The 142408-nt window shown below is 39.4% G+C and overlaps 10 protein-coding genes across 27 annotated transcripts in view; 4 read left to right on the top strand and 6 right to left on the bottom strand.

Annotated features, from left to right (window-relative positions):
* Positions 1-7207, top strand: part of lrfn5b (leucine rich repeat and fibronectin type III domain containing 5b) — a 23726-nt gene extending 16519 nt beyond the window's left edge. The window contains exons 5-7 of the mRNA XM_077511256.1: positions 2413-2752; positions 4509-4809; positions 5184-7207. Coding sequence (XP_077367382.1) covers positions 2413-2752; positions 4509-4809; positions 5184-5885 — 1343 coding nt within the window. The 3' untranslated portion in view covers positions 5886-7207. The remainder of the gene's footprint in view (positions 1-2412; positions 2753-4508; positions 4810-5183) is intronic.
* The window catches only part of LOC144010786 (methylmalonate-semialdehyde/malonate-semialdehyde dehydrogenase [acylating], mitochondrial), a 47745-nt gene extending 31018 nt beyond the window's left edge, over positions 1-16727 (bottom strand). For all 5 annotated transcript variants that reach the window (XM_077511259.1, XM_077511261.1, XM_077511258.1 and 2 more), the window contains exons 1-5: positions 16604-16727; positions 15514-15578; positions 5054-5129; positions 4161-4775; positions 2403-2594 (exon numbers count right to left, since the gene is read on the bottom strand). The gene's annotated coding sequence lies outside the window, so the exon portion shown is untranslated. The remainder of the gene's footprint in view (positions 1-2402; positions 2595-4160; positions 4776-5053; positions 5130-15513; positions 15579-16603) is intronic.
* Positions 16728-20599: 3872 nt separating this feature from the next.
* Positions 20600-27059, bottom strand: yy1b (YY1 transcription factor b). Of its 2 annotated transcripts, none has more exons than XM_077510766.1 (5): positions 26227-27059; positions 24539-24701; positions 24355-24415; positions 23359-23517; positions 20600-21625 (listed from the first exon to the last, which is right to left on the bottom strand). In XM_077510766.1, exons 1-5 carry the CDS (start codon positions 26852-26854, stop codon positions 21443-21445), a joined length of 1194 nt encoding a protein of 397 aa, XP_077366892.1. In that variant the 5' UTR covers positions 26855-27059; the 3' UTR covers positions 20600-21442. The 2 variants fall into 2 exon arrangements, with proteins under 2 accessions (XP_077366892.1, XP_077366893.1); XM_077510767.1 differs by having other exon boundaries at positions 24539-24689; positions 26227-27056.
* A 447-nt stretch (positions 27060-27506) lies between these two features.
* Positions 27507-55503, bottom strand: evlb (Enah/Vasp-like b). 3 transcript variants are annotated; one of them, XM_077511164.1, is made up of 13 exons: positions 55174-55503; positions 37052-37220; positions 35901-36078; positions 35002-35068; positions 33061-33131; positions 32736-32974; positions 31342-31460; positions 30585-30624; positions 30407-30458; positions 30214-30271; positions 30071-30131; positions 29929-29986; positions 27507-28652 (listed from the first exon to the last, which is right to left on the bottom strand). In XM_077511164.1, exons 1-13 carry the CDS (start codon positions 55176-55178, stop codon positions 28615-28617), a joined length of 1155 nt encoding a protein of 384 aa, XP_077367290.1. In that variant the 5' UTR covers positions 55179-55503; the 3' UTR covers positions 27507-28614. The 3 variants fall into 3 exon arrangements, with proteins under 3 accessions (XP_077367290.1, XP_077367288.1, XP_077367289.1); XM_077511162.1 differs by lacking the exon at positions 55174-55503 and adding an exon at positions 51017-51526; XM_077511163.1 differs by lacking the exon at positions 55174-55503 and adding an exon at positions 51017-51526 and having other exon boundaries at positions 30585-30621.
* A 600-nt stretch (positions 55504-56103) lies between these two features.
* On the bottom strand, positions 56104-63480 carry LOC144010725 (uncharacterized). Of its 3 annotated transcripts, none has more exons than XM_077511168.1 (7): positions 63234-63480; positions 58497-58685; positions 58182-58311; positions 57994-58095; positions 57517-57551; positions 57412-57438; positions 56104-57224 (listed from the first exon to the last, which is right to left on the bottom strand). In XM_077511168.1, the coding sequence occupies exons 1-7, from the start codon at positions 63385-63387 to the stop codon at positions 56962-56964; spliced, it is 900 nt and encodes a 299-aa protein (XP_077367294.1). In that variant the 5' UTR covers positions 63388-63480; the 3' UTR covers positions 56104-56961. The 3 variants fall into 3 exon arrangements, with proteins under 3 accessions (XP_077367294.1, XP_077367293.1, XP_077367295.1); XM_077511167.1 differs by lacking the exon at positions 63234-63480 and adding an exon at positions 59756-60991; XM_077511169.1 differs by lacking the exon at positions 63234-63480 and adding an exon at positions 59756-62244 and having other exon boundaries at positions 57017-57213.
* A 2864-nt stretch (positions 63481-66344) lies between these two features.
* On the bottom strand, positions 66345-86347 carry LOC144010315 (bromo adjacent homology domain-containing 1 protein). Of its 2 annotated transcripts, none has more exons than XM_077510587.1 (7): positions 85750-86347; positions 74125-75723; positions 72495-72820; positions 72261-72420; positions 72092-72171; positions 71917-72008; positions 66345-71307 (listed from the first exon to the last, which is right to left on the bottom strand). In XM_077510587.1, exons 2-7 carry the CDS (start codon positions 75701-75703, stop codon positions 71112-71114), a joined length of 2433 nt encoding a protein of 810 aa, XP_077366713.1. In that variant the 5' UTR covers positions 75704-75723; positions 85750-86347; the 3' UTR covers positions 66345-71111. The 2 variants fall into 2 exon arrangements, with proteins under 2 accessions (XP_077366713.1, XP_077366714.1); XM_077510588.1 differs by lacking the exon at positions 85750-86347 and adding an exon at positions 79271-79302.
* On the top strand, positions 71247-112512 carry mgab (MAX dimerization protein MGA b). 5 transcript variants are annotated; one of them, XM_077510585.1, is made up of 20 exons: positions 71247-71266; positions 95047-96093; positions 97243-97669; positions 98537-98636; positions 101058-101195; positions 101279-101386; positions 102507-102608; positions 102692-103013; positions 103147-103315; positions 104294-104489; positions 104607-104761; positions 104828-105002; positions 105081-105295; positions 106572-106772; positions 106860-107154; positions 107259-107692; positions 109057-109308; positions 109451-109562; positions 109647-110120; positions 111253-112512. In XM_077510585.1, the coding sequence occupies exons 2-20, from the start codon at positions 95069-95071 to the stop codon at positions 111744-111746; spliced, it is 5394 nt and encodes a 1797-aa protein (XP_077366711.1). In that variant the 5' UTR covers positions 71247-71266; positions 95047-95068; the 3' UTR covers positions 111747-112512. The 5 variants fall into 5 exon arrangements, with proteins under 5 accessions (XP_077366711.1, XP_077366710.1, XP_077366709.1 ...); XM_077510584.1 differs by lacking the exon at positions 71247-71266 and adding an exon at positions 87773-87792; XM_077510583.1 differs by lacking the exon at positions 71247-71266 and adding an exon at positions 93071-93274.
* On the top strand, positions 89893-91142 carry ora6 (olfactory receptor class A related 6). Its single transcript, XM_077511055.1, has one exon. The coding sequence runs from the start codon at positions 89893-89895 to the stop codon at positions 90817-90819; it is 927 nt and encodes a 308-aa protein (XP_077367181.1). The 3' UTR covers positions 90820-91142.
* Positions 112513-113452: 940 nt separating the features above from the next.
* On the top strand, positions 113453-137203 carry LOC144010378 (mitogen-activated protein kinase-binding protein 1-like). 2 transcript variants are annotated; one of them, XM_077510688.1, is made up of 31 exons: positions 113453-113732; positions 114962-115053; positions 115381-115443; positions 115515-115572; positions 118705-118875; positions 118944-119081; positions 119257-119439; positions 120677-120837; positions 121047-121236; positions 122050-122187; positions 122285-122466; positions 122665-122756; positions 123007-123132; positions 124117-124187; positions 125662-125783; positions 125861-125936; positions 126024-126135; positions 126217-126280; positions 126360-126455; positions 126524-126716; positions 127992-128296; positions 129551-129663; positions 129725-129865; positions 129942-130008; positions 130072-130230; positions 130310-130467; positions 131672-132136; positions 132209-132245; positions 133320-133387; positions 133692-133777; positions 135104-137203. In XM_077510688.1, exons 1-31 carry the CDS (start codon positions 113631-113633, stop codon positions 135341-135343), a joined length of 4269 nt encoding a protein of 1422 aa, XP_077366814.1. In that variant the 5' UTR covers positions 113453-113630; the 3' UTR covers positions 135344-137203. The 2 variants fall into 2 exon arrangements, with proteins under 2 accessions (XP_077366814.1, XP_077366813.1); XM_077510687.1 differs by having other exon boundaries at positions 133320-133552.
* LOC144010379 (uncharacterized) lies at positions 136423-141582 on the bottom strand. Of its 3 annotated transcripts, XM_077510691.1 has the most exons (8): positions 141444-141582; positions 140588-140634; positions 140258-140413; positions 138789-139259; positions 138621-138709; positions 138384-138555; positions 138185-138309; positions 136653-136799 (listed from the first exon to the last, which is right to left on the bottom strand). In XM_077510691.1, the coding sequence occupies exons 2-8, from the start codon at positions 140627-140629 to the stop codon at positions 136796-136798; spliced, it is 1059 nt and encodes a 352-aa protein (XP_077366817.1). In that variant the 5' UTR covers positions 140630-140634; positions 141444-141582; the 3' UTR covers positions 136653-136795. The 3 variants fall into 3 exon arrangements, with proteins under 3 accessions (XP_077366816.1, XP_077366815.1, XP_077366817.1); XM_077510690.1 differs by lacking the exon at positions 138185-138309 and having other exon boundaries at positions 136423-136799; positions 140276-140413; positions 141444-141578; XM_077510689.1 differs by lacking the exon at positions 138185-138309 and having other exon boundaries at positions 136423-136799; positions 141444-141577.
* Positions 141583-142408: the final 826 nt, after the last annotated feature.

Below are 142408 nucleotides of genomic sequence, written 5' to 3'. Positions count from 1 at the left end.
AGTAAACTGAACTGAGCTCATCATTATTTCAGCATATTTAATACACTTTATGTGACATTTTTTATTGGGGGTGTGCCATGACATTTTGCATTGTACTGCCAAAAACAGAGCTTTTAGGCATTCCATGTTTTCTTTTCTGTCTATTAGTCATGATACGCCTTTCATAGTACCTGGCCTGCATTCAAATGAAAAAGAGTGAAGAAAACAAGATGGCCTCAGAATTTTTTTGTATGTGATGTCGCATACTGTGGGATTTCTGTATATTTTGACAGTGGATTCATTTGATATATGTGCAAGTTTTGGAAGGTCAAAAACAAGATACCAGAATAATAATAATAGTAAAAATACATTTTTTACTGCAGAAACAGAATGGAGTGCTCATCAGCATTCACACATTGAATACCCCTTAGAACTGAGCCTCATCATCCTATTTTGCAGACAGACTAGTTTGAGACAACTACTGTATCGGACCTCATTAGCATGTGCTAAGTTATGACTCGTGAGTGTATGTATTTTTAAATTCATTTTCACATCACTCAGCTTCCATCTTCAAGAACATGTTGAAATATTTTGAGCTCGGTGAGAAAACTTTTTTCTTAACTAAATGTCAAACCACCGCTTTCCACGGTTTTTTTAATAAGAGCTTCCATTGTGGTTAAATAGTTACATAATGCAAAACCAACCAACCAACCAACCAACCAACCAAAACATTCCTAACAAAATATGAAACCATAGCTTGCCGTGGTTCGTTGCTTTAGCCTTCTTATTGGAAATGGAAGCCAGACAAAAATAGCACACTTGTAAACACACTGGTGATACTCAGTAACACATTGGTATGATTGTACTGTTGTTGTTTGTGTGGCTAAAAACAGATCTAGCTTCAAGGACATGTTAAAATATTTTGAGTTGGTTGTCAAAAAGTACATTTCATTTCCAGACTAAATGTGAAACCACACCTTGTCATGGTTAGCTACCTTTTAGCTTCCTTGCTAGCATGCCAGACTACAGAAGAATACTACACCTGATAAAACATTACACCTTGATCGTTCATGTGGTAAAACAGATTAAAGTGTGTTTAAGGGGCTTAAATATTTAAAGATTTGGAAGTGTGACATAACAAATGTCTCTTCAAATTGGAGTACCTCCACAGGTTAGCTACCGTGCGGTCTTTGTTCGCGTGCCAGAAAAGAATAGTTTGCATGTAAACACACCTGGGAAAATCACCAACACAACGTACTTCAGTTTTTTTAAATAGTAAAAACACTTTTAATGACCTGTTGATATATTTTGATATTCTGAGTTGCATGAGAAAACAAGCTATCACGATCCAGCTTGATTGCAAAAATAACAACCAATTGCTCAACCCACCTGCGAAACCCAAACATTGTGCCTTCCTTTCTATATTCAGTCGGGGGGGCGGTGGGGGAAGTGTAATTGTGCATTAAAGGAAAAAAAAAGGCTAAAAATATTTATTGACTTGGTGCTCAGTGTTCTTACGCTTAGCGTCTGAGATGCAGCACCATTAAATAGTCCAATTAACAAGTGCGGCTCAGCTTTTTATTACCTTTGTAATGTTCAACCTTTTGCTGCGTTTGTGCTAAATGAAGCTCGCTGTAAATACGTTTAAATGTAGGCGTAATGGACCTAAACAGTGTTGTTTTAAACGCACATAAACACATTTCTATTCTCAGGATGAGGGAGGTGGTGGGAAAATGTTTGGCCCACATTTTCAAAATGGACAGATGGGCCAGGTTATTTGTAGATTGAGCTCGGGGTCATATGTGGATTTAAAAATAGATTATTCTAATAATAATTAAAAAAAAAAAAAAAGAAAAAAAGCAAGTTATTGTCATTTAAAAATATATATATCATTAAACAGCTACTGTATTAATAAAATAATTCAAAATTGTTTTGTATAAAATCTATTTTTATTTTTTATAATATACAGTAAATTAATTAACCAGTTAAATAATAATACTAAAAAAATTAAATGCATATAAAATATATAATTTTATTGATAATTAATTTATAATTAGATTATAATAAATGAATACAAAAATCCACAGTATATGGAAATTTGTCATTTTTATTACAATAACTAATTAAACAGTTCTCAATAAATAAATATTTAATGAGCTCAGTGAATTAACCATCAGTCACCATTTTGAAATGTTTTTTTTTGTAATTAACAAGGAAATAAATATGTAAACATGTATATCAATAAACTAATTTTAAGTGCTAAAGTAACATAATTATTGCAGTCTCTTGATTCAGCTCAACAGGCTGGATTACAGAATGGAGCAAATTGTACTTTGTCCAACCCCGGATTAGAAATAGGGCCGCCGGTACTTGTAGGTTGCGATAAAAAGAAGCAAGCAAGGGCACTCATCAAATAATTTTACCTCTTTGCAGGGTCCTTCACCTGCGTGGCATCCAATCCGGCCGGCGAAGCCCAGCAGAAGGTGGACCTGGTCATCACGAAGCTGCCTCACATCACCAACAATACAGCCGCCGAGCAGGAACCCGACCCCGGGTCTTCGGACATTGCCACCGTGACCAAGACAGGGGCGGAGGGTCCAGGTGGCGGGGTGCCTCTGGGGAACACCAAAACGGGCCCGGAGAAGAAGGTGGTCATAGCCGAGGCCACGTCCACCTCGGCCATGGTCCACTTCAACTTCCAGAGGAACATTCCAGGCATCCGCATGTTCCAGATCCAGTACAACGGGACCTACGATGACTCGCTGGTGTACAGGTGAGGATTAAGGGTATACATTTGGTAACCAGGGGCACCATGGTGGTCTTGTGGTTAGCACGTTTGCCTCGCGTTCAGGAATTTGGAATTCTGCTGGAATTTGGAGGTTGGGTTTTTCATTTAACCCAAAACGTTGGGTCAAATGAATAACCCAATAATCACTATAGTTGAAACAACCCAGAATTGTACATAATTTGAAGCAACATTTGCGCAAAATATTTAACTAATCTACTGGCTTAATTCACCAAAGTGTCCTGCTAGGTAACTACTGTTGAGATGGTGATATACCAGTAATAACCCAATGACTGGGTTAAAAATAAACCAATTTGGGTTAGTTTTAACCCACCTATTGTTAGTGTGCTGAGAGAGGGGGAAAATGATTAAAAAATTACATGACTAGAAAACAATCTTAAAATAAAAATATATTTTTATGAAAAAGTAATTTGTATTATAAAGTTAAATAAGTTAAAAAAAAAATGAAGTACAAAATCTGAACATTTTTAGAGAAAAAATTTGATAATTAAAGTTGCAATATTATGAGGATTTTTCCCACAATTTATGAGAAAACAATGCAATCAGAATTACAAAATAAAATAAAGAAAACTAAACAAAAACCAACTTGTGTTTAAAGTTATGAACAAAACATTTCAATGGGGGGGGACTACTTTTCTGAAAAGTCGAGTTGAATGTGAGAAAAAGATGTAATTTTGGGAGAATTAAGTTTCAAGTAAGAAAACAAATATATTTTATTACAATAAAACCCTTAAATTAGCAGTTGGACAAATAAGCAAATATCATTAAGATAAGAAACTGTCATTTCAAGAGGGAAATTCTGAGAAAAGTCTACACACCATAAGGGAGCGTCAAACCCAATACCTTTGACGAGCTTTCCGCCCCAAACCAAACTTGCTAAACTCAAGTTGACCTCAACCGCTTGATTAAAACTGCCACACCCGTTGTTTTACCGACTCAGGAAGACACTTTAAGTCCCTCTGGGTATTTGGTCTCACGGGCTGGGACTGGACTGTCTCTGTGATTATTTGCGGTGTCCATTAATCCCATCAGGAGTACTAATGCACCGCATCCCACTTCTCATTCTTCAACTCATAATCCCCTTTTGCCGGAGTGTACCATTTACCGCCTTGATAATGCTTAATCAACAAAATCAAAAATAACAAATGTCAGCACTAAGCTGAAGATGAAAGCGCCGTCAGCCCGGCCGGCGTTTGGCAAAAAAAGAAAACGCATCCCAGGCGTCTTTCATCTCTTTTACTCTCTACTTAGACGCTCATCACCAGGACATGATAGGAAGAACGGCGACAAAAATTATGCAGTCAACAGCGTGTTTTTGGTGTGGAGCCGCAATGCAAGAAAGATAGACAGATAGACAGAATCCTTAATAGCAAACCTTTCATCACGAAAGACGCCGCCTCGAATGAATCAAACGTCACCGATGATGAAACGCAGGCACGTCTTAGATGGCCGACTGTCAACGTCCAAACAATCAACTGCATAATCTGTTGAGGCGCTAATCCAGGGGTGGGAAAATTTGATTGGCATTTAATTTTGAAGCAGGACAGATGGCCGAGGTCATTTCCAGAAAATGTAAAAACTAACAAAAATAACCCATTATCGTGTATAATATATAAAATAACTATTTGTATAATTATCATATACTGTATGTATATATGTACTTATACAAACACATATACGTACATAGTACGTACACACTCTAATCCCGTCCGTATTTTTCCAGAATGATCCCGCCGACCAGTGAGAGCATCCTGGTCAACAATCTGGCGGCGGGAACGCAATACGACCTGTGCGTGCTGGCCATCTACGACGACCAGGTCACCTCGTTGACCGCCACCCGGGTCATCGGCTGCGTCCACTTCACCACCGAGCCGCAGTACCTGAGGTGCCACTTCATGCAGTCCCAGTTCCTGGGTGGGACCATCGTGGTCATCATCGGAGGAATTATCGTGGCTTCAGTGCTGGCGTTTATCATCTTCCTCATTGTGCGCTACCGGGTGTGCAACCAGGGAGATGCAGATAAGGTTAGCCTGGCGCAGTGGCGGTCCAGCCCCCATCACGATAGAAATTGTAAATACTTTATTCTTAAAACAGATATTAGTTTAAGTTTAATGACAAACTAAACAAAAAAACTAAAGGAATTACAACTTTATACTATATCTTAGCTTTTCAGTCGATTAGCTAACGCAAATTAAAATCTATGTTGCGGTGCTATAAACCTTTCAGCAACTGACTGAATACAAACACAGACAATATAACTGTACTCACAGTAATGCCCCCAGGAAATGTATTGCCATCAACGAGGGTCATCACTCTGGTCCTGTGATGTGAATTTTAATTGACTCTGAAACACAGTGTTCACAGGATGATCGTATCTCATTAATCATCTTCCCAACAGGCTCTGGAGATGGGCGACATTCGTTCCCTGAGCAGCGACGGGCAACTTCAGGGCTGCGGACTCCCCAAGTCTCTGTCCAAGCAGGTCCTGCGTCCAGAGAAGAACGACAAAGAGTGTCTGCGAGTCGCTCTACCCCCCCTGGAGCCAGTCAAGCAGCGAACACCTGTTGTGATCTCCGCCGCCAACACCAGCACCGCCAAACCCTCCCTGCCCGACTGCACCGTGTCCACCTCGGCCGCCAGCCACAGTTGGCACCCGGCCTCCCCGGGTGCCCCGAGGGTGAAGCGCACAATCGCCCCGTCAAAACCGTCCGAGGTCCGGCGAGCCGATGCGCAAGCGGATGTTGAACTCAACAATGTCAACCGCAACAACTCCTCGGAACCGAAGGTGCCACCCATGGTATCCTGTGCCCAAGCGCCCAAATGGACTGCAGCTCCCAGGGTCCCGCGGGCACGCCAGGCCCCTCGCCAGTACATGACCGTTCCCGCGGGAGCCGTCAGGGTCAACCGCAGACACTCCCTCAACGCAGACTCATCCAGGGAGCGCTTGTACGTGGCGTACCCTAAAACCGGGGCCAGCCTGCGCTCCAAGCGAAGCCTGTCCATGAGTGGGGAACTACCGCAGTTTCACAATGCCGCAAACATTCAACGGGCCCGCGACAAGCTGTCCCGCTCCGAGTGGCTCCTGGAGAGCACGTTATGATTTGGAGTTTACTGACGGATTTTTCCTAAACTGGATTTGTGCCTGCTTGCCGGAGAACTGAATGCCATGTCGACAGCGTTGGCGCTCGGCCACTTGGGGGGACTTCGTGGTCCACCTCACAAATCAAAGGGAATACGAGCAGGTTTACGGACCTGCCTATGTTTTATACGCTATAACCAATCGACGTCTTCTTCACAAGTGGACCGCGAGAAGCACAACATGTATAAAACAAGCTCCTGTACAAAGATTTTCCAAGGCGTATAGCCCATGGAAAGCCGTGCCTTTTATTCGGTATCCTTGAAATCCAGCTGACGGTACAAACAAGTACGCTCTTTGTCCTCATTTGTAAGAGAATCCAGGGTACTAGTAGAATAACTGTCTTACTAATAACGCAAGTATATCTAATAATTTCTCAAACAACTTTCTATAAAGCTCTTTGAGAAGTTATTCCATATACATTAGATAGCCAGCTTCAGGTACATGTCTAGTACCGTCTCTATCCTCCTACAAAGGCAATTCAGAGCAGTAGTAGAACAACAAAGGCACACTAGTAAGACAACTTTGTTTTATAGTGCAAGGATATTGAATAAATGCTCTAATGGCTGTATGGAAAGGTCCAAGATAAACTAGGATGGTTTTGTCCTCACTATTAAGACAATGAAGCGCAATAGTAGGGCACTGTCTTTCTACGAGTGCACCCTTGTTGTTCGAGTAATGGGCTGAACTGTCTGACTAGTGCGGACAAAGAGCGTACTAATATATTGACCTGAAGATGGACAACAAGGATACGGAATAAATTCCACAACGGCTCCATTGGCGACCCTTATTGTCATTCTGAATGCAGTAACCCGGACACTCTGTACGATAAAGACAGACGAGGACTCGCCTCCGGGTGACCTTGGCGTGTTTTTCTTTCTTTTTTTTTTTGGTGGAGATAATGAATGTGCTTTTACATCCCAGACGCAGCACAATGCAGCACTTTTTTTTTCAGTGGCATGAGTTGACTCAGCCTGATACTGCCCTCCGGTTTGAATCGATCAAATCACTTTTATCACGTACTTACGTCAAGACCCGACGGGCACGGTGACGTTACGCAGGGATGAGCTTCAGACAAATGAAGACATTACCATGCTTCCTCCCAATCTTTTCTTTCTAAACATATTATCACGCTGATGTAAATTAACTTGTAAGAAGAACGAGCACAACTGGGTACTGGGAGGGGGTGTCAGCTCTTGATTTTGCTGTTGTTTCTGTTTGATGTTTAACAGTATAAATAAAGCAGTGATATAAGGGACATTTCACTTGGGATGTCCGGTACTACAGCATGTGTGTGTTGCTACTGGAGGGGGGGGGGGGCGGGGGGGAACAATCAAATGTTGCTTTTCTGGAGCAATTTTCCGCTGTCAATGGCAATCTGGCTTGGGTCTGGACCGCGGGGTGTGTTGGCGGGACGGCTGCGTCTGTTACATAAGCAGCGCGACATCGTCATGTCAGCGTGCCAAAAGTTCAATTCATGTTAACGACGTGACTCAGTGCCTTGTGATGACATCAGTTGTGAAAAAAACACACAAAAACGCAAATGGATTTGGATGATTGCTCCATTGACAACACATCGGGTTGATGTTAAGGGTTAGGACTTGATTTTAGGTTTATTTACAAACTGGGCGACCAGCAGGGAAGAATTACAGTTGGCGAATCTTATCACCAAGTGACTGAGCACCGCACATCCACTGATGTGTTGCAATGGAGAAACTGTACTAGTGTACTGTACTGTACTAGTTGTTGTTGAACCACAAAAACAGGGTGCGATTGTCAAGAATGAAACAAGTGACACAAAGAAAGGAAATGGGCCGTAATAAAGGAGATTGAAGGTATTTTGAGACTGTTGGCAATAATCAATCACCCCAATTGATGACTTTACTTGTGAATTATAGTGACAGACAGTCTCCCTGACTCCCCACTTAGCTTCCTCGCCTCAAGTGTAGATGAAATAATACAAAAAATACTTCCCAAAGGAAATAATGTAAATCCAATTAATCTGAGCCAGATACACAAATATGTTAACAAAAACTACATTTTATACAGAATAGCTATAGGTTTATGCCCAAAAACAATGTTAAATCAATACAAATGACTAATGAAACTCTATGAAGTTATGACGCAGTTCACCAACGATTTAAATGTTGTCACCTTATGGTTATAGTCAGTGTTAGTACCAGAGTTCAATTTAGGTTTAGGACCCAACGACCCAGGTTAGGTTCTTGTGCTCGTAATAGGTTTGGATAAAGTTTTAGTTGAGGGTTAGACTCGCATTTACTCTTCCAAACTTGAAGGTACCCCTGGCCTGTACCAGGACTAAATGCAGCCTAGCGTATCTGTGTGGTATTTATCTAACATTGATCCGACACGGCAGCCGCGACTCGACATCAACATGAGCTCATCTCATGTATATTTTGGTCGCCGGATGCTGTCTGATTGATTCTTACATGCGCTCTGCCTCTCGCAGCAGGGAGTCTCAGGGGGCTATAATACATACAGTCGTTGGGGGTGCGCAGACGGGGGGCACGCATGTACGACAAAGCATCACTTTCATCCGCACCAGCTGGTTGTGACCATGTTTATTCAGCATTAGAAGCTCATTAGGGCTGATTAAAATGCTAAGGAGCCTGGCCGGAGCCTCGGTTCATTCTTTGGTGATAGAAAGCCAGAGGTGCCGTTAAATAATAGATGAGGGGGGCAAGCCAAGGAGCGAGGAAAAGATGGAGGGTTTTGCGAAACAAATACGGCGAGGAGGAGAAGGAGGTGGAGGAGGAGGAGGAGGGGAGCTTAGAAAAAGAGGCCACAGGGGGAGTGAGACGGAATGTGAAATAGGAGGAGGAACATCTTTTCGCATCCTTCTTTTGCAGCCTCGGGCTTCTCAGCATCAGGGCAACCGCCCAAAGTGGGGTAGTAAAGGAGGAGACGACCTTATTTTAGTGACGGATTTTGGACGGCTGGCAAACAAGAATCTCGACAGAGTGAATTTAAAACTCTCAAGCAAGGGCTGGCCAATCTGTTGTACTCATGGGCCACATTTGACTTTCAAAACTGACAGACATGGTGGAAAAAAAGGTTAAATGTTTAATCTTACTAATACTTTTATGATTTAATCTCTTTTTTGTAATAATGTAATTATATTTAACTTTTAAAAATCGCACTGGACCCCCATTTTTGATGGGGGAGGAGGGACCAGGCCAGATGCAAAAGTGAAAATTCACTTCTAATTAACACCCATTATAAGTATTTAAACATGTTGAATTTTTTTAAACCCTTAAACATTCTTCTCTAAAAAACAGGAGTCAATCCCCCACAAAAATTATATTAGCTAGCTAATATTGAAAATTAATACATTAATAAATTATTTAACTAAACTTTTCAAGTGTACTGTATATATAAAATTATTTTTAATATTTTTATCATAATACTTAAAAATATATTCAACATATTTTTAAAAAATGTTAAATGTTATGCTTATTATTTTTCATTGTATTATTTTTAATAAATCAAGTCACCAAATATTTACATAATCAAACACGTTATATTGATATGTACAAATACTTTTCAATACATTGAATTGATATGTACTACATATACTTTTTCTAATATTTTTCCAATATTTTTCTAACATTTTGTGAAGCAAATAACCAATCATTTACCGTAAGTTAAAATTGTTCAATAATTAAAACAATTATTTTACTCATATTTTAAAATTTTTATTATTAACAATAAGCTAACCAATATTTTTCTCTAAAAATATTTACAAACATTAAATTATTAATATTACTAATATTTGTTTTTATTTTTTAAATAACAAATTAATTACATTATTGAATGAGATCAAGGAAAATAAGGCATATAGAAATTAATAAATGCATTTTTTACTCCTGAGTGGTGCGTCCGCCTCAGGTTGTTGCCATGGTGACCACAGAAATGCAATTCCTAGCGCTGGAGCTAAGTTTATGTGTGCTGGGGAAAAAAATGGAATGAAGCCGACCCCCACAGAGCTGGCTAAGCAGTAAGCGTTAGCCGACCATCGCGACCGCACTGTAATGTGACCATTGCCATGACAACAGCCTGAGGTGGAAGCGCACTGGTGCTGTGTTTAAAAGGCTGAATTCACTCTATTTTAGGATTGTAAAATTCAGTGTGTTTAGACCTGGTTATAGATTGTGTTAGGTTTCACGTCTCTTCAAGTGAGAATAAACATAGCTTCTAAATTTGACACACCACAAAAAAAGAGTGTTAACAATCCTGTCAAACCCTGGCAAAAATATAAACTTTGAAAGCTTCTGCTGGCTCGAATATTTACGAGCGGGTTGTTGCGAGATAGACGAGGGGCTCTAAAGTGGCCACACCGGATTGAAGCCAAGGTCCAAAAACTGGCTGTCATTTGGCATAGTTATGTTCAAACATCCATCCATCCATTTTCTTAACCGCTTGCTCCTCACAAGGGTTGCGGGATGTTCAAACATATACTATATAATCAATTGAAACATCTCTACATTTTCTTTACAGGGTCTAAGGATAGCATTGGGGTTAGAAACAGGACAAGGTTGGTATTATGGCAGTGCTAGTGGCGCCTCCGACATCCTCATCCCCGCCTGTCCAATTTGAATCAGACAGTCCTTTCCTACCTCCACTGTTCCGCCAATTAAATTCAATTTCTGCCTTCATAGGCTTGTCATTTTCTTTGTGCCACTTTTAAGTTGACGGTATGAGTCTCTTTATGGAGGCCATGCAGGCCACCGCCACGATCGCAGAGAGGGCTGATGGCTCCAATTGGCGCCGGCGTCTTTGTTTTTAAATACATCAGCGGGCCTATTAGAACAAACCGAAGAGGCTGTTTGAATCCTCCACGTAATAGGAATACTTCATCAAAAGCGCCTTTTAGCACCGTTGGCTGGCTGCCGTTTCATTATCTTCCTGCAGCAGGCGCTCTCATTAAGGTTCTCGCATGAGAACATTGTTTCCCCCTTCCTGGGAGAATGTGACAAAGAGAGCCCGGGGGCCACCAAAACAACCACCCAACTCTGCGCCCCCCCCTCACCGGGGTGGAGGTGGCGGCGCAAAAAAATATGCATGGGCAATTATGATGGAGTATGCATTATTGAGAAGAGTAAATGGGTCCAGGATGAACCTCCTAGCTCATTAATAGTGAATGTGACTCCTGTTTCTGGGAAAACAGCCGTCTGGGCTGCGAGAGGAATGGGAGGGGAAATTGAAATGGTCAATTCACAAGACGAGCGCCTTGTTTACTCAGCGGCGACTGGGATTGCTTCATTTCCACTACACTAACATAGAGCCGAGCGTCCTGACAGTGGTGCTGCAGCTATTGTGCCAGGGCTAGGATGAGTTCTTAAGTTGGGGTCATGACCCAGGCAGAGAAGAAGTCAAAAGGTGAGGCTTCACACTACTAGACTAAAAATGGGTTAAGTGAGACCAGGGCTGGGGTTCGTTTCTAGGATTTGGATTTATGCTGGGATTAGAGTTTATCATATAGTTTACAGCTAGGTCCAGGGTAGGTTGGGTTAGGACAGGCGTCTGGAACCTTTGCTGCCAAAAGAGCCATTTTAGGCCAAATGAATGTGCAAAAATCTGTCTGGAGCTGCAAAGCATTTGAAGATTGTGATGAAGGAAATAGCGTGTTAGTGTTAGTCTCATGTACTGAGGGCCCAAGAGCTAATTAGAGCTGCACCACAACACAAAAATATGACAGCAGCATCCAGTCTGTACACATTCATTTCCTTCTACATTTCTGTTTTGGATTTTTTTTTCCCATACTTAGTTTTTCAAACACTTCAGACTTTTCTGCTTTCTGTCAAATTCCTGACATTTTTGGCAATTTTATGGCCTATTTTTATTTTTTTTTTGACATTTTATGGCTTTTTTTTTTGTTTCCTTTTAAACATGTTTTCAGCCTTTTTCCACAATCAATTCTCTTGACTTTTTTTTTCTTCTTTTGTTCTTGGACATTTTATGGCCATTGTTAAATATTTTTACTATCATTTTATTGACCTTTTATTTTTGTTTTTAATTTTGTGGACATTTTATGGCAATTTTCTTCTTTTCCTTTTTCTTTTAGGAAATTTTAAAGCAATTTTAGAAACTTTTTCTTCTACCTTTTGTCTCTCTTTTTCTGCCAACTAAAAAATTTGGACTCTGACATTTTTTTTGAAAATGTATTCAGTTTTGTATTAGGATATTTTATCTTTATATATATATATATATATATATATATATATATATATATATATATATATATATATATATATATATATATATATATTTATTTTGTTCTTTACTGTTTTTTTCTTATATTTCTACCATTTTTTCTTTAAGAGATGCACGGGAGAGGGACTAAAGAGCCACATATGGCTCCAGAGCTATGCTCCCCAAAACACATGTACTGCTATATGCTGCAAAGGGTAATTGCAATATTCAATCCTAAAGTGGACCGCCTTGTTTACTCAGCACCCACTGTGACCGCTTGAGCTTCACAACAATAAAACAGCGCCAAGCGACCCACTCAACTGGTGCCATCCCGCCACGCCGGTCCACTTCTATTATGTGGGGGGGAAAAATGGATTTTGTACACAGCCAAGTTGCAGAGTAAGCAAGCTTCTGTGGGATTCTCTGGGTTGCCTTCAGAGAGCAGGAGGGAATCGCTGGGCCAAGCCAAAGTGGCATGCCAGCAGGGTGCTGCTTTTAAAGCCAGGCTGCATTCACACTGCGGTCAAACATTGGACGGCTCCCTGAAGTGGAAGAGATTTTCAAAGAAGATTTTGGTCATTTTTTTCTTTGTCACTGTTGTGCCCGATTGACATGAATATGGCACGTCAGTTCATCATGACAGAACACATGAAAATCTAGAAGTAACAACACTATCGGGTATTTTGGTTCAAAGGTTCCATTTCTATTTCAAGGGCCTTGCACCTGAACAAACTTCCTGATGAATTCAACCTACGAGACAGATAATGAAAGTTCATGATGGCGGAAAAGTTTAATGAATCCCCATGAAAGAGGACGCTCTCCAAACTCTGCTCCACAATTTGCAATCTTGATCCAAAGTGCTGCGAATGACGGTAATAACACACTTCTATACACTTCTCCAGTTCACGAGAATGTAAGAATTTAACCTTCTTCTTGTCAGAGCACACTTTCTGGCAACCAAATTTGAACCAGGTACACCAGACCAATGATTCCCAACCACTGTGATATTTGAAATTGGATAATTTCCCGTGGTACACACAGCACAGTTCAGTAGCTACACTTTGGTGACAATCTTGTTTGGTAGAATGCCATTTGGCTTTTCTAATCTAAAATATGTGCTTTAGCTCAATAAATGTTGCAAAGCAACTGTTGACAGATGAGTGACACTTTACTGCAAAAGTTGCGCGTTTTCAGGCTTCACGAGAAGTGATGTTTTTAAAGGTGCAGTAGAGATCCGTATGTCAAAAAGCGCACTACGCTAAGCCCACTTAAACATCCATCAACTGTCTACACAGTTACCCAGTCACTCCTGACTCTCATTTACACGTGCTGCAGGGGTGATGGATGACACGGAGACCAGGCTGCATTTCACACGGCGACACAGCCGGGCGCCATTAGCGAGCATTTGCCTGATAGCGGCTATCGCTCATCTGGGTCATTTGCTCAACGCCCGTGCTCGGCCATGAAGGATCTCTCATTGATTATCCAGTGTTGGGAGATCACAAAGAGAACAAGTGGGTGGAGGAGGGAAGGGGTGGGGGGGCTCGCCGTTTAAAGCCTCTTTAGCGATGCCATTCAGTTTGACTTTTGCTAAACGCTAATCTTGTTAACGCTTCTGGCGTGTGTGGTGGGCGGCAGGGTCTGCAAGGTATTCTCTCTAAACACTATTAGAAGCACTGGTCTTTATTTCCAATTTAAATTCTAATATTTGAGCCCGAATTAGTATTAAATATATTCCCTACAATCTATTCTCTTCATTTGGTAATTTGTCTCTTGACTCCACTGCTTCCAAACTAATCAGATTTCAATCTAAAAGAAAAAAAAAGGTTGGGGATCCCTGATCTAGAACCCTTTTCTAATGATAGACCTCCAAACACGCCTTGAGTCAATTGAAGTTAGGATTATGAAGGCCTGCTTGGAAAAAAAATTGCTCCCTGGACCAAAAAAAGTCCTTGTAGTAGATGACGGGACGCTGCCAAGGGCGGGTTGCAAAGAGGGTCACGGTTCACTTCCAAACGCTGAGTCACGGCGCAGCGACGAAACAGCAATCGACACAGCCGCTGGGGGGATTCCGTCATCCGGATCACACGGGATTACCAATCCAGTCTGTTTTTTTGTGCACTAATCTTATTTATTGCCGGCGCTGATCTCATCTAAGTGTGCTTGTCGAGTGTCGCGCTTAACGCGGCTGTCACGCTAATTGGGGCGCGCTAGGCTAACACGCCAGCACGCGTCGGAAGCGGCCCTCGCAGCTACGGCTTGATCATCCGTCATTTTGTATAGTCTGGCACACTCACGCAGAAGCTGATGTCGGCCGCAGATCACGGCCAGACACTCACACACGGACTCAAACGCCAACACACCAGACATTAAATTACGTATAGTATTCTCTATACATGTTGTGCTTGCTTTTTTTGTGTTTGTGTTCAACTACTGTACATATACAATGTAAAAAGTGTGTTTTCTTACCTTAAGAGTGTTTGATTAAATGTGTTTATAGGAAGTTGGAGATGTAAAACTTATTATTATTAATTTCTTTTTACATTGTCCCTCTATATTGTGGATTTTCACCTCTTGCGGGCGGGTATGGAATGTATCCCACACAATAAACAGGAGGCCGTTGCACCCTTAAAAATAAATAGCTTACAGAATATTTGATTTGGAAAAAATGCACCAGATGCACGAGACAGCTGGCGTGTATGTTGCCACTTCACATCGCATAAAATTATCAATTAATTATTACAATATATTAGCAATTTTTGACTCAGTGTATAACTGACGGCCATTGATATACATTTTGAAAAAAAAAATTTAAAAATCCAAAATTATTCTTAAAATAAACGTTGATAAGCATTAAATATGCATCTTCCACGAAAAAACCCCGAAGGGAAATAAACACATAAAACACCGCACAAAATATTGTAAAAATATATATCTTTTTAAACAACAAAAAAAGGCGAATATGCGAATCTGCGGATGCCAAACCGCGAGCATGGCGTTAATAAAAATTAAGTAATTTAAGAGACTAGTTTTTGAAAAGAAAAAAAAAATTCCACTTGTATTAGAAAAGTATTTCAAAGAGGTTTTTTCAATTGAATTCAATGAATAAATCAGATAACGCTAAGAAAATAATTGTTAAAAAAACAAAAAACAAAACAGAAATACCAACTTCTCGCATAGCTATTAAATTACACTGAAATAAGTAGTACGCTCGACAGTTTTATCTGTAGGTTCTACAGAAAAATTTATCAGTGGGTGAGTTTGTGAATGGCAAGACACCTCTTTTTACATCAGGCAGCGGTCGTATTTGCAATTCGGATGTTGATTAAATTGCGACACGGGCTAGAGGAGAATTTGAAATTCAGATGCAACAACTCACCTTCCACGCCGGCGGCACGCAGTCTTCATCGCCGTAAAGGTCGACGCCTGATTGATGCCTTTGGCCTGGACAAGAAAGATAGGAAAACAGAAGCAGATGTGCTGCAAATATCGACGGACGGTGGGATAAAATCTCCTCGATAAGGCCGTCATCATCATTATCTAATCACTGCAATGCACAGTTACACAAAAGAGCCGTGTAAAAAAACAAAAACAAAAAAAACATGCTACTTAATCTAATCATGTACCACAAATTCTGTTTCTGCAATCAGCTCTGACAAGAACGAGGCAGCAAATTGCGAAAAATGGTCTTTATTGTAAAAGAATAATGGTAAAACCCCTTTATGTTAACTGTAATCAACCGATACATAATATTGTTTACACGGAGATGAAACAGTCCATTTGAACTTATTGCTAACTTGCTATCGAAAAAGCAGCAAGCCACAATTTCTCAGCTAAATTCAAGCGAGGAGCGCATGCTATAAATCATAAAGATAACCTTACCTTATGTGCACATTTTAACGCCAAGGAGCTTTCCTTGACACCAGTTCATGTTCATGTCACGGGGACGCTACATATACTTATTTTTATGTAATTAATGCTGAACGGAAGCCATCATTACGCATACAATACAAATATAAACGTTATACAGTTTTACATAGCTCATGGATATTTAGATTTTTAGTGATTACTTTTAGTTTTATTTCAAAACCCTTGAGGCATCTTTGGTACCAAAAATTATCCTTTTTTGTATTTTCTTATTTTCCATAGTCAACAGATTGTTCAGTTGAAATGTCATTTTAATGACATTCGTCTACTCTTAGCCACAAACAGGGCCAATGTTGCTGGATTGATTACTCTCCAGTTAAAGTTGGCTGTAAAAATAAACACATAAAAACATAAAAATAAAGAGAATTACACAAAGTACAGACCAAACTACAAATGACACTTGGTTTTGTTTAGTTGCCGAACGCGCTAGCTCAAAGCTAATATTCGAACGAAGATTAGCGCGCTACTATCTCATATTCTTCAAAACAACGTGTATATTCATATACAAAATTCACACAGACAAGAAACTCATCAATACTCACAGGAATATACTCTTCTTACACTGCAAAAACAAGTTATATTAACGAAACGTGATCACGTTCGCTAGTTTCTTCTTCCTCGACTCCTAAATGTAACTACAAGGGTGTATCTCAATGCGTGGTACTACACTGCCCCTAAATGGCTGAATCGTGTACAGCATGAAAAGCAAGCGATTCCGAACATCCGGGCATTTCCGATATTTCCGGAACGCAATGCAATGAAACGCTTCTTCACACGGCGAAAACGAATGGCGTGTTGTCTTGATTTTGCATGTTTTTCACTTGTGATGAAAGCTCGGAATTATCAGTTCCACAGCAGCAACAACCTGATTTTTCATAATTTCACTTGTTGTTTGACGTCATTTGACGCGCGCGACTGGTGACAGAGACAGTTCAGTCGCCGTATGACCTAATTAGCAATTTGGGAACTGTTATTATGGCTAAAAAAAACGAGACAATGTCAAAGCTCCAAAGCGTTAGTGGTCACACTGAAGCGTTACGAATCACCAGTGCTCATTCCGGGTTTTAATTACGGCACGGCGAAACAAATCGAGCGGCGGAGATGAGATGCCGACTGCAAATGAGCGCAAACAAGACAGAAAGGAAGAAAAGAAAGTGTGTCAGAGGCGACGGTGGATGAATTACAAGTTGTGTGACGGGGGGCAGGGGGGACAAAAATATCGGCTTTAACATTTCAACTACTCAAAGGCAGCTATCAGATGTGTCACAAGCGACGGCGTATGCCCATAATGCCTGTCTGCGGCGCACATGCAGACTCTCACTCTTGCCTGTTACCTTGGCAACATGTTTGCTGCATGGAAATAGCATCCCTGGCTCGCCGCGAAAAGAACAGGTTTAAAAAACATTTGAATATATTGTAACAGGTTTAAGTTGTATTGACGAAAGAGACATAAGCGAGGTACATATCTCACCTTGTTAGGCCCTCCGGTGAAATGAAGAAAGACACTTCATTAGGTACATCTAAGATCGCTGTGAATGCGTTGGTGCGTTATAAGACAGATAAAAGATAGACCTGTATATCCCCAAAAAGCGCCCCCCCCCCCCCCTTTAAAATTTCATGAAATTAATTTCTAGTAATAGAGCAGAGTATCAGCTCGTTACCAACTGGTACTATTGGTACTTGCCTATCTCTAACATTAATTTAAAATGAATATAAAGATAAGAAACTTTATTTTTCACAAAATATATAATAAAACTACATATGTTAAAAAGAAAATAAATAAAACAATAAAACATTTAAATTATGAAAATAAAATATATAAATCTAAAATTATTTGAAAAGATAATATAACACAAAAATAAAATGACATTTATACATATTTAAATATATGACATAATATATGATACAATATATGATACTTGACTACACTTGAACAATTACTTTGCGGGCCACTAGGGGGACCCCTCACAAGAGTGACGGGGAAATGGAGGCAAGTCTTTAGGCGAAGAAGACTCATGAGCTTAGTTTTATATATATATATATATATATATATATATATATATATATATATATATATATATATATATATATATATATATATATATATATATATATATATATATCAATAAAAATGTTAATTATACAATAATGCTAAATATTAAATAAAACATAAGAATGAAAATAAAATATTAAAAATGCAATTACAACTCATAGCTTAAATAAAATAATGTAAAAAAAAATACTGTCACTATAAAAAAAAATGTACTCATATATGAAAAGAAATGTAAATAAAATTCAAACATAACATACATTACAATAAAAATATTACATATTAACAAAACATGCACATCTATAAAGTGAAAATAAGTGTAAAAAAAAAATTAACCCACAAGTATAATATAGTAAAAATGTTTCACTCCATATTATTCACTTAAAATTTTAGTGTTATGCTACTTTTCTGTGTCATTCAAAACTACAAATATCAAAATATAAGTACTAAATTATAAAGGAAAAAAAAGTTGTCCACAGTATGAATAAATTTGGCCTTATGATTTATATATTTTTTTTTTAAATTATGTGATCATTGTGGTATACTCAATGCCTAAAGTTTGTCCCATCTTGTATTGAATCAGCATAATGAAGGGGAAGAAACTGCTGCCACCTTATTCACCCCCCCTGCACCGTTTAATGAAATCCAACACAAAGCGCTGTAGTAGGAAAATCACGCCTTTACAAGCAAAGGTGCACCGCGTCCTTGTTTCTGTGAGACAGGCTAATGAAAAGAAAGAATATCCTGCGTTTGCTCGCGGGCTGTGACGGCTGACGAAAACTAACTACAGCGCAGGTAAACACGGAGCAACGGGATTAAAGAAGGGTGGTGAGGTGGTGGCGCTGTAATGAAATAAGCGCGTGAAAGAGAGCAGCTGCTGGAGCCTTGACAGACTCCAGCTGCATAACAAGTAGAGCATTTACTCTGCCCTTGTCTTTGTCAGTCACACCAATAAAACAACAATTCCGCTTCAGTCAAACCTTTCAGGTACAGTGGAAGTGACTCAGGCTGCAGTCTTTAAATCAAATTTCATCTTTTTGTTGCATTCTATAGTATTTTTCTTTATAAAAACATACAAATCATGGCAAAACGTAAACATTTTTGTCCCACTTTATGCTTCAATTCAATGGGTATTGTGCTGTGCCTTCTGACGTGCACTACTTGGCCACACGGGGGCAGTATCATACAGATGTCACATTTTTTTTTTCATGCTTTTCATTACTTTCATATTTGCCCCCCCAAAAATGTACATAGCAAGAATATGACGGTTAAATAAGTTCCTTTGAAAAAAAATGCTTAAAACTGACAAAGAGCTTAATGATTTTGACCTGTTAAATGCCAGTATTGAAATTGTTACAAAATAAAAAGAAAAAAACCCCACTACGAACTAGTTCAAAAAGTATATAGGCACCAATAGTCACACAAAACACATCAAGAAACTAAATAAAAGCCTCATCAGTAGTGCTTTAGCTCCCCGAGTCTCATCTCTCTGTGCGATATCTTTATGCAACGTGATGACAAACTTTGATAACTACTGCGTGTAAAAATCCGATTAAGATATCAAATTGCCTTTGTAATTCATTTCTCAACTATCAGTGTGTGTGGCTGCGTGTGCAATTTGCTAACGTTTCACGCATGAAAGAGACCTGAGGATTTACGATCGACTCACAAGGCACACAAGCGATGGGAGAACAGCACCTTGGAGAGCTCCAGGTGTAATGACATCTGTGACCAGCAGAGGGCAGCATCAGGGGAGGAAAGCTGAGCATGATCATGAGTTGATACACTTCGACAATCCTGCTGAATGAGCACGAAATTGTGAAATTGTCAGTGCAAAGTTGGAAAGAAGGGTCCCAGTCTCTTTCCTACTTCAAAAAAAAAAGTTAATATAAGACATATATATTCATAAGTCCACTAAATAACTCCTTAAAATTTCAATTGTTCCTCATTCAAATTTTTCCCCATTTAAAAGATTCGAAAAAAATTAAAATAAAAAATCACAATGCTGTGTATATTGTACTGTATAATTCAAATAAAATTACCAAATTAAAATTAAATCACTGATCAGTGTCCCTCTATTTTCTATTATTTTTGTCTAACTTAAAATATATATATATATATATATATATATATTTAAAAAGAAATTCAGTTGTCCCTCCATTTTCTAGCAAATTCCCCATTAAAAAAATGGTAAGTAAAAAATCAGTACAAACTCAATTACAAAATACAAAAGTCGTTCCGTTCTTCACCTAAAATAAATAAATAAATAAAAAGTAATTATATAATAAATGGAAAATCATATTTATAAATTCCACCTAGAATTTAAACAAAAACACTGGTCCCTTAATTTTTCTAGCAATTAATAATTTTTTTTTTTTTAAAGTCACAAAATATGAATGAATGCAGATTTAGAAATTTAGAAATACATAAATACCATTCAAGTGTCTCCCTTTTCTGTAGAGTGGAAATGACATGAATATAATGAAAATGACAATCTAACAATTGATTTATTATTGTGACGAGAGCATTTTGACCCAGTCGTGTATGCAAATAAGCTCACCAAAATATGAGAAACCACAACAGCAAAGTCACAATTGATTAAGCATCCTCCAATATTATTCAAGCAAATACAGCAGGCATCTTACCATTTGTTGCAAACTGTCTTCTAAAATAAACATACAATGGTTAAAACAATCAAAAACAAAAAACCGATGAGCTACTTTGCTGTCAGACGCCTGAAACATGAAACAAAAATTAATCCAATTTGAACGTAAAAGTCAATTAAGAGGGAGAGCCTCTGCACCAGTTGTGTTACAATTCCAACAGGGATGAGTGTTTTTTTTGTTTTTTTATTGTGGCCAGTCGATATACAACAACATGGAGACAAAAAGAGGGGAGTAATTATTCTCGAGTCTGTACATCACATTCGAAAAACAAAAAGGAAAAGTGACGCTCGCACCTGTCGCCGCTCGTTGGCCGAGAACAGGAAAAGCCACTAAAAGATTTGATAAACACTTAAAAAAAGAATCACACCTCTTTGTCCAAACGTCTACGGAGAGTATACTGTAGGTGGTTATTGTTTTCCTGTGCCGACAAGAAGAAGGAGTTAGTGTAACATAGCTTGTTGGTGTACAATATGCACACCGGAATGGCAAAATAAAAAGCCATGTGACTACATGAAAACCATTCTGGTAAAAACAAGTCTTTTGCGCAGGGGGGACTCCATCTTTCCCATTCGAAATGCCACTGGCGGGAGAGAGGGGGTAATAATGAGTATTCAGTGTTTTTCGTTTTGTTTTTCTACACGGCGCATTGAGGAGGGTCGGGCGTCTCATTGGTTGTTCTTGGCTTTGGCGTGTGTGAGGATGTGCGACTTGAGGTTGGTGGACTGCGCAAACTTCTTATTGCAGCCGTCGAAGGGGCACACGTACGGGCGGTCGCCCGTGTGGATGCGCACGTGGGTGCGCAGGTTGAAGTCCAGCGAGAAGCGCTTGCCGCAGCCTTCGAAGGTGCACTGGGACGCAAAAAAAAGACAAAACACACGTATTTGGCATTTCATATGAAAGCGAAGTGCGGAGAGTCTCGGTTAGCACACTTTGTGGCAATTGGCTTCTTACATAGGAGCTGTGCAATTCATCGAAATTCAATTGCAACTTCAAGTATTACACTCCACAATTATAAAATGAGCATAATCGTAAAAATAAATAAATAAATAAATAACTATTAAATTAAATTATTAACTCAATCACTTCCAGCCGTTTTCACTGAAGCAATCAATCCTCTTGGAACCTACCAAATGAAAGATTAGACTTTCTTCTTTCATAAGGGGAAAAAAAAAAAGTACATTTCTGTTTTGCAGCAATTTAAATATTTAAAATAGAACGTGTATATACGTTTTTGGGAGCAAATGAGTTGACACTCATTTTCCACCCATCCATTTTCTTGACCGCTTATTCCTCACAAGGGTCGCGGGGGGTGCTGGCGCCTATCTCAGCTGGCTCTGGGCAGTAGGCGGGGGACATCCTGGACTGGTTGCCAGCCAATCGCAGGGCACACAGAGACGAACAACCATCCACACTCACACGCACACCTAGGGACAATTCGGAGCGCCCAATTAACCTGCCATGCATGTCTTTGGAATGTGGGAGGAGACCGGCGTACCCGGAGAAGACCCACGTGGGCACGGGGAGAACATGCAAACTCCACCCAGGAAGGTCCGAGCCTGGACTCGAACCGGAGTCCTCAGAACTGGGAGGCGGACGTGCTAACCACTGGTCCACCGTGCCGCCGACACTCATTTTGAGTTGTTTAAATGTACATATTTGCACCTTTTTAAAAAAAATATATTTTAAAATGACGAATTTAATCAACCTTGTTTGGCCCAAAAGGAAATTTCATAATTATAGTTTTTTTTTCAAAGAAATTTATTTGTCTTAATATTTTTATTTATTTTTTTTACATGTTAAACATTTTGTTTGTACCAAAAAACATGATCGACCTAATCGTGATTGCAATTACTACCAAATTAATCGTGATTAATAGTTTTTTCATAATCAAGCAGCCCTACTTTCTTCCTTAACAATTATGTAATGTTTATGTGGTTCAGTTAGGAGGAAGAAAAAAAAAAAACACAGTGCAGTGGAACTACATCATTTTATCCTGATTTCCATTTGGCTTCTCACGATGTTAAAAAACAATATCGTAGAAAACAAACCGTTTCTATGCAAGTTCCTACATTGTGAAAACACCGTGAATACACCATAATAGAAACTTAGCATGAAGCTCCAGGAGTCCTAATCCTTCAAATAATCAATATTCCCATAAAAATACTGTAGGAACACGTGCAAACAATATATGATTATTACTTAAAAACTAAATGTCATAATGGTGTAAAACTTGACAGAAAATTTAATTAGCTGCGTAAGAAAAACACTTTAGTGGGGTTAAAATCGTGCTAAATGTTTTTTTAATACAAAATCTTAAACGGACTTATTAAAATCCAATTTCAGGCTCCCTTTGAAAAAAAAAAAAATTCTGCCTGTGAAAGGTTTCTTTGTGACCCATCCATCTTTCATCCACTTGAACAGCCCGTTAACCCCGTAACCTCGTCTTAATGGATCCATTAAACCCCCTTCCATCGCACGTTCTCTCACGCAGCTCGATAACCGCTAATTTGCTGACTTCAAGTGCGCCTCCGACGCTGTAATTGTCATTTGTGGATCTGAAAGTCACGCTTTAAGAACTTACCTGGAAGGGCTTCTCGCCCGTGTGGACGAGCTGGTGGCGCTTGAGCTTGGAGCTCTCCACGAAGGCCTTGCCGCACTCGGCGCAGACGTGCACGCGGGGCCCGTGGGTGTGCAGGTGCTTCCTCATGGCCGAGTTGTCCCTGAACATCTTTGTGCAGCCCTGGTGGGGGGGGAACAAGCGCACACCTGGCGTTAATGGGAAAAAAAATAAAAAATAACTGCGAAGATGGCGAGCACCGAAATAGAATACGTGGGTGTTGCTTTCCGTATTTAAATTAATCACATGCTTTCATGTCTACTTCCTGGCATCAGACACAATGTGCTATACTGGATATACATAAGATGTTTCATTAGGAAATTCAAGATATAGGCGAGACGAGTTACCATGGAGACAGGGCAGCATAATTTACATCAATACATAAAAAAAAATGACAAATATTCTTTGAAAAGCAATGAAGTGACCCCTGACAAATAATGAAATCAGCAGTTTTAATGTAGTACTTCCAAATGCATTCAAATTGTATTAATAATTTTTTTAATTATCTGTATCATTAATCGATCTGTAAATTTCCCAATTTTGAACACAAAATGCAATTTTTAATGTAATGTTTTTAAATGTATTTTAATAATTGTTTAAATACAAGATAAAATAATGGATTAAAAAAATTTATATATTATTTAATACCATTAATTGATCAGCAAGTTCCTCACGTACCTCACGATACGATATGCGATACAAGTCGCACGATAACAATTATCCTACGATATGACGATACCGCGATTATCGATATATTGGTCAGGTAATAAATCCACGATATGCTACGATAAAACAAACCATAAAATAATAATAATAATCATATAAATAATAAATGAAATCAAAATAATAAAATAAAAAAATAAACAAAAAAAAGAGCAAAATGTTGATGTAAATTTTGGGTGTACAAGTATGTATAAAACACACTTTTTTTATGGCAAGCTATTGTATAATCAAACTCACTTTATGAGGGCAAGCTATCGTCCTGGGAGCGTCGTCCTCTTTGATTTTCCTGGGTTTCATCCTGTTTGGGGCAAAAAAAAAAAAAAGCAACACTCAATTCAGCAGATAACCGAAATGATTAATAGTACATTTTGTCAATTAAGGATTTTCATGATTAATAACAAGCTGTACAAGAGGTTTGCACCTGGCAAACTCGGCCAGTTGCTTGGGGTCTGAGAGGTCAATGCCCGGGATGCCGCCCGGGGGCAGCTTCTTGCCCGTCATGTACTCTGAGTAGTCGGGCGGTGAGTTCTCGCCCACGATCTGCTCTTCCACCACCGATTCATGGTCAATGTCTTCATCGGTACCTAGAAATACATTACAGAACTGAACCGAACACAAAATGGCATTTCTCTGCAGGCGGATCTGCGGGGCACGGCTGCATTGCACAAAAACAACAAGTTCTCAGATTATTTTGTGTACTGAAAGCCTCAGAAATAGATTTGTATCACAATAAATTTGGGCAAAATTTCACACAAAAAGCTACCTTTAATTTGATTAAATGGGGAGATTACCTCCAAAATACAGAAGCGCAGCTGTGTGATATCAAAACTTCTACTGCATTATATAAACGGAAAAAAATTATATTGTTATTTTGATGTGTGGGGTATTGTGTTAGCTATGTTGCTACAGTAATGTAGCATCCAAAGTTACATTAGTAAAGAGTAGAGCAGTAGCATTCTCAAGAACACAACAGTGTGCATTCCTTAAAAACTGGTTATACCACCAAATATTTTGTATGGAATTTTTTCCACTAAACATTCATATACTGTATATTTATCTTGTATCCATTTGTTTTTAAAATGTGTTTCATAAATAGATGGAGAAAGTTTTCACTATTTTCATTGTCATTTTAAGATAGTTTTTTTTGTTTTCCTGTTGTGAGAGGTTCTCTCAAATAATCTAATTTCACTTAGTTGGTCTGAAAATTCGTGGTGTTTACACATCTTTGTTCATCCAGCAACATAGTGACATGCAAATAAATCACAGATATTTGCTATTCATATCCAGAGTAAGTCATGGCTTCCTGCAACTATATCAGCCTCATGTGTTCACACATTTTGTGAGAATTTTGTCAGGTGGTGTCCTGTGATTGTTTTCTAATGTAACCTGGCCAACTCAGCTTTGGAAACACTGCAATAAATGACTAAAATAGCCATAGTATTGTTCTCTTAAACCTATAATTATGAATAAAATAGAAGTTTTGCCTCTATGCAACAATCAAAGCAAAAAAAAATTATGAGACTAAAAACCTGTGTGACGTATGGTTACGCTAAACAGGCTCGGCTAATGGAGGCCTACTCGTTCCTTCGAAGCGGCTAACTGCTAACGGCTTTTGAAGTTAGCCTGTAGCTAAGGAAAAAAACATTTTGCCCAAAAATGGCCCCCCAAAAAAGGCGATTGAGTCATCTCACGCGCGGCGAGTGTGTAAAGCACCAACGCGGTGGGGAGTTATAGGCTGTACTTAACCCGATAAAGGGTCGAATACGACATTTGGACCGTGTTTGCCAAGCACCACAGCACCGTAAGCACCATGTTGTCTGGGCCCGCCAGTCGCCATTTTTTCGGGGGGCCGCCGCCATACTTCTCAGCACTCGGGGAATATGGCGGCGCCCAGCAACACCTAAAACATGGCTTCCCGTCAAAACAAAAACATTTGGTCGAGGTTTCCGCGTCGAAACAAAAGCCCTGCGCGGCTCCGATCGGCACTTCGCAACGGGGCGGAACACTCCAGGAACTAGTCGGGTGCAGGGGAAGGACAACGCCCTGGCAAAGAAGGCCTCGTGTAGCCGAGATGTGACAGCCGTAACCGGACTAACTACCAAGACTTACCCGACGCCCACATTGTCACGGAGAATTCCCCCTCCAGAGTTTTTATCTGCACTTGCTTCTGTTCCCATTTTCTCGCTCCCGTCTCCGCGCCGCTAAGATAGCTCTTTTTGCCCGCTTTCTTCCCGCCCGAGCTACCGCTGCCGCCTCCTCGTTTCACCCGACCCATGGAGCTCTTCCCGGCTACAGTCACCAACGTCTGCTCGATGTACTCGTCCTCAGCCCCGGGGGCCGGCACCGGGATGAGGATCTGGTCCTCGAAGCCCCCGCCGCCGTCATCCGTGTGTAGGTCGGAATCATCCCCGCCGACTACCTCCTCGCGGGTCTGGACTAGGATAACTTCTGGATGGTGATGGTGGTGGTGGTACTGGTGGTGGTGGATGGAGCCCGGGTCGTCGTCCAGCGGCTGGAGCGCGATCATGGGCTGCACATCATCGTCGTCCTCCTCCTCCTCCTCCTCGTCGTCGTCCTCATCTTCATCCTCATCGTCATCGTCGTCCTCGCCACCGACCACCGTGGTCTCGATGGTCTCCACCGGGATGGTCTCCACCTCTATCTCGTGGAGTTCCACGATTTCGGCCGGCATCTCCGAGCCGTCCGACCCGATGTACAGGGTTTCTCCGGATGCCATGTCGAAGTCCTCCAGCTTGCCTGTCTCATTCACGCCGCGTTTATGCACCTGGTTTCGGGGTTTCGGGACCCGCCGCGTCAACTCTCACACGCCCCCCCAGCTCAGCTCCGGTTGTCGCTCTGGCCGACTTGGCTGCCTCTTCTTCGGCTCCAACTCTCGCCACTCTTCCGTCCCGCGTCAGATCTCGTCGCTGCTTTGCGTCTACGTCGGGGAAACATCGCGAGATGTTGATGGCGAGGCGGAAGTTGCCTTACTTCTGCATTTTGAACGCTAAAGCAATCAAACTCGTATTGAAGGCTTTAATACGAAAGTATATTTCTTAGAATATCCCAGAATGTATATTTCTATACATTGGTAAACATGGCAAGACTTGAATAGCGAGGCAGACGTTGCACTTTGGCATAAATATAAAGCATCATTATTATTAGAAATAAATAAATATTTAAGAAACATCACTGTATGTTTTTTTTTTTTATGCCGGCGTGTATATATTCATATATGTATAAATTCAATATATATATATATATATATATATATATATATATATATATATATATATATATATATATATATATATATATCACATTTTGGGTTGGCATCTAGGCAATGAAAGCAATACTAAAAGACACAAAGTAAAGGAAACAATCAGCAATCTGTATCCAAGACGTTCAGTTTTATTTGAATGCATTTCAAAACACAGTGCATTTTCTTCTTTTTTATTAATCAATTTTTCAACGAGGAAGCACTTTGTCATCATAATGAGAACAGAATGAACAATACTTTGCAGCCAACTTTTTATTAACAACATGATCACAAATATTCAGGTGTGTTATTTTTGTTTTAAAAAACGTTTTGCAGTGGCTGTTGTTGGTCAAAAGAGGCATTTAGCTGTTTTGGTCCAAAATAAAAATTAACAAAATCCTTAAAAAAAAAAAAAAAAAGAGAGAGAGAGATTTGGATTGTGTAAATAATATAAAAGCAAATTAATAAAAATGTCCAATATTATCTTTACTATCATATTCTTGTTATACACGAAAACCCTCTGAGAATTATGATAACAAGGGTAATAAAAATATAAACTCCCGGAGACAATAAAAATACTTAAAATTAATGACTTTTCTGATGGACAGCACAGTGATCTTGTGGTTAGCATGTCTGCCTCACAATTCTGAGGTTCTGGTTTAGAATCCTGGCTCTGGTCTTCCCTGTAAGGAGTTTTCATGTTGTCAGGCTTCTGTATTTTAATCCCACATTTCAAAAACATGCATGTTAGCTTCATTTAGGACTCGAACCAGTCCAGGGTATAACCTGCCTCTTGCCCGAAGTCACCTGGAATAGGCTACAGTTCCAGTCCTTACTGAGGATAAGTGCTATGGAAAACGAATGGGAGGGATTGTGTTTATTATATTCATTGCGTTGACCCTCATTTTTAATGACAAAACCCCTATAATCATATATCAATAATGAAGAATATGATAGTAAGGCTAATGATAATTCTTTGTGTTTAATAAACTCCTGGACACCATAAAACTATTTGAATATATTGAATTTTCTCATGTTTTTCACGCCAAAGACAGAGGGGCAAACAAGGAGACAGAAATGTAAAGAAGTGACAGTCTCTTCACACACTCACACACACGGCGCCTCCCCTCAAGTCAATGCACATTTCAAAAACATGGCAGCTACGGCGGCTCCTCGGCCCCACAGCAGACGTCACAGTTTGGGCCTGACTCCTCCTCCTCATCATCGGATAGGTGACATTATGTCGTACTCACTCGACTGAGTTCGTGTCTAATGGCTGTGGGGGAGGGAAAAAACAAACAAAAAATTTGAAATAAATATGACATACAAGCAGATCAGACAATTATTTGATTTATTGTTTTGTATCATCAGAAATACCCATTAGCAGCTCTCTGATTTCACGTCCGTTACATCAGCTAACTGCAATAAATCTGTCTTCATAGGTATATTTTTTAGGAATGTAACGATATGGGCAATATCGTGATATTAAAACTGCCACAATATCACCGTATTTAAAAGGAACACATCAGTTTAAAAAGTCAGGTTGAGTTCCATTTGGTGGCTAGTTTATTAGTGCAATTTAATTCTCATTAGGGATGTTTTGGCTTTCTATGTTTAACATCTATGCCAATGGTCAGGTGAAGGGAATGTAATATGCTTGTGAACTGAGTCAATATGTGGAGGAACTTAATATGTGCGTGCATTAGCATGCAAGTGCCTCAATATTAAGTCTTATTAGAGAGTGTAGGTTGTTCATATGCATTGCTGCAATTTACAAAAGCACAATCTTGTGGGCTTTTTTTTAGTATGAGCTCATATTTTTTTTGACAATATTGTGACCTTTATTAGTATCGCTAACCTCCCCACAATATCGTGATCATTATCGTATCGTGACCTTTATATTGTGATAATATCGTGTTGTGATGTTTGGATATCGTTACATCCCTAATATTTAAAAAAAAAAAAAAAGCCAAAACAGTAAGATATTTGCTTTGATAAGAGCTTAGACTTTACGTAGATATGTTTTCAATGAATTCCCACAATTTATTTGAATATAATGAATCATTGATTGCGTCTGTATATTTTCATATTTATTTTTTGCAAGAGATTGTGGAACATAAATGCAATTTCAGGATCTAGGTTCTCGTTTATTGATTCTTAGACAGCATATAGTGCCACCCAGTGGTCACAAGTGTAAATTACAACTTTAATCCAATTGACGTGCATAGATAAGCCTTTTGAAATTTCATTTTATTTTGCCCTTGTAAAAATGCAGCTTTATTCAACTTCATCTGGAAAATATAAGTCATTATTCTCGTACTTTATTTTGTAATATTGTGACTTAATTTTTTTTCAACATTTTCTAACTTTAATCTCGAAAATATATGTCTTTTAATCTTGTGCTGTAATAAAAAAAAAATGTCAGCGTGGCCCCAATACTATTTCATAGCACAAAATGAATGGGATATGTAATAACAAAAAAAAAAAGTTGTCATTCATAATTACTTTTTCTTATTGATTGATTTTACATTGTCAACGGAGGTAGCGCTCACCGTGAATAATTTCTTCTTTCACTTTGTGCAACTCGCGGAACACTTCTTCCAAGATTTCCTAAAGGGACACACACATCAGTCTTTTCTAAAACAAATACATCGTCTTTTTAATTTAATCCTTAATTTTAAAGTGACCGCTTACCTGTTTCATCCTATCCATGTCTATCGAGTCTGCGTCGCCGCCGCTCCCTGCAGGCCGTACCCTACGTAGTCGTCAATAAAGCAAATATTAAATACATTTTCTACATGATTCTGCGTTACAATAGCACACTATCTCTCTCTCACCTTGAAGCCATGGCCCTGTCTGCAGAGTTGGCCCTTTCCCACGGCTTTTTTGCTCCGTCTATAAGAACAAGATGCGTAACATTCATGTTAGCATGAAAACAACAGTAAAACATCTGGTATCTCCCAAATAATTAAATAAAATGCAATCACGCACCAAGATATTCATGCGATGCTAATAATAATGCTAGCTCACCTGTGGCGTTCTGACCCCCCCTTGTGCTGGGTGAGGAAGAATTTAGGTCATCCTGAATTAAGACACACATACGACACAATATGTTTTGTGTTTTTTTTTAAAACGTGTTTCTGACATTTAGTGATGATAATTTTTAAATATTAGATCATAATTATTGAGGGATAAGGCGCACACTCACACTTTGGTTGTCATCTGGCTTCTCTGATGCTGCTTTTCTTCTGGGAGCAAGAGAAGGTGCCATGTTAGGAAAGTAAAAAAAGAAAAAAAAGAAAGAAAGAAAAAGAAAAAGTATGTAAATAAAATTAAGACACAGTCGTGCTTTGTAATTTTGGCAAATGGAAGATAATTCTTTAAAAATGAGACTTCAAGCTGTTTATTGCCTCTCCTAGCTGAAGTTTACTCTCAAACTAAACAAAGAGAATTACAAATTGTGTATTTAAAACAACCCCATATTTTTTGCATTGCAGTCTGCTAGCCTAATGCTAACATAATGTGAATTGCCATAGACAGGCTCTGCAACAGCATCAGTGTTGGGGTGATTTTTAATTAAACACACACTGGAGCAGCACATAAAGAAAGATAAAACAAGAATTACTCACAGGCATATATTATTTATCCTCTACGGAGAACGACTAATATTGAGAAGCTGAGACCATCTCCATGTACAGCTTATCAATATGTCTGTATTATACTGCCCCCAAGTGGCCAAAGCACGTACACCAAAAAGGAGAATTATGTTGTCCATTGAACTGATGCAAAAATGTGGCAAAAACAGTTACTTTCTTCTATTCTATTTCATTTTCATGACTGTTTGTTTTAATAAAGTATTCTTTATTTACTAAATAAGAAGGTGATATGAGACATGTGGTATATATACATATGTGGTAACCTCAAAACAAGGCAACCAAAGTGAATCTGTAAATGTTCTTTCTGACCTTCGGGCCAAAAGAGCGTTCATCTCCTCCATCAGTCCTCCGTTGCCGCCGCTCGTTCGGTTGACTTCGTTGTTTTTGCCGCTGGACGAACTAGACGAGTTGGACAAGCTCTCCTCTGGCTGGTGAGAGTACAGCAAGATTGTTAAAACGGACAGATGGGGAGGTCATTTGTAGATGAGGTAAAACATTCAAGATAAATCAGACCAAGCTAAATCATTTTAAAAGTTGTGCACGCTCTAAAAACTGAGGATGTGGCTGTGTTCCGAATTAACCAATCATATTTAAACTACTGTTAACTGGGAGTCAGAGATTAACACCACATAATGTTCAGTTGCTCTAAGCAGGCTTTTTTTTTAACGCTTTTTTGAAAAGGCCTCAGTTCCAGCTGGTGAACTGAACTGAACACAGTCACATCCTCACTTTTGAGAGGGTGTGCACACTTGCCATATTATTTCAGGTTAAAAAAATACTTTGTCTCTTAAAAAGATGATCAGAGTTGTCATGTAAATGCTGGAAAAAGTTTGGAAATTCTTTATTTTGGTCTCATTTTCAATAGCACAAAAAATGGCATTTGAACAGTGGTGTGTAGACTTTTACAGCTACTTTATGTATGCATAGTTTCTTTTATCAATAAAAAAATAATACTATGAAACAATATTAACAAACAATTAAATTATAATTAATCATTTCAAAATTTCAAACCTCAAACATTTTTTTAAATCTTATTTACAAATAAAATTGAAGGAGTTATTTTATATGTAAAGCTTTTATTTTTCTATTATTTCCTATCCATTTATTTCTTATCTATTCTTATATTGTCATGATATTCAAAAATAAGAATTAAACATTTATGTATTTTTTTTTTTTACATTTTACAAATGTACAATTTAATAAAATAAATTAAAAAGTGTAATGTATATGTAAAATAGTTTTGGTTTATGTATTTATTTTAAAATGAAATAAACTAATAAATTATTTACTAAAATAGATGTTATTTAACTTTTTTATATACACTAAAAATATGAGCAAAGTATGTAACAAAATAAATAAAAAAATACAATAAATGTAATGTAAGCTATAAAAATAAGAATGGAACATTTATTGTATTTTTTTTACATTTTACAAATGTACAATTTAATAAAATAAATTAAAAAGTGTAATGTATATGCAAAATAATTTTGTTTTATGCATTTATTTTAAAATTAAATAAACTAATTAATGATTTAATAAAATACATAATGTTATTTAACTTTTTTATATACACTAATAATATTAGCAATGTAATAAAATAAATAAAAAATACAATAAATGCAAAGTATATTATGTAAAACTATATATCTAATAATAACAATCACATATCTTATAATGTCATCATTAAGTTTGACAGGCCTCACTCTTTGCACACGCCGCAGCTTGGCGCCGGCGATCATGGCGGCGAGCCCCGTCTGGGCTGGCGGCTCCTCCCCTTGGCTAGTCATTGGCGGCGGCAGCGGCGGAGGCGGGGCCCCGGCGGAGGGCGGCGGAGGTCCAGGGGGCGGTGGTGGAGGCGGAGGGCCCGCTGCCATGCACGCAGGGGGAGGTACAACCGGGGGCGCCACTGAGAGCACAGCGGGGTGGCCTTGGAAAGGAGAACCTGGATGGTAGAAGAACCAGCAAGGGGCGGGTTCTTGAGCGGCCATTTTGGTTGTATATGACATCATCGCTGTGTGACGTTACTACCTGAGTTGGACGAGCGTCGCTCCCGCTCCATGTGGGCCTGCATCTGCTGCTGCTGTTGCTCCATCATCTGCCTGCAGGAGCACGCACAGTACACAAAAACATCATTTGAAGAATCTTCTGTTTATTTGTGTTGCTTGGTACATCGGAAATTTAACTTCTGTTGTTTAAATTTAGTGAGAAAGTATAGTGTATTGTTACGTAGCTCAACTGTCTGCGCATCTGAGAACTTGGAGTTCATGTGTGTGACATGCAGTCAGACACAATGTCTACTTCGACACAAACACACCCATACACAAGCGCGCGCACACAGCTGGCTAATCCTCAACACTACCGCTCTTGTCTTTAGGTTCACTCGGAGTTCATCGGCTGCTTTTGGAGATAATTCACTACCACGCTTTTCCTTTTTAGTTGGTTTAAATATGCTAAAAATTAAAAACTGCACTTCATTATTCCAACAAGTCAACACGATGAATTTTCAGATACATTTTTGTGCTAGTACATGACTTGGAAAGTGACTTGTAAAACAATACTAACGGTATACAGACATGAAATGATTGTTATTTGGGTGGGCGAGGAGATTTTATGGTCAAAGGTCTGTCTTAAATTCAGAGAGCGGGGCCATTTTTTTATTTTTTTTTCCCGAAAAGGATTACATCACCATTCGGAACAGCAAAGAGGATTTGGGGGCTTTTATTTTCCCTATCAGTGATATTATTCGTTTTTGATGCAGTTGCAGCTTGACTTCAGAGTTCAATTTGTTTGGTAGCTAGTAGGGGTGTTAAAAAAAAAATCGATTCGGCGATATATCGCGATACTACATCGCGCGATTCTCGAATCGATTCAATAATAGGCAAAATCGATTTTTTTTTTTTTTTTTTTTTTTTTTTTAGGATTCACACCTTAAGCATGGAAGAATGTTATATGAACGGAACATTAAGCCTTAATATTTTATTTTAATGCTGTTTAAACATGAAACAGATTACAACCTCTATAAGACTGAAATTTCAGATAAATAAATAATACATTTTCATATAAATCTTACACTCTACAAGCTTACTGATTAGTATTTTCTAAATTTGAATGAAAAAAAATCGCAACAATCGACTTATAAATTCGTATCGGGATTAATCGGTATCGAATCGAATCGTGACCAGTGAATCGTGATACGAATCGAATCGTCAGGTACGAGGCAATTCACACCCCTAGTAGCTAGTAACTCACTTTACTCGTATATTAAATCAATTGTCCCCATTAAAATGTAGTGAAATGCCATGAATAGGTTCCAGACACCCCAAAAACGCAGGTATAAACTGGTTTTATAAAGTCCAAGTTGTTTCCGAACTGATGTATTTAGTTGGATGCGAAAGTGCATCGGGGACTTTGGCTCTTGCTGACCCCATGTGAGGGCAATTATAATAACTTCATTGCTCTTTTTTTTTGTATCTGAAATCCAAGACGGCTAAAATTTGTGGCTCTCATAAATCAAGATAGCACTATTAGAAATGAGGAGTGATATTTACATGAAAAAGCCTAATAAAGGTTGATGCACTCAGAAATTCTAAGTAAATTTTACAAGGAGTTTAAGTACAATTTCTGATGCGAAAAAAAAACTACTAGATTTTTTCAAGTAAATATCAATCACCATTTTTCCCCGTATATACATATTTCTGGCCCTGCAGATATTCGACAGAGTAAAATTCTTATAACTGATTATTTTTAAAACTAAAGTAAACTGTGTCCTATAATACCATATTTGTTTACATTTACAACAGAGCTAAAAATCAGATTTTTTTTTTGTGCCAATTTTTTTTAGCGTGGGAATTAGATTTGTCCTACATTGCAATGTGTTTATATGTTAAAAAAAAAAAAAAACATAAAAGAAAAAAAAGCCAATTAATCTGCCAGAAAAAGAGTATACTGTATGTCATGAAAACTATCCACCTTGCTCTCTGGGCTTCCATCTCTTCTGAGCTTGGTCCATTTTGGACTTGGCGCTGCACAGCTGGACCTGTGCAAAAAACGGAGGAGTTAGTAAGCACATAAGGTGAAATCGAGATGAAACATCTACAACAAGCAATAAAGTCAATTAAGCACACAACCACGAGCAATTAAATACATTGAAACCAAAACTTCCACCTTTATGATGCATTATTTGATTAATAACACATTTTAAAGGAGGGACAAATATACTGAAGCACCGTTGTAAACAAAGGACCAAATTGTATCTCACTATATTGATGTTGGCCACCACTAGCTGACCTGAATTGCTTTCTAATCGTCTTTAAACATGTCAACATATCAAACAACACCACACATAAGATACGACACACAATGATTAGATATACAATAGTGCACCTACATGACATGCCGAAGAAGAGGAAGCGACTGTAGCAGACACACAAGCACTGACAAATCCACTCGCTGCTGCCTACCATAGTTCGCCTCGGCCTGCTCTTCCACCTCCTCCTCCATTATCGCCTCACCTGACCACCTCACTTTTGCCCCTCCCCCACTCGACAACTATCCACAGATCATCTGTCATGTAACGCAAACCTCCAGGGCGGCAGAAGTGCGGCGAGCGCCCCGGAGTCATGTTCCCACTACAATTGATACAATTAGAGAGGAGGTGGTGACTTCGCATTAGAGGCAGGGAGGCTACAGCGCCACCATGTGGAGGAAATATGCCCTCACACGACCTCAGTTCAGTGACATTAATTTATTTAATGCAAATAAGAATTAAATAAATACATATTTGTGAATATGCTGCTTTGTGGGAAAAACATCTTGGGACAGCTGGACGATGAAGCATACGCCATGATGCGCTATGGGTAGTGACCCACCTCCGTCCTGGGCGCTGAGTACGCTGAGGGCGAAGAGCATGGCGTTGGAGAAGGTGGTAGCCTCCTCCTTGCTGGCGAAGTTGAGGCCATACACCTGCCGGGCGTCTCTCCATTGGTGGAAGGTTGGAGTGGCCTGGTTGTACTTCAGCCCCTTCACGATGGAGTAGTTAATAACCACCTGAGTACATCGGAGGAGACACGTCAGATATCAGTTTTGAGTGACTATGTGATCATGGACAGATATAAATTCACACTTGGTGTCGATGGTACTAGCCAAATTTTTAACTGGTACTGTATGTGAATAGAGAAGCGGATGTTTAAATTATGTGCGAATGGACAGAAGTTGACGTTTTTCGCATGAGACTGGATGGACAAAATTTTTATATATACTCTGAAAAAAATGAAAGGACAGAAAGAAGTGAAACGTACATCTGCCCCTAATCAACACAAAATGAATGACAGCAAACAGCCAAGACATTTTCAACATAACAATTTTACAATTAATTCAACAGCATATATAAATGACACATGTAAAAATGTTATTATGTGTGTACGTTTATGGACAAATATTTATTTTTATGTGTGTGTGTGCGTGCGTGTGAATGTGTGGTAATGGACATACTCAATTTTACATGTAGGCTACTGTATATACCAGATTTTTCGGACAATAAATCACACTTTAAAAAAAATAAAATAAAATTAATAATAATAATAATAATAATAATTTTAAACTTGGAGCTTGGACTGACCACCAAAATCCCCATTCCCTCATCAGGTTGTGTTTCTTTTGACAGTCGGCAAATAATTTTGCATTACCGCCAGTGGCCACAAGTGGCAGTAATATGACGTATCGCTAGCTTAGCATGTGGCTTCCTTACACCACAAAAAGTAATTACACCAGCAAAACGGCGTAATAAACGACTAGGGTTCTACCTTTGGTCACGATGAGATGCAGGATTCTATTTATGGTAAGCCATTTTAAAGTACAACGAAAAAAAAAACCTCTATCTGTCCTTGTGAACAGACAGTTTATATGACTTGTATGTGAATGTATAGGAAGATGATTACAGCATGTGTGTCTGTGAATGCCTAGAAAGGTAATTGGTTTCTGCGTGTGCGTCAGTAGACTGACAGGTAACGCCATGACACACCTGCTGGTCCTGCAGCTTGACCCCCACCACCCTGAAGGTGTTGCTGGGTGTGTTGTGGTAGATATTGATGCGACTGAAGCCCTGCTGACCCGGCTTGATAGGAACCCACTTCTTGCTGGTGTCGTCGTAAACCATGACCGAGGCCCGCGCCTGGCAGATGCTCTGCTCGCTGGTGGGGGGCAGGGGGAGGGGGACAAAACAACAAACTAATTAAGACACATAGAAGAATATAATGACATGTCACATTGCTGCCTTGCACCTGAAAAGGAAGCTTAATTAACCACAACCTGTTTCTTTCCAGTCTGCCCAGTGTGCAACTTTCATTTAACGAGCAGAAAAACATCGACCATTAGCGACTTTTAGAGGCAGTGGGTGGTCGGCGTCTTCTCCCGGCTTCCTGTGTTTATGCTACGCTACGCTAATTATCTCCTGGCTACAGTACAAAATGAGCCATCCAACACATGAAGCTGAAAAAAAGAAGTCTGCCTTTTTAAAGGGAAAGTCAACCCAAAAATGTTCTATGTGTGAACATGGTACTGATTAGTATTGTGCTTGTGGAATATGAATTAAAGGGATACTTGACGCATTGAGCCATTTTCAACAGTAAAAAGTTAATATTTTGTCCAGAATTAGTTTGATTACTTTTCATATACAATTGATACCTTAAAAAAAATATCCACTTGCTGTTGACTGAATATGACATCACCTGTGCTGAGGATTTGAGAAATGACCAATCATGGCTCAGCTGTTTTCTGGGTTTGGTCAGCAAACTGAGCCATGATTGGTCTCTTATTTTGTGGTGGTTGGTTAATACTTTTGGTGTATTACTGCCACCTCTTGCCACTGGCAGTAATGTAAAATTATTTGCCAACTGTCAAAAGACGACCAATCATGGCTCACCTGTTTTCTGGGTTTGGTCAGCAAAATGAGCCATGATTGGTCTTTACTTACTTTCTCAGCACAGGTGATGTCATCTTCAGTCGACAGCAAATAGAAGAATTCATTTTTAAAGGTATCAATTGTATATAAAAAAAAAATGAAGTTTTGAAATTAATTGTCAACTAAATATTAACTTTTTACTGCCGAAAATGACTCAATCCCTTTATTAAGCAGCAAAATCCACCTGTTTTATCCATCTCAGGGGGCGGCCATTTTGCCACTTGGTGTCCACTGAAAATGACATCACAGCTGCTAAGGCTCCAGTCTCGACCAATCACTGCTCAGCTTGCGAATGTCACATGATTTTGATTCCTATGTTCACAACTATGGACAATTTTGCAATGTAGGAACGAGCGGGAACACATGAAAACTCCACACAAGAATTCAAAACGTCAACTTCAGAACTGTGTCGGATGTGCTTACTGTGTTGTGCTTGTGCATAATAATATAATTCCTTCCAATGTGCTGTCTCTCTCTCACTTTTCAAACTACCTTCCCTTCTCTTTTCTGACGCAGCTTTTTTCTCTTTGCCCCCAGGGTCGATGGTCTAATTTTAGCTCGGCGGAGAGGCAAAGACGCAGATGGGACATCATCTTCTTCTCTTCATTCTCGTCTTGTTCGTCTCATTTGCAAGTCAAGTTTGTTTTCTTGCTCCTCGTCCGTTGTTTTTGTTCCCGGCCTTCTAAGTAATTCCATTTAATTAACGCCTTTCCCCTTTTGCACGTGTGTCTTTTGTCTGCGAAACGCATGGTACAAGTGTGTGTGTGATTACAGTAGGGGAAAGTGGGGCGACAAAGGGCGCCACAGTGAGCAGAGATAAACGCAGTCAGATGGACAAAGCAGCCAGACACAACACTGGAGGCCACACGCGCACACGCACGCACACACATACACTGTCTCATTAAGAAACATCAGCAGATGCTGGACAAGCCCCTGATTGCATTTGGTTTACACAATTAGCGTAAGCGAGGATAAAGGGCTGAGAGTAGATGAACTGATATGTTAATGAACACTTTATTTATTCACGTTTGTTTCAGTGTAATGAACTGATTACACTGTATTGATTGAACAATCGTCACTTTGGTTGGACAACTGCATTGCGTCACTTTGAGCCATTCATTGATATTTTGATGATCTTAGTTATGTGTGACTGTCGTTAGAAGTTACGTACTAGCAAAGAACGCACCTCGTGTACCATCAAAAGTGAGAACTTCGGCTTCTCTACCAGTGCTACTAATTGGGGTGTGATATAAGGTGAGTTTAATTGCTTAATACCATTTTTGTAAAATGCTAGTGTGCATATTTGTGTGATCTCACATCATTTTTTGCTGTTATTTAGACTAGTATGCTAGCTATAGTAGCTAACGCTGCTGATTAGCCTAATGAAGGTGGTTTGTTTGAGTTGAATAATTTGACTGAATACCATCATTTACGTAACATGGGTTCATTAACTAATTTGCTCCCAAAAACGTATACAAATGTTCGATTTTAAATATTGCCATGCTCCCAAAGACGTATTTATGTTTTTTGTTTTTCTATGCTAGAGCATACAGAAGGCTTTGATGCAGCCTCTGAACTGAAAAGAATGCTTGAAGCAAAGGTAGTTACCACAAAAACGGCCAGCAGGTGGCAGCAGAGTATAAGAGATCAACCAGGGCCATGTTGCAAAAGGCTCTTTCCCCCACTGTTTAAAACTGATTTGGGAATAATGATGAAACTTTGCTATATTGTAATGCTAATTGCTGCAAAACGGAAACAGATAAAAACAGGGTTTTTTTCCTGATGAAAGAAGAGACTCTAATCTTTCTTTTGGTAGATTCCATGCTTTTATAACAATAGAACACAATATTCTGTGGGCCTTGCAAAATTCAGTTAAATGGCTGTGAGTGAATGAGTTAAATGTTTTTACACCATCTTGTGGCATCTACACACTATTAGGGAATATTTGTAGATTAAAAAAAAAAAAACCATTAAAAGAAAAAAATGTGTCATTTTACAAGTTTAAAGTTGCCATTTTACAAGAATGAAGTACAAATATTACAATTTTAACGATTGCTCATTTGTGAGAAGAAAGTCAGAATATAACAAAAGTAATTTTTACACGCATAAATTTATAATCCTACTAAAAAAGAAGCACAATTCTATGAAAGTAAAGTTGTACATTACAAGAGGCCAGTTGTAATTTGTGAGTAAAACATCGTAATATTTAAACAACACAAGTACTAATTATATGCATACAAAATTGGAGATTGAAATCCAACTTTTATGAAAATAAAGGCATAATATGACAAAGTAAAAGTATCAGAAAAAAAGATACAATTTAAAGGCTTGCAAGTCATATTAAGAGAAATATTTAATATTTTAATCTACCACAGTAAAGCCAAAATATCACAGGAAAAAAGTTAAAATTTTACAAGAATAAAATTGTAATTGAACAAGAGTGAAGTGGGAATTAAAACAAAACTTTTGCATGGATAAAGACGTAATTTTACAATATATTTTTGGCATATATATATATATATATATATATATATATATATATATATATATATATATATATATATATATATATATATATATGTGTGTGTGTGTGTGTGACATCTTCCGTGATCAAGTTAAGCTAAAGTTGAGTGCTATCATGTTATGTTAAACGGTTACAAAAAGCCAAAGAAAAAGCATTTTAACTACAAATGTGCCTCACACCTTCCGTTAAGGTCAGTTTTAACAAAGTCATTGCAAAGTCATCCCAAATATTCTAAGGTTGATTTTTTGACAGTCAGTCAAACGTATAAAACGTGTTAATAAAAGTCATGTTATTAATAACTCCCTGCTTCCTCCCGCATGAGCGCCTTGCTGAGATTTCTGTCAGAATTCACTGTGGCAGCCCGGGTGACATTTAAAGTGTGTGCGTGTGTGTGACTTATTCATGTCTCCTGGAGAAACTATTCATATTTGATCCGAGTTACTCTGCTTGCGTACGAGTGTATCGCGTGTGTGTGTGTGTGTGTGTGTTTCCGTTTCCTCCCCTCCGATCCGCCTTCTTTGCTTCTCTTTTAGCACAGGAGCCTCATTTATTCATGCTGCTTTCAATGCCGCCGGGACGCTTCGACGCCATTTTCTGTCAGTTGCTGAGAAGCGGCGTTTAAAAGTTGAACTGAGTCGACAAGTTAAAGAAAATAAATTAAACACATGGCTGCATCCTCTGGTGTGTGTTTATGAGCATGTGTGAAAATTTTGACTTCTCATGAAAATGATGTGCGGTATAACATATCAAAACAAAGATAATTCTGGGATGAGCTGGGAATATTTTGACATGCAGATCATTTTAAAGAAAGACCTATTGGATTTTTCTTTAAAATTGCATGAAAATAATGGCAAATTTCTCTTCTTCTAATTTCTAATTTCTAGTTCCTGATATAAAACACCTATTGGAGAGCAGCCGATACTGGTATCAGCCACCGTCGCGAGTAGGAGTGAGACGATATATCGATATTACGATAAATCGTGATACTTTGTCTCCCAATAGATTATCGATACGTCTACGCAAGTATCGTGATATTTGTGCTTGGCGGGCCACTAGGGGGAGCGCTTGGTAAGAGTGGCAGGGAAATGGACGCATGTCTTCAGGCGAAGAAGACTCATCAGCTAAGTTTTATTATTATTTTTTTATTCATTATTATTTATATATATATATATATATATATATATATATATATATATACACATATATGTAAATATGTTTATATATTATATGTATTTATATTATTTTTTTATATGATGAATTATTTGTTATTTGTTTATTTTTATTATTATTTATTGATATTTATTTTATTATTAATTAATTTATTATCATTATTAGTAGTAGTAGTAGTTTTATCATAGATTATCGTGGATTTATTACCTGAGCAATATATCGATAATGGCGGTATCGTCATATCATGAGATAATCGTTATCGTGAGCCTTGTATCGCATATCGTATCATATCGTGAGGTAGCCAGAGGTTCCCACCCCTAGTCGCGAGTACCGATACCTTGAAATTAGGCCGGGTATCGGCGCATACTCATCCATCCCTAATATCAACTTTATTCTTGGAACATTCCAACTTCTAACAATCTTTTTCTTGCACTGTTTGTTATCTTTTATTTCTGCACTTTTAATTATGTAAAGCAGATTGAGTTACCAGTGCCACTATATAAATAAAGCTGCCTTGCCTTACCCCGATAAGGACCGTTCGGACTCGTAGTAATGTGATTTTTTTTACCCCCCTTACAGACACGTTATAATTATTAAAAAAATAAATAAAATAAAATAATAAATGTTAGAGTGGAACTACACAGCCCACTGAGACATATAAACAGTCATCAATTTGTGTTTATTTTCTGTGCGCTACAGTTGTTGATTCTCACACACTCCATCACAGTGTCGCTAAAGGACGAGCTAACAGAAGGTGTCTTTGTAGCGCTCGGCAGCTGCTCCGTGGTAACGTCCAAATCCCCACAACAGTCAACAAACTGTTTTGTGTTTTTGTCTTAACGAAATCTTCCGTGTATAAAGTCGACTGTATGTGTGCGTGTGCGTCTGAGTGCATCCTCTGCTTGACACTATGAAAGCTTCATGAAGCAGAGGAGTAGAGAACAGCTGAGGATTGAAACATTTATAAACACACCCGGCTAGAGCTACATTAGCTCTAATAGAAAATGGACTAAACTGCAGCTAAATAGGCTCCACGGAGAAACTGCCACCGAGAAAAATGAGCCACTTCTGCTAATGACGCTCAGCTGTTGCGCAGTGAAAACGCCTCAGACAAGTGATTGGTTGCCAGCCCATCACTAACACATTTTCATACCCAGTGCAATTCTAGCGCAAAGGGCAGTCTAATTTGTATTTTGCTTCGTTGTGAGATGGAACACACTCGACTCCTGGCCAATCGAAGCGGCTCCCCTCCCTGTAGTGGAAGTTATGGAGTATTTTTGCCACATGCGCAAATGCAGTTTTTCAAAATCACATCTGTATCCATTTATTTTTATGGTAATGTAATAAGAAAAGTTTGAAATGATATTTAAGGTTTTGGAGTCACAGTTTATGCTATATTTACAGTTTACTCATAAACCTTTTGGGGCGGGGGTTAATGTACTCCACACAACTTGATTTTACTCGACTAAAGGAACGAGCTAGATTTCCACCTTTAGCGCTTACACAAATGTAAACTACATTGATGCTAAGATCAATGCTAACTACAGAACAGAAATGTAAATAGATGTTAAACTCCACTGGCAAATCTAGCGCAAAGTCTTAACTGTGGATGGGTGGAGTTTTCATTCTTTTGGTATTTTGCTTCGTTGTGGGATGGAATGCAGCCAACTCCTGGCAAATCGAAACGGTTCCCCTTCCCGTAGTGGAAGTTACGCAGCATTCTTTCTAAATCAAATCTGTATCCATTTATTTTTATGGCAAAGTAATAAGATATACGGAAGCGTATTGCATTCACTTAAAAAAAAATGTCTTGTTTTTCTGACTAATTTTTGGGGGGAGCTTTGTTTTTTTGAGTAATTTTTTCTTCTGTTTTTCTGAATATTTATTTTTTCTGTTTTACTGAATTTTTTTTTTCTGCCATAATTTTTTTTTCTCCAAAAAACAATGGGGAAAAAATTATTCCCAAAAAAAAGAAAGAAAAAGCTCCCAAAAAAATTAGTTAGAAAAACAGGAGATTTTTTTTTTTTCAAGTGAATGCAATACACTTCTGTAAAGATAAGTTTGAAATGATATTTAAGTGTTTTGGAGTCACAGTTTGTGCTGTATTTACAGTTAACTCATTGACCTTTTTACTGGGGTGAATATACTCCACACAACTCGATTTTGCTTGAGTAAAGAAACAAGCAAGATTTCCACCTTTAGCGCTTACACAAATGTAAACTATATAACAGAAATGTAAATAAATGTTAAACTCCACCGGCGAGTTAACGTACTAAATACACACGGTAGCATTGTGCATGTGCTTTGGCTCCGAATATGTTTACGTCGTCTATCTGGGAAACAGAAGCCAGATCCTGTTAATGTTTCCCACTGTGGAAAAAAAAAAAATCAGCTGGCAGGAAATTTTTTTGGAAAGGGAGGGGATAAGTCAGCATAAAGCTCATTTGGCCGCTTGGAGCACTGACAACGGTTTTAATGCTAATTCACGTAATCCTTTTTTAAGGCCATGGAATTTGCTCGCGGGTCCAGCGCTGATGGCTTCAATTATGGAAAAAGAAACCCCGTCATGCTCATATTTTCAAACACTACACGCACTCCACTTGCTGTTTGACATTTGGAGGGAGCCCCCCGAATGAAACACACGCGCACGCACATACACTGATTAGAATGTTGCGAGCACGCACGAGCAGGCTAATCTGTTGGCATGACAACAGCCGTAGAATATTGGCTCTGGCCTAGAAAATATGGCTGCCTGGCTGAGACGAAAAGATGAATGAGCAATGGTGAGATATAAATAAATAAATGAGTTAGTGAAGCAAAAAAAGAAAACAAAAAACCCGACAATCTACTCATTAACAGAGCAATAATACGCCACATCCTGACTGATCCTTGCATAATGATCACGCTCAAATATCTCATGAGGACGCGGCTGGCACTTCCATTACGAAATACAGCACAAATGGTCCAAAGTAATGGGACACATTCTTTAATTAATCAATTAATAGAATCAGTCAATGATTGTTGAAAAAAATCTGACATCGTCTAAGTCTTCCTCGGCAGTAGTTGGCGCTATACTGCGGCAGTTTGACAAATGGGCGAATTAGAAAGAAAGGTCTTTATTTACTATTTGTTATTGTGTTAAAGGGGAAGTCAACCCCAAAAAAATTCTTTACAATGATATGGTGTCCCTACTAGTCAAAACATGGCATGCTGATTAATGTTTGTGAAATATGAATTAATCAGGTATATCAACCAATTTTTATCCATCTCAGTGGGCGGCCATTTTGCCACTGCTGTCGATGGAGAATGACATCACAGTTGCTCAGGGCTCAGGTAACAACCAATCACGGCTCGCTTGTTGTCCGAGTTTGATCACGTGACATTAGCAATCTGAGCCGTGCCGTGATTGGTCATTACCTGGGCACTGAGCAGCTGTGATGTCATTTTCAGTCGACAGCGAGTTGCAAAATGGCCACCCCCCACCCCCTAAAATGCTTTATTCATTTTCCACAAATATTATTGTAATGACAATGTTTGGGTTGACTTCCGCTTTAAATGAAATTTTATATAACAAAAGTAATGAAGGAATCAGTAGGGATGTCACGATAAGGGCAATATTCTGATATCGTGATACTGAAACTGCCACAATATCGTCGTCGTCATGTTAACAATATTTAAAAGGAACACACCTGTTAAAAAAGTCAGGCTGATTTCCATTTGTGCAGTTCTAGCACACTCTAGTGGCTAGTTTATTAGTGCAATTTAATTTTCATTAGGGATGTTTTGGCCTTCTATGTTTAAAATCTATGCTAATTGTCAGATGAAGGGGACCTAAATTGCTTGTGAAGCGATCAATGTGTGCTTGCATTAGCAAGTAAGAGCCTCACTGTTATTAGAGATTGTAGGTGATTTATATGCATTGCTGTTATGTACAAAAGCACAATATTGTGCTTTTTTTTTTAGTATGAGCTCTTTTTTTTTTTTTTTACAATATTGTAATCTTCTTTAAATATCGCCAACGCCCCCACAATATCGTGATAATTATCGTATCGTGAACTTTATATTGTGATAATATCGTATTGTGATATTTGGATATCGTTACATCCCTAAGTATCAGTAGCAGTACCTGATACTCGTACTAGTATCAGTCTGAAAAAAAAAAAAGTGATTTTTCCCAATTATCATCCGAAGTAGTCAACGCTGCCTCTTCTTTAGTAAGATATCAACTCCCTGTTCTCAGCCACATTATTAGTGAAAGTTCACATCAGGCTTCAGTTATTTTCCATCTCTGATAAATTGGCCAGAGTGGAGTCTGTCTCGCCAGCGTCTCCATTAGGAGCTTAAGGACATTTTATTATTTTCGCTGACATGACCTTCAAGTCACCTTCGGGGGGGGTTTGACAATTCAGTCCATGCAAGCTCAAAGCCTGGAGAACATTTCTCGTTATGACCGCTTTAAACTCAGCTGCATTTAGACACCGTGCTTGATAATGCCGACATAAAAGCGTCTCATTAAACTTTCACATCGACCTCCTTCCTCCTGCCTCCCCCCTGCTGATATTGCTGTACATCTCTCAGCATCAGCAACCAGGAAACTCTTTAATGCTTTATGGGAACACATGCAGGGAAAAGAACCCCCTTTTCAACAGACTCAGAAGTCCTTCTCACGAAGAGATACCACAAAATGGCCGTAACAAAAGGTCTGGAATTTATTTGACAGAGCCTTTTACAAAGAACCCAGCAGATATTGATGTCACTGTGTGCACTTCAACAAAGTGACAGTTAGATGACAGTGTCTGACAGTGACAATTCAACTCACGTCAACTCAACAAGACAAGAGAAGTTAGTTTCAGGTGTTAAACTTTTATATCCTTGGCTCGGCATTACCATCTATACACACACCGGCCTCTTTTACACATGTGATACTACTGCCAAAGGCTTTAAAATGCCGGGTCCATTTCCCACATACCGCTAAATGTCAAAGTTGTTTATACAGAAGAGCAACATGAAAAAAAAATGCACAAAATCCAGGCTTTTACAAACAATGAACAAAGTGGAAAATTGCTGAGTCAGCTATATTTTATAACAAAAAAAAAAAAAAAAAAAAATCAAGCCGTTCTCTCCACACCATGTCAATCAAATATCACTACAACAACCTGGAAAAATCTATGCTAACTCATCCAGCATCTTACGCCTAAAAATTGAGTTGTGAAATTATGTCCGCTTCAAGCTATAGTGGCTGGGCTTTTCCACTCCATGACAATAGGGCACTCTATGTCGGTCACGACAGCCTGAAGCCCTGATACACACTGACTGTCAAGTCAGACAGTAATTAAAAAATAATAATAATCCCCCTTCCTTGTTATGCTGCCCTTTTCTATGTAATGTGTGCACACTCACAACTGACAACGAGGCGCTCTAAAGTAGTCATGCCAGCAGACTATTTGAAGGGAAGATGCATTTTCTGACTGCAGGCATACGCTGAAAAAATGGGGACTTGAAAAAGCCTAGTAAAAGATGACGCACTCAGAAATTCAAAGTACATTTTACGAGGAGTTTAACTAGAAATTTTGATGTGAAAAAAACTGACTATATTTTTTTCCAAGTAAATATCAATCCACATTTTCTTCAGCGTAGCAAGCTTGCTAACTTCATGTCACATTTGCGCTGGATAACTGATGACGCAAACAAAGCTGGCGACTCATGCCTGTACTGTAATTCTCAGTCATTGTGCATGTTTTCATCTTCATTCAAACATGTATATTATTGTATTTAGAAACAGATCTCTAAATTCACTTTAAAGAGTTTTAAATTATCAAATCTATCAAACATAATAATAAGCATGTGCGCAACGACACAGTGGTCAATAATACATCCTTGATGACGCTCTAAACAACAAACACATAAAAAAAAAAACACAACGGTAAGTGTTATTTCTTCCAAAATCAATATTTGACCTCCGATTGTTATGACTCGACAGAGTCGATGAAGAAGCAGATCCCAGAAACGCAGGCTCAGAGGAGGAATATACAATCTCGATTTATTTTTTGACAATCCGAACAAACAACGCTTGCTCGCAGGCAAGACTATATGAATTACAGAAAACACTTGCAAAAGGCAAGGAGCACTAACGTAACCGAAAACACTTGCACCCGGCAAGGACTACACGAAATATCACACGGAATCAATCAAACAAGTAAAGGCAACAAAAAGCGACGCGGATACTCACACGTGGATACAAAACTAAACCAAGGACGAGAGCAAATTCAAGTTTTACCAACAGGAGACCGCAGAGAACACTTGGACACGATGGTGAGCAAGTAATAATCCGACAGCCGGCAAGAGCTGCTCGGAGTCCTTTTAAAGTCCTGATTGCCAATGTGGAGCAGGTGCGGCGCTGGGGAGCGCCCCCCTCGTTACTGGCACTGAAACACAAAAACACAACAGGGCTGAGATCCGAACCATGACACCGATTGATTACCTCAGATGCACATCTGTGTTTGCATGAGATCCATCTCCCAGTTGTCAACTTGCTAAGGGGCCATTAGGCTAAGTGCCCTGGATTGCAGCGGGACTTGGACGTCTCACAGTCACATCTGTAATTGGCTGTGACGCGTCCGCGGCGGACATGTTGTTGCGTGCAGCCGTGACCCATCACTTCCGTGCGTCCGCTGACCCAGAATAGTGACAAATTCCCAACAGTGCTTTCCCCGCCGCCTGTTTGACTTAGGCCCTAATCTGCCGGAGCGCGCCGCGTGGACGGGAATAACGCCCGTTTGCTGTCCCTTTAGTGATCCTGGAAAACTATTAGATGTAATCCTCAAGAAACAGAAAACAGAATCAAAATTATTTTTACTTTGGTTTCAGTGTGACAAGTAAAAAGCTAGATGGAACAATCACAGAGTCAAATGAATTCAACATTGACAAAGGCATGATGTTTTGCAAAAAGAGTGCTTGGAAAATTACAAATATAAATTTGAGATTTTATTTTAACACCATATCACCCTGCCTTACCTGAAACCATCACAAATGCACTGTTATCTAACAAACTAACAGCAGAGCTAGCTAAATGCCTCATTTCAATGCTAATAATCCCGCCCAAACATTCATATCCACTTAGGTGTCCTCTTGATTGTTCTCTAATGAGACATTATTGCTTTAAGCTTTAATATTCCTTCATATTAAAAAACACAAACTGTCTTGTAGCTGGGCTATCCAGCTAGCAGCATCATTAGCAGTTGCAGCCGAGCGTCATCCAACATTAGCATGAATATGCAAAATCATGCTAACACAATGTTTAGCGTCTCATAGCGCTTTCTAACAAACCCTCATGACTCAAGTAATTAGGTAATTACTAGTAAAGTGTTTAATTATCAGATGGTGTAACTGCAGGGTTAGCGCAATTATGAAAATGATGACAGTGGACAATGTGAATTCACTTGGCAAAGACAAATACTATTAAAGCTAATGATGGCTTATGATGATAATATAACGGCTCAAGCTCAACATATTTCTCCATCACCTCCTTAGCTAATCCATCCATCCATCCATCCATCCATCCATCCCTGACAAGTATGACTCTTGCTGAAAGCTGCCATTTTTTAATGCTAATGTTTGATTGACATGGGCGACATAAACAGTGGAGATGAGGGAGGATGCTTGGTATAGTGACCGTGATATAGTGAAGCATCACAGCCCTGTAAACCTGTTCCAACAGCGGGGTGCCACTGCCAAAGGAAAAAGCTTCTTAGCCAAGCTGAGTCCCTTAAAGCTGCACTAATCAGAGCTGTTAGAAGAGGCACGGTCAAACATATCACAATCTGCAAAGCCAGGACAACTGCTGCTTTGACGGAATAAAAAATATAGCAGGAGACTCCTACTTGATTCTAAAAAGTAAGCGGAAGAACGAGAATAATTCTACAATTAATATCGATACAAATACACTGAAGCTGGTTGTATTTTGGAAAAGTTTAATGATGATCAACTCCGGGCCTGCAGGTGGCGGCGTTACGCAATAAAAAAAGCAGCTGACGCACTAGTTTTTGAGCTGTGCTGTTAAGAAACAGACATGATTTACTGGTAAGCAGCAAAATCCACCCATCAGCATCCATATCTGGGAGCATCCATTTTGTTTTGTGCTGCCACTTGCTGTCGACTGAAAATGACATCACAGTTGCTCGAGACAGGCAATGACCAATCATGGCTCACTGGCAAAATGGCCACCCCCCTGAAATGGATAAAAATGGGTGGATTTTGTTGCTTAGCTCATATTCTACAAAGGCAGTATTTAAAAGAATGCCGAATATAAATTATAAATATAAATTTGAGGGTTGACTTCTCATTTTTCTGCTGGAAAACCTGTTCAATTTCTATAATGGCAAATCCTTCCATGACAGTGAAGTGAAACTGAACATTAGCCAGTTAGGAAGATTAGCAACATTACTCTTGCCATACCCAAATTGACGAGCAACTGATTGCGTTGTGTGAATGTCAAACGTTTTGAAGCTATTCACCAAAAGAAAAATGACAATAAATAAAGTTTGCTACTGCAACAATGTAGTCACCAGATGAGCCTACAGTTAAGCTAGCTTCTTCATCTGCTGCTAGTGCTCGCACTACTACTAAGACGACTACTACTACCTGGTCAGCAATGCATTTTACAGCCATTTGTTGAACACCAGAGGAACAGTAAAACACAAAAACAATGGACACACTAATGTAAGAGCTGTTGTCAGTCACAGCTCACGCCAAGACACTCACACACCAATATCACATGACAGCAGGCCCCGCCTCTTGTTCAATACAATGTGTTTTAAACATGTTTAAAGAAATTTAGAGGGTTTAGAGGGTTCTCTGTAAACAGATTTCATTTATGCACAAAGATTGACACTCGCTTCTACCCACAAGCTTAAAAAGTAACATCTTAGTAACATTTACACAAAATCACACAATTGACATCCGTAATTGTCAGCAGTAAACACGAGGGCCGCCTGCAGATGCAACACAGGTGCACCGATGCCGGCATGGAGAACAAAGGATGCGCTCGGGGAGGCGTCCGGAGAGCCGCCACGTTTGCGACGCGACTGCGGCGTTGTCAGCCCCTCCGACGGCCGCCACCATCACCGTAGCGCACTTGCCCGGCTTGATGCGCCTTCACTGGCCATCAATGCTGCTCCTGGGGGCCAAATACGCTAGTGTGCATCCCCACCTCCTCCTGCCCCTCCTCCCCTCTGCAAGGCCACAGTAGCCATTGAAGGAGAGCCATACTCAGTCACAGACTAAATCACTACTTCCTGTAAAAAAAATAAAATTAAAATAAAATAAAATCCTACCTGACTTTGAACTCGCTTATCTGCGGTTGCGCACCCGGCTCGGCACAGTAGATCTGCGGGAAGTAGAAGCGGTGCGACTGCAGGTTGATGTCCATGTCGGCGTATAAAGAACGCAAAATCCCCCCTTTACAGTCTCCTTTTTCTGCTTGGTCCGGGCTTCCGTAGAAGACGTCAGAGTTCAAGAGGCGACATAGCACCTGAAATGCTAGGAAGGCATCACCTCCTCTGTGGCTTAAAAAAAAAAAAGGCCCACTAACCTATATCCCAACTCCTTGAATGAACAAAGATGACTCCACAGTCCGCAGAGATGACAATGCCGCCTCCCTCCCGAGGAAACGAAAGGAAAAGCTAGATCCCAGTCAGTGGCAAGATCCGGATGAGAGTGAGCGAGGTTGCTCCGTATAAAGACAAAAAAGAGAGAGTGCGATGGAGAGAGATTCCCGGTGCTTTGAGGCGTTGCCCTCGCGCTGCCTCTCCTCTCGGTGTCTCATTGGATTACCTACTCCCTCTCCATCCATCCCTCCCCTCCCTTTCTCCCCTCCCAGCTGTGTCGGGAGCTGGTCCTGCCATCCCTCCCTCCCTCTCTCTCTCTTCCCCTCTCCTCCTCCATCACCATCAACCACCTCCCCCTACCATCTGCTGGATTGGGCGAGCGTAAAACCACGTGGACAGAGAGAAAGAGAGGGAGTGAGGGAGAATTTAATTCATCCGATGGCTCACATCTCAGGACAAACACACATATACACACACTTTCACAGGTTGTTCATTAACAGAGTAGTAGGACGCAGGTGGAGAGAGACAATGAGACAGTGATGTACTGCAGCGAGTGGCTGTGAATGGAAGCACATTGGCATGAAATGTAAATTGTGATTAATCAGTTTCGAAAATAGGGGGCCAGTTATCAGACTAAAAAACAGCTATTGAATATAGAGCTGCTCGATTATAAAGAAAATATTAAATACAATTAATTTGGTAATAATTGAAATCACGATTAGGATTGTTTTTTGGCACAAAACAAGAATATGTTTAAACGTGTAAAAAATATTAAGACAAATACATTTCTTTGAAACACTATAATTATTAGGGATGTAACGATAATGTCACGATATTAAAAGCAGCACATCTGTTAAAAAAAGTCAGGTTGATTTCCATTTGTGCAGTTCCAGTACCCTCTGGTGGCTAGTTTTTTTTAGTGCAGTTTAATTTTCACAAGGCATGTTTTGGCCCTTCTATGTTTAAAATCCACGCTAATGGTCAGATGAAAGGGGCAAGTGATATGCTTGTGAACAGTCAATATGTGGAGGAACTCAATGTGTGCTTCCATTAGCAAGTAAATGCTCAATATTAAGTGTTATTGGAGATTGCGGGTTGTTTATATGTATTGTTATGCACAAAAGCACAATTTGTCTTTTTAGTCTGAGCTCTTTTTTCTTTTTCTTTTTTTTACAGTATTGTGACCTTTTTTGTATCGACAACATCCCACAATATTGTGATAATTATCGTATCGTGACCTTCATATCATTATAATATCGTATTGTGATGTTTGGATATCGTTACATCTCTAATAATTATACAAGTTCGTTTTGGACCAAACAAGGTTTATTAAATTAGTCATTTTAAAAATAAAAAAGGTGCAAATATATAGGCTACATTTAAACAACTCAAAATTATTGTGAATAATCTTTTATTTTTCTTTACGATTATGCCGATTTTTTAATTGTAAATGTAATAGTTGAAATTGTAATTGATTGCTTGCACAGCCATAATTAAAATATAAATAAATATTTCTTTCATAATTTAAAGAAAAAAGTCACTTTATTACATAACTACATAAAATAAATTAGTGCATTTTTTTTTTTAAATTAATAACAGTCAAAATCAGTGGTTCCCAAAGTGTGGTACTAGTACCACTAGTGGTACGTGGAATCCTTTGGTAGTACGCAAAAAAATCACTGGCAAAATACCATTCTGTTGTATTTATTTTTTAAGTACAAAACATTAGCATTTAATCATTAAAAATCAGATTAATTGGCCAAGTATGTAAACACACAAGGAATTTGTCTTCACAGTCACAACCTGTCCGAGACCGCACGGAAGCCTGGAGGTTCGCGAATTAGCGCCGCGCTGTTTGTTGTTCAACTTTTATTAATATTAATGATATATTATTAATTATTTAGAAAAAAATGTACTAAACTTTTAGTACATTTTGTTAGCTTTTTAAATTAATAACTTCCTCAGTCATCTTTAACCGACAGTCAGAATATCAGTCAAAAATTCCAGCGTCCTTGCCAAATTTCTTAGTCACCCATGGTCATGGTTAATCTGCAATCGAAGCAACTGCATTCTTTGTTTGTTAAAGTAGTTGTTTTTTTTTTTTTTTTTTTTCTGAAAAGTATTCAAAAATGACCTTGGCAATTAAGCTATTTTGCTAATGATTTTTTTTTTTTTAATGTAAATCATTTTTGACAAACACTTAGGCCTACTACGATAAATTAACTGCTCATAATCAAGGAAATTTAGTCCAATGCCCATTCCAACTGCCAATAAACACATACCTGGTACTCTCTGCAGTTGAGTAGACTGTCACTACATACACCAGAAGATTTTTTATTTTTTTTTAATGCCCGACATTGCTGGGTCACACTCTTCATCAAATCAGACTTCCAGTCATCCAACCTTTGACCCATTAATATTGACATGCTCTCTCATCTTTCGCAGATGCACGCAGATTATAAATGATGTACAGCTCTAAAAATAAATAAATAAATAAATCATAATCTCTGCAGCAATCATGGTTTGGAAGCAATAAATCCCTGCCATATTTACACCACGCACACTCTCTTTCTAGTACACAGCTCTCAGGCTGCGTCCCGCTGCGTTTGGCCACTAGGATTCTTTAATTGATCCACTGACATTGCTCTATTGTGCACTGCAGTTTAGTCCTAGTTTACCCGGCAACACACACAAGTACAGTATTCAAATACGCAGGGTTATTCTTACTGTTATGCGTTATTTATAGGGAAAACATTATGGCAACATTACTTTTTTTTAATTGCTTGTGTAGAAATAGTTTTGTCTAATTTGCATACAGTATGTTTCGCAGGTAGGCCTGCATCTTGGAAAGGATTCAGTTCAACGTTAGGCCTATATGGTTTTCCTCCATGGATGATATTTTTAGTTTTCTGGTTACCGAAAGTCCAGAAATCAAATTCCGCCCATGCATTACTGGCCACCTGCACTGATGTCACCCAAAATGCACTAAAGTGACAGGTCACATGATCTCACACCTGACGCCGGATGTTTCCCTGACATATGCAGTCAAGTTAAGGTTGTCAGAGGGCGTTTGCATGATTGTTAACATTGTCACTGATATGAGTCACCATGGATGCAGCTGCACACAAGCAGGGCACACACACTCGTTGCAATATTAGCTACACTTGAGACATCTAATGAAGATGAACTGTATCTAAAAGTTGTGCCTTCATAGTTTGAAATGTAGTTACGGCCTACGAAAGGGTTACTAAACCAGGCAGCTCACCTCTTTGCCCTTGTCCCGCATTTTAACCGGCAAACATCTACTATTATTATTAATCATATGGGTCACAATGGAAGCCATCAATACGCATCAGGCAGTGCTGGTGACATTCGGTGCCGCACATCGATCCCGCTATTGGACAGTGTGAGCGAGTTGGGTTTGGGTCACAATGAGGACGCTAAACACGCAACCAGAACAAAGTCAGTCAAGAAAACAAATATATCATCAATACCAGCTGGGCAATTCATTTAATACCATTGACAAATTTTAACTATGCATTTGGCCTCTACATAACACAATCATCGCCAAACAAACAAATAAAAAAGTAAGAAAAGAAAGAAACAAAGCAGCTTGCCATGAAACAAGGGCAATGATCCTGATTGGTTGTAATATCCGGAAGTGAACATCAAATTAAAAGGCGGGTGGTTTGTGCGCATGCTCAACACTCATGCGTCCGTACGTGGTCGGTGAACACGGCCGGCCAATCACAACAAGCGCACCTTATTTCAGGAGCAGGTGATGAAAGGCCCTCACACGAGCTAACATTCAGTGTAAATATGGCAATTTTAGCATTTAACCGGGTTGTTCAAAGACACAAAAATAGCAAAAAAATTATTCTTACCTCATCTTAGCTCTCCTATGCCTGTGTCAAACATCCAGCGGCTCTTTGGTGATGTTGAAACTGGCGTTGGTAGCGCCTCCTGCCGCCACCTCAATGTGCAGATGTTAGCTTAGTACTTGGAAGAGGAGGAGGGGGACTAGGAAGGAGAAAAGGCGGCAATGTGGAGGGAATGCCACGCGACTGGCCACAGTTTTCTGGTCGAACGTGTTTGTGTGTGAGTGTTTTTAAATAAATAGTCGCGGTGGTGCTGTGTCACGACAGTAAGCCGCAGTCCCAGGGCCGACAGGCCGGGCGGAGAGCGGCTGCTCGGAGGTACAGGGATGCCATCATTTTTCCAGTCCACCGAGCTCAGTGATGAGAACCAACGGCCTCCAGTGGCTAATATAGGTACTGTGCTAGCGTTTTGTGTACAGTTATGTTAGGTGTTATCAGTGTAACTTGATTTTTTTTCCTTTTTTTTTGTATGGTTCCACGTGCTTTTAGCAGGTTAAAGCTATTTTTCTATTTTTTTTTTAATTCAAACGTACACTTAAAGAATGATTTCCCCCAAGTGAGTGATAGATAGATAGATAGATAGATAGATAGATAGATAGATAGATAGTCCTGCCATTTATATTTTGCTTTTATAAATATACAGTATTAGCACTATAAAAGTATTGAAGAGAAGGAATACTGAGCATGTGTGTGTTGCTTTAATGGCCACAGGAGGGCGCTACAGCTTTCCCCTTGAAATTGTTCATTTGACAGACTTCAAGCTAAATCAACCTCATCAATGTAGAGAATTAGTTTAGTTTCATGCTATCAAACAAAAAAATGTATTAGAAATTTGTTTGCAAATAATGTGATTTCAATTTTTTTTTTGTTTGATTGCATAAAAAGGAATTATGTCAGCATTCCGAGATGTGCGTTTATGAAAAAAAATGAAAGCCATCACAGCACAAGTTGATTTATTATTTTACTACACAAAACCTTGCATTCTAGTACATACTGTACTGTATTGGGAATACAACTACAAACAACAGACACAGTCAGTGCAAATGCACACACACTCCCCAAAACAATAACAATATTAATGTATGTTGATAAACCCTATTTCAAACGACTGTAAAATACCATATTTCGTTGAATGCCATGGCTCTAATAGTCACTGAAACAATTTTAACTGCTACTAGCCAAAACGATAGCACCTAGCGAATCATGTAAGCGAACAGTCTCACAGAAGAATTAACAGTGTGCTACAGGAGATGTCTTTTGAGAAAATTAAGTGCTCCAGATATATGGTCACAAAAGTTGGGGCTCAATCAAATATGATCTAAACTTGTGAACAAATAAAGTCTCACCCCAGCATGACGCTTTCCTCCGTCGAGTAAATAAACAAGGATTAATGTTTCAAATTTGGGTTTCAAACAAGAGTTAGCATTCCAAACAAGCATTAAGGCTTGAATAGGGGTTAGGGTTGCAAACCTGAATTATGGTTTTAGGGTTAGCGCTTCAAATTAGCATTTGAAGCCAAGGTAAGGCTTTCAATTTAGGTTTTAAACAAGGCATAGGGTTTTAAATTATGGTTTTAAAAATGGGGTTGGCTTTAGTTTAATACCTTTTGAAGCTAAGGTCAAGAACGTTTTGCATTTAACAGTGGTGTTCCTCAAGACTCACTACTAGGCTCATCGCTATTTTCTATACATTTATTATTTGCGGAAACACGTTAAGTCAGTATAGCCAAAAGTTGCAAACAATCAAGATCAAATGGTAATGTGACAAGAAAATGGAGGCATTGTTTCTAGCTGGTCAGTAACAAATCTGAAAGTACTGGCTTGGGGACTTGATGTTAGCATCCTGCTGACCGCTGACTTTGTTGGTGGTCTTCTGGAGGTTCAACATGAAGGACGGGCTCTTCCTCCTTGCATCGGATTTGGCCGTGCCCCTCGCCTGCGGGGTGCCCCCCGGCCCACCGCTGCCCCCTGCTGCAGGCACCGTGGGGGCGGATGTCGCAATGGTCTCAGAGGACCCAGTCTTTCTTGTGAGGGGGCTCAGATAGATCTGCATAGTCACTAAGTGAAGCGTTGAGATGGGGAGGAGGTAGGATGGTGGTGAATGTGAAGCGGGGGCAGTAAGTAAGGGACAAGGGAAAGAAGTCATGGTGAGATGTGGAAATGAAGGGTAGACAGAAACACTACTCAAATACTGAAATAATTGAATACTAGATAGTGTAGTATTATCGTCATGGGTGAATCCTACCTTTGCTGTGTGTCACTCGCCTCATGCCTGCATAGTAACAACACACTTTGTGTCAGTTTTTTGAAAAGACTTGCAAAAGTTAATACTGAACCTCAAATCCTTTACCTGTACTTCCAGGTCCTTCCTTGGTTCTGCTGCTCCTATTGGAAAAGAGGAGAAAATATTATTGTAAAAATGTATGTTACCAAAACATTACAGTCAATTCATTGACCATGAAGCAAATGCTGAAAGATATTACACAAACTACATTAGGGCTTTCAGACAGCGTAAATTGTCAGGGGTCAAAGGAGGTTTACGGTTTCAAATAAAGGTTTGAAGCCTGAGTTTTTGTTTCAAACAAAAGTTAGCGCTTCAAACTAGCGTCTGAAACCAAGTTTCAGGTTTCAAAAAGAGTCAGGGTTTATAGTTCAGGTTTTAAACAACTTGAGTTTTGAAATTAATTCTGCATTTAACATAGGTGTCCCTCAAGGATCATTACTAGAACCATTGCTGTTTTCTTCTTTACTCCTCATTTCTCTGCTCTGCATTAGTTGTAATCTCTTGCGTTTGTCAATATGGAGTATATGGAGTAAACATTATCACCCTTCTTGTGTGCTTGTACAGGACGAGGCAGAAGAGGACGGACGCACTTTGGGGGTCTTAAATGGACTGTCTTTCAGACTTCCTGCCGGGCTTCTAACACCACTGCACAGAAGACACACAACAAGTAAGGACATATTTGTTCGCAGGCCCAGCTGAAGTTATTTTTTTCCCCAGTAAGCGGCTCCCACCAGCGAGGTGGTGTCGGGCTGTAGTTCCTGCAGGTTCCTCCAGATGGTAGCGTGGAGCTCTTCCTCAGGCTAGCAACTCCCGAGGACCCCATGGGTGCTCTTGGGGGAAGACCCAAGGAGACAGGCCTCCCTGTGGGGGGCCACCAATGTACATTTAAAAAAAAATAGATGGCATTATTTTATTATAATAATTGCAATATTCAACTTTTTAGTTGCTATTTATGATAAATTTTACACCTCGCTTAGAGGCATTGGATTGGATCAATTCACAATTTCAATTAGCCAATCAACAGTGAGCACCAATTCTTTGCCAACCTTTAGCGCCCGTGGTCCTCCTGCCCGACGCGGTGGCCTGGTGCTCCTCGGAGATGTTGAGCCTCTTGAGGACGTCGGCCAGGGTCATCTTCAGTAGCTGGATCTCGTCCTCCTGCATCTGCATCCTCTGCTCCAGGTAGGTGAGCCGGTCGGCCACGTCCAAGTTGCTGGCCGCCGAGCTGCGACCATCTGGGTGGGGAGGGGCGTGCGCACAAACGGATGACGCTTTGTCAGCGTTCATTATGTAACACATCTCACCAATGCTTACATGAAATCCCCAGCTTGTTTATATCAGGTCTCGTGATTAAGGTTGCGGATTTGTCAAATGGATCGACAGATGGGTTCGTCTCCTATAGCAACAAATTGTAGTGCTATTGTTAAACTGCATAATGTTACAGTTGCTTACACAATCATTTTATATATAGTTCGTGATATTTAAAATAAAAGAAACATTGTCACATGATTCCTAATATACATAAAAACAATAAAAATATTTTAAACAATTAATACATATTAAATGTATAATAATTTAATAAATCACTTTTTTAAACTTCGTATTACAATATTTTCTGTTACTTCTTTATATGTTAAATAAACAAAATTATTATTACAATTATTCTATGTTCCTTAATATTTATGAAAAATTGATATTAATAGAAACATTAAATGTATTATAAATAAAAGTGAATTTTAATCATTCAAAATAAATCTTTTTTTACTTCCTATCACAATCTTTTCTGTTACTTGTTTATATGTTCAATAAACAAACAATTTTAAAATATGCAAGATTATTATTCTGATATGTTCCTTTATATTTATGAAAAATTGATATTATTATTAAATGTATAATACATGAAAGTTAATTTTAATCATTCAAAATAAATATTTTTTTAACTTCATATTACAATATTTTCTGTTGTTTGTTTATATATTCAATAAAAAATTTAAAATATGGAAAATTATTCTGATATGTTTCTTAATATTTATGAAAACTTGATATTAATAGAAACATATTCACTCATTCATGCTCGCATATAGACAACTTAGAATCCTTACTGAACCTCAAAAATAAGGCCAAACAATCAAATGTAAATAAAATCCATATTTTTCCATTCATCAGCATTAAGACTAAGCTTTCCGACCCCGTTCCCGTCTCACACACGACAGTCAGACTAAAGCAAACGAGGTCAAAGCACAGCTGTACACACGGGACGGTAAACAAAATTCCCGGTGATACCGCAACAAAAGTGGCGGTCTACCATGTGAGCCGCTTGACGCCGACGACGAATAATCACGATGGGACCTCTGCGGGCCCGCCGAGCCTTCCGCCGCCACCTTGGTCGTCTTCCTCCTCTTCCTTTCCTCACGAGAGCAAACTCTCTCTGTCCTCCTCACCCCTCCTGTGGATCCACTCACATGGGACGACTTTCCGTCCATCCTCTGAAGGCGCAATTCTTGGACCCACCTCGCGGCATCCAGGCCTCCTGATGATGAGCCTGCTCTGGTTTCCACGGCGACTGGCAGCATGAGCGGGATGCTCTGATGCTTAAAGCCCTTCGCTCTTGGCTTAAAATCTCAACCGTGGTTCAAATCAGCCTAAATTGGTGTGTGTGTGCGATGGGGTACAATGATAATCCCACAGACTGAGCCTCTTTGACCCCGCCCCACTGGCCTCACACATAAGCCTCATGTCACTAACAGGAAAGGAGGCAGAATGGGGGTAAATGTGGCTTCTTCCTTTTCTTCTTCTTCTTTTGGAAAGTCGGGCCAATCTGGAGCCAACTGATGCTTAAATAAGATGTATCACATAACTTTGCTTTAAAGTCCGTTAGCTTATTGCTAACACATGATGGGAAACGGCATAGACAGGCTAATGAATAGCATCTATGTGGCGGTGTTATGATGCATTAGAAAGTGCATATTTTCTCAACTCATCTGAACCTTGTTTAAAGAGCACTTTAAAAACAACAATCTCTGACAGTTAAAATAATATATATATTTTTTAAACGCAAATATCAGTCACAATAGTTGAGTAAAACCCATTTGTCTGTGTGACTGTATTATACTGCTGCTCTTGTGGCAAAGTCGAGCACAACAGAGGGAGCAGCAATGGATTATGCTGCACAAACGGCACCCTCGACTTTCACACACAGACTAACCGGCAAACCTGAATCCAGCACCTTACGCCATTCAATTAGGCCACGCCTCTTAAAGGCACACATCCAACACACGAATATGACAGTAAATTACTGAGACCAGTTTATTTTATTTCATAATACAGTGCTATTTTTTTCCTTTATCATATTTAGGACGGGTGGCATGGTGAATGACTGGTTAGCATATCTGCTTCCCAGTTCTGAGGACTCCGGTTCGAGTCCAGGCTCCGGTCTTCCCGGGTGGAGTTTGCATGTTCTCCTCGTGCCTGTGTGGGTCTTCTCCGGGTACTCCGGTCTCCTTCCACATTCCAAAGACATGCATGGCAGGTTAATTGGGCTCTCCGAATTATCCCTAGGTGTACTTGTATGTGTGGATGGTTGTTCGTCTCTGTGTGCCCTGCGATTGGCTGGCAACTAGTCCAGGGTGTACCCCGCCTACTGCCCAAAAGCCATCTTAGATAGGCTCCAGCAACCCCCGTGACTCTTGTGAGGAATAAGTGGTCAAGAAAATGGATGGATGGATATATTTAGGACATGATTGTGTTATTTGGGGGGCTGGAACGGATTAATAGCATTTCAATTCATTTCAATTGGAAAAATAAATGTATTGTACAAGTAAACTGAGTTGCGATCATGGAACATATTTGACTCGGAAATCAAAGTACCACTGTAATCAATAAAGCGTGCCATAACCCACTTCTGATTTCCTGTTTGTCTCGAACCAGCCGTGACATCATCCGCGCACACACACACACTCCCCATATGGGGATTGGGATTAGAATAGCACATAATCCCACTCCTGTAAAAGGGAATTAGCAGGCCGAAGCTCCATCTCAGACGTGCAAAGGCCGCGCTCTCCCTGCACGCCTTTCATCCAAATACATATCAAAAGACATGTAAATAGTTACGCACATTTCAAAATATGCACAAATCCAGAAGAGCTTTGGAAAAGTTCATACGAAACTCTTAGTTTAGGCCTCTTTGGCGCATGTTGTAATTTTATAGGTGACCTGAGCTAGGCCTTTGTGACCTTCTTTCTTGCTGTGGCCTTCCCTATCTATGGCACTCTTTTGGCACACTTACTAGTTGAATCCAATTAAGTCATACATTTTTACATGGGCTCGCAAATTCGCTCCCCTGTGTGATCGTGGCTAAAATAGTATAAGAACAAGAATCATTTTGCACAGGGCAGACCGTATTCCGCATCCCATCTTCTTAAATAGCATAAATTGAAGTCTTCTTGTAGTTAATGTTAGCATAGCGAACAGACCTTTTCAAAACTTTCTGTGATGTTTTAGTCCAAATAATTGTGTTCAAAGAATACTGGAATATTTTTAATCTCTGGTAGCAAATAGTTTTCTGTCCTTCACATATGAGATGTTCTTAATATGGCGTCTGTTTTCCCTTGAATGAGTATTAGCAGCTGCCTAAACCTTCATTTGCCGGCTTCAAGACACACAATTGTGTCCTTCAGTGCTGTTAGTTTTCATGTTGTTAACAGCCACAACAGCAGCAAGGAATAAGAAAGTGTAGTCACTTGAGAGCTTACAGGACTGTCTCAGAAAATTAGAATATTGTGATAAAGTCCTTTATTTTCTGTAATGCAATTAAATAAGAAAAATGTCATACATTCTGGATTCATTACAAATCAACTGAAATATTGCTAGGCCTTTTATTGTTTTAATATTGCTGATTATGGGATTTTTTTTTTACTTGGTCTGAGGAAATATTCTAATATTTTGAGATAGGATACTTTAGTTTTCTTAAGTTGTAAGCCATAATCAGCAATATTAAAATAATAAAAGGCTTGCAATATTTCAGTTGATTTGTAATGAATCCAGAATGTATGACATTTTTGTTTTTTTTAATTACATTACAGAAAATAAAGAACTTTATCACAATATTCTAATTTTCTGAGACAGTCCTATACATTCAGCACAATAGAACTTTCTTTTTTTAAAATCTGAAATATTAATTAAAAATATATACATATGTAACCATAAATTTTTGTCTTGATTTTTTTAAATCACATTTGGACAAATATATATAACTGTATTTAGGCAACATAATAAAATAAATGTAATGAATGTATTTAAAAAATTACATTTAAATTACTCATTTAAACAAAAAATAAAATCCTATCCTTTTCAGCTGTTTACTAATACAGAATGGCGGCACTGTGTTTTGTTTTTGTTTTTTTAAACATTGGAACTGTTTTTCTGTACAAAAAGTCAGTTGGAAATACTCCCTCTGTGCTTGTTTAATTTGTTATATTTGTTAGGAATGCAGTTCTTATCCATGAAGGAAATGCATATCCACACCCCGTGACCAAGGAATGTGACAAGTAGCAAGTAGAACAGGACAGAACAGAATAGGACAGTGCTGGCAGTATTAGCGGCGTGTCCATGATGATAACATAATCATTAAAGCTCAGGCTCGCACCAAAAATCTGGTTTTGATATCTGTTTACTGTTTAACCAAAGTCCTGGATCAACTTGAAATTGTTACTAATTGTACTTTTCCCGGATTATAGTTACAAAAACAACAAAAACAAACATTTAACGACAAAAGCTGCATCAACCTGTCATGGAGTCAGTGTCAGGCGCCAGTAGGGAGTCGCTGTGGCAGCTCTCCTTCAGCGAGCCCCTCTTGAGGAGGGCTCCGGGGTCCTCTTCCATGCCCAAACCGGGGTTCACCAGCTCCTCCAAATCCCCCTCGGCCGTGCCCTCAGCCATGATATGGGTCACCTTCCCTTAACAGCCGGTCGCGCCCCCGATTTCCCCCTCGCCCGCCACCCACCTGCAACTTCACAGGCGAGTGCACAGAGAGGCTGATGTCACTCAGAGGACAGATTAAGAGCCTGCTAAACCATCTCCACACATAATCCAGTGGGGGTAGAATTTGTGTGTGCGTGTGTGTATATAGTACACTTTCACATTTAAGGCCTACACAAAAAAATGACTTCCTGCAAAATACATAAAAAAAATAAATAAAAAAAAGTAGCTAGTAAACATATTAAAAGGTACAGTTTGTCAGCCTCGCTAGCATAGACAAGTTTATTTTTGTAAACTGTTTGACTCCCGATAGCAGATGTATATAAATTGTAAATAAATAACAATTGAGCTCATGTCTGAAAAAAAAACTTCAACCGTTTCCACTTCCTGGGGAAATATTAAAGAGATACTTTACTTATTTAGCCATTTTTGGCATCAAACATTAATATTTTGCCTATAATTGATATTTTCATTATTCTTCACGTATAATTAGTACCTTTAAAAACACATTTTGCAACTTGCTGTTGACTGAAAATGACATCACAAGGGCTCAGGTAACCAATCACAGCTCAGCTTGTGAATGTCACATGACCAAACCAAGAAAAAAGGTGCCCTTGTGATGTCATTTTCAATCGAAATGTTTTTTAGAGGTACTAATTGTATGTGAAAAATAATGAAAGTATCAAATTTATTATAGACAAAATATTAACTTTTTATTGCAATAATGGGCTAAATAAGTGAAGTATCCTTTTAACCAGCTAGCAGACAGTTGCTAGCAAAAATTAAACAAAATTAGTAATTTTTAAAGCAGGCTAAATGTATACAATTTAAAAAATGTTTAAAAAAGTAAAAATAAAATAAAACACGATATATTTTTATGATTTCAGTAATTTAATCAAATTTAAAACAATTACTTTTAATTTTTAATTAGCTAATTATTGGTGCTAATGTTGCTAAGTCCAAAAAACTTCCAATACAAAATTTGCTAGCAAAGCTGGCTAAACCTTAATTGTAACACAAAAAATATATTACAAAAAAAAATTGTAAAACGTATAATTGTGTGCGTCAGACATCTTTTCTAGGCTGCCAATGTGATTCACCGGTGGACGTTTACAAGGTGTGTTTTTCAAATTTAATATACTTCCTCACTGACAACCTAAGTGGAACACAATATACCTGGTTGTATAGTGATAAACCACAAAAGTTGCAGACAAGTGCACAATCAAAGTGCTTACATCAGGCTGCCATGCGGTGTGGTGCTTTGCAAGGATGATACCACGCGCAGATTAGGCGGCATGAGTTGATTAATTGCCATCATCAGGAAGAAAATATGATGACTGGGCAAAATAGAGAAGTAGGAGATTGTTTCATGGTTTCTGTTTACAATGCTCCCGTGTACCCGTGTGTCAGTCAGTGTATGTCTTTTGTCTAGTGTCTCTTTGTGTGTGTGCGTGACCATGATGCCAGCAGGGGTGTTTACTCGCACCTGCCTCAACAGATGCAGTCAGCGACCTCAAGACCTTGCACAGACAACAAAGGTTCTGAATCTGACCCCCCTTACACGAATACAAATTTGTCTCATTGCTGCCCTCCTGTGGAGATCTGTATGCACGTTTATCTCGCCGACGGGGAAACATCGCACACTTCCTGTTTTGATCACATGGATGGAGAGGAGAGCTTCCCTTTTGCGCTCAAACGCCGTCGAGAACAGTGGGGGAGGGACATTAGTGGTCACTAAACATGTCTAGAGCAGCCACAGAGGGCCTTTTCTGCTGACCAGGCCACATTTAGTTGTATAAACTGAGCTTTATAAAGTCTTATATTGTGTGTATTATTTTCCCAAAACGGTTTCCAGGTGATTCAAGGTGATTTATTTACATGTCTGTAACAAATAGGGTTGTGATTAAGATAGTACACTATTAATTTAATTACAAATACAAATGTAGAAAGTTACGTCACAAGATGTTCAAACATTGTATTTAAAATTATTTCTTTTCCTGTAAAAGAAAAAGTTAAATGTAAACTCGTCACTTTTTTTTTTTACATGTAGAATTGTAAATACAAATATTGAGATATCACATTTTTTATATATATAAAAATGGTTTAAGTTTTAAGTTATAGCAAGTCATTTTTGATTATAGAAATTAGATACCACACTAATACGACTTGTATTTTTTATTATTTTTTTTGGCTTTGTCGCCAATAAAGCTAAACTGAAATTAAAAGGTGCAAGATATAAGCCAATTTCTTGATAAAAAAAAAAACAAAAAACGATTTTACATCAGATATCCAATAATTTAATTTCTGTTCTGTCACTGATAAAACCAAACAGATTTAGAGTTTTTTTCTTTAGCTATTTGTACGAATTTTTGTTTTGTCATCAGTAAGATCAAGCTGAGATTTAGACTGAATAAAATAAATAAATAAATGAATAAATAAATAAATAATTAAATAAATAAGTTTAACTAGACCCTTCTTACATTTTTCCATATTCGGTCCTGAGAGGAAAAAGTTAAGACATCCCTGCCTTTCTGTTAGCCAAAGGCTAATGAGTTCTTCAGACAGAGTAATTACTTGAAAGTGGCTTTGAACCTTCAGTCACTATAGCTGGTCAAGTCATGGACCTAGAAACTTTGTGTTGTCATTTTAAAGACAGCCAGATAACAAAACAATTACTTGGTTGATTAATTTCAGACTTGATGGAGGTCAGGCACTCACAAATTTCCATATGTCCCTTCACTTTATGGCCTTAATAATCTTTAATTGAGATACTTTTATTCATAATTTAAGACAATTTCCAGGCTTGATCAAATTGCTGAGAAAATACAATATGTATTATTATTTTTTTTTTTACGAGTTATGTACTATGAGCATTCCTGGGTTAAACTGAGAAAAAAAAGAGGACACTCAGACAGCAATTTCACAAAGAACTTCATTAAAATGTATAAATATTCTTTCAATGCAACATTAAAATCAGTAGGGATGTTACATTAATTCAAGAGCTCTTCCAGGGTGCGACAAAAAAGTGACAATAATATCCGATAGACACGTCTGTACTGCAAAAATATCTAAACATTTTTTTTTGTTCATTTTTACACCCCGTTCGCCCAGATACTTTTTCCAAATATATCAAAATATACGTCCACGAGAAACATCGGTGCGGACCACAGTCTGCTTTCGTTCTGACTCAAAACACTTCCTGTGTGACATGACAAAAAAAACATGTCTAATCTCTCATCCTCTCTCAGCTGCTTCACCACACAAGCGTTACAAGATGGAGGCCGTGAAATGAGAAAGTGGTGGAGAGTGGTATAAGACGTCTTTTTGGCTTCTGGGAGAAAAACTGAATTGATATATGTTTGTTGTTTTTTTTAAAAGGTAATTTGAGAATTTTCTTCAAAAATTGATCACCGCCAATGTGTATTTTGTTTTTCGTATGTTTTGTGACTGAAGGTTGGCCGTATGACCACAAACGCTATTTGTTCATCTGGTCTCACAGCAACCGCAAACTGTAACATGAATTCAGAGATTTATTTCTAAATACAATTCACATTTAAAGATAATTGCTGAAAATTAGTGTTGTTCCGATACCGATACTGGTATCAGCAGAGGTGCTGATACTACATTAAAACAGTGGTATCGGTATCGGTGACTACTCACAAGTAACATGCCGATACCATTAATTCCAACGCTAATATAGGACTTTGGATGCATCATCTTGTGTCTTGCTCGTACATGACATTCACTGGTATGTGACATGTTCACTGCATGCCAATCTAAGATATCCTATTGGCCCTTGAATGCTCTGAACCAATAGCAGGACAGCTTTTTCATGTTAAGGGAAAAAAAAAACTTAAGTATCGGTATAGTATCAGTATCGGCCGATACTGCAAAGCTGGGTATCGGTATCAGTATCGGGGGCCAAAAAACGGTATCGGAACAACACTACTGAAAATGCGCAAAGACTGTTTTTCACCATTTCAATTTTCCTGATTTTTGGGAAGGCGTGGCCAAAATGCCGTCATGTGACACACTTTGGAGACTGACATGTGTCGCTCCTATTAAGAGCTTGAGCGCCTTTGTTGACAATAGCGGTTATCCGGCATGCAGTTGGCTAGCTCGCTACTTTATGCCTCTGCTGTGGCCACTTTAGAGCGCCTCGTTGTCTGCAGTGAGTGGGCACACGTCGTGAAATGGGGGAAGATTTTTTTTTGTTCCAAATATTTTTTTATTTTTTATTTTTTGTTTAAATGGCTGACATATCCACTGAAGTGAGAACAGCGTCTGTTAGAGTGGAGGCCTCCTTTTGAGGGGGAAAAAAACTTTTTACCTTTGCCGTATAAATTAAAAAATACATTTAAATCAATTTCTATCCATCAAAGCAGACAATCAACTTCACAAAGCATGCCCCGCATAAGTTAAATTGACCCCTTAAGTACATTATACAGTTGACTCTATTTAAATATCCTTACTTTAAATATAATTAATACAGATCTTGCAAAAATACTAAACTATGTGTCTATTCAAACAGTGCTTGGATTAAATATGTACACTTATTATTTTTTTTATAGGGGCAATGTTTTAACATGTTAATTTAACAGAAAATTGAAATTAAATTAAGTACAATTAAGCTGCTATAACCCACAGAGGGGAAAATATAAAGTCATCTATAAATATATTGCATGTGCCATCATCGGAAAGTAACTTCAAATATTCCTAATTAGGGCTTCATCAGGATCAATACGACACACGATCAGGCTCTGATTGGGGCCAGATGTTTGGATTCATGCAGCCTCCAACACACAACAATGGCTTTCTCTTTTACGCATAAATAGATGAACAGTATACATATATATTCATAAGGAATGGCTTCAGTCGTATAGGGCCCGCTGGAGCAGTGGTAAAACTCCAACACTACTTCTACTCAACCTCTTCACAAGTCAAGTCATGGATAATATGTTTGTGTACATTGACAAAAGCAGATATCTTTACGACTTCCCTCTTCCTGCTCCACCACAATAACACCTTTAGGAATGAGTTAGTGCAATTTTAACAAGGCTTTCTAACCAGATGCTAAAGCTAAACGATAGTGGGCGTTGGATTTAATACTCACTAATGAAGCCATGTGGTTTAAAACTATAAAATCATATTGGCCAAAAGTTCATTCAAACGATTCAATTCCACTTATTTACCACAAATAATTTCTTTGTGTTGATGCTTCTGAATCAACTAAGACAAAAATTAGGCATGTTTAATGCCATTTGTTTTTTTCGGACCGATGCCAGTTACGAGTACTCAACACTAGTCACCATGGCGTGTCAGTCAAGGAAACGCAGGTTGCTTCAGAAAGAGATGGGTGAGAATAAAGAAAAATGGAGACAAATTGAAAGGCGGGGCTTGCTCCCATTCATTTGAAGAATGCAACCGGCTCGTGTATATTTTTACCACAAGTTTCACTATTTCCTCCAAGCACATAGGAAATTTGAAATATGGTTAAGTATAGTTGTAAAAAGTCAGTGTTGCACATCCCTCAGTGTGTGGTAGCTCTAAACTCTTTCCGTGTTGAGCCCTTTTAAAGGGCGCAAAAAAATAAACAAACAAAAAAACACCCAGGAGATGCGAGTTGAAGCTAGAGATGTCTTGAGTGAACTTTGGTCTGACATGTTGTAGATTGTGTTGAGCGACGTTCAAAAAAAAAAAAAAAAAGATAACAACAACCGCCAGAAAGAGTGAGCGGCACCGAGAGATTGGCTTCCTGTAAAAAGCTGCTTTTGTTTGGTTTGATTGCCTGAAAGCCTCACTGGGAAGGGGAAAAAAAAAAAACATGCACATGTATCACACATTCCCACATTTATCCATACTGGCAAACTGACAACACTTGCATACTCACACACACACACACATTCGCCAAACTGTCCATTATCTGCTCCTTCATTGGAGGTTCAGTGTTAGAACCTCAGCCACCGGCTTAGAAACGGAACAAACATGGTGCTAAGGTGCTTTAGGGGGGAGGCATGTGAGAGAAAGTCGCCCAGATCAGCCTGGTGTTCAGCATGCCTGGCAGGCAAAGGGAGGATGGCGGGGGAGGAGGAGGGGGGCGGGAAGCAGAAAAATCTGATTTGATGGAAGCAGAAAATACAAGCGAGCTGACCGAGACGCCGTACAACGATTTGAGTGTAACCTCTTCAGCCAACTAAAAAGCTCTGTGCTTTGCCTTTTCACACACGCACTCAATCTTTCAAGGGGGTGACCAGGGTTGGGGGGGATAAAATTACTTTTGGGCCACTTAAATGCTGAGAACTGAAAATACTATTCCTGTCAATCACATGGTTTTACAATTAGCATCACATTTCGCCCCCTTAGCCCCGATGGTGACAGAATGTTTCATTCATGAGCGCCACAACACCACAAAATCTCTGCAACAGCAACGTTGTCGCGTTTACACCAAAGTTGAGAATTTTGCAGGAATTACAACAGCGCTGTCACCGCACACGCAATTCCGATGTCAGCAGTGTCACACCCGACGCCTTTGTCATGAACGTCAGCGGCAACATCTGCTATGTCGTAGCAACAGCATCGCCAACGTTAGCAATGTCGCTGTAGGGTAAACATTGTCAGAATGTCGACATCTGTATTGACTAGGCATGGGCCGGTTAAACGCTAAAGCGTTCCATCTGTGATAAATATTGTAGTCAATACTTCTAATACGATATCACATTTATGAGAGTACCACCCATTACTCTTTGACAAATTCAAGGTAACAATATATGAATAAAGTTTGTAACCACCTACGCAAGTTAGAAACAGTTAGAAATAAATACTATAGATTTACTAGCAAGGCGGCTAACTAGCATGGCTAACATTAGTTTGTTTCCACTCTGACGTTATGTCACAAAGAGAAGAAGAAGAGCAGAAAAATAGCTCTGAGAATTAAGTACTTTTACTGTTGGGCTATTTTTTTCGGAAAAAAAAACAAAAAACAAACTATTTATTTATTTATTTATTTTTTAACCTAGAGCAATGTGTTAAATGGAAAAATGTTATTTACAAAAAAAAAAGTATTCTAGATGACTAGCGGTGCAAAGATGAATCGATTAATGGACAACTAATCGATTATCAAATTAATTTACTGTTATTTTTGATAATCAATGAATTGTTTAGATATCTTTTTAATTTAAAATTGTCCAAATGGACAGAATTTCAGCTCCTCATCAGTATAAATATCCTCCGATTTCTGTAGTTCTCTATGAAAGCAGTCTGATTACTAAAGTAAAACAAATGCTCTTACTTTGGAAAACAATGATCAATAAACAGTTTTGCCTATTTTCCCTCGCATTACAGACCAAACCAGTAACTGAATAATAATTACTTTCTGTTTGTGAACTGTCAATTTTGGATAATGTCCTTTTTTTTGAGAGAGAGAGAGAGAGAGAGAGAGAAAAAAAAAGGAAATTCAAAAAAAAAAAAAAAACTATTTAACTGATTACTGTAATCTAAAAAAAAAAATAAACCGACATATTAATCGATTATAAGTGCACTCCATTTACCATTTTACGTTATTTCTGCTTTTGGTTATCATACTATCAGAATCTGATACCGGCCCATGCCTAGCATTGACAACGTCACAGGAAAGACAACATTGTTGTCCTACATAACACCACCACGCGATGTAACCAATCCCCTTTCTACTGCAGGTTCTTCAGTATGCGTCCGTAGCGGAAGTCGTAGACGTGTCGGCAGAGGTAGACCAGCTCGGGATCCACATCTGTGGGCACACAGCGGTGGGAGGGCGGGGCAAAATCTGGGCAGCAGGGCACCATACTGCTGCTGGCGCCGCCAGGTAGGGAGCCTTCGGAACGACGCATCATCAAGGCACAATATCTACACACAAAAAACAAACACACGTTATATCAATTATGAATTAGGATTTTGGGTGGATTGAATTGTACTTTTGTCCACATTGTGACTCATTAACTCATTTGTGTAAACCAGAAACGTATAAATGTTGTATTTTAAATGTATTAAGTGTCCCAAATACATATTTACATGTTTTTTTAATATGCTAGAGCATACAGAAGGCTTTGATGCAGCCTCTCAATTGGAGAGAAGGGGTGAAAAAAATGGCACTAATTACAAAAAAAGCCAGCAGGTGGCAATAGAGTATAAGAGATCAACCAGGGCCATGATGAAAACAAGCTGTTTCCCCACAATTCTAAGCAGATTTGTGAATAATGATGAAACTTAGCTATATTGTAATGCTAATTGCTGCAAAACAAAAACAGATAGAAATATACTTTTTTCCTGATGAAAAAAAGAGACTCTAATCTTTCTTTTGGTAGGTTCCATGTTTTTATAGCAATACAACACAATATTCTGTGGGCCTTGCAAAATCAGTCAAAATCCAATAAAACAGCCGAACAACAAAAGGGGGTTGCTTCAGTGAAAAATGCCTGGTAGTGAATGAGTTAAGATGTGATTGTTGCTTCTCACCTACAGTACTGGGCTAGCGGGAGAACATAGCATTTGTCTTCAATGCAGGCTACGCTATTCTCGTCTTGATGTCGAGAGGCGAAGATCTCATTCTGAAAAGGAAAACTAGCTTCATTTACTTTTTCTTTTTTTTTTCTTTTTTTGAAGAGTCGTGTAGTAGTAGTAGTAATCTTACCTCGCAATGTGTGCTGGGGTCTCGGCCTCCCTGTGTGTGCTCCGGTCGGTAGTACCAGAAAAGACTCATCATCAGCTCCCCTGCGGCGACCAATCAAAACACACAAAAACCCCAGCACAGACGTCAGCAACCTTGACACACTATCCAATCAATCTTGGTTTTTATGTACCGGTTTTGGGATCCTCCCACAGGGCTGATATCTTGGCCACGTAAGGCAGGGACTTCTTCCTGGGGCCCGAGCGCAGCAGCACTGTGTCTCGGACTCGGATCACCTCGCCGTCCCTCTCCACGCCGTCGTAGCACTGCCTGAGCGCAGTCTCGTCTTCCCCCTGGCACCGCAAAATCAAGAAATTGTCAGTCCTCTACTGCCCCAAAGAGATTATCACCATTTTTTTTATCTCACCGCGATAAAAACCTCCTTCTCCATGGGGACCCCCACAGGTCGCCATCCGTTGGTGGCACGTCTGCGGCCGATTCGTTTTTGTTGCGGGTACCGAGGCCCGGCACTTTGGTCTCCATCGGAGGCTCCGGACGGGAGGTTGGCGGGTGCTTTTAGCCGGGCCCGGGGTGGCAGCTGATGCTGCTCGCGGCCCGACAGTGGGGTGAGCAGATGGGGGTTAGTAGTCTGGGTGGAAGTGGGCACGCTGGATAAAGGGCAATTAGAGAGAGGCAAGGATGGCGGCACCAGAATGGAGGAGTTGTGGTCACCTTGAGGGGAGGAGTAAGTCTCTGGAAAATAGGGAAGGCGGCAGTGTCACATCGGTACTCACATCCCTCATAACAATATAAATTTGCACCTTTTCTGGGAACTTGCACATGGCCATTCAGTAGCCTTGCTGTGTTTATCTTGATAGTAAAACTCAGACCCCAAGGATTCTCATTTTGAAAGGGCAGTTGATAATATTTGTAATTTCATTATCGCAACACACCAAATTAGAGCCAAGGTTTGCCGGAATAAATGCTCTTCAGGGTTCTCAAGTCTTAAGGGGATGGAGCTAGCCGAGGCTACCCCAAGGTTGAGAGCTAATTGACAATGGAGTCCTTGAAATGAGCAACTGTTGTAGTTTTCGCGTAGTTTCAACATGCGCTTGCCGTACACCCGATCAGGGGAGACTGAAATCAGAGAACTAAGCTATAGTTTGTAGAACACAGTAGATCAGATGTAGCATTGGAAAAAAAAGTTGACCGTTGGATAATGTGATATATAAAGTGATTTTTAAGACACTATTACATATATAATGTATGATGTATGTGTGACCTGCGAAGTAAATGGTAGCTAGTGTTTGCTTACTTTTAATGTAATCGCTGGCGCGCTACTGCTAATCACGATTGCTAACTGTTTAGCCTAGGCTAATTTTATTGGTCTTTAGTAATGCTTTTGTACAGAAGATAATGAATAACCAGTTGTTATAGCCATCCAATTTATCTCACGTAGATATAAATAGATATCATGTAGATGTATGTGTGAAGTAAATGGTAGTTAGTGTTTGTTTACTTGAAATGTAATCGCTAGCGCGCTAATGATAATCGTGATTGCTAACTGTTTAGCAGAGGCTAATTTCTTTGGTGTTTAATAATGCTTTTGTACAGAAGATAATTAATAACTGGTTGTTATAGCTACCCAATTCATCTCAGGTAGACATAATGATGTATGTATGCATGTACTAAATAGTGGTTAGTGTTTGTTTACCTTAAATTGTAATTGCTAACGTGCTAATACTAATCTCGATTGCTAACTGTTTAGTATAGGCGGTTGGTGTTCAATAATGCATAGCTATGTGCAGAAGATAACGAGTCGTTATATCATTATTCACGCAATTCAACTCCCGTTCAACCTCTGTGGATTACCAAAAACAACAAATACAAAAAAAATACAGAAAAATAAATAAATACAATTTTATTGGATTATCTGATTTTAAAAAGTTTTTTTGTTTTTTTTTAATAAATTAAAACTTGTCTGCTACAAAAGTTGGTAATAACTAGCATAGCATTGGATAAGTAGCCCCTGAAGCGTAAGTTTGTTTCCTACAAACCTGTTTTGATGCCATGCGAGCATCCGGTACACCCCGAATTGAAAGAGCACCCCCTGCTGGTGACGGGGGGCATGGCTCTGCAGGTGTAGCCGCCCATCCCGCAGGCGTCGCCGTAACACGGTGACGCCACAGAGTTGCAGCATGCCGGGTGAGGCATGCCTGAGGTGTGGGTGACGCGTGGGTCAGGCAGCGGCTTGGAAGCCATCGTCCGGTTGGGGCACAAGGCAGGTGGCGCAAAGTTCAGAGGCCGTGGGGCGAGCGTGGCCGATGTCGCCGTGTGGGACGGCGGCGGCGGGTGTGGGGCGATGTGGACGTAGTAACACAGGCAAGGGTGGGAGCTGAGGGTGAGCGCCGGGTGGGAGTGTGTCAGGGACGGCGTGGTCACCAGGCACTCGCGTTTGACGGGCGTGCCGCCCGAGCCTATGGAGCCTCGGTCACCGGACTCGGGGTGGCCCAGGAAGAAGGCCAGGCGATGGCAGTATTCCACGGAACCCTCAGGGGGGCAGCAGTAGCAAGGGCTCAGCTCAGTTTCCAGCTGTTCTTCCTTCACGTTCTTGAGGGAGTAGCCTAACATGCTGCGGGACTGGTAGCCCGGTTTAGCCAGAGCGTGGGTGCCAGACTCCCACTCCACATTGGGCTCAAAGTCGGCCTTCTCCTTGCAGGCTGCGCAGCTACAGTGCATGGAGGAGGCCTTCACAGGAGCTTCCTTTTGCTTTTGAGTCCGCTCTTTGTGTTTAACCCTGGGGGGCTGTTTTGGAGTCTGGATCTGGGCAGGAGTCTTACAGTCTGATATGGTAGTGGGTACGGTCTTGACTCGCTGTTTGGACACAGCAGACGAGCTGGTCAACTTCAACAGGGCAGCTGCATTAAGGCCAGCTAGTCGCCTCGGTGTTGGCGTGTCCAGGATTTCCAAACCCAAGGCCCGATTGTCGTCTACTCTGGTAGTCCTGGCTTTCTTGACCTTCTTGGAGATTTGGTCACATTTATTGGACGAGGACGGTTTCCAGACCATCCCTCGAGAGGGTTTTGGAGGTGCCGCTTCATCTGGGCACCCTCGTCCGTTGATGGGTTCTTCCTGGTGTCTTTTGGCCAACTTAGCTGCCAGTTGGAGGTCGGTGGGTCTTTCCAGCAGCAGTGTGTTGACAGCCTCGGCATTGAGCGACGCCAATCGCCGCTTGCGGGGTTGCGAGACGTGAGCGCTTAAAAGCATCGATTTGACTTTAGACGCCAACTTGGGCTCGCCGAGCTTCCCTTTCCTCGACTTGTCTTTGAGAGATCTCTCTTCGGCTTTCTTTCTGATGCTCTCCTCCAACCTCGTGAGAAGGACGCGGCAGCTGAGGCCCTCTCCAAGCCTCCCTCGCAGAGGATACAATTTCCTGTCCCATTTCTTTTCCTCCGCTTTATTAGCCCTCTTGCCCTTCATCGCCTTGTCGCTTTTCCCTCGCCGGATCACCTCGCCGATCTTCTTCGTCCGACCGAAACGGAGGGCGCGCTCTGCCTGGTCCCCGTCCATGGTGCCGCCGTGTGGCCGCAGAGGGCGGCGGTCCCAGCGGGAACCTTTCTGCTTGGTGTGGGTCATCACATGCTTCTGGAGGTGGCCTGGAGACGACAGCAAGACACGGAAGTGGTCAAAAGTCCCCCAGTTGCCTTGAGGTGCTGAACAGACCTTGCAGACCAACTTCTTCTCAATAAGAACATAATCACAAATATGTATCATGGCATTAGCGTTGGCTAATTCCCATCGCCCAAGTTGAGCGATACAGCAGATGTTAAATGGGTTGGGCAATGGGCCAAAGCGGCGTTTTGGAGCAGGACTGATGTTAAAGCGTGGCATCAAGTCGTAACCATTAACATTATCCTTACGCGCGTTTCTTCTTCCTGACATAAATGCACAAGATCCAAACAAGTGCGGACTGAAAAGAGCCTTTGATTTACACATCTGAATCATCAATTAGAGATTAATAATAATAATAATCATGATTAGTGTGTGGTTTCACTTCACCACCGCTCTGCAAAATTATTGCAAATAAGCCCAGTCAACAAACAAAATTCATCATCAATCTTTATGTGTCAAAAAACAGAAATGAATCAACGTCAAAACCTGAGCGTGTGAAAAAGACAATGAGGTTCTGTGCCACAAGCGCGAGGAAATGACTCACTAAGCTGATCGGGAACATCATAAAAGAATAGCGTCCTAAATGACACATGGTGCAACATGGTGACAAAAGTATCAGGACATGCCTCCTCTTGAGGATCGCTGATGAGATGGAGTTTATTTCACATGACTTTGCATGTTTTCATCCGTAATCTCAAAAATTTCCAATGTATTATTGACAAACAAGGGGTGTTTAACAAAATGTGTATTCTAACGATCTCCCTGAATAACCTGCGTACTTCGAGTCGGGATAGGCGAGCTAATCAAGGCCTACAGAGCTGCGTCACGCCGCATTAACAGCACAAGACACAGCTGACAGTCGCGGTGACAGCGTGAAAGCAAGGAAACCCACGCAGACGTGTTTCCACAAATAGATGACGGACCGACACCCGAGTTAATGACACACCAGGAGGGATGATGCCTCGTAATAATACCACTAAAAACTTTTCTCTTTTTTTTTTTTATCGTGACTATTTGCCTCTGGAATGGATTGTGCTTTCATTTTATATGACTTCGAAATTGATTGAAAAAGGATTGATGATTTCCATGCAACCCAAAAATGTTATTGACAATATTATTTTCTATGCATCCCCCACTAGTCTAAACACAGCATTCTGATTAATATGCCGTTTGTGGAACATAAATTAAGAAGCAAAATCCGCTCATTGCTGTCCATCTCAGGGGGGCAGCCATTTTGGCATATGTTTGCTGTCAACTGAAAATCAATCACGTCACAGTTTCTCGGGGCTTAGGTAACGACCAATTATGGCTCACTTGTTTTCTGTGTTTGGTCATGTGACGTTTGCAAGCTGAGCCAAGATTGGTCATTACCCGGGCCGTGAGAATCTGTGATGTTGTTTTCAGTTGACAGCAATTGGCAAAATGGCTGCCCCCTGAGATGGATAAAAATGGGTGGATATCGCATCGTAATTCATGTTCCATAAAAATATTAATCAGAATAACCTGTTTAGACAAGTGGGGGCACGTAGAACATATTATTGCAAGGACAACTTTTAGGTTGATTTTTTTTAAACTAGGGCTGAATTACTTTTAATAATCAAATTGCATTTTTTCCCTCGATATTGCGATTGCTATTAAATATTGTATGCAGTTATGTTTTTCAAGGTCCTCTTCCCATGTGTTTAACCAACACAACCAATAGTCTGTATTGAATTATCAATATCACATAAGCACTAAAGTTATATAGACTATATAAGTAAATATATAAAATATACATACATATGAAAATAAAGCCTACCAACTGACTTTTTTCCAAATTTAAGCTGTTGCTTTTTGATTTGAAAATGACATTACTATGTCGATTTGAAATCAATAAATTGTTCAGCCATACTTTAAACAATTTAATTTAATGCCAGGAATACATTAGTTATTCTGCATAATCTTTCAGCATTCCAGTCCCAAACAAAGAATTCAGCCACCACAAAAATAACTCACTCTTTGATTGACACTATCAGCATTGTTTTATATGATATTCAATAATGTGCATTATTACTGCAGCACACTGGCAGCTCAATATTTGGACCCTTGCTTTTGCCAACTTCGGCAAGAAAATTATTTGGAACAGCTCTTGTGGTCATACAATGTTGGCATGTTTGCGCTGCTGCTTTCAAGTGTAAGTTTTCAAGAATGACTTGCAAATCGTACATTTGTGCAAATGATTTACATTACACCACATTGTTTTCTTTTGGGCACACCTCTTACTGGACCTATTTGAATGTAGGTCCTTTTTGTTTGCGTGTTGCGTTCAAGGCCCAGGTGGAATGTGTGAGTTTTGCAACACGACTGACAAATAATACATTTTTCAAATTAAAATAAAAACATTAATTTGTGAATACACTATTTAATATTAGGAACACATTAATTGATCCTATTTGCATGAGTTTGTTTTTTGTTTTTTTTTGGTTTTTTTTACATGTTGCATTCAAGTGCTCATATGGAACATGCAAGCTTTTATACACTACTGACAAATTGTGACTGAGTACATTAGAAAGTGGTGTTTTCCAACATTACTCATAATTTTTATTTTGTAATCATTGCATATACATGACACTCTAGTTGTCCCCAAATCAACAAAAAAATGTCATATGTTTGTTTATGTATAATGCATAAAACTATATAGTTTGATTAAATAGAATGTAAAGAATCAAACTGTTCATCACGATGAACTCATTGCGGCACCTTCTGTGGTGCCAGGCAGCAGTATAATACAGTCATGCATACAAACCAAGAAGAGTTTTACTCAGCTACAGTAGTGACTCAGTAAGCTGCATTTATATTAGTCTTTTTTTTTTTTTGCAGAAGTTAAAAAATATATAATTGTAAAACTGTCTCTTTGTTGCTGCACCATTTGTGTTCCTATTAACCATTTACATGTCACTACATTACTTTCCGTTTTTTGCAGTCTGGAATCACATGTTCACAACACATCGTTGGATTAACACTGGTGTCATCTAATGACAGATAGACATCGCGTTGGCGTGTTTGAGGTTTTGAGAGATTAAAATAAAAAAATAAAAAAAAGCTTGCCAAGAATTCCAAGTTTTGTTTCCCCCCACATACACTTCAATGCACCGCAGGCAGCGCACATGAACTACATGCATGCACACATCCATACGTGTGTTGGACGGATGGGATACAGTAAAGCCTGACGTAGCTTGCCCATGTGAAGAGGCTCTAAATATGGGCTGGGGGAGGGAGGTGAGCTAAGAAGAGGTGAGTGTGTGTGTATGTGTATATGAATGTGTATGTGGGACAGAAGCAAAATAAAAGGCACCCCCCACCCATTTCCTCCCTTCCCGATCCGATCACATTTTCTAATTTCCAAACCGGATTCCTCATTAACGACGCGGCGGCGGACACGATCGAGCGCCTCGCCGACCGAGCCCACAGCTCCGGTAGATTCCCTCCCTCTCTCCCAACCCTCGACAAATAAATATGACATTTCCAACAAATTATCTTCTGCTTTCTCACCCTCCGATCGGAACAAGTTGGCGACGACCGCGACCGAGGCGACAACTTACCGCCGCACTTCCTGCTGCTTGTCGGGGGGAGGGGGGGGGCGTTGAGAGAGCGTACGCCGGGGAGCGAGGCGGGGGAGCCGGACTGGTGAGATGATGGCACGGCCCCCTAACTGGCAGAGCTGGGGAGGTGTGGAGGTGCTGGGTGGCGCTGTGAACACGTGCGCGTGGACGAGTGCGTGTTCGAGTGTGTTCTTCCTGGTTGTGCCAAGAAGCAAACTATCATAATTGACACCAGTTTTGTCGTTTCCCCCAATCAACAGACAAAAATACAGTATATCAGGTTTATTAATAAGATTGTTGTATATTGTTGCCATAACCTGACAAAATATTGAGAAATATGATGACTATTTTGACAGTGAAAGGCCAAGTGAATTCAAACCAGTTTTGTAGCTTTTCACCAAGTAAAAACTGCCAACCTAATTAACAATGGGGTGTTCAAAACACAAACAAAATCTGACCAATTTAGTGACTTTACCTCACAATTATCAAGTAAACATTTTCAGGTTATTTAAAAAAAAAAAAAAAAAAAGTTTTTCGAGCATTTTGAGAGTAAATAAAACATGCTGGATACAATTATTTGGTAATGTAATTTCTGAACCCGAATTTAGACCAGTTTTGTGGTTTTCCTACCAATTAACAGTCCAAATTCAGCAGGTTTGTTATAAAGAAACAATTTTTCAGGATCTAAATGAACAAAACATGGTTAGATATGACTATTTTGAAAACTGGTTTAAAAAAAATAACTGAATCGGAATTAAGACCAGTTTTGGAGGGGGGAAAAAGTAACAGGTTTATTAAAGGGAAGGAGAGCGACCGTTCTAACCACAAAACATGGTGGAATTACCCTAGAGCAAACAGAATCTAAATTGAGACCTGCTGTTTTGTGGCTTTCCCCCAAATTAAGAGGCAAAATTTAGCAGGTTTGCTCAAAAGAAAAAAGAAATCAGGTTCAATTGCACAAAAATGATTAAATATGATTATTTTAACAGTGGAATTTCTCATTTCCAAACCTGAATTTAAATTTAGCTTAATTGTAGTGTAGTTTACCACCAGCTATATTAAAATGAGAGAGAGAGAGTCAGGGATCATTATCATCATAGCATTTAAAGAAATAATAGTTTGATTTTCAGTATTTTGATGTTGAAATTTCCAAAACACAAATTGAATTCAATTTGAGACCAGCTTTACACGATTTATTAAATTTTTTGTCTTGACATGAATATATACTGAAAAGCAAAAAAAAAAATAAAAATGTCATAGCAGCACCTGTGCGATAGTGTGACCAAATGTTACGAATAGCGGAACAGTGGACTGTTTTGTACAGTGACAAAATCAATAATCAATACTGGCTCTTTTTACTACAAGCTGACCCAATCACTTTCACTTGTTACAATACTGACTAATCACTCACCATCATCATCTCTGAACCATAGCAAAAGCTCTACAAGCAATGTTTTAGTACCAATTTAACATTTACCGTAACAAGTGTAGAAAAAAAAGGAATAAATTTCTTTTTACCGCCACATTCAGCAGGAAAATGAAGGCAAACGTATAAAGTGAGAAGAATAGCCCAACTGAGAGCAGAAGAAGATGAGCTCGGTTCCAAGATGTTTCTGTGGGTGTTCTCTTGTTTTGGCTACAGAGAAATCACATGCTTGGCAGTTACGAGCTTGCCAAAAACATTCCACCTTTGCAAGGAAACGAAAAGTAAAATTTAAAGCATAAAGATAAAACATAAACCAGGTATTCTGTATTTCCTTGAATAGCGACCATCCCGCTAATTAGAGCACACATTTAAGACAAATAAAAGCCTTAATCATTTTATTTCAAAGTCGTTCAACATTTAACTGGGGAGCCCATTGTTAACCAAAACAGCAGCACCTACTGCAATACTTGTAATCTATATCTGAAATGGATTAAGAAAACCAAGTTCCTTGCAAATACGGGTGCCGGTAGGTTAAAAAAAATGTTTGACTGATCCTTTTGTCTTCATTACTGTTCGAAACGGCACACCGAAGGACCTGATACATCATTGCAACCCAAAAACATGTGGTCATCACATCCATATCCTCCGCCAATGGTGGAGGTCTACTCTATATTTTGATATAATAAAAAGAATGAGTGCAACTATGTCTGTAAACAGCCAGCCGTCACTCACTCATCGATTCATTCGTGCTCTGTACTGGCAGAGGTCCACTCATTGCTCTAGCTCAATTGTAAGTATTGCTTATTGAGCTTAATACAGCAGGTGCCACTAATTAAAATGCTGGTGCGTGATATTTATGACTCTTTAGCAGAGGCGAGGCGTGTATATATATATATATATATATATATATATATATATATATATATATATATATATATATATATATATATATATATATATATATATATATATAAAATTTGGAGGGAAGTGATGTCTCCAAACCAAGGGTTGGGCTAAAATATATAAAATAGTTTAATTTAATAATAAAAGAATTCATTCACATTTTGAAATGTATTATTTATAGCGAAGCATAATTATCCATCCATCCATTTTCTAACTTGGCTCGTGGTTGAGCTGGAGCCTAAAGGAAATAAATTTGTATTTATTTTTAACTAACGTATATCTTTTTTTTTTTTTTATGTATAGTGGTCCCAGTGTATTCATGGTCCATCATTCTAAATGCACCTTTTTTGAGGGAACCTATCCCCAATTATTTGTGGAATCCCCACATATTTATTTATTTAGGTCATCCTAATCCACATTGTGGAATTTTCACCCAATCCTCCACTGATTATAATTTTTTTTTTCAGAAAAAATTAAAAATCATGGAAATAATTATTCACAATGAGGCCCATTGTTTTTATTACAAATAATAAACCACTATTTTAATAAAAGTCAGTAGATGTTAAATGCACATTGGTGCCTTGAGATATGAATGCCTCTAGATACTAAAAGTCTTCTTTTTTTTTTTTCTTTTTTTTTGTGGCAAAACTTTTAAACACTAGTGTAGCAGACCCCAACCGCCAGACGGCAAACTAAACAGCATCAATTCACATTGATTTCCTTGCAGTGCAAGGACACGGCCAGCTGGTGGAAACAATGTAACATTAAGCTAATTTGCCAACTGCCAATCAAATCCCACAGAAGAAGAATTTTTTGTAGGACAACTATTTTTGGTGTTTTTAGGGTGCTGGAATTAAACTTGTAAAAACATTTTCTTTTTTCCTTTTTTTTTTTGTTTACAATAAATTAATTAAGCAATTGTTTGATGCCAAAAAGAAAAACGGCTAAATTACAGCTCGAAATATTACATGACATGATAACGTAAATGCTCCGTGGGCTGAATTAAAGATGAGAATGTACAGCTCATATTTCATTATGAGCTTAAAAGTGGATCTGTTTATATTTTAAAAAAATCTGTATATTGATTTTTACATCTAGAGTACAGAGATTGTCATCACCTTGCAGATAGGCAAGTGAATCATGTCATCCCCTCTGCCATAAAAACACCTCGAGCACTGTATACGCTCGCCATCTGATTTATCAGTGATGTCATGATGCCATCATCCCCCCTTGTGAGCTCATTGCACTCATGACCTAATTGTCTACTATTAGCGTTTATGGGTTAAGGATCCTGGCAATTCATTTTGTCTATAATTACACACACAAGAGCTCTAAATACATATCTCAACATTAAAAATACTTACAGGGTCTCATACTGTTTTGTTGCGCGTTGTCATGGCGCCGGTCTACCTGCGAGTGTGCGCGTCCAACCAACTACTGTTGCGCTTTAATGCAGAGCGTACGTTGTGTTTATGTTTCCCCCAAGGTTCCCCAAATGAGTCACACACTGAGAGCAAAATGCAGCCTAGAGGTAAAAAATAAAAAATAAAAAAAGGCTCAGGGCATAACAGAAATAAAGTGTCTTATTATGATGTTAAGTCATTGCCAGTTGGGAGACCGTTTATCCTCCTCCAGGTTTATGATGGAACCCATAGGACTCATTATTGAACGGTAAGGTGTACCTCGTTTGATTGGTTATACGGCGCAATTGGGCCATGCAGTCAGCTAGCTAGCTATGACCACACCCCAAAAACACATCTTCCCTTTCGAATAGTCCGCTGGCGTGGCCGCTTTAGAGCGCCTCATTGTTGGCCGTGAGTGTGCACACGTCATGGAGAGGAAGGGGGAGAGAGCGAGGGGGGGTGGAGGTGTTATTTATTTAGTTTTAAGTCTGGCGTGTCACTGTGTGGACAGGGCTTGGTGCTGGCGTGGCTGCTTTAAGGTGGAGTTTGCAATGACTTAATTCCTATACTGGAGAGTTGCAATGTTTTCCTTTTTTTTTTCTTCCTTTCAAACACTTGACTTTACTGCACATTCATTTTTTGTACACTCTATAGAAGAGAATTGTTGAACCAATTAAGGATTTTAAATTGAATTGTTGACCTAACACATAATTGAATTAAGTTAGTCCAAAGTGAATATATTAAAGGCCCAGTATGCCGGTTTCACTCAGGAAAATGCACTTTTTAAATACAAGATGTACACACTTTAACTTTCTCTCATTCTCTCAGTCTACACATCTGGGTTTATGTTAATCTTTGGTGGTGATTTTGTCCTAAATCCCCACCCCCCAGCCTGTATTTTGTCATTTTGTGTTTGTTTTGTAAACAGCGGGAGGTTTCTGTTGAAAGACAGTGTTTACACCCCTCCAGCCAATCGCAGAAGGGGGCGGTGCGTGTCGCAAACAGGGCCGGGCGAACGTGTTGGCTGCGTGACGTCACTCCCGCGGCAATTTGAAAGCACGCACGGATTAGTATTTTTTTCTCTCACTTACTCACTCACTCCCGTGTGAATGAGTGAGTGAAGAAAAAAAATACGTGATAAACAATTTCTCTGGCTGTAAAAGCAAACAAACAAAACAGAACAGGAGAACAAGGATAATTTTGGCCTTGTTTTATTAGTTGCAAAATCCAACGTGACATCTTACCCCATATAGTGTGACAACTTACCCATTGGTGGGGCAACATGTCACATGTTCACTCCCTCTATTTGACGGCTTATAACTGTGCACCGACACAAAGTACGAAAATCACGTGAATAGGGAAAAATATACCCATATATATTCCTCTGGTATACGTTTTGTTTACATATGATGTATTGATTCCATAGGCTCCAGCGCCCCCCCCCCCCCCCCCCCCCCCCCCCACGACCCTTGTGAGGAATAAGCAGTCAAGAAAATGGATGGATGGATGGATGGATGGATGGATGGATGGATGGATGGATGGATTCCAAGAAATATATCAAAGTATAAAAAGTGATACAACTAGCTCCGGTCTCCCTAATTCAATCGTGTGTTGTTGCCACTTGAAGCGATTTTTTAAGTTGGATTTAGAGTGTACATTCACGACAAGATCCCAATGTTTTTTTCTATTTTGTTACCTTGACACTCATGTTTTACAGCTTACAACATACTTGTACATTTTCAAATAATTATAACTTATTTAGCTAGATTCCAATGTTTTTCCATGTTTCTATCCTTGACACTTAAATTTTACAGCGTAGGAAAATACATGTACCTTTTGTGGTTCTGGAAAATGAGTTCTATAGAGTCTAACTCAAACACTACAAGGTTCCAATATTGCTTCCATTTTGTCATCTTTACAATTCACTTTTACAGCATATCAGTCCATTTTTGGTCCTGTAAAAGAGCACAATAAAGCCAATCATGTAGCTCAAGCAACAAAAATGACAGTTTCAATAACCCTTCCCACCCCATTTTATATCTTTGACACTTGAGCTTTACAGCGCCTGGATCATTTTCGGGCCTATAAAAATCAAATAACAGATCATGCAGCTGTTTCAGTCATTTTTCAGCATGCATATACATTTTTTTGTACATTTCCATTTTTTGTGTTTTTATACCCTTGGCAAATACTGTTTGGAACACACCTGTGCCTTTTTGGGTATGATGAATGCAATAATGTAGTTTCAGTGCCATAAATTCCTTTTGGCAGGGTTCCATTGTTTTTGTCCATTTATATACCCTTGACACTTGACTTTTTTACAGCACAACGGTACCTTTTTTGGCCATGTAAAAGGTTACAATAATCCAAAAATTAATCCTGTGGGCTACAGATGTACTCCCGCTGCATTTCCGACAGTGTTTTATGGGATTGTACAGACAAATTAGCCTCATTTCGCTCTATTACTACATTGTGTGCCTTGCACTTTACCGGTGGAGAAAAATGTGTGTGAAGCTGCTGCTGCTGGTGGGGGTGCACTGGGATAACAAACAAGTCCTAGACTACCACTCCCTGGAAATCTCTTCGCCACCACGACTTGTGTTCACATTATTAATAATATAACAGGATTATGTGTCTGAAAACGTCCCCGAGACATGACTTTGTTAAGAGGCCCGCGACGAGAGGGGGACGACTTACCGCGATGGAGTTGAACCTCGCAGCCGTTTCAAGCTCGCTGGTGCGGGGGTCCAGCCGGCCGGGGGAACCGCTTCCCGATAATCCGATCCAACGAGTCCTCTTCCGCCCGATCGCTCGCTCGCTTCCTCGTTCGATCGATCGTTGCAAACTCCGTTTTCCCAACAACTCGGAGCGACTGCGGTCACCAGCGCCGCCGACTCTTCCACCTCCTCGGATTGGAACCGCCAGCCCAGCTTTGGCTCGGCCAGCTCGGCTGGCTTGTATAGCCGCTACACGGAGCCGAGTGCACGGAGCTTCTCGCTTGGCGCAGCCGCCTCCGGCCAGCGTGCGGAACAACAGCCCAGGCGGCAGACAGCGAAACAAACCAGGCTCGAACGGAATCCGAATGGAAAAAGTCTTCAGGCTGCTGGATGATTCTTGGCTTTTCTCCGAATGTTTAGAAAGAAGCGGAGGTGGAGAAGAAGAAGGGTCGTCTACATCTTACTCGTGCGCGCTGCCGGAGCATGTGATGGCAACATGGTGAGCCTTTTAAAGGGCTATCCACGCGTGACTATATACCGTGGGGCAGGCGCACGTCGTGCACGCACGCCCAGCATGCACGTCCCGCCCTGGTAACTTTGCAGGAGGGGTCCACTGTGACGTCACTGGACACGAGCACCTGTGTAAGCCTACTTTATCCACCTGAATGCCTGTTGCAAGTACAAGCTCCCTTCACCTACTCACATTTTATTTGTATGTTACACTATCATAACTCAAACACCCACATCTCAAATCATTTTTCCCCATTGAAATGAATGGAAATGCTGTTAATCCGTTCCCGTCACCTCACTCAAAATAAAACAACAAAAATTGTCGTAATGTGTCATTCACTCCCAGTCATTTTCACAGAAGCAATCCCGTTCGCACCCGGCTGTTTTACTGAATTTTGACTGATTTTGCAAGGCCCACAGAATATTGTGTTCAATTGCTATAAAAGCTACCAAAAGAAAGATTAAAGTCTCTTCTTTCATCAGGAAATTTTTTTATGTTTCTATCTGTTTCCGTTTTGCAGCAATTAGCATTAGAAGAGAGCTAAATTTAATCAGTTTTAGTAATTTAGCTTTTTTTCTAGATGGCCCTGATTGATCTCCTTTGCTCTGCTGCCACCTGCTGGCCGTTTGTGTAATAACTACCATTTCTGCAACCGTTCTTTGCAGTTGAGAGGCTGCATCAAAGCCTTCTGTATGCCCTAGCATAAAAATAAATAAATAAAAGTATAAATAAGTCTTTGGGACACTTAAAACATAAAAAAAAAAACGTATTTACATGTTATTGGGAGCAAATGAGTTAACAAGGAAAAATGGCACACCATAATAACTGTATTGCACTTTACAAAAACATACAGTAATCATAGCAAGTCAGCACTCACAAGTCAAAGCAAACAGGCCAAAAGGCTTATTCTACAATTCAGGCTTTTTTATTACAACTGCAGGCAACAACAACAACCCAACCTGTGTGCTCAGCAAAACATCAGTATAAACATCTTGTAGCGGATACAATGAGGCCTTCAAAACAAAAGTGCACCAGTATACCACCCAACTTTAATTGTTCCTCACGACATTTTTACAATAATTACTACTGCTTCATTCCTCAACCCTTAAGTGATTTTTTGTTTTTGTTTTTGGTTTTTTTGGGTTTGAATATTTTACTCTCTTCCAAGTGTAAAGTTTACTCTGTTGAGAATGGAATCTACTGTAATATAATCTTTTTTGGAGTAGAATTTACGTGACGAAATTTACTGTGTATAAATAATACAGTAACTGTAATTTATATACAATTAAAATATTGTAAATTCTCTTTACAGTAATATTCTGTATTAGATTTTTACAGGAATTAAGTTAAATTGCGGCGCCCCGCATGCAGCTGATTGACGCGCACTAATCTACATGTTGTTTGTCTTTTCGAAGGCGGAAGGCGCACCTATCACCTGTATGCAGCGCGTCTATCAACTGTCTACAGGACGACGCGCAGTGATACGAACGAACAGAAAAATAGTGCCCGGCGGTAATGGAGTCTGATTTTTTTTTAGGAGGGACTTTTGTGATGCAAATGTATCACTCTTTTGAACACAAATTGTTTTTAGAAAAAAAACGCTTTATTTAGTTGGGCCCAGCCAACTTGTCGGACTATTTTCCTCTCGTCCAAAACCAGAACTCGTGTCACAGAGCGCTGTCAGGGGTAAGTCAGTGCTGATCGAACACCACTGGATGTGAGGATGAAATAGAGATTCGTGTCAAAAAATTAGAATTATCTCTTTAAGAGGACCACCAAAATAAGAAAAGGAAGTAAAAAAAACAAACAGTTTAGAATAAGAAAAACAAGCTTACAATCACACAACAAAACCTCATTTTATTTCACCAGGTTCTTGATTGATAATGATCAGATGCTAAGCTGCCAAAAAGCTCCATCCCCGACGTTCCATTTTCTCCGTTTTGTGCCAGTGTACGGCTTATCCTTAATCACACACACACATACACGCACACCGTGGGATTCACCATTACGCTGAATCAGGATGTAGGGAGTTCAGTTGTGCTAACGAATAGACGATGCCGAGGAAAAAGAGACAAGCTGAAACATGAACTGGTCCTCTGTCAACATCACGAGACCCCTGTGTCCCATTATGGCTTCTTCACTGTTAGGCTCATCATAGGGAAAAATAGAGTGGAACCTGTAAGGTCTATCACAATTTGTTCCGCCGATTTGTTTGGATTTCAAAAACAATTTTCCCCCAAAGAAAACCACATAAATAATCTGTTCCCGTACTATCATACAAGCGTTACAAAAAAATCACGATAAAACTGCCTATCTTAACTTTCTATCTTCTCTTAATAGTCTTACGCATAACCAAAATACTAAACATAATTAAAAAAAAAAAAAAAACAGCCTCACAAAACTGTAATTAGTATTGCAAAACACAAACCCTAAGAAAAAGCTAAATGCACGAATCCTTTTACGGTCGTAAAAATTTACTGTAATCATGACTTTACTACTATAAACGACCTGTGCGGTTCCACTTACTAACAAACTGATTTATGTTGCTACCACTGAATATAAAACAATCGAAAAATAGTAAGTATGGTGCTAACTGAGCATGTCTTGTGCCATGTGACGACATATTTTTGTGCCGCTTTTGTGTGCTGTTCGAAATCTCGTTTTTAAATGTCCCGAAATCGATTTTATTTTAATTATTTTATACTGTCTTGCCCTTGTGTGTGCCTTTTTGGGGGCTCTGTTCATGATTTGGCCACTTATGGGCAGTGTGGTTCCACGTGTTCTCATACTGTTAAATAGTAGCCACATTAGAGAGTAGAAGGAAAACGTTATGATCAAGTTAACCAGTAATAAAAGTTATTTTTTTACGTCATAGGAAGAGCATCTGCCGGTGAGTAATGTTAACATGCTTCTCTGTAAACATTCCTGAAGCGTTTTGTATGACTAGCCGTTCCTTTGAGTGATAAAAGTGACATGTGTAGCGCGGTAATTAGCATTAGCGAGTCAGACTGGGGTAGATCGACGATTCTTTGCACATCTATAAATGAAAGCAGAAGTCATTGTCAATCAAATCATTTTGACTGAAAAATCGTTCCGAATCGAATCGCAGACCCAAAAATCGAATCGAATCGTGACATAGTCAAAGATTCCCACCCCCACTGTATAATGCTAAGCCCAGTCTTCCCGTAGACATAACGAGCTTTTGATATGTGCTCTTTAATCATCAGGTTGCAGCTACTGACTGGTGACAGCACAAATCAAATTCAGAAAGAGATTGATTACAAAACAAAGTGACAAACTGGTGTTGTAAATATGCATTTGTAGATGTCAGCCAGTGGAAAAAAACATCCCAACAAAATGTCACTGCCCTAAATCTACCGAATGGAGTTTTCGTCTCTGGGTGACGCCTTTTGTAAAGCTCAGAGGTGGCAATTTAATGACGCCCAGCTTTCAAATGTTTCCATTGTGCTTTTTGTTTTGGCCTTATAATGAGCACAGCCAATCAGCCAATCGGCAAGCCCCTAGCATCTCTGAGGACTCCATAACAAGAGTTTGTTCTTGGATGGATAGAGGCGGATTCTCTCAAAATCGTGCACCGATCTCAGTTCAACGATGCTTGAATTTTCTTTCCACCTCCTGTCTTTAAGAGTCATCATTTCATGCATGGGTCTTGTAGGTAATGCCTTCCTCATCTTCTCCATCATTCAGACCAGGGTCTCCTCGGTTAAGACATTTGAGTTGTTTCTCCTGGGACTGGCCACGGCCAACCTGGAGGAGATTGTTATCGTCAACATCTATGACATCGTCATCCTTCAGAGGTCCGACGTTGTCCCGGACGCATGGGTGTGCCGCTCGCTGAAGTTCTTGACGGTGTTGGGGGAAATCAGCAGCATCCTCTTCACCGTCCTCATCAGCCTCTACCGCTACCAGAAGCTCTGTGATGCCGACAAGAGGGTCCACCTTTCCATCTACCTGGATAACACCCGAGCTGCTTGGACGGCAATTAGGCTTTGCGTTGGTATCTCCATCTTCTTGAGTGCTCCTATTTTTGTCATCAACTTGCAAGTCCAGACGGGGAATCTCACTGGCAACCATACGGGATGCGCACCAAACTTCTTTCTATGCAGTAACGACCACTGTCCGACGGTTAACCGCATTTACAAGTATACCTTCACCCTGCTGTGCTATGTGCTGCCTTTGGCCGTCGTCACGCTTACAAGTTGCCTCATCGTCGCCGTGTTGCTCGGCCCGAGGACCACAGTGAAGCCCATCGCCAGCGTAAGCGGCTCGACCCGGATTGAACGAAGGCGTAAAGCTCGGGGGCTCCACAGGAGCACGATTGCGATCCTGGCAGCAATGGTGTTGTTTCAAGTAGACTGGACTCTGTATTTGGTTTTCCAAATGATTTTCGATGCCACTGACTCTCCTTTTTGGGCAGAAGTGGAGTTCTTCATTTCAACGTCCTACACGTCCATCAGTCCATACGTTTTTGGGATAGGGAAAAGCTTGTTCGTCATCAGGAACTTCTGGAAAAAGTAGTTTCTTTGACGTTACATTCAGACTGTCAAGAAAAGACCCCAGACAACTAAAGCAATGGTTATCAAAACAATACCGGCACCACTTTTGCTATCTTGGTGGCGATGGTGTTGTTCCAGACTGGACTATCTATCTGGTTTTCCATATGACTTTCAAACCCCAAGATTTTGCCTTTTGGGCGGAACTCGAGTTACAATGTTCGGAAGAGTTAGTTTCTAGATTTTATTTTCAGACTGTCAAGAAAAAAACCCCAAAGGATTTCTAACGAGAAGCCATGCATTTATCTGGTAAACTGCAACCCAAACACCAAGAGTGAAAATAAAATGTGACTGTCCCTTTTATATATTTGAGCCTGGCAAAAGTAAAAAAAATTAAATAAATAATCCATAAGTCCATCCATGTACAAGATTGGGAGTTTATTCTTCTTAAGAACTTTATGAAAAAGTATGTCCTTCCCCGAGCTCAAACCCATTGTATGTTCATTTATTAGCTTAGCAGTTGAAATGTTTTTATTGTTGCTGTTTGTTAGCTACTTTCTGGTTCACTGAGAATACCCTAAAACGTTAGGATTAGACTGATGTGACACTACTGTTTGCAGTATGACCAGAATAACAGTTCCAAACTGGATAAATGCAAATAAAATAAAATAAATAACCCTGTATTTTATTCATCGAATGGCAATGGAAATTGATTGTGCAGAGTCAGACCTAACTGGCAGTGCAGTTCAGTTCTATGTAAATGTCAAGACTGCATTTACGGTATATGGCTTGACCCTCCTTCCATTTCAATAAAAAGGGAACATTGCAATCCTTGAGGCACTCTTGGAAGGTTTATTGCAGGGCTTTTGTATCACACAGCATTCATTTTATATACCTAATAAATATTAAAGTGACTGCATGTTGGACTGATAAAATTACTTTGTTAGTTCCGGGGTTCAGGAGTTGATAGGCAACAGCACTTTGTCCATACAAAATTGTTCTACTGTATATCTTTTTTTTAATATTTGAATTCCAAATTTTAGTTTTTGTTTTGTTTTGTTTTGTTTTGTCAGATGTGCCAAACCACAGTTTGTACATAAATCTGCCTAAAATCAGTTTGAATGGCGCCCTATGTGAGACCCACTTTTACCCCACATTCCCCCCTCAATATTTTGGAACTTTTGTTATTAAACTTTCAGTAGACTTACACACTCTTACCAGCATTATTCTAAGAATACTAACACTTTTTTAATTGGATGACGAAGGGCTTTATTTTTGTGCCCATTGCAAGTCTAGCGTGGCAAGCTCTCTAACGCGTTTAACCCTGAAAACATTGGTCGGATTCCACTTTTTCTTTATTTCTTTTTTTTTTTTTTAAACACATTTTAAGACGTTCAAAATTACATTGACATATTGCTTTCAATAGTGCCAGTCTTTAATATTCACATTGTGCTGCCACTTTATCACAACAAAGCCACAAACATCGTTTTAAATTATCATTAGCCTTTTCAAAATTGTGAAAATTATTTGACTCACAAGAAAAATATGTGGAGACAGGTTTTTATACTATAGAATGGATTATTGTTGTCATAACATGTTAACACTAAGGTCGCAATAGGTTCTTACAACACTGTTAAGAACAAAAAAAAGGGATTTATAAGTTACTTTTAAGATACCTTGAATGATTTCAAGGCAAATAGACATGTTTTATGACATGTAAGGCATGCTTTTCCCTGAAACATTGACCAGATTCCTAAGTTTTAATTTTATGAACTTCGAAGGCATTTTAAACTGGATGAGTCATGTTTTGCATCTTATCACAAAAAAGCCACAAACACTGATTTTGAAAATGACCAAAATTAGTTAACTGTTCATTTTATTTGCAGTAGTACAGTTGAGCAGCTTTTTGTTTTAAATGCTATATGTATTATCTTTCGCACGTTGTTGACATCGGAACTGTTTATGTATTGCGTACGGTAGCCGCCATTTTGTTCCAACCAAGTTGCTCCGACCAATGGTGAACCACCTTCGATTAATTTAAATCGCGAAAAGCCGCTTACTTTTGACTAAGGCTCATTTTATACCGCACAGTCTCTGTTGGGTACGTCACCAATATTATTCTCAGTTATTTAAAAAAAATAACGTTCGGGTGTAACATTTTGACGACTTCAGTTGAGTTTGGGTGAGGAAGAAGAAGCGTGCTCATTGGCTACCGGGGAGCCGTGGCGCCAATGTGTGACGTCACAGCCTCGCTTCCCAACGTTTGTTTTGTGTGAGAGTGTACGTGTGGCCGAGTCGGAGCAGGTAGATAACAACTACGACGACGAATACGTCTCAGGAAACATTTTGTGTACAACTTATCGGAGTTTTTATTGTTTATTTACAACGGGAGGCGGAAGAAAGAAAAAAAAATCTCTCACTTTCCTCACGCTTGCTACGCGAGGATCACGCGCTATTGGTGGAGAAGGACGGGGGATGGGGTAAGTAAAGGGGAGGGTGTGTGTATGGCGGGGGGGATGATACCGTGCATGCATGCGCCTTCTTGGCTCGTCGGCGCGTGCGCGTGCATAGACGATCGATGCGAGGGAGAGAGAAAGATCCTGGCTTTGGCGTGGCTCCCTCTGGCCTCCATTATTTGCCACTTTTGTCTCGACGGAGCAACAGTTTGGAAGTGTTTGCGTCCCCCCGTCCGACACCTCGCCGGCGCATGTTGGCTTGCACGGCCGCCACCTAGGCCGAGCACGAGGCGGGCCAGCCGGAGCGGAGAGGTGAGGCGTTTGAGGAAACTGCAACTTTTCCAACTTGGTGAGTGGCGGCCTGCCGAAGCCCAGGCGCTCTATTTCCCTCTCTCTCGCTTCCCCACTCAGTATCCAATCATTTAGCGTGACTTTTCGACATTACAAACATTTAGACGGATATAAGACAGCCTTTGACTGGGTAAACATAGCAGCGATGTGCCTTTTGATAGCGATTAACACCTCTGTGTGTGTTTGTGTGTAGCTTTATGGCGTTGTCGACCTGTTCTCCCCGCCCCTACTAAACCCGACGTTAATTGAATTTAATCTCGTTTTTAATTCCACACGGCAACGCGGCATAGACTCTCGTGGCGTTTTTATTTGATTTATTCCAAGTTGAAATAGCACGGGGTCCATGCCCAGCCGTGTCAGCCATGTCCTCCACGCGGAGACACCGTGTTGCCATTGGTCGGTCACGCCGACTAGGTCCCACTTGTCGCGGGAAAGTCAAAGTCCAATTTTATCGGTATCTGACCGAACGAGCAACCGTCACTTTAACGTTCAAAAACACTCGCGCGCGGCGTCCTGAACGTTGTTGGTCACGGGTGTTTTGATGTGTGTGTGATGCAGTACTGTGTTAAACCGGCTCACATTTCTCCAATATTGTCATTTTGTGGAGAAATCTATTAGCATATGACGCTATTCTTATAGTACAAATGGTTGTTAATTAAATATAACAATACAGCCTGTGTATTGTTATTTCTGCCTACTTCCCCCTCTAAAAATGTATTAAAGTTGCAAGTATTAAAAGTTCACAAGTATACCCCAAACAATCGTATCTTAATATATAATACATTGCCAATCACCATTTGCATTGAGAATAAATGGTTTTGCAAACAGTACAATGGGTGAAATATTAATGAGTATTATAAACCTTGGATATAAACCTCTTATCTCAAAATTTGGTCAGTCCCCACATGGGTCGGACCTTTTTACAAATTAAAATCGTATTAAAAGTGTTGACAATGACTTGCTCTCTATAATGATGCGATGTTAATGGCTCAATAAACAAAAGTGTTGATTTTGGAGATGCAAGGTTCTGCACAGCGACAGCGATATGGAGCTATGTTTTTAGTACAAATGGATTTGCATCAAAGGAATGAAAGGAAACAGTGAAGGGAGTGCATCACTCCAAATAAAAGACAATTTGATACATATCTTGATACGTGTGATCCAATTCGACGATTTATTTTAAAGTGGATTATGACTCAATTCAAAGTGGTAGTTCAGTTCGAGATGGTATGATGCAATGAATTTCTTGTTGTCATTGCACAGTATGAATAAACTTTGCAATAGGTTTCTGTTAATGTGGTGATTTATTCAAAGGCATATCTGATGAAAGACGGTTCGATACATATCTCGATATATTTGAAAGTGAAACGATTCGGGACCACTGAGAACAGAGTGAAAATGCAGCCAGCCACGTTCTCGCTCACATCTGTGTATTATTTTCATAGGACGAAGTGAATCCAGTCAGTGATGCCTGCTACACACCCCGAACCTGCATCCATGGAGGACCAGCACGTCGAGGAGGGACAAACGGCGAACGTCCCCACATCAGGTCCCGTCACTGCCGTCCCTTCTTCCACGCCTCCTTCTCCCACTACGGCCGTTTCCATGGCGAGTACCGACAACAGCGTGATGTCCCTCTATTCCCCCGCCGAGGCCAGCCCGGCAAAGCCCGCCGTGGCGTCGCCCACCATCTCGGAGACGAGCCCGGCCGGCTTGCGCATCGCCTCGGCGTCTGACTCGGCGGCGTACGCCGCCAGCGTCTCCAAATCGACAGCGGTGGATTTTGCCTGGCCAAACCCGGACGACGAACTCCCTAACACGCTGACGTGCAAAGGTGTGCGCGTGACGTTGGAGAACGACCGCGTGTGGAAGCAGTTCTTCAGCTGCGGCACGGAGATGGTAATCACCAAGCCGGGCCGCCGCATGTTCCCGTACTGCCGCTACCGCCTGGCGGGACTGGACCCCGAGCGGTACTATAGCCTGTTACTCTCCATTGCACCGTCGGACAAGTACAAGTACCGCTGGAACTCGCCCAATTGGGAGGTGGTGGGCCCGGCAGAGTACCAGACCCAGGTTCCGGCGCGGGCCTTCGCCCACCACTACTCGCCGTGTCGTGGCTCAGACCTCATGAGCTACATGCTGTCCTTCTACAAACTCAAAGTGACCAACAACACTAAAGACCCCGAGGGCCACATCATCCTCACCTCCATGCATCGCTACATCCCGCAGCTTCACGTCATCCCCCTGCTCGACGACACCACACCGCCACTGGTGGTGGGACCCGATAGTATGACGTTCACATTCCCGCAGACGGAGTTCATGGCAGTGACCACCTACCAGAATTTCCTCGTCACACAGCTGAAGATCAATTACAATCCCTTCGCCAAGGGATTCAGGGAGGAGCGGGCCGGGTCCCACTTGGGCAGTATCCCGTTCGAGATGATGCAGCTCAACATGGAGGAACTGTCAGAAAGCAAACCTATGGACCAAAGGTAATATTTGGTTGGCCTCTGTTTGTTTTTATCAAATAGTAATAAATGGTTAATATGGGTTTTCCTGGCTCAAATTGAGGAATAGGTGGTAGGGATGTAACAATAAGGGCAATATCGTGATATTAAAACTGGCACAATATCGTCGTCTGCATGTTCACAATATTTAAAAGGAACACATCTGTTAAAAAAGTCAGGTTGATTTCCATTTGTGCAGTTCTAGCACCCTCTAGTGGCTACTTTATTAGTAATTTTAATTAGGGATGTTTTGGCCTTCTATGTTTAAAATCTATGCTAATTGTCAGATGAAGGGGAACCTAATTTGCTTGTGAAGCGATCAATGTGTGCTTGCCTTAGCAAGTAAGTGCCTCAATATTATTATTAGAGATTGCAGGTGGTTTATATGCATTGCTGTTATGAACAAAAGCACAATATTGTGCTTTTTTTTTTTTTTTTTTTAGTATGAGCTTTTTTTTTTGTTTGTTTGTTTGTTTTTTAACAATATTGTGATCTCCCCCCCCCCAATATCGTGATAATTATCGTATCGTCGCCTTCATATCGTGATCATATCGTATCATTTACCTCCTCCAAGGAGCACAGATTTATAAGATTTATCAGTATGTTCTAAGTAGATAATTTTCTTTTTAATTCAAAAGTTAAAGCATTAAGTTGGTTTCTTTCAAGGTGGTGCTGAACAATATTGCAAATTACTCATGAGACTGTTTTAGTAGCAGATAAGCCAAACTGTCCGTCGCTGTGTGCTGTACATAGAATGTTTGGAATTGTGCTGAATGTCTCATGTTTGAACGAGTACATGTATGTGGGATCATTAGGGATGGGCGAGTACCGATACCATGTATCAGATTGGGCCGATTGTCTGCCTTATTTCAAGGTATCGGTGGACAGGAGCCCAGTATCGGCTGCCCTCTTGTGGCTGTTTTGCAATCAGGAATTAGAAATGAAAGGAATAGAAAAGGAAGATGTTTGCTGCCCAATGTAGACACTGCTTTTATTAAAAATGGGGGCCTTGTAAAACATTAGTTGTTGAGCTGCATACCTTTTACAGTATCAAACCCACAGAAGTCTAAATAGTAATAAAGCCGTGATGTCATTTGAGTGTTCTTGTTGATTTCTGTATTTGTCGTCTCACAGCCCTCTGAGTGCTGACTCGGCTTACCTCGCCACTGAGCAAGAGGCCAGTCTGGTCCTGAAGCCCATCACAATCTCTCCCACCCTCAACCACAAGTCAGTCACTCAGCAAGGCAGACAAGCGCTTGGAGAGCTCATGCTTGTACGAAAACGTCCACTGATGAACGCTGACGATGATGTTGATGTTGACGAGTCACCCAGCAAGCGGCTGCACATGGAGACCCCACAAACATCCTCTTTGAGTTCTGCGCCGACAGTCCAGAGAACATTTCATAGGAACAACAGGAACGGGCGGTGGAGAAGTTTGGAGGGAAGATGGAATTTGGCGACCCCGTGGCCCTCAGCTTGCGGCAGACCCACTGAGAGCGTTGCCACGGAGCCGGAATTGGATGAAGTCGAGGGCCTCACCTTTGTCTCATTCGCCACCAGGGTAAATGCCTGCAAAGCACAGATGCAACAAAAAGTTTTTGTCTACTTAAAAAAAAAAAAAAAAAGAGGATAATGTACAAATATATATATAATATAATAAATAAATACACGTGCATGTTCAACATGCTGAAAAAGTTTATCATACCAATTAGTGACATAAAATATAAAACCCTTGTGATTATATATTATTTCTATAAAAACCAAATCTGCAACATTTTCACCTTTTCACGTACAATACTATAGTGCATTGTGAGATGTGGCGGCCATTTTGGGCTGCCGGTATCCATGGTGAACATAAACAAGGTTATGTAGTCCCGTGAGTGAAAGACTGCATGTTAAAATGCACAAAAGGGAAGGTGATTTCCTGAGAAACATAAGACCACAAAGCCTGTCTTAGATGGAAGGAACCCACGCAGACTTTCACTTCTCGTTGTGGTTAACACTCGTTGTTTGGGACCAGCGCCTCCTTCTTGTACCTGCTAACTGTAGCCAGCTAGCGCCGGTGGCTCCTAACATGGAGGGGAAGCCGCGGTGGGCTCCTAACATTTTTTTTTTTTTTTTTTTTTTTTTTGGCGTCAGAAAATTGCCACAGCAATGGTCGATTATGTCAACCCAAACTGCACAGCAAAATCACAAATACAAACACCATTCTCATATCTATGTTCTTTTTTTTTTTTTTTTTTTCCAACAGTAATTTTCAAGCTTCCTATTTCGAATAACACTTTTATTTTCACTTTTTGGAGCAATAAAAATAAATAAATACCTGCAACACTTTGAGCCAAAGATGCAAACACTTAACCCAGTATTACGTGGCCATTATTAGCGTATGAAGCAGTCGTTTGTCAACTTGTGCATATCCGTGTCACAGGAAGATCTGGAAAGTCACATCCGAGCCGAGCCACCGTCCAAGACTACGCCGATATCGCCCCAATCCTCCTTGATGACTCCCACCCAGCAAATGGAAACTGGTACAAAGCCCCTGTGTTGTTTTACAACCCCTAGCAAAAATTATGGAATCACCAGTCTTGGACGAGCATTCACTCAGATGTTTTATTCTGTAGATCAAACTCAGATAAAAAGCATGAAACAGTCGTAAGGTCATTCCAAAGTGCAACATCTTGGCTTTCAGAAACACTAAATGAAATGAAGAAAAAACAGTGTGCTGGTCAGTAAATGTTACTTTTATAGAACAAGTGCAGGGAAATAAATATGGAATCACTCCATTCTGAGGAAAAAAATATGGAATCATGAAAAACAGACAAAGAAAAAACAATCAAAAACATCACTAGTATTTAGTTGCACCACCTCTGGCTTTTATGACAGTTTGTAGTCTCTGAGGTTTGGACTTAATTAGTGATAAACAGTATTCTTCATCAATCTGGTGCCAACTCTCTTTCTCTCAACTCTCAATTTCCAACACAGGTTTTCAATTGGGTTGAGATCTGGGCTATTTGCAGGCCATAACATTGGATGCGTCTTTCTCCAAGGAATGCTTTCACAGTTTTTGCTCTGTGTCATCTTGGAAAATAGTTTCATCATCCCCAAACATTTTTTCAATTGAAGGGATAAGAAAGCTGTCCAAAATGTCAATGTAAACTTGTGCATTTATTGAAGATTTGCCTGACATGCAGGCCCATATCATCAAGGACTGTGGGAATTTGGATGTTTTCTGTAGGCAGTCCTCTTTGTAAATCTCACTGGAACAACACCAAACAAAAGTTCCAGCGTCATCACCTTGTCCAATGCAGATTTGTGATTTGTTACTGATGATAACCTTCATCCAGTCATCCACAGTCTATCATTGCCTCGCCTTAGCCCATTGCAGTCTTGTTCTTTTTTGTTTAAGCATCAATGATGGTTTCCTTTTAGCTTTCCTGTATGTAAATTCCATTTCCTTGAAGGGATTTTGCAGAGTTCTGTCACATACATTGACTCCAGCTTCCTCCCATTTCTTCATTTGTCTTGAATGTGCATTTTCTGTTTTCAAGACATATGGCCTTTAGTTGTTTGTATTGACGCTTAGACGTCTTCCTTGGTCTACCAGTACGCTTGACTTGAACAACCTTTCCATGCTGTTTGTACTTGGTCCAGATCTTCGATACAGCTGACTGTGAACAGCCCACATCTTTGGCAACCATACGTGTCGAGTTACCTTCTTCAAGAAGTTTGATAATCCTGTCTTTGGTCTCAAGAGACATCTCCCTTGTTGGATTCTTGCCAATCCACTTGGTCCAGAACCTCTCCAAGGTGTGATTACTGCACTGTTTTTAACTGCTGACTCACGAGCAGATGTAATTTGAGGCAGGTGTCGAATTAAGGAAAGGAAATTGACTGAGTGTGTCTTGAAAAGCGAAGTACGCATTAAGTTTGCGCATGCGCGAGGGAAAAAAACGAGGCTACCAACTACCTTATCAATTTGAATGCCGGAGATTAGAGTGGTGACAATCTTTGCCTAACTGTACACTATACAGCTTGCAAGTCAAATTCCCCGATATCAGTAAACCACATGCTATGCATGTTAATAAAAAAACAGCAACTTTCCAACCCTTGAAACGTTTCTACCAGAGCCGATTCCATCGGATCCAATTCATTTTCAATGACCGTTTGGTAGCTTCGCCTACCCACAATTAGTGTTGTTCCGATACCGATACTGGTATTGGCAGAGGCCCCGATACTGCATTAAAGCAGTGGTATCGGTATCGGTGAGTACTTACAAGTAACATGCTGATACCATTAATTCCGACACTAATATAGGACTTTGCATGCAGCATCTTGTGTCTTGCTCGTGCACGACATTCATTGATTTGGGACATGTTCACTGCGTGCCGATCTAAGAAATCCTTTTGGCACTTGAATGCTCTGAACCAATGGCAGGACAGCTTTTTCATGTTGAGAGAAAAAAAAAAAAACCTTAGGTATCGGCATCGGCCTATACTGCAAAGCTGGGTATCGGAAATCGGTATCGGGGGCCAAAAAACGGTATCGGAACAGCACTACCCACAATGCACCACGCCGCTACCCGTAATGCACCTTGAATTCGAGATGGGCACTTCGCTTATTTTCTGCTCAAAATTGAGTGATTCCATATTTTTTTTCCTCAGAATGGAGTGATTCCATATTTATTTCCCTGCACTTGCTCTATAAAAGTAACATTTACTGACCGGCACAATGTTTTTTCTTAATTTCTTTTAGTGTTACTGAAAGCCAAGATGTTGCACTTTGGAATGACCTTATGACTGTTTCATGCTTTTTATCTGAGTTTGATCTACACAATTAAATGTCTGAGCGCTCGTCCAAGACTAGTGATTCCATACTTTTTGCTCGGGGTAGTACAGCTGTTCTACCTTTTGTTTGCCATCTCGAAAATCGAATCATTTGACATATTACAGAGGAGGCCGTTCCAGTGACGGCCGAGGAGAAGACCCCGGAGACAATCGAGAACAAGATTAGTCGCCTTGAGGCCATCTTGCTACAGGACCTCAAAGTTGCCAAGCACAGGCAGGTGATCCATCCTGTCCTGCAGGAGGGTGAGCGGACACACTCACACTTAGATAATTATTACATTACTGTTATGATCATAAAATCTAACATGACTTGGGTTCTCTTTCAGTGGGCTTGAAGTTGAGCTCTCTGGACCCCAGTATGCCCATTGACCTGCTCTATTTGGGGGTTCGCCTGCCACTGCCACCCCTCAAACTACCAACACAGGACCATGACGGTAAGTCAGCACATGCTGGCTATACTGTAACTCATCCCAAAATGCGGACTAGCCAATCATAGCGTAGAACAGGAAACATTTACCGATACGTAATGACAATCCTTAATAAATCTACATTTGAGAGGTTCAACAATTTAGCATCCTAAAAAGAGCCTCGGCACGTCCATGTCTGTTGTTGAAGAGCTCTCATTTAGAGTTGTACAGGTGAGTCATGTGAACCAAAACATACTTGAGGTCAAAAAGTTGCCAACATGATGATAAATCACTGCTTTGCAATGTATACATGTTGTTGATTACGTGATTACCTTCCACCAGGCTGCTTTCTAGTCATCCACAAAGCAATGCAAAATTGATTATGCACAGAGATAAACAATTCTTAGTCGGAATTCAACTGTCTAGCTAAAATAGTCACGAGTGTGGTTTAAAAAGTTGCTTAATTATAGCAATCAAATTTCATAGCTGGCAACACAGAATTTGGTTTTGTAAACTCGCTCGTCTGTTTGCAGCTGTGTTGTTAGTGGAATATTTAAATACAACACATTTTTTGTTTGAGAATGACCGCCAGTGCTAATGCGAGTGTTAATGTAAAGTCCCGTTAGCATGCTAATGGTAATTAGCATTGACCACCAGGACTGATATTCCTTCACATAACCAATATTCACACACAAATCATAGAAAGACAACATTAGATTCTTCTAAATCTGTGAAAAGTGTCTTATATTGATAATTGCAACTTTCTTCTTTTACGCTCATCATAATGTAAAGTGTGTCCTCCACGCACGCACGGCACCACACTGCCACTAAGTGGCCATAGCAGGAACAGCCGGTACAAAAAGGTCTTCTCGATTAAAATGAATGAATGAACGTTGATTAGGCTGTGATAGTAGTTTTGAGTAGTTCAATAAATTGAAAAAAAAAACGTTTTGAAATCAATTAATATATCTCAATATCAATCAAAATAATCGGGAATTATTTTTCCCATAATCACCCAGAATTAGAAGCCACTATAGTGATTAATAAAAAAAAAAAGAAAATCCTCAAATTAATCAATAAAACGGCCTGAGCTAGTTCATGTGGCCTTGTGAACATAACACCTTGATGCAGCACGTTTGCTTTGCAGGTGAGGGATTGGCTTTCATCTCCCGAACAGGAAAAACGAGTGACGTGACCAAAATAAAGGGTTGGAAGAACAAGTTTGTTCAAAGCAAGCAGTCAAGTGATGGTGAGGTGGCTTCGAGCTTCTCTTGAGTCCCAAACTGCTTTCTAAATATGACCTCATTATCATTTTGATTCTTTTTTTCCCAGGCTCCCAGAAGAACATGTCGGCCTTCTGCAGCAACATGCTGGACGAGTACCTGGAGAGCGAGGCCCAGCAGATCAGCGAGCGCGCAGCCGCCTTCTCCACCGGCCCCGAGGCCCCCGTGGCCTACCAGCTGCCCGCCAAGAGCGCCAGCTACGTGAAGACGCTGGACAGCGCCCTCAAGCGCCGCAAGACCACCGCCGACATCATCAACAAGCCCTGCCCGCGCTCCTTTAAGCCGCTTCTTTACGATGCGTTGACGTCGGCGCCTCCAAATCTGCCGAAAACTGCGACCGCCGACGCTTGCAGTGCTTCTAGTTCACAGAGGTAACAACTTGGCGGCGGTTTCATTTTATTCTTGGGAAGTCTCGAGCAGCTTTTAATGAACTCTTCTGCCAGCCGATGGCAAAAAATCAATGCGATAAAATGTTTTTGCGTCTTCCTATCTCCTGGCGGATAGCCCGGCGCAGGCTTCCACGCCGATGTCTACCATCAAATCAGTCACCCCACCCACAGCCCAGCAGAAACTGTTGGAGATTGAGAACAATGTCGCCAGACAGGGTCGTGCCCGAACGAGTCTGACGCCAGCAAGGGTCTCGGCCTCGCTAGCTGTGATCCTTACCAAGAAGGTACCAAATAAATATCAGCTGTTGTTAATTTTTTTTTGAGGGAAATGTGGAAAAAATGTGTTAAAATATATTAAAAATCTGAAAATAAATCCTAAATAAAAAATACATCATGAAATGTAACAAAAACAGATTAGAAATGAATCTTATAAATACAAAAATAAATAGTAAAAATTGGTGGGGTGGTTCGCAAGTCCGCCTCCCAGTACTGAGGACACGGGTTCGAGTCCAGGCTCCGGCCTTCCTGGGTGGAGTTTGCATGTTCTCCCCGTGCCCGCGTGGGTCTTCTCCGGGTACTCCGGTCTCCTCCCACATTCCAAAGACATGCATGGCAGGTAAATTGGGTGCTCCTAATTGTCCCTGAGTGTGGATGGTTGTTCTGCAATTGGCTGGCAACCAGTCCAGGGTGTACCCCGCCTACTGCCCAATGCCAGCTGAGATAGGCTCCAGCAACCCTTGTGAGGAACAAGCGGTTCAGAAAATGGATGGATAATTCTATACTTGTAAATTAAAAAGATTCTGAAGTGATTTAAAGTACAGTAAGTCAGGTCTTTCATAAATGTAAGAAAATACTACTAAATTCATGTGAATAGTAAACATCAAGAAAACAGTATACAAATAAAAAACTTGAAAATTAAATTAATAAAAAAAAAACTTAAGAGATATTGAAATAATCGATTCATGGTTTTATGAATCGATATCAGGCTTGAAAAGGAAAATCGATTCGTTTTTTATTATTTTTTCCATTCACTGCTATTGACGGCTATAGACGTTAAAGATCCATTTTAACTTGGCTGGCAGTCAATGATCCAATTATAAACAACCATTTCATGGTAAATAGCAATGTCGTGTGACTCTTAACTGGCAGGTGTGCCTACAATGCACAATACATGATAATAAGCACAATCATGGTCATGTGAAGGTCAAGCAGAAAAGACCTTGAGAGTTGAATTCCTCCTCTTCCTCCTTCTTTTCCATCAGATGCCGCAGCAGCAGACTGATGAAGTCCCCTCACATCCAATTATAAGGATTGAATGCGGAAAAGAGTTCTGCCGACTGGGCTGCGTGTGCTTCAGCCTGAATTATCCCGTCGTGGGTCCGCTCCACTGCCGCCGGCCTGCATGCATGTTCGGCTGTTCTTGCCCCGAACAGACTACACAGGATGAAGCGACTAGTGGTAAGATAAGATTAGCAATTTAGCATCTATAACTCACAGTGTTTGTATCTCTAAGTGCGACAATAGGAGTAAAGAGTTTTTTGTTGTTGTTTTTTTTTGCATTTTGTCTGCTTGCAGGCACCAATACGCCGCCGCACAAGCCGTGTTCCACCTCGCATTCCAATAAACTGTGGAACCGCAACATTTTTGACGAAGATCCAGATCCGCTCTTTCAACCTCAAAGCAAACCTGTAAATCCCACCAAGCAGTGCACGGCGCATCCCCAGCAACTGGTAAAAATAAATCAATAAATAATTGGAGGTTTCCTGCTCATGAGTAATATCAACCTGTAACTGCAGATTCGAGAAGAGGACAAGGATCCCGTGTACAAGTACCTGGAGAGCTTCCTGACGTGCGCGCGGGTTCGTCCGTACAACAGCAAACCGCCGTCTCAAAACAAGATCGATTACATCCCCACATTGGCCACCGGCGACAAGGCGCGGGCTCGGCCTCCTAGTAAGCCCAAAAAGCAAGGTGAGAAGTTGAACCATTGCCATGTTGCGCGAGTATTATAACTTGATTTTACAATAACGCCCGTGTGTTCTTGTGCAGAAAACACAGTACCCAAAGAGAAAGTGATTAAAAAACAAATCGAGATCCAGTCGGTTTGTTCCTGGGAGAAAGACCGCGAGTTGATCTTGGAGACTTTGTGCAAGCGGCTTAAACAGGATAAACTGTCGGAGCCCTTCAACATCGGACCATATCTCATCCACCCTGTCACCAAGATCTTTATCCAGAAGCCCAGCGGGTCCAGCCTCACCTATAGGGTGAGTTTGCTCTGCCTACAACTCACAGTGATAAGTTGCAAAATTAATTCATTTTAGCACGTTTGGCAGACAAAAGCCTCCCAGCGCCAAGTTAGTTACTTGCACCCATTTTTGTACTTGCAAGCTTTTAGTAAATTAGGTCATTAGTATCACCACTGTAGTGCACTGAGTAACTTTTGTGATACTCACATACCAATTAGGGATAGACGGTTAATCGGCGGCGCAGATATTGTGCATTTTGACGAATATACGGTGAAATTAAAGCTAAAACCATTTAAATCTCAGGAAACTATTTAATTTTTCAGTTAACTATAAGAGAGATGCTGCAGGCCCTTTTGTTTTTGTTTGACATTAAAACAAAGAAATGTGAAAGTTTAAGATCTATGGTATTTACTTCTTTAAGTGTCCATTTTACTTATTAAGACGTACTGATTTTTGGCGCTCCCTGACCTCACCTTTTTTTTTTTTTTTTTTTTTTCTTTTTTTTTTAATGCTAATATTTTTCTCTCCCTTTGACTTGAAAATGAATATCGGATTCAAATATCGGTTATCTGCCTCTTTGTCTAATAATAATAGAAAATAATCCATGTCTTATACCAATACAGGCTTTCAGGATCTATCGTCGTACAATTCATTTGTTCATTTACTAATACCAGTGTCTTATCAAAATTTTTACCAGCCTGGAAGTAGGGATGTAACGATAATGGCAATCGTGGTATTAAAACTCCCACAATATATCGTCATCATGTCACGATATTAAAAGCAGCACATCTGTTAAAAAATGTTGATTTCCATTTGTGTAGTTTTAGTACCCTCTGGTGGCTATTTTTTTTTGTGCAGTTTAATTTTCACAAGGCATGTTTTGGCCCTTGTATGATTATAATCCATGCTAATGGTCAAAGCCAATATGTCTAATGGTCAGATGTCAATATGTGGAGGGACTCAATGTGTGCTTGCATTAGCAAATAAGTGCTTCAATATATATATTATATTTATATATATTTTTATATATAATATTTAGAATATTTCTTATATTTTTAGTATGAGCTTTTTTTTTTTTTTTTTTTTTTGTAAACAAAAATGTGACCTTTCTTGTATCGCCACCATCCCCAGAATATCGTGATAATTATCGTATTGTGATAATATCGTATCGTGATGTTTGGATTCGTTATATCCCTACTCGGAAGTTGAAATTCGTTGTGATGGGAAACACAAGCACCCTGTTATGTGAACAGTCCGTGGTGTAGGATAGGAAATGACATCACGTATCCTCCAGGTACGCATCAGTCAACCGGTAAAAGCTCGTAACAAAGCTGAGCAGCGGAGACCTAAAGAGGAAGACCCCACGGAGGAAGACCTCAAGCAGCTCATGCAGCACCTTGGAGTCAAGCTACCCTTTCTGGGTGCCGTCATGCTCGCCGGACTGATGGTGGCCAGAACCAAACCAGTTAACGGCCCAGATTCTGAACTCATACAGGTTAGACTCAGAAACATGGATGATACTTGTTGGAATAAAAACTAGGTCAAATTCCTGTAAATGTTGTTTTTTGATTTCCACAAATAGGTGAATGGCAAAAGCTACAATAATGTTAACCTGTTGCTAGGCAGCATGGGTTCACTGCACCCGGCTAACCGGCTAGCGGCGTACGCTACGGGCAGGCTGCACCCACGCACCAACCTTACTCGCAGGGTGGACCATACTTCTGCCGCCGCCGCTGCCGTGTGCAAAGTTCAAGCAAAACCTGCCAATGAAAACTCGAGTGCAAAACCTGCCACTCAAAATTTGAACACTACAGGCAGACTGCTACCTCTTATGATGCCGGTAAAGAACGGCGCTGATGCCAAGAACCATCCGCTTTGTACGTAATTTTGTATTTTTATATATCAAAAATCTGGTTAGAAATGAAGATTGAGTTGAAAATGTTGACATAAAAGTGAAATGAATCTTCTTTTGTCTCCTCAGTTCAATTGCTAACGCAACAATGTGTGAAAAAAGACCCCGAAAGCCCACCGTCGTATCAGCCGGCCCCCCTCCCCGCCGTCAACCCTTTCCAGCGGTCGATGCGCGCGCCACTCACCAGACCGCCCTCGCTGAAGACCCCCAGCTTCTTGAGCCAGAGTGGCACCTACTCCTTCAGAATCTGCCCGCCGTCCAACCCGGCCGAGAAAGACAAGACCCCCCCTGGCATCACCCTGCCGGGGGGCTTTAAAATCATTCGGTTACCCAGCACGGAGGGGCCGAAGGACCCCCCGACAAGTCGAGTAGCTCTGGAGGGGACATGTAACGAGAACGTGCCGGCGGCCATGAATGGATTGAAAGCGATAAAGGATGAGTACATGAGTTGTTCAGAAAACTGCGAATCGTCTGACTACGGTGATGACGACGACGAGAGCGACGTGAGTAAATGATTCAAAACTTAAGAAATATGTGTAGGTCCTGTAAAAAAAATGTCAGGAATTGAACAGGAAGGCTAATATTTTGACAAGGGATAGACCGATTATCGGCTGGATTACAAATCTGAAGGCCGATTAAAGCTGGTATCTCACTGAACGCTAAATGCTTGTGAACGTAGCGATTTTAGGATTTTCATCAGGATTTGTAAGATGTTCACCGTTTGTACTCATCGCAAAGACATTTTGAACATATTCAGACAATGTTTCACTGTCTGCAAAGATTTCTTGAAGCCTTTTACAAGCCCTGACGAAAACCCCAAATTAGTTACATTCTCATGCATTTGTCGCTTAGTGAGATAGAGAACTTTTCATTTATGGATTTGTTTAAATTTCCACTTTATAAAAATGATTCTGACGCTGGGAACTACATAAACCTTTTATTTTTAAAAATTAAAACCAAAATTTAAATTTAAGAAATTATGTTGACATTTTAGAAATCGGGCAGCACTGGTTAGCACGTCCACCTCCCAGTTCTGAGGACTCGGGTTTGAGTCCAGGCTCCGGCCTTCCTCGGTGGAGTTTGCATGTTCTCCCTGTGCCTGCGTGGGTCTTCTCCAGGTACTCCAAGCTCCTCCCACATTCCAAAGACATGCATGGCAGGTTGATTGGGCGCTCCGAATTGTCCCTAGGTGTGCTTGTGCGTGTGGATGGTTGTTCGTCTTTGTGTGCCCTGCGATTGGCTGGCAACCAGTCCAGGGTGTCCCCCGCCTACTGCCCAGAGCCAGCTGAGATAGGCGCCAGCACCCCCCGCGACCCTTGTGAGGAATGAGCGGTCAAGAAAATGGATGGATGGATGGATTTTAGAAATCTTTATTTACAGTCGAAAACTTTAGGTTACTATTTACTTGCTTAGTTTGTAATTGAGCTAAAACCGTCACATGTTGATGACCCTGGAAGTTCCCTGCAATTTTTGTTACAAATTTTAAAACAAAGCTGACAATTCTTTATATTTTTTTAATTAAAATAATTTTTTTTACACTATTTTCTCTTTTACTGCAAATGAACCTCAGCTTGAAATATCAGTTATCCGTCTCCTTGACTACTAATAATTGGTATCAGCATCAGCCCTGAAAAAAATCATATCAGTCTATCACTAATTTTGATAAAAATACGACCCAATCATCCGTTGCAATTCACGCTAACGATCCCCAATCAAAAACTGCAATCTAGACTGATGGGTGAGGCTAAATGTGGATGATTTGAACCTACATTATCCAATGTGGGTGGAGCAAGTGTAATAATAGTTAAGGATTTTTCTTTCCCAAAGGCTGTTCCATGATTTTTTTTGATTTTTTTTTTGTCAACAGGTGGAGGACACTATAGACATCGAGGCCATTGACTTAAGCAAACGGGATGTGGCCGTGACGAGACTGGATGGGGTGTCCCAAAATAAATCAAACGTACTCTGCACGGACAAACCGGTCAACTCCACGACGGTGAAGCGCCAGCACCACTCGGATATCGAGAAGCAACGCCGCAGCGAGCAACGCGTGCTTTTCGGCAAGCTGCAGAAGGTCCTCGGACAAGAAGGAGGTTCCAAACTTCACCTTCTCTCACTGGTTGGTATTACGGCGGTTTCATGTTAATTGCTTGGGTTATTTTTTGTTAACTGTGTGCTGAAAATTTGTAAGTGAATGGGAGTATTTTGGTGGGGGAGGAAAAGAAAAATCGATTTTAAGCTCTGTTATGTGTGTTTGTTAGGCTTTGAGGGAAATTCACATGCTAAATGGCGTTGATGAAGACCTGCAGGGGGAGAAGAAGAAGCAGCTCCTTATCCAAGCGCTTTACTTGAAGAAGTTGTCTTCCTTGTCTGGTGTGTGCTGTCCCTGTTATTAAATCATAAAGTTTAAAAAAAAAAACATAAAAGCTGAAGTCGTCTTGTCTTGTTTTATAATAGGGAAGCCTGAAGAACTGATCAAACATAATTTAAACCTAATCTTCAGTCGATTGAAGGACAAAAGTGTCTCCAAAGCTGAGCCTTTCTTCATGCCTATGCGCCAGCCCAAAGGGGAGCCTGCCAATGACGCCACCAGTCCACCAGGCCCGGCCCCAGTCCAAGTCCCAGATCCAGTCCCAGTCCCTCCATTAACCCCACCACCATCAAAGCCATCCCCCGAGATCCTTCCACCACCACCACTGTCCATAGTACCACAACCCCAGCCTGAAGCACCGTCACTACCGTCTCCCGCGTCCCCAAACCGCGTCCTACAGGAGAAATCTCCGCCCACTCCGAAGCCCGACCATGCCCCTCCCACTGTTGTGACGGCTCCACCCCCTAAGGAGGTTTTGCCTCAACCTGCACAACAATTCGCCATCCCTGTGTTTCGCTCCAAGACTGGTAGACTCATCCTGCCTTCATCGATTAAACCTGGTAAATTCACACATGTATGACCACTCATGCATTATTGTTGACAGCATGTGATATATATGTTGAATTATGCACATGGATATGTTTTTTAAATTGCCAGCTTTTTTCATAAAGGGATACTTGACTCATTGAGCCATTTTTATCAGTAAAAAGTTCATATTTTCTCGATAATTAATGTGCTAACTTAATTATTTTTCATGTACAATTAATACCTTTAAAAAGTCATTTTTCTACTTGCTGTCGACTAATGATATCACCTGTGCTGAGGAAGTAGGTAACGACCAATCAGGGCTCAGTTTACTGACCAAAGCCAGAAAACAGGTAAGCCACGATTGGCTGTTATCTACTTCCTCAGCACAGGTGATGTCGTCATCATCAGTCGACAGCAAGTAGAAAAATGACTTTTTAAAGGTATTAATTGTACATGGAAAAATAATGGTTATCACATTCATTCTGGAAAAAATATGAACATTTCACTGCTGAAATTTGTTAAATGAGTCAAGTGTCCCTTTAATTTTGACTGATCGTTCAAGACAAGAATGAGTTAGCTCATTTACTGCCCGCCCAGTTAAAATGGATCTGTGACGTCTTTAACCGTCAATGGCACTGAATGACCTATATATTGTGTTCCCAAAAGAAAGAGTAGACTCTTCTTTGACTACCTTTTTTTGTACCAATAAGTCTGAGAGAAGCTTGTTTTAAGTGTTTTCAGTGAAAAATGAACAGAAATTGTCAGTAAGAGCGGCAACGCAAGATGGCTGCCCTTTCGTTTCCGCTAAAAGAGGCCACTGTGAATCCAGGTTATTTAAAGACATCAGCGGAAATGGTTTGTACAATATTATTTTGGGGCTGCGTAACTCCTTATTTTAGGAGTTACTGCCATCTAGCGCTTAGCAGTTTTAAATATTTTGCCGTGTTTTTTTTTTTTTTTCTATAAAAGAATGTATTACAATAAATTTCCAATGTGCTATAAAGTGTTGTTTGATGTGGCACGGCTGCAACTTGACATATTTTTCTTCTTTTATCAACACTTAAAAATTTTTTTGGGGCCTTTTGTGGATGCCATGCCGTTCTGTAACATCACTGTAGTACGAATTATAAACAGTTCTAGTAACATGTTTGTGTATTGTCTTAGCAGGCAAAGGTGTGTATACCCTCATGCTCATGAACCCCCAGGATGCCGACGTTCCTACCCAGTCTTCCAACACCGACTCAACAATCCCCTTGGACCAACAATCACCTCCAGACGCAGAACCCGTAGACCAGGACAGTCCCGTACAAAACGGGGTCCGAAGCGTGCCTCCAGCGTCTCCTGGGAAGCAGGTGACACCCCGCCTCAATTCGAGTCCATCTCCCACACGTCAGCCAAAAGGAAGACCTCGAGGGAAACCACAAGAGGACAAACCGTTCATCCCGGCAAGTCGTTTGAAGTACCAGGAAATGACGCGCAGGAGAGGGCGGCCCTGCAAAAACCAGACATTGGCGAGGCCCGCCAACGTTGGCGTGGCGTTGCGGCCGCGCACGCGAGGCTCCCTGGGTAAGGACTTCCCCAGCGCCAAGCGGCAGTCGTGGATAGACATGGAGATGCAGCTGGACCCCGATTCAGATTCCGATTCAGATTCAGAATAAACAAAATGTGACGAGAACCTCAGGCCTGTTTGCTGTGAAACCACACCGGATGTGCCTGTGCATGTATGTTTGAGTTAGGTTTGCAAAATGCTGGGAAGTTAAAAGATGGGGTTTTTATTTATTTATTTATTTATTTTTTTCATCCAGACACATCCATGAAAAATAGAGTAGCACTCCTTGCCCACATGTGAGGGCATCATCTCATTTTTTTTTTAAGTTCTTATAAAATGTACTTTTTGGTTCATGATAAAATAGATAGCTATTGTTTTAATTTCCGGGTTTTTTTTTGTTTGTTTGTTTTTTTCTCCCCATGAATTTGCGTTTTTGTTTTTTTTCACGGCTCGAGTTACCAGTCCGGATTTTGTAACCCTCATTTGTGGACATGAGAACTATGATCACTGTGAATACTCAATGCTGCTCACTGTGCAATGTTTTTTTCGGTGCCAAGACACCATCGAGCATTATTTGACCTGCTGAATGTAGCTTGACGAAAAGTGTCTCGACTTCCACCACCTCTTGTGATTAGTTTTTTTTTCTTTCCAGTTATTGGTCCAAATAAAAAGCCTTTCTAAACATAAATCTCTGCATTTTGACACGCACTACTATTAAGAGAGAGGTTTTAATTTACTTTTTTTTTGGTGCAAAACATTAAAGAGCACTTTGTTTTTGATAGCAAATAATTTGAATCAGTTGACTGCAAACTGTTAAGCAATATGCAGCCTACCATGTTGTCTATTAAAAGGACTAATGTTGAGAATCAGTTTAATATTTTTGTATTTTATTTTTTACTATACTTTAAGTCAAGTCATCTTTAGAATTATGTTGTTAAAGGGGAAGTGAACACAGAAATTTCCTTTACAAATTGTGTTAGTGGAATATGAGTTAAGCAGCACAATCCATCCAGTTTGATCTATATCAAGGGGTGGCCATTTGCTTTCCGCCGACTTGAAATGATATCACAGTTGCTCACAGATCCAAGAAATGCTAAATTTCATGTTTCTAAGTTAATTATGGGTGTGGATTTTCGACAATGGCCAAAAAGTCTGCTTCAAACCAAAATGGCGGGCTTCCAGTGTGTTTTTAGCAATGGCCTACCAAATTTAAAGTGGAAGTCAACCTTAAACATTTCTTGACAATATGTTATATGTGACCTCAATAGTCTAAATAAGACATTCTGATTAATATTACATTTATGAAATAGGAGTTATGATGCAAACTCCAGCCGTTTTTATCATTTTGGGGGCGGACATTTTGCCGCTTGTCGACTGAAGATGACATCACAGCTGCTCAGGCAACTACCAATCACAGCTCACGTGTTTTCTGAAGCTGCGCTGTGATTGGTTGTTACTTGAGCAACACTTATGTCATCTTCAGTCGATAGCAATTGGCAAAGTGGATAAAACCGGCTGAATTTTGCTGCTTAACTCATATTCCATGAATGCAATATTAACCAGAATACCATATTTAGGCTAGTGGGTCTGCATAGAACAGAAAAAAAAAATCGTGTTGAGTTCCACTTTAATTTTCCCAAGTCAAACTGGCATCAGGTGTTGATTGATTGTTTACGTATACTTTATATTATCATACAGCTTAACCAACATCCTCTCTCTCTCTTTTTCTCTCTCTGTGCCTTTAATCCAATCAAATCAATTAATTAGGCACAAACGCCACCATTGATGTAATCACGAGGCGGGACGCCTGGAGCTTGTGCTGAGGCGACAGGCGGGCCTCCGGCTAAACCGCCCTCAGGAGATTAAGCCTCCACATGTCCCGCCAGCAGGAAGGCTGCCCCACTTTGCGAGAGGCTCCTTCCTCAGGAAAGCTTGAATTGATCGTTTTGCAGTGACTCGAAGGCAACCGCCACCTGAGGGTCCCGGGGACACCATGCCCGGCGACGGACTGACCATCAAGAGCCGCATCAGGAAGCTGCTGAGATCGCCGTCTGGCAAACATGCCAAGGACTGCGGGGACAACCTGACCGGCAAGGTATTTATATGTAAACATTTACGTACTTATATTTGATTTTTAAAATGGACAGAGGGGCTTTGTCATCAAGTTAAAAAAAACAAAATGTGTGCATAAATTCTACTTTTTTTTATCATTCATAATCAGCTTAAAATACTGTGTAGAAAAAAAATACATAAAAGATAAAAAAAAAAATATAAAAATAAAATAATCATAAAAAATGTAAAAAAAAAAAAAAAAAAAAAAAAAAAAAAAAAAAAGTAAAATACTACCTTATGTGGCTCTCAATAAATTCATTACTGTACGCTGAAAGATGTTTTATTGATTAAAAGATGTCAGGCAGCAATAGCCCTAATAATAAAGTATTCATTAGCTATTTTATGTTAGTGCCTATTAGCCTATTAGCTTAATCGATATTATCAAAATGTAAATTTTGCACAATTATTCATCTACTAGAGATACCTAACGTGACCCTAAAATTACTTCTTAAAAATACTTCCTGAGTCTTTTCAAGCAGGTCTACTCATGATAGACATGCCTACCAAATTTCATGTCCTCAGTGAAATTACGTAGTTTCACAGGTGGAACTTTCAAAGTTGAACTAAAATTTTGCGCTTCATGACAGGCTGTCAAACATCACCGCCATACACGCACAAAAACAAAAATTCAAAATGTCTCACAATTTAGCCTCACTCATCTGCCTTGTAGGCCTACAGGTGATGCTAATTTGCTAGCGCTAAAACAGGAATGTACAAGTGTTTAAATTATACAATATGTGTCTCCTGTATGTTTTTCATTTCATTGGAGCTCGGACATATTTGATAGGAGATGCCTTTGTAAAGTTAGGTTTACGTTTTTCTCCTTTTTAACAGTAAAATTAAAACAATTAAAAATAAGCTAATTTGCTAGCGCTCTGACAAAATCTCAATGGACACATGGAATTGGCAGAAGCGAGAATAAAATGGTCGCATCAAACCAAAATGGCAAGACTGTTTTTGTGGGTCTATCAAACTTTATGTAGCTCACTTAATGACGAAAACACAAGTCAAAGGTTGGTATTGCGAAACCTTTAGCGATATTCTTTGATCATTTCAAATGGATCTATCAAGATGCAAAACCTGAATTAATTCTTATGACATTTTATGGTACTTTTGCCAAAGTTTGTGTAAAATTGAAAATATTGTCATAATATTGCTGTTTAGATGGCCCCGCCCACCACTAATTGACGATCTCCACGTGTTGCTTTGCAGGTGACGTTGGAAAAGGTTCTGGGCGTCACCGCTGTGAGCAACAGCTGCCTGGCCTGCGACCCCAAATCTGGACTCGTGGCTTACCCTGCAGGGTGAGGAAATTAAAAATAGAAATGTGAAAAAATTACAATTTATATTGACACTCAGAAAATATTAGCACTTGCTTTTTAATGAGTATAATCCCCCCAAAAATGTTAATTATTTATTTTTCAAGTTATATACTTGAGCTAATTAGTCAGCATTTTTAGGCACAATCTTCTTGTGTGTGTCGGATAAGCCAACCTGCATTTGTTACTTAGCAGTACACAGAACAAAGCTAATAGCAGATTAACAGCGATTACTCCTACATTACATAAATCTGCATGTGTTTCTTTTATTTTGCATGCATTGATTGTTTTATCGTGCGTGCGTTTTTGTAGGTGTGTTGTGGTTTTACTCAACCCGCGAAAGAACAGGCAGCAGCACCTCATCAACACGTCAAGGTGAGCTGGTTTGCATTGAAATGACGACAACGTGAGCACATGATGGATCCGTCTCATATTCCTCGTTGCAGGAAGACCATCACGGCTCTGGCCTTCTCCCAGGATGGCAAATACCTGGTCACAGGCGAGGTGAGGCGCACGTCGTTTTATTTGCACACTAATGGAACGTCATCCAAGGCGATCCTGGCTGATTTTGGTGCGGGAGGCCGGTGCACATAGATAAACAAACCTACATGTAAAATGTATAAGTTATCCACTGTTGCAAAAAAAAAAAATATTTTGCAATGTGTACTTGCAAATCAACCACAGCCACATGTAAAATAAACCATGCCGTGGTTTCATTGAGAAAATCCCCTGCAGGATTTACGTGCTCATATACAGCCGGTCGATTAAGGATTCCGTGTTCCTAACGGCCCGTTTTAGGCTCGCCCATTGGCATCTATCGCCGGCGTAATCTGGCCCAACCGGCCAATCGAAGCTGATTAAAGGACTTTGCCGTCTAAGTGGACGTGTGTGTGCTGGTTATTGTGACAGCGGAGCAAAGTTCGACAAAAAAACAAAAACAAAAAAACAAAAACAAATCCCATAGCATGACTAGCATACTTGAGTTCATTTTTAATCGTACTTCAGTTCATTTAAAGTGTAACATATTTTGTTCTCATTTTAAATTATTTTGTTTGACTTAAATGTGCCGTATTTGGTTTGAACTGTCTTTTAGTTCTGTTAATAGTGCTGTCAAAGTTAAAGCATTAACTAATTAATTAATCACAAAAATGGTCGCATTAATCATGTATTAACTCAGATTAATCACACTATTAATTTTGATCGCAGATGGTTTTGTTAAAGGTAGCAAAAGTTTTGCTTGAGCTATTAACATAACTACGTGCATACGTGCATTAAAGTAAAGCATTTAATAACTGACATTTAGAATATTTGTTCATGTCAAAATATTGCGGTCATTTTTCCCCCCATTTTAAATTATGTAATTAACTGATTAGAAAGCGCGTGCAGTGGATCAAAAAATGTTGAAGATGCCCTCATAACATTAAATGTTGAAAGAATTAACATAACAGGTGCTCGTCAAATTTGGCGGACAAAAAAATGTTGATTTAAAAAAAAAGCCTTTTTAATTAATTGTGATTAATCAAAATTCTTAAGATCTGATTAAACAAATTAATCGTTAATTAGTTAGTTATAAAGTTAATTTAAATTAAAATAAAACTTGAATTAATTGTTGATATTTACTGTATATATAATTAGTCATGCAGTTTGTTTTTAGTAATACTTTTCATTTATGTTTGTCATTTCTAACACACTTAAGTTTGTTTTATTTGTGCTTGTGGTTGACTTTTTAAGTTCATTTCAATCATACCTAACTTCAATTCATTATTTGTTTTAAATTATGCATGATTTCATTTTAATCAAGCTTGATTGAGCTCGTTTATTTATTTATTTTTTTAATCATACTTTACTACCTTTCAATCATACTTAAATTTGTTTTAGTAATAATCTTGTTTTGATCTTACTGTAGTTTTTTTGCAGTTATTTCAATCAATACAATTTTTCATAGGATTGTAGACAACTATTTAAAATACTGAATGAGATTTTGCAAGATAAGATGATCATTCATAGTTTATTAAGTGTGATATATACGACAGCTAATCTTCCTTAGCATGAACTACCAGGCGTAACCATCCACGATTCCATTTCGAAACCCTTCATGTGATTCAGAACACCTTATGTCGTATCAAAACAGGAAATAAGAAACAATATCATAGCACAATGTCTCTTGTATCGTACCGTCTTGCGAGCCAACTCTTCTGGTGTCCTCCATGCTGCACGACCCATCTCACCTATTAGCTCCGACCTTGACTTTGCCATTTTAAAGCGATAAGCGGTGGAAATAGCTCAGTGATCCTTTACAGAAGAGAGAGAGAGAGGGAGATGTGAGAGGGTTACAAGTCATGTAACTGTGTGCAGCCAGAGAATAATCTCAACAGTACAGCCTTGACATTGAAACATCGGAATAGAATGCCACAGTCTCCATTATGTTTACATGCACGCGGCCGTGGAGCTACTGAGAGAGCACCACTTTCCTTTATGTATTTTATTTTTTTTTAGTTCAGCCGCAGATGGATCTATATTACAGAGCAAAAAATGTATTAAATGCTAAAAATATTGTTTTTAGTGAATGCTAAATCCATAACATTTCGCAAATGCTAAAAACATCGCATTTAGTAAATGCTAATGTAATGTTTTTAGCATTTACTAAATGCTAAATACATTGTGTTTTGTAAATGCTAAAAACACTGTATTTAGTAAATGCTAATGTAATGTTTTTAGCATTTAGTAACCGCTAAATATATTACATTTTATAAACACTAAAAACATTTAGTACATTTAGCAAACATTTAGCATTTAGTAAATGCTAATGTAATGTTTTTAGCATTTACTAAATGCTAAATACATTGTGTTACGTAAATGCCAAAAGCACTGCATTTAGTAAATGCTAATGTAAGGTTTTTAGCATTTGGTAACCGCTAAATACATTACATTTTGTAAACACTAAAAACATTTAGTACATTTAGCAAACATTTAGCATTTAGTAATTGCTAATGTAATGTTTTTAGCAGTTAGCAAATGCTAATGTAATGTTTATGGAATTTAGTAAATACGAAATACATTAGGCTGCATTTTGTTAATACTCTGTAGCATTATGGGAAAATTGCTATGTTTTTAGCATTTAGCCTACGTTTTGCTCATACATTCAAATCATACTTAAAATCGTAATTGTTTTTCACTTAATCGTACATGTTTGTTTCTATCTTTAGTTGATTTTAATCAGTTTAACTATCATAATTTAATTAATTTTAATAATACTTTTGTTTCTTTCAATCACATTTAAGTTTCAGTTCCTTCTAATTATATATTTTAGTTTTTTTAAATCATTTATTTTTTCCAATCGTACTCTAGCTCATTTTAAACCTATTTTATTTCAATCATGCTTTTTTGTTTTAATCATATTTTTGTGTTATTTAATTGTACTTTTGTTTGTTTTAATCATACTTTTTTTTTTAATTGTAATTTTATTTGAATTTGGTTTAGTCATCCATCATTTTGATAATTCTTGATTTTGTTTCAACACTTCAGTTTTCTTCATTCATTTGTTGATCATCATTTGAACTGTAACATAACAGGTTTGCTTAAAAAAAAAAAGAAAGAAAAAAAAGCACTCAACAATCCGACCGATCGCCTCCCCAGAGCGGCCACCTTCCCGCCGTGCGACTGTGGGACGTGTCGGAGCGCCGGCAGGTGTCTGAGCTCCAAAAGCATGAATACGGCGTCTCCTGCGTGGCGTTCTCGCCCGACGGCAAGCACATCGTCAGCGTGGGCAACCAGCACGACATGATGGTCAACGTCTGGGCGTGGAAAGTAAGCGTACGGCTACCTACCAGGTTATTAGCACTTGAGTCTGTAACGTGTTGGGGTTATTGTCGTAGAAGGATGTCGTGATAGCCGCCAACAAGGTGTCCAGCAAGGTAACGGCGGTTTCCTTCTCTGAGGACAGCTCCTACTTTGTCACCGTGGGCACCAGGCATGTCAAGTTCTGGTATTTGGACCACTGCAAGGCCAGTAAGGTACGATGCTAACATACTAAGTTAGCATCTTTTGTCATCATACTTGAGTTCATTTCAATCATATTTGACTTTTGTTTCAATCATTGTGCTGGACATTTATTCACCCGCACTGAATGATTATGTTGGGGTACATTTGGAGGGTAATGAGCCGAATCATGAGCTTCTCTTGTTTTAGGCCAGCACTCCGGTTCCTCTGCTGGGTCGTTCGGGTCTGCTGGGCGAGCTGAGGAACAACTTCTTCTGCGACGTGGCCTGCGGACGAGGGCAAAAGTCCGACTCCACTTTCTGCGTCACCTTCTCCGGCCTGCTGTGCGAGTTCAACAGCAACAGGATGCTGGATAAGTGGGTGGACCTGCAGGTAAAAAGTGTTGTTTCCCCCCTTGTGTGTGTGCTTTCCTTCATTCCTTCAGTCCATCCTTCCCTTCATTCTTTTTTTGTTGTCAACACTCCATACTTCCTTTACTCCTTCCTGTTTTCATTCATCCTACCCCCCATACTGTATTTTATTCTTCCATCCTACCCTCAGCTATTTCTTCATCTGTCCATCGTTTCTTGCTTCCTTTCTTACTTCTGCCATTCGGCTGTCCTTCCTTCCTTCCTTCCTTCCTTCCTTCCTTCCTTCCTTCCTTCCTTCCTTCCTTCCTTTCTCACGTATTTCCTTCCTTCCTTCTTTGATTCCTTCCCTCCTTCCTTCCTCTCTCTCATTTCCTTCCTCTCTCTCTCATTTGAACTGACATTCTGAAGGACTCCAGTCTAATGCCTTATCCACCAAGCCACACTACAAGCAAATACCATTTCCTTCCTTCCTTCCTTCCTTCCTTCCTTCCCTCCTCTTTCACTTATTTCCTTCCTTCCTTCCTTCCTTCCTTCCTTCCTTCCTTCCTTCCTTCCTTCCTTCCTTCCCTCCTCTTTCACTTATTTCCTTCCTTCCTTCCTTCCTTCCTTCCTTCCTTCCCTCCTCTTTCACTTATTTCCTTCCTTCCTTTCTCTCTCTCTCTCTCTCTTCCTTCTTTCTTTGCTTTCTTCTCTCCTTCGTGTCATGCCATCATTGTTCCCTCCGTCCTTCTTACCTTTCTTTATTCCTACCTTGCATTCTTCCTCACATCCTGCATTCCATCATCCCTTCATTGTTCCTTCCTTCCTTCCCTCCTCTTTCACTTATTTCCTTCCTTCCTTCCTTCCTTCCTTCCTTCCTTCCTTCCCTCCTCTTTCACTTATTTCCTTCCTTCCTTTCTCTCTCTCTCTCTCTCTCTCTCTCTTCCTTCTTTCTTTGCTTTCTTCTCTCCTTCTTGTCATGTCATCATTGTTCCCTCCGTCCTTCTTACCTTTCTTTATTCCTACCTTGCATTCTTCCTCACATCCTGCATTCCATCATCCCTTCATTGTTCCTTCCTACCTTCCACCTTTCCTCCCTTCATAACATCTTTACTCTCTTACTGTCTTCCGTTGTTCCTTTCGTACATCCTTCTACCCTTCACCCATCTTCTTCTTTACTTGCTGCATTCCTTCCTTAATAATTCAATTCTGAACTGTGTGTCTGTATCGCTATGCTGTGCACTATATAACAATGTCCTTTTCTTCTTGGTGTTGTGTAGACCAGCGTGGCCCAGTCTCTGACTCTGTCCTCGGACCGGCTCTTCTGCAGCTGCGCTGACGGAACAGTGCGAGTATTCAGCCCGCTAGACCTGCGTTTTGTCGGCACGCTGCCTCGGCCACACCCCCTCGGAGCAGATGTCGCATCCGTCACCCAAGCCAGGTGAGGAGGTGATCATCCACGTGTGTATCTACGTCTGCCTCTGTCTCTTTAATTTGGTGTTCAACTCTGTATTTTCATAAACGTCACAGAAAGAGACACAGGCATGCTCATACACGCACAACTCTTTTCACAACATCACTTTAAACATCGTCTGAAGTGACAAATAGACAAAAATCCACAACTGTCTTCTTGTCCGTCTCTCCTTCCAGTCACTTACTTTGCAGCCGGACGGACGCCCGCTACCCGGACGCCATGGCCGTAACTTACGACCCCGTCAGCCGCTGGCTCAGCTGCGTGTACGCCGACCACAGTGTATTCGTGTGGGACGTCACCGACCTCACCCGGGTGGCCAAGATCCACTCGGCCCTCTTCCACGCCGCCTGTGTCTGGGATTTGGAGGTAAGCAAACCTGCATGCTGTCAGAAAAAAAAGAGGAAAACAAATGCTTATTTTGGAGAACAATTAAGAAAATATTGCTGCAAACTTGCTTCATGAGACAATTTTTTTTTAAAGTAAAGTTTTACTTCTTACTCTTGTATTGCACTATGAAGAATGTATTTAAAATGTTGGGAAGATTGTTTTTGTTTGTTTGTTTTACTTTCACAAATTCACTTTTATCAATCTTAGAAATTAAATGAAATAATGGGGAAAGCTAAATATAGATTACAAAATTACAGTTACAATCTAAAAATGAAAAATTTGGAAATATTGGGAGAAAAAAAAAACAAAAAAAAATTCCAACCTAATGTTTTTTTTGTTGTTGTTTTTTTTTATTTATTTTTTTAACAAAGACCCTTTTGGGGGAGAAAACCCTTCAGTAGAAAAAGAAAAATTAACAAAAAAAATCAAATTTAATGAAAAAAAATCAAATTTAAAATATTAAACAAAGAAAAAAATGGAAATTATTTTGAGAATAAAATTAAAAAGAAACTAACTACAACTGATCTTAGAATTTCCTGAATCTCTATAAAATTTTGGGAAAAATATGTATTATATTAATTATTGTTTAGATTTGAGTCTTGCACTCTAAGAAATAAAAGAAAATATTGTATGGAAGGGAGTCATATCTAGCAATGTTAACAGTAAAAAAGAAAATATAATATATATAAAGGGAGCAAATTAATTGTGATTGACCTATACCATACGTACTGCCCGATATAATGTTTTTACTATGTTTACATGATCATATTGTGGACTGAACCCATTTCTCAGATGTTTCCGGATATTCCGGGAGAGATGGCGGCAAATGTGTGGCCCGGCACCTTCCTCAGCTGCTCGTCCGACAGCACTATCAGACTTTGGCACGTGGACGAGCGCACTTGCGTTAATTCTCGGAACATCCTCAGCACCGTCAGTTGGACTTCATTAAAAAAAAAAACAAATACATATACAATAAAATAATACAGAAACCTGCTCATTGTTTTCTTTGTTTTTGTTGTTGTCGTAGGACCTCCTCAAGATCATCTACACGAGTGCGAGCACGGCCGCCTTGCAGGAAGCAGAAAACCTGACCAATGCGGATAAACCTGCGGACGGACAGCCGGCGGAAAGCAGGACGGGCGTCCGCACCATCTGCGTCAGCCCGGATGGAAAACATTTAGCGTCCGGAGACCGCAACGGAATGCTCAGGTCAGATTGCAAAAACTGTTCGAATGGATGAATTGTTTTCCCATTCATTTCAATGGGGGAAGATGATTTGAGATACGCGAGTGGTCACGGAATGAATTGAGTTGGATGTCAAGGCACCACTTCCTGTCATGTGATTACGCAGGCATGCCTAATATTGTGATAGAGAAGATGAAACCTGCTCTTATGTTTGTTGTTCAGAGTCCACAACCTCAACAGCATGGAGGAGATTCTCAAAGTGGAAGCTCATGATGCCGAAATCCTCTGCCTGGAGTACAGCAAACCTCAAACAGGTCACCCTCACCATTGGGTGCCTTTTTTCCTTCCTTCCATCGCTCCCTCCTTCTGCTCTTTTTCCTGTCTTTCCTTCTGTTCATCCTTCCTTCCTTCCTTTCTTCCTTCCCTTCCTCTCCAACTTCCTTCTTTCCTCTCCTACCACCCATACCTCTGTCCTTCCATTCTACCTTCATTCCTACCTTCTTCTCCCTGATACACAATTAAGGTGAATCTCACGTGGTATTGAATGATCTGGTCCCCGTGTAGGTCTGCATCTCCTGGCCACGGCGAGCAGAGATCGTCTGATTCACGTGCTGGACGCCGCCTCCGACTACGGCCTGGTGCAGACGCTGGATGAGCACTCGTCCTCCATCACAGCCGTACGCTTCGCTGGTGAGCCTCCTGAGACCTTCCTGTTCTCTTGGCTCTTTAAATAAATAATGTACCACTATTGACTATACGTGCTCAGGTGGGCCTTATTCTTACACTATGAGGACAAAAGTATTGGGACACATGCATATGGTGCACACAGGGGGAAAATTAACTCCAGGGTCTGTTAAATATGTAATACATCTTGCTATAATAATTTAAATAACTTAAATTTTGATATTTTTTTCATGATTTAAATGTCATTTCTCACTTAAAAATGAATAATTAAATGCCTGTAATTACTCAAAATGCACCGAAGCAATTCTCCTCCATATTAAAATGAAGAAGCTTTGTGACTCTTACCTTGAGGTATTGTTTTATTATTATTATTATTATTATTATTATTATTATTATTATTATTATTATTATTATTATTGTTATTATTATTATTATTATTGCAATTATTCTATTTAATTGAATTTAATTTTATTTGGATTGTTATCAGCAACATTATCATTACTGTATAATGTAGTTTTGTATTTTAAAAAACAAAGCTAGTTTAACTATTGGAGTCATTTATTTTAATGTAATAAAATGGGTTTTTTTTTTAATTACTATGCATCTTTTTGAAAAGACACAAATTTTAAATTGAATTTTATCGGAGACTTATTTAATAAATATTTGTAATATTAATTAAGAAAAACATTTGAGAAAAATGAACTGTATTGTTTTTTATTTCTAATAAAATAAAAATAGTTGCGATTTTGTTTTAAAATATTAAAAAACCCAGTTTTGTAGTTCCAGAATTTTTTTTTTTACCCTATGCAGTAAATAAAAAATATCAGACTGTCTAACTAATAATGTATGTGTCAGCTGTCAACTAATTGAAGGCCTTTTGAGAATATACTGTGTCCCAATACTTTTGTCCATATTGTGTACATCCTTTGATTTATTCTATGAAACTAAAATAATTATATCTGAATTCCCCCCCCCTAATATTTCTTATAGCCACTGATGGCAAAGTGAGGTTGATCAGTTGTGGGGCAGATAAAAGCATCTATTTCCGCACCGCACACACGGTAAGTACACGCCACACACACACATACACGTGCCCCACCTACAGGGGGTCTTAAATCTGTCTTAAGTAGCTTAGCATAAAGTGTGGACCAGCAAGCCTTTTCCAATCGGGGTCCATTTTTCTCCGTGTTGATTCTTCTTGCGCGACTATGTGAACGTTAACTTTTATGGAGCGTGATAAACAAGCGCTTGTTAGTCGCCACGAAGATTTATAGAGCTCTCAGCACAAGCTAAGCCAGCCAGCATCCTAGTAATCACACAGCATGCTTAATGAGTGCCAGCACTGTTTTGAGCATTTGTCAACAGACGTAGGAGGTAACGATTAAAGTCACACGGGAGATAATACCCACGCTTCTCATTCGAGACAAGAAAGTGGTTTTTGTTGTTTACAAAATGAAAGGGGACAGACACCCGCTCAAAGAAAACGTAGATCTAGATCCAGCACTTGGGAGCACTATAAAGCTGATCCCCAAGGCTAGTATGTGAGAAAATGTACAGTATGTATTTAAAAAAAAAAAAAAAAAAAAAAAAAACATTTCAGGAAAAGGCATTACATTTTTTTAAAATTAAATTTGAAAATAAATGAAGTCTTTTTTTTTTCTTTTTTTTTTTTAGAAATTGCAAAAGCACTGTTATCTTTTTCCATTACATTATTTAAACCTTAGAACACTTTTATTTTTATTAGAATATTATATATATTATAATATTATATTATAAATATTTGCAGAAAAAGAATGCTGAGAAATCATTAATTTGAATACAAGTCAATGAAGTTTTCTAATAAAAAAAAACACTGCTAGAAATAACATTTTTTTTAATAAAAGCTGCGAATAAAAAAAATATGGAAAAGTTTGTTTTTTTTTGTTTTTTTTTGCCATTTGCTGAAAACACACTTTTTAAAAATTGTCTAAAATTCCTAATAATATTTAGACACCTAAATTATTTTCATAATTTGTATAACAAGGCCGTTTTAATCATTTGCAGAAAATAAAAAGAAAACATAAATAAATAATTGACACGATAGTTTCCATTTTTTGCTAAATTGCTATAAATATTTTTTAATTGGAACATTAGAGGTTTTGCCCTGTACTGTAAAACTTATCTGTACTTACTTGTAATCATGCACGCTGCCGATACCAGCCATCGATACTTGAAACAAAAAAAATAAAAATAAAAATCTGTGTCAGAATGAAAGGTGTTTGTTCACAATTTTTTTTTTTTTGTCACTGTGTTAAATTAAATTTTATGAATCCAAAAAGTATTGGAGGTATCGGTACCTGGTATTGGCAAAGTACTCAGAGTGAATATCAAAGGCTAAACTGGCACTGTAAAAAATATGCATTTTTTTTAAATTGTAGAAAATATAAAAAAATAAGACTATTTCACCAATTGTGTAAAGTCTTGTATATAACATGAATGTAAAATAAACTAACAAAACATATATAATGTATAATATTCTTTTCTATTTTGTTACAGAGCGACAGAGGAACCGAATTCAGGCGTTCTCATCACACAGTGAGGAAGAGCACCTTGTACGACATGGCCGTGGACCCCATCTGCAAGCACGCGGCGGTGGGCTGCCAGGACCGCTGCATCAGGTGCGTTTGCGTCTGTGCGTGCATCCTCCAAGGTCACGCCTGAAAACCTCAAGGTCGTGATGTTTTCGCATCAACAGGATTTTCAACATCAACAACGGCAAACAGAAGAAAGTGTACAAGGGATCCCTCAGCGACGACGGCGGCCTGCTCAGAGTGAGTCGAGCTGCCGAGGATGAGATTACTTGCGCCTAATAAAATGGCCGCTTACGCGTGCGCGTGCATGTGTTTGTGTTGTGGCAGATTCAGATTGACCCGTCGGGTCAATACGTGGCCGCCAGCTGCTCCAACAAAAACATCAGCATCTTTGACTTCCGCACCGGAGAATGTGTAGCCACCATGTTTGGACATTCAGGTAAGAATGACATCATACATCATACATGGCTTCATCAGATAGGTCAAGACGGGTGTGCGGCTCATTTGTTCTGTGTTTCAGAGATCGTGACTGGTCTGAGGTTCACCAACGACTGCAAGCATTTGATCAGCGTGTCAGGGGACAGGTGAGGTCGTCATTCCAGTCCGACCTTTGTCAATATAACCACTCCCCTCACCCATCGTTGCTGTATTTCCGCAACATAGCTGCATATTTGTGTGGCGTCTGGCTCCCGAGTTGACCATCAGCATGCGACAGAAGCTCTTTCAGCTCCGACAGCCTCTCAAGAGCGCCGCCTTCAGGTGAGCCCGCCTCCAGCCCAAAACAATTTGCGCCGACCCTTAATTTAATTTGCGACGATTGACGGCAGACGAGAGGCGCACAGCGCTCCCACTCTGGCGGGCCTCTCCTCGGACAGCGAGCGTGACGACGAGGACAGCGCCGCCCGCCGGGACTCTGACGACCGCGAAGATGACTCCAGCAACAACGCGTCCACCGACAGCAACCACGGGGAAGAAGACACGGGCGGCTCGGAAGAAACTCCTGACTGGGAGGCGGCAAAAGTAAGTCACAGGACAGTTTTTACTGAATTTGTTCACATGGATTATCTTGCAAGGTTTGAAAAGTACGTGTAAAAAGCGCTCAAATATTCAAAATTGTTCATTTGATGTAATCATTCTCGTTATAAAAAAATTTCTTCATGAATGTCTTCACTTTTATATCCTACTGGAGCATAATACAGTACAATATCATCTTTTCATGAACTGAGATTATTTAAACATAGGATATACTATGGGTTGCTGGGAAAAGGTGATTTTTGCTTTTGGAAATGTTTAAAAAGTATTTGAATTTAATGTCCAAAAAATAGTATATATTGTATTTTTATTTTTTATTTTATTGTATTTCTTGTACAAAAGTTTAGTCTTATTTTTCATTTGTCTTTTTATTACTATTTATTTATTGATTGGATGATTTTTTTATTGTATAATTTTATTTTATTTTAATTATTTAAAGATATAGCTAAATATTTGATATGTAAGCTATATTTTAGATTATTTATTTTACCTGATCGTTTTAATTTTATTTGTTAAAAATAATGTGTCCAAACTGTCCATGTTAGTTGTATTTTATTTTATTTCTTTAAGTCTCAAGTATTTACAGTATCTCTAATATTTGTTTTATTTTATTCTATATTTAATTTTATTAAACATCCCAGACCTACACATTTGTTACATTAAAAAAAAAAACTTGACAGGAATATTTTTAAATACATTTTTAAAAAAAACTGCAATATTGCATAAAATACTGTATCCTTTTTTGTGAAAATTCTCTTATTTTTATTAATAACTAAAAAAAAAAAAAAAACTTTTTCATTTAATGGGTGTAGGAAGAATTATTACCTCTAAATTGTTGAAAAAAATATAAATACCCTGCTCCAAAAAATAATTAATAATTTAATTTAGTAAGTAACCAACTCAGTTTATTTAGGTTTAACATGGACGCAGTAGAACTACATACAGTAATTTTCGGTGATTTTGCAAAAAAAAAAAAATAAAAAATCTAAAATTGTCTGCCATATAGGAGGTCAATAAAAATTCTGAATATTTTTTTACATAAAAAACAAACAAACAAACAAAACACAAAAAAAGAAGGCATACTTAGTTACATTCCACCATGATATAATAATGTCCGACATTACAAATATATGTCATATAAAAATCTGTCTGGCATAGTTGCAGACATTTCGTTTCCTGTTTCCAGTGCTGTTGCAGGAGTACATTTACACTTAGTCGCCTCCTTTTTTACTTCCCTCATTGATGTCTCTGTTTTATTTCCAGCCTGTCGTACCCACGCCCGTCGTCAGTCGTCGTCCTCGCCGCCGCTGGTCTCGGCGTAGGGGCTCTCAGGAGCTGAAGGTCAAGTCCATGTTTGACCTCAGGCAGCTGGAGACCTTCACTCCCAACAATCCCGCCGACGCAGACGCACGCTGCGGCACTCCCACCCTCCACGCGCCCGTCCCGAGCTCGGACTGCCCCAACGAGAACCTCTCACGTCACTACGTCGTACGCTATGATTGGCTGTCATCTGAAGGCGTGGAAGGTTGTGAGAGGGCGGGGCTGGGCACGGAGGACGACGACGATAGGTACAATCATCTTTTCACGCTACGTATGTCACATTTCTGTCCAAAGCAAAAGCACCACAATTTTATGGAGGACCAAAACTGCCAAAATTTGTTGTCTAGCAATTCAAGTCGCAAGTCGAGGTGACAGTGGACAAGATAGTCGTCCATTGCTGCAGCTCTCATTGCAAGCCGGCGAGAGTCCAACCCAAGATACTAGGACCGCCCCCTCATTTGAACAACTTTTCAACTTGGCAGTATGGACCAAAACTGCCAAAATTAAAAAATAAATAAATAAATAAATAAATCACTAGATAAATAAATAAATAAATACATAAATACATAAATGACTAAATAAATAAATGACTAAAGTAAAAATAAAATAGAAATGGAAATAAAAACGAATATAAAAAATCTAAATTGAAAATGATATAAAAGAATAAATAAATATAAATGGAAATAAAAAGGATAAAAATATAAATAGAAATAAAAAGAAAAAATATATACATACACAAATAAATACATTTGTATTAAATTGTTTAATTATATTTTTTCCTCTACTAAGCAAATTTGTATGGCGGACCAAAACTGCCAAAATTCCAAATAAATAAATGACTATAATTCGAAAATTATATATGAAAAAATATATATATATAAATTGAAATAAAAAGAAAATAAATAAATAAACGTAAATGGAAATAATAAGAAAAAAAATATTCTACATAAATAAATACATTTGTATTAATTTTTTTAATTATATTTTTTATATCCGTTTTTATTTTCACTTTTAGTCCATTTATTTATTTATTTAGTTATTTTTATTTAGTAGAGGAAAATTTATTTTCGTAAATGCTACACCCCAAAAATGACTAATAAATGACTAAAAGTGAAAATAAAAACGGTTATAAAAATATAATTAAAAAAATACAAATGTATACAAATTTTTATTTCCATTTATATATATTTTTATATAATTTTCGAATTGTATTTTTTTAATATCCATTTTTATTTTCATTTTTAGTCATTTATTTATTTATTAGTTATTTATTTTGAATTTTGGAAGTTTTGGTCCTCCATACAAATTGGCTTAGTAGAGGAAAAATTATTTTTGTAAATGCTACACCCCAAAAATGCATTGTCCCTTTAATTAGTCCACTGTTGTGGCCCCTTTAGAGTGCCTCGTTGTTGGCCACGAGTGTATGCACGTCACGGTGCAGCGCTAGTTTCAATTAGTGATATGAAATTTGTTAAACAGAAATTCCCATTCGTCTTCCTCAGGGATGACAGGAAGCGTCAGGTGCTCGGCCAGAGCCAGGAGAGCTACAGCCCGGACAGCGCCTGCTCGATGGGCTACGACAGCCGAGGAACCAGTCCCGATGGCATCCTGGATGGTAAAACTCGCGTAAAATCCACCAGATCTTTTGCTTGAGAGCTTAAATCAATCATCAACAGACTCCGCAGACAACGCGTCACTTAGCCTGGACAGCTCGGAGGATGAGGAAGAGGAGTTAGCCAAGGCTGAGGAGGACGAGGCTGGACGAGAAGATTTCCTCAAGCAGAATTTTGAGACACTGGCCGACACCTGCAGCACAGGTAGGACGATCTTAGTGATTATTTGATGCATTTCTGTAGTTTTTGGTTTGATTTTTTTGTGTCATGTGACGTGCAGCCGAGCCGAGCAGAGTCCCGAGGCTCAGCATGTCGTCGCGCTTCCTGGCCAGAGGGCATCACAACAGGTGCGCATCACAACTTCATTAGGTAGGTACACGTGGGCGATGCTGATTTGTGTGTGTGTGCAGGGGAGGGCCTGTTTTTTACAAAGTGCAGGCAAAGGAAGCAGGCGGCGGCCTCGTCCACAAGCCTCCTGTTTCCAAAGTGCGCCCTTTGATGGAAAACGGGCAAAGCAGAAACATGGAGGACAAGAGCCCCGTGTCCCCTAGCGCCACCCAGAGGCCAAAGTAAGATGTTACGAGACATCCACCCATCCAGTGAATTGAAAAGTAGCATTTAGCAACCACTTTTTTTTCGTCTCACTAGGCTCGTCACAGGCTCTGTTGTCATTCCAAGACCCCAGAAGAAGACCACGCCGGGGTCCCACCTTTGGAGGTTCTCCACTCCGCCGTCCAAACCTCCGTTGTCTGACAGAACCGCCAGTCTACATAAGTCCCAGTCTGTCCAGAACCTCACCGTAGCCTGTACGTTACTCTCAAAAGTACACTGCATTTTCTTAAATAGTGATCACATTCTGTTTCTAACCAAAACAGTAGCATGTAAACAGTGCAATTTGTACAATAAAGCACCCCACGATCTGCATTTGAATAGTTTGGCTGCCAATCATGATGCTTAAAATAAATTTGAAAAAGTATATTAATGTTGCAAATTAGTCAGTGAGTTAGTAACTAAAATAAATAAATTGTATATAGATTGAATGAATAAATAAAAAATGAATGTAATTAAAAAATAAGAGCAATTCAATGTCATTAATTAAATCAAATCAAACTAAAATTAAAAGACATTTACATTATGTTATTAATTTTGTGGTATTAATGCATAAATTCAAATCAAATCATATCTACCGTAATTACACTTAAAAAAAAATATTACATGAATTTGTGAATTGAATAAATGGTGAAATAGACATTACCGGTAAATACAATGATATCAGATACAATTATATAAAATAATAAAAATAAAAAACTCAATATAGCAAATTAAACATTTTTTAAATTATTGTTTTATATATTTTATTTTATTATGTGACCTGGTAAATTTGAATATCAAATACAGTTTTTAAAAATGTCATTTTTCTATATGTATATTTATGCTTAAATAAATTAAAATAACAGAAAAATAACATCAGATTTAAATGAAACAACTTCAACTTAATTTTAAAACATGCACAAAATTAAATAAAATATATCCACATTAAAACAGATCCAATTAAGTAATGTAAAAAATATCCATCATAATATGCGGATTGATGGACAGGTACAATGAAATATAGGATCAGATGAGTATTGATTAAAGTTTTTTAAAATATGTCATTATTGAAATGTAGATTTATGCTTAAATCAATTCAAATAAAAAGAAAAATCACATCAGACTAAATGAAACAACTTCAACTTAATTTTAAAACATACACAAAATTAAATAAAATATATCGACATTAAAACAGATCCAATTAAATGATGTAAAGAATATCCATCATAATATACAGCTTGATGGATAGATACAATCACATATAGGATCAGATGGAATTAATTTTAAAAAGTAGACAAAATACAATTAAACACACAAAAATTAATTTAAAAATAAATTGTAATAACTATTTGCAGAAATAGCCAAGAAAGAAAGTAATAAAAAGTACTATAAAATATCCTCCACTTTCTTCTCCCCCAGCTCCACGCTCTCCACTGCCCTCTAGTGATCGTAGAGAGTGGTGCAAGAGACCCCAGTATCTCCTCCTGGACCGAGACCCCCCCAAGCCCTCATCCTCGCACGTGTCCACCCCCTCGCCGGGCTCTCCACAATCTCCTCGCTCTTACATGAACCCGACGGCCAGCTCCATGGCCAAAAGCAGCCGCTCGTCATCCGTGGGCGAGGGCGCCCACCTCGCCCTCGACCTGTCCCCCTTCCCGAAGGCTCGGCGGTCCTGGGGGGATCTGGACGCCGCGGAAGCATCTTGGCATCCCCTCACCGCCGTCCTGCCGACGCCTTCTCGAATCCCTCAGCCTAAGCTGCCTCTCAGCCCTCGACGCAGCCTCTGCTTGGAGATGAAAGACAACTCATTTAGCCCGGAAAGTCCGACGAAAGCTTCGTCTCCCATCGTGGGACCGGCGACGTGTGATGTCACATCCTGCACAGGTAAGGATAAGCGGTCGGGGTGGAGGGAGGGGGGGATTCCTTTTTTGATTCTATGTTCTTCCCTTGTGCAAGGTTCAGCAGAGAAGAACAGAGTGTCGACGTCTGAAAGGTGAGTTTGAGAAAAGCACGTTTCCACAATAATTTGTTTGTGCGCAACTTCCTGGCTATCTTAAAAGGACTATAAATGGTTGCTACGTATGACAGTTTGATAACCATGAATAAAAATATCACAATATTAAAATTATAGCTCTAAAATGACCTTTTTTTAAAATTTAAATATAGTGTTCCCTCGTTCATTGCGAGTGTTACGTTCAAAAAACAACCTGCAGTAATGGAAATCCGCGTTAAAAATAAATAATTCCCGGTAATTATGTATTTTTTATTTTTTTTTGGTTTATTGTATTTTTTTTTTTCATTTACATTATTTTTTTTCCCATTAAAAGTACGTTTTTTTTTAAAATATATATATACTTATTAAACAGCACAATATATATTTATTTCATTTATTATGTTTTTTCGTTTTGGTATGATTTTTTATTTATTATAAATGCTTTTCATTTTATCATATATATTGTGTTTCATTTGCATTCATTTTTTCCCATTAAAAGCATGTTTTTTTTAATGTACTTGTTACACAGCACAGTATATATATTTTTTGTTTATTCTAAATGTTTATTTTATTCATACTATATTTTTTTTCGTTTATTATGTCGGTAAAACATCTCACCACACACTTTTCTTCCAGGTATTAACATTTTCTCACAAAGGCTACTGTATCCCTTATTCAAATACAGTAGGCCTATACACGCTCAGTGTTCAAAACTTTATAATAGTAACAATAATAATAAAATAGAATTAAACTAATATCCAAAACTTTTATTTGAGAAACAAAAATATAGCGGCGATCTATCCATTTCTTTCCGATGGGTATGTTTTCCCAAAAAATTATTAATTATTAATAATAAAAAATAACTAAATAAGTAAATAATAATAATAATAATAATGATAAATAGTAAATAAATAAATACAATCAATTTTAGTTAAAAAAATAGTATATTTAGTACAGAAGAAATGTGTATCACATTAAGTTTAAATAAATAAATATTAGCATTCTTCAGTTTTTACTGAGTAAGTTCAATACAAGCACTAATGTCTTAATATGCGCATCATTGTCTTCCCCCAGCAACCACAATGTAGCCCCGCCGCCTGAAGTGCTCCCCCTGGTGGCGGAAGATCCCCTCACACGTGCAGGTGTTCCTCCTCCTACCGACCTGTCGTTTCCTAGCGCTCCTCCTCCTTTCCTTCTGCCTCCTACTCCTCCTCTTCCTTTTCGGCGTCACTCTTCCTCGCGCTGGCCGCCGTTGGCTTGCGTGTCGCCGTCTCTGTCACCCGTCGCCTCCTGGCAGTGCCATGCCGGTCAGTGTGCCAATTCTTGGCTTGTTTGTATTCTTTTGAGGATAAATCTTCACTTTTGTTTTGTTTTTTTACACTAGTGTGCGCAGATGTGGTTTGAAAATGTGTGTTTGAATTTTTCATGTATTTCTTTACTCTGCAGGTGATTCCGTCACTTTGGATGCATGCAAGCAGGCCGCGAGTGAGCTTCATTGCAGTCTGAGGCGAACTGTCACGCTCTACACAGAGGTCAGTGCGTGTTTTTTTGTTTTGTTTTGTTTTTTTTAACATAGGATCTGTATCGTGGCAGTGATTCAAGTCAATTCACAACAAGCAGAAGTTTGACAGCTTAATAAACAATTACTCATAAAAGAGGGTTAAAGCTGTTTATTACCACTCCAAGTTGATATTTACTTTCAAAGTAAACAATGTAACAAAAAAAAAAAAAGACAAATTGTCTATATAAAACAACCACTTAGGGTAGCCTAAACAAGTCCCGGCCAACTTGATGCTAATGCTAACACGTAATAATGACGAAAATCTGTATATGATTGACGCCCATTGAAATGAATTGGTGGGAACGAATAAAAATAAAAATTTTAAACACCAAATAAATCATCAAAAATGGTAATAAACATTCTATGTGTTTTACATGAAAAACAGTTAGCAGGAGAATTTTATTTATTTTATTTATTTTTTAAATTTTATTTATTTATTTATTTATTAGTTTTCTTTTTTTGAATGTGAGATGAACAAAAATATATATATAAAATATTAGAAAAAATTGTGTATTCAGCAGGGTTATTAGAGTTTTGGAATTTTTCATTTTCGTTTTAATTTTGTTTTTAGTTTTGTTTTTTAAATTTAGTTAGTTTAATTAGTTTTTAGGATGGTTCTGTTAGTTTTTACAAGTTTTAGTTATTTAATAAATGTTTTGTTATAGTTTAGTTTTAGTTAGTTTCGGCATTAGTTTTAGTTTTTTTTTTTTTTTTTTTTTTTAAATTATAAAACACCAAGAGAGCAAAGGTGCTTTTCTATTGACTGCTGCTAGATGATGTCACTTCCGTGTGACACACTCTCAAACATCCTTTTTCCGGTTAATGTAAAAATAAATCTACTTAAAAATCACATTTAAAATCATCCTCAAAGGCTCATGCGTTAAATTAATTACCAAAGACTAAAACGAAGGACATTTTTGTTATAATTATAATTAGTTTTAGTTAGTTTTGTAAACATAAAATGTAGTTTCAATTGTTTTTTTTGTTTGTTTTTTTTTAAAAGCATTTTTGTTTTTATTTTATTTTGTTAATGAAATTGTTTTTTTAATTTTTGTTTTAGTTTTTTTTTTTGTTAGTTTTAGTTAACTAAAATAACCTTGGCATTTAGGAGTCCATTGTAATGGAAAATACCATATGCAATGTGTTATAACCCAAACAACAAATATTTGACCACAAAATATAGACAGACAGTATAACAGTCATAAAAAATAGATGAAAAGTAACCAATGAAAATCAGCCATTGCTTTTGAATTGTGGCTCAATTTCTTCAATTTCTTCCACATTGCATGTACATCAGGTGCTCCACTGCCCTCCAGACTGCGCAGTAGACGTTCATCAGGAGATGGTGAAGATTTTGTCCGGGGCGTTGACGTCGGCCAAGGCCCAGCTGGACCCTCTGCCGGGCTCCTGGCCGTCCAACGGCGCCCTCTGTGGCTCGGAGGCCAAAGGTGAAAGTGACAGAGCGCTGGCGTTGCTGGAGCAGTACGCAGAGCTTCTGCTGAAATCCGTTGAGAGGAAGCTGGACAGCAAGATGTGAAACAGGAAGCCGCGTGTGCTTTTGTTTGCATAGCGCTCACAGTTTAGCAGTCAAAAACGATTGGCCTTATTTTCTTAAAAGTGGAAGTCAACCTTAAACATTTCTTGAAAATAATATGATATATGTGACCTCACTAGTCTAAACATCATATTCTGATTAACTCTTGCACTCACAACCATTTTCACTGAAGCAACCCCCTTCGCTCCTGGCTGTTTTACTGGATTTTGACTGATATATGAAATATGGAACCTACCAAAAGAAAGATTGGAGTATCTTCTTTCATCAGGAAAAAAAAGTATATTTCTATCCGTTTGCATTTTGCAGCAATTTGCATTAGAATATAGCTAAGTTTCATCATTATTCGCAAATCTCTTTAGAATTGTGGGGAATTAGCTTGTTTGCAACATGGCCCTGGTTGATCTCTTATACTCTTCTGCCATCTCCTGGTCATTTTTGTAATTACTACCTGCATCAAAGCCTTCTGTATGCTCTAGCATTAAAAAAAAAAAAAAAAAAAAAAAAAAAGTATAATTACGTCTTTGGGACAATTAATATTACATTTGTGGAATATGAGTAATGAAGCAAAATCCAGCAGTTTTCATCCATTAGTAGGGGCCATTTTGGCGCTTGCTGTCGGCTGAAGATGACATCACAGTTGCGCAGGGCTCGGGCAACAGCCAATCACAGCTTATCTCTTTTCTGAAGCTGCGCTGGGATTGGTTGTTACCTGAGCAACATCTTCAGTCAGCAGCAAGTGTCAAAATGGCCGCCCCCTGAGGTGAACAAAACGGCTGGATTTTGCTGCTTAACTCATATTCCACTCATGTAATATTAAACAAAATAACATATTTAGACTAGTGGGGCTGCATGGATCATATTATTGTAAAAAAAAAATAAAAATGGTTTGACTTCCCCTAAATGACAGTTGTTGCCTTAGCTCTTTTACTTGTTTTCTATATGTTGAAATTGTCCTTTGTATAATACAGACTACAGGCTAAGCTAAACCTAGTAATATAATAATTAAATGTATGCTTAAGCATGGCAGCATTTTCACCAAAGCAATTCAAAGAACCTCATAATTCTGTTTGAAGCCATTTAATTGTTAATAGAAAATATACACAATAAATTCATAAATGGTAGAATGCACAAAGCTGTTTAAATATACCGTATATATATGTTATATTTATTAATATTAGTGTGCTTTTAAATTAATGTTGAAGGCACTCAATTCGCATGTAATATTGTCACACATTTAATCACACTTATGAGATGCCAATATCATTTTTGTGAGGCGATCCTACGGAAGCGTCTCCACGTTGACGTAGGTGAGGACGACGTCGTGCAGGATGTTGATTCTGTTGATCTGGTTGAGCTCGCGGACGCGGTGGCGGAATTCAAACAAGGGTATGTTGTTGACCGCCACGCGGAACGAGTCCTGCGCGCACAAGATCTTCATCTGAAACGCAACACAACACAAACAGCTGAATGGTGATTTGACTTTTTTGAAGTGTAGCAGTGGCCCACCTGGTCCAGTAGATGGCACTGTTACATTCATGAAAATGTCAACACGTACATTATTTGATGTTAACAAAAACATGCATCTCCATTGAGAACAAATTTCACGTTTGGTTTGTCGATAACTAACTGTGTACATTAGTTACGTGAAAACTACATTGTCTTGTATGAAGACACATACATTATAATAATCTTTCATGTTTTAATTTGTTGCTTACAAAATTCACAATCGGAAAATATACTTTCTTTGATGTTGAAGTTCGACACTCAATTGTCTGATGTGGACAAAAATGTTTATGCGTTGGATGATTTTGATGTTTATAAAAAGTATTGGTTTAGTTGAAATCCAAATTGTCTTTATGAAAACATACTGTAACCTTATTGATTACTTTAAATTGTGTTTGATATTTACAAAAAAAGTACGTATTTCCACCCATTAAATGCTCTAAATTGTCTTTGATGTTTTCACAAAAACATACTTTTGAAAACATAAAACATAATTTAGTTTTAAGCTTCTAACCCATCTTCAGTGTTTACAGAAACACGTACGTATATATTACTAATATACGTATATATTTATACTAAGGGGTGTCAGGCGATTAATTTTTTTTAACCATAATTACTCACATGACTTCAATAGTTAACTTACAATTAATCACAAATTTTATATTTGTTCTAAATGTACAATAAAATGCACAATATTTTTTTTTATACACTAACAAAAGTGGAAAAAATGATAAATTGAGAAATATGGCTGTATCTTTTGGTCATTGATACAGTAATTTCTTAATAATTCATAAAATAAGTTACATTTTAAAAGATCTACTGTACTGTAAAAAAACGAGTGTGACATTGATTTGTGTTGAGGTCATTTTTCTGCCACTAGATGGCATAATTGCATTTGTAAGACGTTGGCGCCAGCTCAGTGCATTTTTCTTTCATATTAAGAGCTATTTAATCTTTAACAGAAAGTTGCTTGTGAAATTCTGCACATTTTTAAAATTGTAAAATAGAACTTGACCCCAGTCTCGACAAATGTATGGATTATTATTAAATTATTACTGCTAAATTTTGACGTGAATGTGTCTGCTGTGGCTTTCCAAGTAAGGGGCAGTCATTAATTGCGCGTTTAAAAAATTAGTGGCGTTACAGGAACTTTAAATTGAGTCAAAATTAATGCACTAATTTTGACACCCCTAATTTAGACATATATTAGGTTAGTGGAAAAGTCAAAATTGTCTTTGACGTTGTTGACTTCCTTGGCTCGTTTCTTTTGTTTTGGTTAGTGAGGCTGTTGAGCAACAACACGAGACCGCCGCGACTGACCTCCAGGAGTCTCCCTGCGGGACGGCCCTTCCCTGATCTAGGACCAGCTTTCCCAAACGCCTTTCCAACCCTTTCCACCTTTTCAGCCAAACGTTAGCCTGACATTCAACCCGAGGAGAGGTCACCTGGGGTCGGTCAAGGGCGTCATGCGGTAGCATCAGTTAGTCTCGGCGCGCGCGTTCCGGCCGCTGTCGCTCACCTCAAAGGGGCTCCCCACGGCGAAGGGGAAGGGTCCCTTCAGGTCCCTCTCCTCGGGACCCCAACGCTCGCCCACCTTGTGGTTACGCACCAGCACCTGCTTGCCCCCGTCGCTGAAGCGAGGGTTGATGTGGAAGGCGATGTCGTTGCCTCGCAGGAAGTTTACAGTGAACCTGAGAACATATTTTCGGATGAAAAACTCATTTTGGCCGTTTTAGGGGTGCGGGAATCTACTCACATTTTGGCATTAGGTTTGATCTGGCCCAGGATTGTCATCATCATCTTGTCGTACACACCTCGGGCCAGGTTGAGGTTGTAGGGCACGCTCTAAAAATCAAAACAGAACCAAGAACAAAATTGTTATTTTGGAAGACACTCAAGTCACGTTTACTGGGTTGTTACTTACCAGTGGTCCAGATGTTGGCGGCAGCCAGTGTTGCGGCATCAGGGCCGGATTCTGTCCGGGCCATCCTGGCTGTCCGGGATTGTAAGGCCAACCAGGATGGGCGGCCCATGCCGGCAAAGATGGATGGAGGCTCGGAGCCGGAGCATGAGCAGGGGCGGAAACGGGAGCAGGCGCCAGAACAGGAACTGGAGATACAGCCGGGACCTGATAGGGTACCTGAGCTTGAACCGGAGGTTGGGCGGGCTGGGCGGGCTGGTACTGGCCCGGCCAACAAGGGTGGCAGATTTGACTCGGAGCTGGGGCCACGGTGGGAGCCGGAGTAGGGACCACAGTTGCAGTTGGGGCAGGAGAGGGTGTGAGGATCTGAGGTGGGACCGGAAGAGGAGTGGGCCCCGACACCGGCAACGGTTGAGTCCCCAACCAACATGGAGTGTTAGGCTGCCCGGTCCAACACGGCGCAGGCTGCGGGGCCTGACACATGAACGTAAAATATGCATGTACTGTATCAAATCGTCTGTTACTGGAGACATGGACACCAATATATGAATTAGGGCTGTGTGATATTTTCAGTCATTCAGGATGATTACGATTTTAATGGATTTGAATCTAATAAACCTTAACAATAATAAACAAATGTTTATTTAAAGGTTTCATTTACTCAAAAATAATTCCTGTGCAAAATTTTAAGACAACAATAATATATATTCTAAATCAGTTTTAAAATAAACTTAACATTCATAGTTAGCAAAATTACAACTCACAAATTATATATATATATATATATATATATATATATATATATATATATATATATATTATATGTATACAAGGGCTGTAAATATTTAATTGTAATTAATTGCATGACTTCAATAGTTAACTCACGATTAATCGCAAATTTGATCTGTTCTGTACAATATTTTTTTTATAAGTTCAGAAAAAAGTTAGATAAAAGTGGGAAAAAAATGTTAAAATAATAGAAACATGGCTGCATCTTTTCATTGATACAGTAATTTCATAATAATTCATAAAATTGAGTTAAAAGATGTACTGTACTGTAAAAAAACAAAAAAAACAAAAACGAGTGTGACATTGATTTGTGTTGAGGTCATTTTTCTGCCACATTTGTAAGACATTGGTGACAGCTCAGTGCATTTTTCTTTTCATATTAAAAGCTATGGAATCTTTAACATGAAATAACTTGTGAAATTCTGCAAAAATGTAAAATTGTAAAATACAACTTGACCCCAGTCTCGAAACATATATGCATGAATGTTAAATGTATTACTGTTAAATTTTGACGTGGACCAGTACAGGCTTTCCTAGAGGCGGTCATTAATCGCGTGTTAAAAAAATTTGTGGCGTTAAAGGAACTTTAAATTAACTCAAAAGTAACGCACTCATTTTGCCACCCCTAATATTTATCTTTAAAAAAATAAATAAATAAATATAAACAATAGGTTGAATGACACCTGCTGGATGGGCTGGACCTGCTGGCTGGGTGGGATCTGCTGGGTGGCCTGCGCAGGCCACATAGGGAAGGCGCTCCCGGACGTCTGGCCGGGCCAAAACGCGCTAGTCTGTGGGGCAGAACCAGGCGGGCAGCTGCCACACAGAACGTCAGCATGCTGAAGGGGGGAAGGAGGTGAGGGAGGAGGAGAGGGTGTTGGGTCGGCGGCCAGGATGGAGATACGAGGCAGAGAGAGGGTTGACAGGATGGAGGACACCAACTTGACGGCGCGACATCCACACAAGCGTCGACATTTTTTATTTAGATGCGGAAAATAAGCAAATATTCTTACCTGTGCTTGCACCTGACAATTAGCGGAGCTACTTACGTCCATGATGCCTGGCAAAAGAAAACCACTCCAAAAAATTAGCATTAAAGTTACAACAAGATTGAAAACCTCATGAAAATAATGTTAAGGTCGTTAATTGATTGAACGATGACTTGAGGAATGATGATGAGTCACGCAAGACGACAGACCATCATTGACTGCGAGGACAAGTCAACAAATTTGAGTGTCCTGACTTCAGCACATTGTTTGCTCTTGTGACTACGAATTGAATTAGGCGTAAGTATGCCCATATGATGTGAAAATATAGAGAGATTAGCACATGTATTAGCCTAGCTAGCTTAAAATAACAGGAGCGGCAACTACCAAAATCACTTTTAGAAAACGTTAAGAGAAGAAGATTGAAATTATGTTTTAAACCTAAAATGTAACTATTGTTACACATAATTTATTTATTTTTTTATATATTTTTTTTAATGGTTATGATTCGTTGTGCTTACAACCTATATTTGCCAAAAAATTCTAAGTATTTTTTAAATTTATTGCTGTTTTAATTATATATAGAAAATAAAAAAGTATTTTCACTTTTTTTTTTTCACATTTATTTAGATTTAAATTACCTTCAGGTATATATATATATATATATATATATATATATATATATATATATATATATATATATATATATATATTAATGTTCCTATAATAAAAATAAGAAAAGCAAAACAACTCTGATACCAGTAAGTCACATGCATTTGAATCCATATAATATTAAATGACCAATATTTTAGTGGCCTTGTCATCCAGCATCAAGGTTTATCATAAACTGAATTATCATCCAATATAAGTAATAAAGTCTTACCTGTGATGTAGAATGTGGCAGGCTGCAGTGTTTTTGTTTACGCCAATGAGTCGGCTGGAAGGAGTGAGGCGGGCAGAAACAAATCAACTTTTATATACGAATGCCAAAACTTGCTCACTGGACACGCCCCTTTTAAGCACTGCTCTGCTAGCGTGACACATGAACGCAACACATAGGTGCATTCATTTATACATATATATGTATATATATATATATATATATATATATATATATATATATATATATATATATATATATATAACTAACCTCAATCCCAATGAAAACTTGACAATGATTACAGTAAATTAAACTTATTTTATTTCTACAGTAAATGTTCTCATTCATTTTACAGGTCACATTATGTTGGCATGGCAACAATCAAATTAACACACAACGAAATGTGACGTGAGGATATCAGTGAGACAAGCGCTTCCATACATGTTTTGCAATAAATCTCTACGGCAACCACACGACAAATAACACTGATGGGATTTAACAATGCCAACGGGTTGTCTGCTCGCATCCTTATTAGATTAGCCATCTTGCTAACTAAAAAAAAAAATGTCATAAATGACAGGGAATCTTGGAATACTTCAACTTAATGCTTGCTGGGTCAACGTTGCAAAAACAAGCAGAGGCATTATAATTGATTTTGAAGGATGAACATTAAATAGTTACACAAAAGGTAGCAGAGGTAAATGGAAATGGGGAAAAATACAGTACAGTAATAAATAATCACAATTTATATGAATACAAATTGAAACAAAAATGGACAATGTAAATGAAATTAATGGCCAAAAAAATAAATAAAAATGCCATTATCAAAATGTAAATTTGAAATACAGAAATAATTTTAAAGAAATACAATAAATAAAAAAATAATTTAAAAGAATACAAATTAAAACTAAAATGACAAATTTAACTTACTTAGACTAAATAACTAAAAATAAAAAATAAAAATTATT

The sequence above is a fragment of the Festucalex cinctus genome, chromosome 21, assembly GCF_051991245.1.
Source record: "Festucalex cinctus isolate MCC-2025b chromosome 21, RoL_Fcin_1.0, whole genome shotgun sequence".
Taxonomy (NCBI): Eukaryota; Metazoa; Chordata; class Actinopteri; order Syngnathiformes; family Syngnathidae; genus Festucalex; species Festucalex cinctus.
This window is presented reverse-complemented; position numbering and strand designations above follow the sequence as displayed.

Bases quoted from the DNA above. Each gene is read 5' to 3' on its own strand.
- yy1b (XM_077510766.1), bottom strand. From the start codon at position 26,854: ATGGCATCCGGAGAAACCCTGTACATCGGGTCGGACGGCTCGGAGATG. The intron at 24,702-26,226 runs GTAAGTCTTGGT...ATGTATTTCTAG, and splicing joins CGTGACAATGTGGGCGTCGG to GTACCGATGAAGACATTGAC. The intron at 21,626-23,358 runs GTAAGTTCTTAA...TTTGCGTCCCAG, and splicing joins CGGGCGAGAAGCCCTTCCAG to TGCACCTTCGAAGGCTGCGG.
- evlb (XM_077511162.1), bottom strand. From the start codon at position 51,111: ATGGACATCAACCTGCAGTCGCACCGCTTCTACTTCCCGCAGATCTAC. The intron at 35,069-35,900 runs GTGGGTCACTAC...TTTTTTGCACAG, and splicing joins ACTCAGCGCCCAGGACGGAG to GTCCAGCTGTGCAGCGCCAA. The intron at 30,132-30,213 runs GTGAGAGAGAGA...ACGACTACGTAG, and splicing joins GACAGGGCCATGGCTTCAAG to GGTACGGCCTGCAGGGAGCG.
- LOC144010725 (XM_077511167.1), bottom strand. From the start codon at position 60,023: ATGCTGCCAGTCGCCGTGGAAACCAGAGCAGGCTCATCATCAGGAGGC. The intron at 57,439-57,516 runs GTAAAGGATTTG...GTTACTATGCAG, and splicing joins GGAAGGACCTGGAAGTACAG to GCATGAGGCGAGTGACACAC. The intron at 57,225-57,411 runs GTAGGATTCACC...CGCTTCACTTAG, and splicing joins GCGAGTGACACACAGCAAAG to TGACTATGCAGATCTATCTG.
- LOC144010315 (XM_077510587.1), bottom strand. From the start codon at position 75,703: ATGACCCACACCAAGCAGAAAGGTTCCCGCTGGGACCGCCGCCCTCTG. The intron at 72,421-72,494 runs GTGAGATAAAAA...TTGCGGTGCCAG, and splicing joins AGAAGGAGGTTTTTATCGCG to GGGGAAGACGAGACTGCGCT. The intron at 71,308-71,916 runs GTGAGAAGCAAC...TTTTGTGTGTAG, and splicing joins CCGCTAGCCCAGTACTGTAG to ATATTGTGCCTTGATGATGC.
- ora6 (XM_077511055.1), top strand. From the start codon at position 89,893: ATGCTTGAATTTTCTTTCCACCTCCTGTCTTTAAGAGTCATCATTTCA.
- mgab (XM_077510585.1), top strand. From the start codon at position 95,069: ATGCCTGCTACACACCCCGAACCTGCATCCATGGAGGACCAGCACGTC. The intron at 106,773-106,859 runs GTTAGACTCAGA...TTCCACAAATAG, and splicing joins CAGATTCTGAACTCATACAG to GTGAATGGCAAAAGCTACAA. The intron at 110,121-111,252 runs GTAAATTCACAC...GTATTGTCTTAG, and splicing joins GCCTTCATCGATTAAACCTG to CAGGCAAAGGTGTGTATACC.
- LOC144010378 (XM_077510687.1), top strand. From the start codon at position 113,631: ATGCCCGGCGACGGACTGACCATCAAGAGCCGCATCAGGAAGCTGCTG. The intron at 115,054-115,380 runs GTGAGGAAATTA...GCGTTTTTGTAG, and splicing joins CTCGTGGCTTACCCTGCAGG to GTGTGTTGTGGTTTTACTCA. The intron at 115,444-115,514 runs GTGAGCTGGTTT...TCCTCGTTGCAG, and splicing joins CACCTCATCAACACGTCAAG to GAAGACCATCACGGCTCTGG.
- LOC144010379 (XM_077510689.1), bottom strand. From the start codon at position 140,629: ATGGACGTAAGTAGCTCCGCTAATTGTCAGGTGCAAGCACAG. The intron at 139,260-140,257 runs GTGTCATTCAAC...TTCATGTGTCAG, and splicing joins AGGTCCAGCCCATCCAGCAG to GCCCCGCAGCCTGCGCCGTG. The intron at 136,800-138,383 runs GTGAGCGACAGC...GTTGCGTTTCAG, and splicing joins CCGTGGGGAGCCCCTTTGAG to ATGAAGATCTTGTGCGCGCA.